This window comes from Mus musculus, chromosome 16 (assembly GCF_000001635.26).
Source record: "Mus musculus strain C57BL/6J chromosome 16, GRCm38.p6 C57BL/6J".
NCBI classification, from domain to species: Eukaryota; Metazoa; Chordata; class Mammalia; order Rodentia; family Muridae; genus Mus; species Mus musculus.
In genome coordinates, this window is record NC_000082.6 from 42,228,328 (window position 1) to 42,372,506 (window position 144,179).

The 144,179-nt window shown below is 40.2% G+C and overlaps 1 protein-coding gene and 1 non-coding gene across 2 annotated transcripts; both read right to left on the reverse strand.

Annotated features, from left to right (window-relative positions):
• Positions 1-20,224: 20,224 nt before the first annotated feature.
• Positions 20,225-112,324, reverse strand: Gap43 (growth associated protein 43). The gene is made up of 3 exons (NM_008083.2): positions 112,146-112,324; positions 63,472-64,039; positions 20,225-20,787 (listed from the first exon to the last, which is right to left on the reverse strand). The coding sequence occupies exons 1-3, from the start codon at positions 112,173-112,175 to the stop codon at positions 20,702-20,704; spliced, it is 684 nt and encodes a 227-aa protein (NP_032109.1). The 5' UTR covers positions 112,176-112,324; the 3' UTR covers positions 20,225-20,701.
• On the reverse strand, positions 75,035-75,142 carry Mir6540 (microRNA 6540). Its single transcript, NR_105858.1, has one exon. It is a non-coding gene; the product is annotated as a microRNA 6540 (primary transcript).
• Positions 112,325-144,179: the final 31,855 nt, after the last annotated feature.

A 144,179-nucleotide genomic window follows, 5' to 3' on the forward strand; every position in this document is an offset into this window, starting at 1 on the left:
TTGATCTTTGCCTGGTGCTAGCAAGCAAGAAAGAAGGGAGTGATTATGTCTGAAGATAAGGCTGAACACAGAATACCAGGAGAAGGAACTCAACTTCTAATTATGATATCTCAGGATTTCCCCCTCTTTCTGTTGCTCCTTACAGAAATGCAAGAAGAGATTTGGTGGGTTTTTTTTTAAAGTCATTTTTTATTTTCTAAATGAGCCCTTTTTTTTTTCTAAAAATAGATTCCTAAAAAGAGACCAGAACTGAAAACCCAATCCGTCTATGGGATACCAATCTATTTTTAAAATTATGATAAAGTGTGAACTAGCGATCACACAATTAGAAATTATCTGGAACTATTATGTTTTGCAGCTTGAGAGTGTTCTGAGCTAAGGTCTAGGGTGATATTAAGGAAGACTTAGCAAGAGGTCAAAGCCATAGTGGCCAACAGTATTATTTGACAAGTGGGATTGTATTTATTTCTGCTTTCTGCCAACTGCATTTGTACCACTGAGTGGATACAATGAACCTGGGCATTAGACCAAGGTTGTTTGAAAACCTTTTCAGTAGAAGACGGCCTTAAACTCAGACCCGCCACATTCCCCCAAGGGTTCCTATGCTGAAGGCTTGATTTCCAACTTGGGTTGCTGTTGGGATAACTTGGAACCTTTAAGAAGTGGGCTTAAGGAAGGAGATCCAGTTGGTGAGACTATGCCCTTGAATGGGAGCCTGGGCCCTTTTTTTCCTGTCTGTCTCTGCCTCCTGCCAATGGTAAAGCAAACAGTAAAGCAATGCTCTGCTGTGTCACCCACCATGATGTGCATCTGCCCCAAAGTGATGCAGCCAACTGAGCGTGGGCTGACAGTCGTGAAAGCAAGAGACAAGAGGAACCCTCCTCCTTTCAGGTTTTTTATCTCAGGTATTTGTCTCCTTGCTGGAATGCTGACACAAGGGTTATGACTCTTAAACAATGAGGACCAATCCCAATTCTGAGTCCACAAAGAAAATGACTAAAATGTATCTGAGAAAGATTTGTGGAGCAACTACACATCAGAACAGAGAAGATATGAAGAATGGAAAGATGAATCCCTGCCTATAGCAATCAGTTGTTATCTATTGATCATCTATCCATCGTATCATATATGTATGTATATGTGATATATATTAATATATAAATAATATATGTCATCTATTTGCCCATTGTGTAGAGATAATATAATAAATATAAATGTGTAGGATGTAATATATGCACATATCTCCTAAATTCCTACATGGTGGCTGTTCTAAAACGAGAATCACCTTTGAAAAATTTAAATGATTAAATATCCTGGACATGCTACTAGCTTTAGATTTTAAGTTTGTAATGAAATGAATTTTATTAATTTCTCTCTTTTGAATCATGATTTTGTGTTGTGTGTAAGGAATCTTTGTCTCTCCCAAGTTTTCAAAGATTTCCCCCTAATGTTTAGAGGTATAATAGCTTTGTTATTTCCATTTAATGCATGATTCAATTGGAATTACATTTTGTATATAGTGTGATGCAAGTGTTAAAAGTTTTTTCCCTCTATGGGCATCCAATTACTTTAGCAACATTTTTGAAACAATTATGCTTTTCCCATTGACTTAACTTAGCCCTTTGGCAAAAATCAATTGGGCATATAACTCTGAGTCTGCTTCTAAACACACCGTTTTGGCTCATTGATATACCACAATGCCACTCCATCTTAATTACTCTAGTCTTGTAATAAATTCTAAAATTAGCAAAACCTGCCATTTTCTCAAAACATTCTTCATGTTTTAGGTCTCTTGCATGCCCACTGGCCCTTTAAAATTAGCTGGTCTGTTTTTTCTTGAAATATATTCCTAGAATTTTTATAATTAATCACCAATGACAAGTAGATTAAAATAAAATCAATAACCTACCCTGCATCTACTAAAATATCTAAAGTTATGAAGACATACGTACATTAGGGGCTGAAGAGGGAGAGTCTGGATCAAGTGAAATTCTCCTCTATTGTTGGTATGAAAGCAAAAGAGTACATTGTCTTTGGGAAAGAGTTTAATACTACCTTTAATATTAAATATTTGCACAACTCTATGGCCAAGGAACTTCACTCTTACTCACAGGAAACACAAACACAACCACATGCCAACATGGAGATTTGTACGCAACCATTAGTAGGAATTTAATTCAGAATTGTCTCAACCTGGACATAGTCCCCAGTTCAACAACAGATAAGTAGATAAACAGACTGTGGTGAATCCCCATGTGATAAAATGCTAAAATGCCATCACCAGTAGAAAAATGAGAATTACTGGTATATTAAACAACATGAATCTCAAAAACAGTGCTTAAAAAAAGCCAAATGCATAACAGAACATACACTTCTCCGTTCATGAAAAGTCAAATCTGTAAAAGACAATTCAAATCTAGAGAGATATAAAAAATCTACCTAGTTGTCTGGGAATCATATAGAAGCAATTAGGGTAGGAACCAAAATCTAAATGAACTTATTTGGGGTAAAAGAAAGGTCCTATCAGAATCATGATAATGGCAGTGCAGGTAAAGGCTATTGAACACTTCAGCACAGTTAATTTACTCTTCGAGAAAGTAGATTATAACTCCTGGGAAATGATCACTCTTTCTCTGTTGAATATTCTTCTTTCAAAATAAAAAAAAAATAATAAAATAAAAATACATTTTCTTTTCTTCTGATTGCTTCTTCTGAATTTTGCTGCTCTCTGAACTGTAATAATTTTATGCTGATTACAAATTATCCAGTCTAAAGTATTTTGCTACAGCAATCCAAATGAACAAAGCCGAAATTTGGCATCAAAAATCAGCTGTTATTCTAAAAGACAGATAACCTGAAGTAGATTTGAAGTTCCAGAATGGATGGACTCTGGAAGAACTTCAAATTACATGCTAGCAAATCCATGGATGGCAGTGGGCAGTTCTGGTCAGAACTCAGAAATGAAAAGCTAGAGAAACCTCAGGCTTCTTAGATATTACCTCAGTAGTCACCATTAGAATATTGGTAGAAATATGAACACTGAAAACTACCCCAGAGGCTAGAGATATGACTCATCAGTTCAGAGCCATGCACTGCTCTTACAGACATCCCAAGTTTGATTCCCATCACTCAGTAGGCTCATGACCACCTATTTACTCCAGCTCTACAGCGTCTGGCGCCCTCTTCTGGCCTCGGTAGGCACACTTGTGCATGCACCCCAAACACAGATACACAGGCATACACATGGTTAAAACTAAAAATTTAAAATCCAGTCTGATGAAATCTCAGGTAGAAATAGGAACGTTTTGAGACTAGTTTGCTTGCTTGCTTCCTGTCTGTTCCCAGGTGAAGAGGCTGCTGCCTCATGTTCCCATAACCAGAGCCATCATGTATTTTCATGCCCTCCTCACCACTGTGGATAAAGAGTCCTCAGAAATCCTGAGCCTAAGTAAGTTCCTATAAGCCAGATTTGTCAAGTAATTTAGTCAGAGCAATCCAAACGGAGTAAATAGTATCCTTGGTTTCTGTTGCCTGCTTAGAAAATGCAAAGAGACAGAGTTTAAATGTAGTATTAATAATTAAAAGAGAAACACAGCCTAAAGATGAGAAAAATGCTTAGCCTATCTACTTTTCTGTGTGAGTGTGTGTGTGTGTCTATGTGTGTGTCTGTGTGTGTGTGTGTGTGTGTGTGTGTGTGTGTGTGCACAAGAGTGTGTGTGTGTATGTGACTGTGGGTGAGTGTATGTGTGTGTGTGTGTGTGAGTGTATTGTGTGTGTGTGTGTGTGTGTGTGAGTGTGTGTGTGTGTGCACAAGAGTGTGTGTGTGAGTGTATGTGTGTGTATGTGAGTGTATTGTGTGTGTGAGTGTGTGTGTGTGTGTGTCTGTAAGCCAGAAGTCCATGTTGAAAGTCTTCAATTGCTTTCCATCTGAGTATTTTGAGCGTATCTTGCGTATCACTTAGTATTATGAGTATGATTATATCTAAACCTAGATCTTACCAATTCAACTAGCCTGGCTGTCTAGAAAGCCTTAGGCAACGGCTTATCTCCATTTCCGCAGCCCTAGGATTACAGGTGTGCACTGGGGTGCTTGACCTTTTTCTGAACTTAAGTCCCCATCGTATGGTGAGCACTTAACCTAGGGAGCCATCTTCCCAAACCTGGATCCATTTCTTAAGGTCTCAGCACTTTGAAATTGCTACACGGAAGACTAAGCTGTCAACACACTGGGGGACAAAGCCTATCCAAAGATCATAGCAGAGAGTGCTCTGCTTTGCTAAGGGTCTGCTGATTTAAATATTAATCTCATCTAAAGCACTCTCATAGGAGCCCCCAGAAAAATAACTGGCAATTACTGTGCACTGCGACTGAGCCAAGCTGACACCGAATGCCAGCCATCACATTCTATTGAACTTCTTCCTTCCCTCTCCACCACTGCCTCCTGTGAGATCTTCACATAGATGGCTTCAGACTTCCGTTCTATTTCTCCTTCAACCATTTCTTTATGCAATGAGCTCCTTCATACAAGACGAGTAAAACCACGCTGCCTCCCTTCGTGGAGTTCGCAAGGGGCTTCCTCTTCTCTTAGGAAGACATTCTCCTTATGAAGACTACAATGATCAAGGGACTTGGCCCTTCCTTCCCTTTAATTGCACACTGCCCCACTCCACCCCACTCTCAACTCGTTTCCACTTTCAGTACCATTGTCCAAGGCATTTTTGTTTGGTTTTTGTTTTTTGTTGTTGTTTTGGCTTTGTTTGCTTGTTTGTTTGTTTGTTTTTCTGAATCACACTTGACTCCTTTAAGACCTGGAGCCTCCTGGTTCCATTCTCTCTTCCCCCTTCCCCGGTCTTCGGCATAGCTCTCATCTCAGTGCATCCATTGGTCCACAATACCTCTCATCCAAACACTGCGCCTAACTCAGGTGTCTGTCCTCAGATTCTGTTTGCTCACTGCTCCTCATTCAAGTGTCCATCCTCAGATTCACTGTGCCAGTGTTCTTTAAAAACCACACACACAGCCTGAACTACCTCTGACACAGAGTCCTCAACCTTTTAAAGTATGGATTCTTTTACATTTGAGAGAGCGTCTGCACTATTCTCAGAACATGCTTTTAAAATAGACGGCAATAGGCACATAGATACAGCACAAACAGGTGTGTGTGTGTGTGCGTGTGAAGTAGTTACCCTGATGAAATACTTACCAATATTCTTTTGCGTTAACCCATCAAATGACAAGATACAACAGTAGATCTTGTAACTATTGTAATTTTAAACAGCATACATATCATGTCGTGGTATCTGCAACTGTAATATGAAATGACAATACATGATTACTTTTGAGGACAGTCACTGAGATTGCTAGCACTACTGATTTCTTAGTTATACCTGAAAAGGAAATGACAAGTTTTCACATAAAAATCCAAGTTTATGAGCCCTTTGAAATCTATTCTAGATAAATCTTTTTAATATAGTATTTTATTCATTCTTTGAGAATTTCATATAGTGTATTTTGATCATCCACTATCTTTCCTCTAACTCCTCCTAGGTGAATCCACCTCCCAGTTCCCCATGCACCCCCAACTCCTTGTCTTTTTTTTTACATTTTAAATTAAATTAAAATACGATTACATCATTTCCCTCCTCCTTCACCTCTCTTCTACCCTTCACATGTCTACACCGCTCCACAAGCACTCCTTTTGAAATTCATGGCCTCTTTTTCTTTAACCATTGATGATCATTTATATTTATGTACACATATAAATAATATAATATGTATACAATATTATATAATTCCGTATATAGCTATATAATATTATATATATAATTATATTTCTGTGTATACACACATGCACACAAATAAACACATAAACAATAAACACAATCTGTTGAAGTCTCTCCATGTCACCTGCATATATATATATATATATATATATATATACATATATATGTATATGTGTGTATGTATATATATATATATATATATATATATATATATATATATATATATTTCTAGGTCTCACCACTGGTATGGGATAACCAATTATAATCTCATTCTCTGGAAGTTTTCTTTTTCAGTAGTTGTTAATTGTTCATAGATCTACATCTAGAAAAGGGGCTCCAAGATATGTCACCCTATGCTGAGAGGCTAACTTGTTTTAGAATTATTCAGGAGGTCCTTTTCAGTCCACATGATTTTGAGGTTTTATGTGTCACTTATCTTTCATAACTACAAGGCACAATCTCACAGCAGACTTACTGATGTTCTGGCTCTTACAATCTTCTAGGAGTTGTGTTTAGATGAATCGTTTGTGGTGGGCAGCCTTTGGTCAGTTGTTATCTGAATTTTGACTAGTTGTAGTTTTTTGTAATGGTCTTCTTCTGGAGAAAAAAAAAACCTTCTTTGGTAAGAGGTGAGAGCTACACTTATCTGTAGGTATAAGGTCAGCACTTGGAATGTACCTAGGAGTTATATTGATCTAGGAAAGGGGTGGTAATGAGTTCTCTTCTAAAATCTTTCTAGCCAGGCTTAGTTGGCTACATTTATAGTACCAAACATTATTTCCTCTTGCTAAACAAACTATGAGTCCAGTTAGATAACTGTAGGTTACTGCCAAGATACAAGTAACATTATTGCCCTTTTAGGGATATCTTGTTAGGCTGATCATTATTGTGATTGATAGGTATCTGTGGTGGTTTGAATAAAAATTGTCCCCCATAGGCATATATATTTTAATTCTAGTAACCATGAAGTGGAACTGTTTGAAAGGATTAAAAGGATTAAGAGGTGTGTCCTTGTTGGAGTAGGTGTGACCAAGGAGGAAGTGTCCACTGGGGGGTGAACTTAGAGGTTTCAAAACCTCATGATGGGTCTCCTTCCCCACTCTGCCTACGGATCAGGGTATAGAACTTTCAGCTACTTCTCCAGCTGCCGTGCTTCTTGCCATGAAAATGAACTAACCTTTTTAACTATAAGCCAACCCTCAACCAAATGCTTTCTTTTGTAAGAGTTGCCTTAGTCACGGTGTCTCTTCACAGTAAAAGACCAGTGACTAGGACAGCATCACAAATAGGTAAGACTATTGATTGCTTTCCTCCTTAGAAGCTTGCATATCACCTCTGATGCTGTGGAAAGCTACTTCTCAGCGGGAGGCTTTTGGGTCAGTTTTAGCTCAAACCCTTTGCATTCTATGTCTAAAGTGTGTGGTGTCTTCAGCATCAAGGACTTACCTTCAGCTTCAGACAGCCAACCAAAGGGCAACAGCAATAACCTATATCACTTCAGAATTCTCTTGACTTCTTGACTTGCTAGATTATCAACTTGAAAGGTACTTTCTCATGCATGATACTGGAGTTTTGGTCCCAAATTCTGTATTCCTCAAAAAAAAAAAAAAAAAAAAAAAAAAAAAAAAAAAAAGCATGGTCAGGCCTGTCACAGCAATACCCAAGTCTTTAGTACCATCTGTCTTACTTAGAGTTTTATTGCTGTGATGCAACACCATGACTACAGCAACTCCTTTAAAGGAAAACATTTAACTGGGCTTGGCTCACAGTTCAGAGGTTTAGTCCATTATCATTATGGTGATGTGCAGGCAGGCATGTTTATATCTGGATTGGATTGGTAGGCAGCAGGAAGTGATGAGACACTAGGCCTTTCTTGAGTTTCTGAAAGCTCAAAGCCCACCCCCAGTGACACACCTCCTCCAAAAGGCCATACCACCTACTAGCGCCTCCCCTTATGGACCTATGGGGGCAATGTTTATTCAAACCACCACAATTAGGAAGGTGAAGAACCACTGGGTTTGGATGGCATATCATCACTCCACGTTATTGAATTTCATTTAAATATGTATGTAAATGCATATACCTGTATGTATTACAGGTAATCTTTGATTAGTATAGACTAATGATTCCCTATGTTTTATTCAAGATCTTTAATGTCATTTATTTCTCCTTCTCTCTCCTTCTGTGTAGTCCTACTTCCCATTTCCCCAATTTAAAACTGTCTCCACATGCTTCCAATTTCCCCCTGCATATTACCTGTTCTAGTCTAGATAAATCTTTATAGCCAATCCCATGAATTTGATGGGCTATGCACTATTCCAAGGAGTCCTTTTGGATCTTGCAAATTTTTTGCACATACTTCCAATATATTTTCTAGACACCTTTGTAAAGAAAGTCACATAACCTTTGTGCTTGTCTCTAGACATTATCTTCTACTCCTTCACATTTCCAGTCAAAGCAGGCTCTTGTATATCTTTAGGCCTCTCAGGCTGGAGCATCATGTTCCTGCATCACCTGGCAACACTTGCCAGGGTGGGGGCTGGAAGGGAGGCTGTCCTTACTGCCTGCCTGTTATTTTTTACTCCCTTGAAGGAACCACCATAAGCTTTCACTGTCCTTACTTTACACCTTATTTATTTGGTTACCTCCTGTGTCTATAATTATACAACTGTGCAGCACACTTTTGTGTAATCAATCCATTTCTTGTTGAAACTTTAGTGCCTTCTAGTATTTGACCATACAGGGGATGGAGAGATGGCTTATTGGTGAAGGGTGCAAACTATTTTTCCCAGTTTGGTTCCCAGCACATGACTCAGGAGGATCATAACCATGTAGAGCTTCAGTTTGAGGAGTATCCAACACTTCTGACTTCTGGGAGTACCTGCACTCATGTCTACATACCCCTCCACACACATATATACACATAGCCAAAGCCAATATAAATATTGAAAGATAGTTTACCCCTTCTCCAAACACTACCACAATGGTGCTAGGCTTCAGCTTATGAAATATAAGGGGGTACAAACACCTATCTCATAGTAATGTATTCCTAGCTAAGAGGTGAGGTGACCCCTTCTGAGCTGGCCTGATTAGGGCTTGGGAGTAGTAGCTGGGAACTTAGGTTTTATAGCACACAGCATGGCATTCCATCTGAGAGCTTCCTAAGACTACTGGGTAAAATGTAAGCAGAGCAGAGAAACAGCAATGTGACTTTTTCCTATTTGGGAATACGATGAAGGAATTGATCCCCATTTTAAGAGCTATCCTGGTAAAATTATGGATTTTGGTTCCCTTTGACCTGTGATGGATACAAGTGACAATTGACTCTGTGTTACAGCTATTAATGTAGATCATAAATATTATCTTTTAATTTTGTTTTGTTTATTTTTATTCTTTTGTATTTTTCATCATATAAAATTCTTATGTACATATATACATATTCATATATGCAAGTCTATACATGTGCCACTATGTATATGAGCAGCATATCTATGTATCTATATGTATATAGAGTAATTCTTTCTTCTGTAGGCAATAAAACTATACTAATTTTAATTTGCTAAACACCCACTCTGTTGTATCACAACAGTGCATATCTACAGCAAATATTTAAAAATATTTGCTCAACATAAGTTTGCTAATAGGGATGGATTCATGTTCGTTAAGATGTATAATTACTTTCAAACCATATGCTGTTCTGATGTAAATTCATCTTGGCTTTTGAAGGAGACACCTATGATTTCGAAAATAGATCGCATTCAATATCTCACTTCTCTAAGCATAAAATGTACCTTGTGATTTGCACTATAAGTATGGAGATAGAGAACATGTTACTGGTAATTATTCACTTACAACCTTACCTGTTATTTTCAAGTATTCCTTTCTGGTGTATCTGATATAGTCAGTATATTGAATCTTTAAAATAACTATTGACCTGTATGGGGTAGGGGAGGACATGTTATAGATACTGGAGTTGGAGCAAACAAGATTATGCTTATATGGAATCTAGGATATTTTTAAGTAATATGTGACAGACATATAATCCAAGCAAGCTTATGGAGAGAGAGAGAGAAAGAGAGAAAGATAGATAGATAGACACTCTTTAACATTTTTATTTTATTTTCATAATATATTTATTGATTATTTGAGACTTTCACATCATGAACCCTGAGCACCGTCTCTTCCCAGTCTTCCCAGGTATGCCCATCCCATTCTTGTGACCCCCCTTCCCAAAAGAAAAGAAAGAAAAAGTAAAGAACACTACAATGAAAGAAAACCAAGTCCAATAGAGTTGCTCATATACTCACTAGAGCATGACTGAACTCTCAGTGGCCAATTCCTTAAAGAAAAGTAGATTACTGAATCCTTCACTACCCCCAACCCTGTGTACTCCCCACCACCACCACCAGAAGTCACCAATTGCGGAGAGCTCTTTAACAACAGTTTAACAATGTTATTGATCCTACCAGGAAGTCTCCACCCCATGACCTAATTACCTCTCCAAAGCCCCTCCTCCAAACAGTATCCTATCTGCTATTAAATTTCAGCATATGAAGTACAAGGACACACAAGCCTCCATTCCATAGTAATATCTTCCTTGGAAAGCAGGAAAACATCTTAAAGTTGTCCTTTTAAATCTTTAGAGAAATTAGGCATTTCATTCCCATGTCCAGATAGCCTCACCCACTCTCAAGCATTTGAAGTGTTTGGTATCACTAGGGCTTCACATAGCCTCAGCTGTCTATTAACTATAAGAAAGTAGTTGTCTCTTCTTTTAGTCATCTTTTATCCCCAACACAAAGTAGAAACAAGTTACTAGGATAGGAGATTTATTTAGTTCAGTTTTCAAGGCAGAAATCTTAAGTGGCACAAAGGGACTTTATACTGAGAGTCCCTTGGTTACATTGCATCATGATCCAGGAAGCAATGGTAGGAGCCTGTGTTGTAGAAAATAAGTGATTATATTTGAAACCACGAGGTGGATAAGCTGGGTTGGACAAGCTTGTTCTTTGCATAATAACACACTGGGCAGAACTCAAAGGACAAAATGTAAAATGTCAAGGGTATTTCCAAAGTAACTTACATGTCCACAATGAATCTGTAGATATTGACTAGGTTCCAACTTCTGGCGAGCCCATTGCTACCCAGCAGTACCAAATATGGAGGCTATCCCCTTTTATATATAATAAACCATAGACCCTTGGGGGGAAACTCAAGCCATATCCAACCCATATTATAAGGAAACTAAAATTTCTATCATTTTGGGAAGGTGGAAGGGATAGGACTGGAGAGATGATGGCTCAGTGGTTAAGAGCACATATTGTTGTTATAGAGGACCTGAGGTCAATTCCCAACAACCATGCCAGGTAGCTTACAACCAACTATAACTTTAGGGAGATCTGATACCTCTGGCCTCCATAGGCACCAGTACATACATTCATGTCCGCTCTACATCTCCCACCACATACATACACGCATAGTTAAAATTAAATCAAAAATGATGAAACAAGTCTGAAATTTACAGATAGATGTCAAATTTAGTGAACATAGATTATTTGAATGTCATATTCTCATAAAGATAATACAAAACTGTACAAAAAGTTAAAAGAAACCTTAAAAACAAAGATAGAGCATTGTGGTTGTAGCAGTGAATTATTTAATCACTTTGACTCCCAGCAGGTTGCATGTACACACCCGCCCAAGAGCTCTCAGGAATTGCGAATGAAAGATACACAATTTTGATATGCCTTGACTAGTTCAATGGTTGGGCACTTCAAAATTTCTTCTAGGGACACTTTCTGGCATTCTTTTTTTTTTAAAGAGATTTTTAAAAATTAGATATTTTCTTTATTTACATTTCAAATGTTATCCCTTTTCTTGGTTTCCCCTCTGAAAACCCCCTATCCCATCCCACGTTCCCCTGCTGGGGCAACCCACCCATTCCCTCTACTTTTCCTGGCATTCCCCTATGCTGGGGCATCAAGCCTTCACAGGACTAAGGGCCTCTCTTCCCATTGATGTCCAACAAGGCCATCCTCTGCTACATATGCAGCTGGAGCCATGGGTCCCTCCATGTGTACTCTTTGGTTGGTGGTTTAGTCCCTGGAAGCTCTTGGGTGTCTGGTTGGTTGATATTGTTGTTCTTCCTATGGGATTGCAAACCCTTTCAGCTACTTCAGTCCTTTCTCTAGCTCCTCCTTTGGGGACCCTGTGCTCAGTCCAATGGTTGAATGAGAGCATCCACCTCTGTATTTGTCAGGTACTGGCAGAACCTCTCAGGAGACAGCTATATCAGGCTCCTGTGAGCAAGCACTTGTTGGCATCCACAATAGTGTCTGGATTTGGTAACTGTATATGGAATAGATCCCCAGGTGGGGCAGTCTCTGGATGGCCTTTCCTTCAGTCTCTTCCACACTTTGTCTCTGTATCTCCTCCCAAATGTATTTTGTTTCCCCTTCAAAGAAGGACTGAAGTATCCATACTTTGGTCTTCCTTCTTCTTGAGCTTCATGTGGTCTGTGAATTGTATCTTGGGTATTCCGAGCTTCTGCACTAATATCCACTTATCAGTGAGTGCATACCATGTGTGTTCTTTTGTGATTGGGTTACTTTACTCAGGATAATATTTTCTAGTTCAATCTATTTAACTAAGAATTTCATGAAATCATTATTTTTAATAGCTGAGTGGTACTCCATTGTGTAAATGTACCACATTTTCTGTATTCATTCCTGTGTTGAAGGACATCTGTGTACTTTCAAGCTTCTAGCTATTATAAATAAGACTGATATGAATATATTAGAGCATGTGTCCTTGTTATATGTTGGAGCATATTTTGGGTATATGCTCAGGAGTGGTATAGCTGCGTCCTCAAGTAGTACTATGTCCAATTTTCTGAGGAACCACCAAACTGATTTCCAGAGTGGTTGTACCAGCTTGCAATCCCACTAGCAATGGATGAGTGTTCCTCTTTCTCCACATCCTTGCCAGCATCTGCTGTCACCTGAGTTTTTGATCATAGCCATTCTGACTGGTGTGAGGTAGAATCTCAGGGTTGTACTACAGAGCAATTGTGATAAAAACCGCATGGTATTGGTACAGTTACAGGCAGGTAGATCAATGGAATAGAATTGTAGACCCAGAAATGGACCCACACACCTATGGTCACTTGATCTTTGACAAAGAGCTAAAACCATCCAGTGGAAAGAAGAGCATTTTCAACAAATGGTGCTGGTTCAACTGGTGGTTAGCATATAAAAAATGCAAATCAATCCATTCTTATCTCCTTGTACAAAGTTCAAGTCCAAGTGTATCAAGGACCTCCACATTAAACCAGATAAAACTATTAGAAAAGAAAGTGGGGAAGAGCCTTGAACATATGAGCATAGGGGAAAATTTCCTGAACAGAACACCGATAGCTTATGCTCTAAGATCAAGAATAGGCAAATGGGACCTCAGAAAATCACAAAGCTATAAAGCAAAGGGCACTGTCAATAGGACAAAACAGTAACCAACAGATTAGGAAAAGATCTTTACCAACCCTATATCTGATAGAAGGCTAATATCCCAGATTCTTACATGCTGGCAGGCCTTTAAGTTTCATCTTTCTCCTCCTGTCATGGCAGTGATTCTCTGTCACTCCTCTCTCCCCCAGCCCTCACCAGAGCAATCTAAAAGTCCTTCCTCTATCTTTCTGTCCAGCTATTGGCTGTATGACAATTTATGACAATTCTGTATTATCAGTTGAATCTAGCTGGGGGCAGGGACCTTCAGGTCTGAAAGTGCAGCTTTGGGGGAGCTGAAATAAGACAAAGCATTAGAACCAATCCCCAACAGTTGGTTAATTTTTATGGTGTTATTATATAAAGGGGTTAGCCTCCCCTGCCCCACATTTATGCCCTTTCTCAGCCTGGCAAAGTAATTCATTCACATGTACACATGCAGGCAGACTTGTAGGGCTCACAAAGGTAGGACAATAGACTGAGTAACATAAGGTGTTATAGAGAGTTCACGTTCTGATTGTAGAGCCTTTATAACTCTCCCACTGAGTCCAAAATAAGGGACAATTCTCTGAAAATTATGTGCTGGGTTGGACATTTGTCATCTTGGCTTAGCCTTCAGTAGAGCCCCACAGGCATTAAGAAACCCCAATAGCCATGCTAGATTCCCATCTGCAAGCATAATAGAGTATCATTAATAGTGTCAGGGATTGATGCTTGTCTATGGGATTGGTCTCAAGTTGGGCCAGTTATTTGTTGGCTGTTTCCTCAATCCCTGCCTTTCTTGTAGACTGGATATATTTTGGGTTAGGAGTTTTGTGGGTGGTTTGGTGTCCCTGTTGCTCCACTGGGGTTCCTCCCTGGACACAGGAGGCTACTTCCTCAGGCTCCATATCCCCAATGCTTTGAGTCTAGCATGGCTGTCCTCTGAGAAGCTCCACCCAGCAGCTGACTTAGAAAGTTGCAGACATCCATAGCCAAACAGTGGATGGAGCTGGGGAACTCTTAAGGAAGAGTTGAGGGAAGGATTGCAGTCCCTAAGAGGATAGGAACACAAAAGGAAGACCAACAGAGTCAACTAACTCGGACCCTTAGGGCTATCAGAGACTGAACCACCAGCCAAAGAATATACATGGACCTGACCTAGGCCTCCCCACACATATGTAGAGTGTGTGCAGCTTGGTCTTCATTGGGTCCTGAACAACTGGAGCAGGGGCTATCCCAAAAGCTGAGACCTGTAATGGGATATGTTTTTCTAGCTGGGCTGGCTTGTCTGGCCTCAGTGGTAGAGGAAGTACCTAGTCTCATAGAGAGCCACTCAGAAGAGAAGGGAGCGGTCATGTGGTAAGTATTATGGGAAGGTTGACCTGGTGGGAGCAGTGAGTGGGATATAACGTGAATAAGTAAAAAAGAAAAAAGAATAATAGCTGATTTTTTTAAAAAAAAGAAACCACAATAGTACTCACCAATTTAAAATCCCCATCTTTAATATGGTAAGCTATATAAAAACATATGAATTCATGTCCTTTGACCCAATTTTTAGCATTTTATTAAGCCAATCTAGCCAATCCTCTCATTAAACATCAAAAAATATAGTGCAGTAGGTAAAATATATTGTTGTAAATGTACACTTGCATACATGAATGGAGTCCTATAATTTAATATAGAATACCTAAGTCAGCTTATGAAATCAATGTACAGTATAGGCTTTTGTTGCCATTGGTGTGTAAGTAGATGTCTCAATATACAGAGGAATAAATAAACGTATAAGTGAATGTTGTATGCATTATTGCTTAAATCTGAAATGTCTGTACAGTATCAGGGGTTTGAATTCTTGTTTCCCAGCTGGTGGTACTTTTGGGTGAGAGTTTGGAGCCTTTGGTAGTGCGTAGGTGGTTGATGTGGGTCACTAGGGATAAGCCTTGAGGACTATAGGTTAGCTGTGTTTCTGGACAAAGCTCTCTGATTCCTTATCTGCTAAGTTGTGATAAGATAGGTTGCACTGAAAACTAAATCTCCAGGAAGCATTAAGGTCTAGCTTCCATGCATTCCCTGTCATGATGGTGGCACCCTTTAAACTGTGAGCAAAACAGCAACAACAACAACAACAACAACAACACCCACCATCAACAAAAACTCCTGCCAGATATTCTGTCACAGCAAAAAGAAGAGTAGCATACATATGTACGGCTCGCTCTAAGATGTTAGGGATGCTCTATTTGCATGGGGAAGGACTTCAGCCCTACCTGACTGATTGTTATGGCCCTCTCAGTGTGGTACCAGGGTTACATGTTCCAGGACAAGAAGAGCTTGGTGGGAAGCTGGCCCCATGCCTGCTATCTCAATTCTGAGAGTCCCAGGAACACATGTACACATGTATATGTACATGTGAGTACATGCACACACAGAGAGGGGGGGGCACAAATGCATTTGCACCCACACTGGCAAAGGCAGACAAATATTAAGGCTAGATATCTAAATGTCAACATCACTTAAAGTGGTATGATAAACTGTGGAATAGATGTATATGTGTTTGTATATGTGTATGTGTAGGTACATGTATATATATATATATATATATATATATATATATATATATATATATATATATATATGGGAGCAGAGCAGGTGGACCGTGCCACCAGACAGAAGAACTGGAAAGCTTGAGCAGGCCAAATTCCTGGGACTCTCAGAATTGAGATAGCAGGCATGGGGCCAGCTTCCCACCAAGCTCTTCTTGTCCTGGAACATGTAACCCTGGTACCACACTGAGAGGGCCATAACAATCAGTCACGTAGGGCTGAAGTACTTTCCCATGCAAATAGAGCATCTCTAACATCTTAGAGCGAGCCAATGGGAAGCATTTACCCCTGGATCCCATCCTACTCCCAAAATGTTCACAAGGACATTATCCGCGTGGAATGAAGTGCATGAGTGATTTCGCCAGTGCTTCCCAGGGATACACAAAGACCCAGCGTATATGTAGTAACATTTGGGAAGTGGAGGCAGGAGGATCATAAATTTAAGATCATCCTTTGATAGGTAGCAAGTTCAAGGCCAACCTAGTGTACAAGGAGATTTGTCTCAAAAAGAAAAATATCTTAGAAGAATACTATGTGGTTCCACATCTTGTCATCTGTATTATGCAACATTTCTTCCCTTCTAGAGATATTGTAATTTCCTAAAATATATATAGGATAGTACCATTTGGGACATAATACTTGCTGTGATTGCCATCCACCACACATACCTGTAAGAAAACAAACCGGGCAACTAACCTGCTGAAAACATTCATTGAAAATGCCCTGGTTGCCTTAATACTTACCATTCTCATAGCTATAATTTTGCCCGCATTCCTGGTGACTGTGGTTTTTTTTTTTTTTTTTCAGTTAGACAAGATAAAGTTGCAGTCCTATGGGGATCAATATATGAAAGTCGTGGGCTTTGTATATAGCTTTAATCATGTAGGGAATAAAGTTAAGCAAGAGTTTCATTTGAAATCAAAGAAGCCCACATTTTATAATACCATCCTCATTAACTGACATTTCACTAGAAAGGTCACCAATTAAGTTATTTTTATAGCCAGGTGAATAGAAGCTATGTTTCCATGACAACAGATGGTACATAACAAGGTTTTTAAAAAAAGGTTAATGGAACTTGTGGTGAGCTTAATGATGATGTGTGGAAATCATTCCTGCAGTTGGTTTTTCTACTGTGCATCAGCTTTCTCTTGGAGCTGGCCATTGTTGAGAACAATGGTTTTTGGGTTTTTTTCTCTCTCTTTTTCTTCTTCTTCTTCTTTTTTTTTTTTGAGATTTCTAAATGCCAATAAGTGTGATATTTAGAGAGAGGACTAGTTAACCCAGCCTCATCTGGTTGAAGAGTTGGACAGAGGAAAAGGTAACAGTTGCTTCAACTGGCCAAAAGAGGTACAGGGTTGGTCAGGACAGCAAATGTTAGTGGTATCCTCATCTTTTTCTGTGGATCACCACATGAAGTAAATTAATTAAATGATATGTAAAGAGATGGAGGATCTTACTTCTTCTGATCTAAGTCACTGGGTAGAGCATGTTGAACATGACAGAGAGGCAGCAAAGTGGGAGTCTGAATAGAAAGCCCTTTGCCCTCAAAGAGGCTCAGATAGTGGTACATCACTGCTGGAAAATCTACATTCCATTGTAGAGCCGAGTCATGCAGCTTGATCTAAGGAACTTATGTCCCCAATAGAAAGCTATGGTTGAACTGGGAATGGGATCCCGGGCCTGGTGCCCGGTGATTGCCTCATTCTTCCAAAGGATCACCTGTCTTTGCTGAGGATATTTCGACTCATTCGCAATCCAGTTTTTATCTTTCAAAGTAATGTAAAGTAGATATTGTGGTGCAAACAACTTATGTTGCTTTAGAATGTATCCTCAGTGGTCCATGACTTTGTCACCCTGACTTCCAGTGTGTACATTTGAGTCAATATTTCTGTATCCCAGTGTGGGCTTTGTCTTTAAGACATATGTCATAAGTCATAAGACAACACGGTAAGCTCTATGTTTTTTTTTCACTTTTAAAATTCTATTAAGAAGCCAATATTTTATGAGTAAAATATAAGTAGATAACCATAAGAAAGATGAAAACTCCAATTCTAACAGAGAGATGAGAGCCACTAAACAGAGTATTTTAATATGGATTTTCAAAAATCCCTATGATTGCAGTGGATTTGATGGCACATATTTTCAATACAGAAACAAATTCTATGTCCAAAGCCATAGCAATGGTGATCTGAGGTACATACTTGGGCTGAGGGGTGGATTAAAGCACTGATCCTACTGGGAAATAAAGTGAAGTAGAAGGAAATTCCTAAAGTGGTAAGTAGGTAACTTCCATAGAAGATAGATCCAGTCTAAGGATGGCCTTCCCTCCTATTTTACTTTGTTTGATGATTGATGCTTCTGTGAGACAGGGCTTGCACTCCAAGTTCTCGCTTCAATGTTTTCCACACAAGGAATTTCAACTGCAGAGTGAAGTTGAACATTCAACTCATTTTAATATGTGACAGAATAGTTTACCGTCTTTTTCTTCATCATACTTTCACCCAATGGAAATTACACTTAGTCTCCGTAATCAAGTGAGGATCTCCTTTGGTGCACATGGGACCCAAGCTCCATGTGGCATCAGATTTCTTTGAAGCATTAAAGCCACTGCCTGGAGCTTAGAGGAACTGCCAAGGTATGAGTTGGATTTCTTAAAATGATTTTTTAAATCCATGATCATTACCACTTTGAGATTTTTATCATTGGCTTGATTTTTCTCCAACTGGCATAGACACTTTGTATAGATAAGTGTAAGGAGCAGAAAGGAGTTCTCTAGCTGTATCTGGTCTGGAAAGAATCTTATGGCTATTGAGGAACATGACCACTTGTGGTTTAGAAAATTAAAACTAAATTAAAACTGGAAGGAAATTTGAACATGATTAATCTATTAAGAGTTATTCTCTCACACACACTCTCTCCCTCTTTCTCTCCTTCCTTCCTTCCTTCTTCCCTTCCTTTCTTCCATTCCTTCCTACTTCCCTTCCTTCTTTCCTTCCTTCCTTCCTTCCTTCCTTTATTCCTTCCTTCTTCCCTTCCTTTTTTTCCATTCCTTCCTACTTCCCTTCCTTCCTTCCTTTTCCCCTTCCTTCCTTCCCTCCTTCCTTCCTTCCTTCCTTCCTTCCTTCTTCCCTTCCTTTTTTTCCATTCCTTCCTACTTCCCTTCCTTCCTTCCTTTTCCCCTTCCTTCCTTCCTTCCTTCCTTCCTTCCTTCCTTCCTTCCTTCCTACTTGCTTACCTTTTCCCTGGCCAGCTAGTGAGCCCCAGAGATGCACTTATCTTTGCCTCACCAGAAGTGAATTGCAAACAAGTCCCACCTTGCTTGGGTTTTTTAAAGGAGGATTAAAGTCCAGTCCTTGTGCCTAGTAAGCAAAGACTGTAACAACTGAACTGCCTTAAGGTATACCATTTATTACATATCACTATCATCTGGTACAACGTTTGTAACTATTCACCAACCTTGGGGGGTGGGTAGACACTCATAATCTGAGGGGGGAAAGGTAAAATTGACTCTTTTCAATATTCAGGTTAAAATAAATCATCTAAACAAGAGCCGTGGAGTTTCTAAGAGATACAGACATCTCTATGATATTTAATCTAGTGAAACCTGAAGCACTTTCCATCCGATAACCAAAGTTCGTCTGAAACATGAAAATACTTGCTTTTGGTAAGAGCAAACCCTAGACCTGAATTTTGTGTGCCTCTCCCACAAATTCCTGTGTTGAAACTCTAACCTCTACTACCTCAGAAAAGGATGTGGCTTGACAATAGAATCTTCACAATCAAGTCAGAATGAGGTTATTATGGTAGACTTAATCTAATATGGCCAGCATCCTTAAAAAAAGAGAAAAACTTGGGTGCAAAGAAATGTGGAGAGGGAAGATATGAAGACGTAGGAAAAGGTAGCCATCTAGAATAAGCCATAGCAGAAAGCCTCCAGTGCACCATATTTTTATTGGTCTCAGAAAGAATCAGCAAGGCTGATATCCTGATTTCAGACATCTCATTTTCACTACTGTGAGGTAATAAATGTCTGTTGCTTAAGCAACACCGTGGTTCTCTCTTACAGCATCCCCAGCAAGCTATTGTGGTACCCAACTATCCCATCAGGATTACAGCCCTTGGTGCTGGCCAGGGCCTATGCTCCCCTCCCCCAGAGCTATTGGCAAAACAGCTCAGGAGAAAAGATGAAGAGTCCGATGTGTGGGAACAAAGCGGCCGAAGAGATATGGGAAGGAAACACAGAGACACCAAACTTGATTACTCTCATGATTTATTAATATTCAGATTGAAAAAGGAGCCTCACAGCCTTAAGTTACGCTAATTGGCACATTTGCTTTATTTATTTATTTTTAAAACAAACCGGTTTTTTTTTTTAATTTTTTAACCTTTTTGTTCATTCCATCACATTGAAAATGAGGAAACAGAAATGGTTTTTGAATTCACTTAATATTTTGGACTCCTCAGAACGGAACATTGCACACACACACTTGGAACAGAGAGAAATAGAGAGGAAAGTGGACTCCCACAGGGCCACACGCACCAGATCAAAAAACCGGGGTACAGTGCAAGAATTTCCCAAGATGACTGCATCATCATTACCAAAAACTCGCCATAACAACACCAAGAAACAAATGTTTAAGCCACACTGTTGGACTTGGGATCTTTCCTGCTTTTTTTTTTTCTTTAAATGTTTGCCACACAGAGAGAGAGGGCTCATAGGTAGGAGAGGACAGGCTCACACACGTGAGCAGGACAGGAGAGGAAACTTCAGAGTGGAGCTGAGAAGGGCAGGAGAGACAGGGTTCAGGTGGGGGCAACGTGGAAAGCCATTTCTTAAAGTTCAGGCATGTTCTTGGTCAGCCTCGGGGTCTTCTTTACCCTCATCCTGTCGGGCACTTTCCTTAGGTTTGGCTTCGTCTACAGCGTCTGAGGAAGAAAACAAGATGGGGGAGGGAGAGGAAAGTTAGTATTTTGTCTCTGGAATCTGTTGAATGGTACAAGACATTGCTTCTTTCCAAAGCATTGCATAAGGGATGGCAATAATGTGATGATTATTATCCAGTAATACAATTTTCTAGATCAAAAGCCTTTAGTCTAGGATGCTGCTCAGCAACACACAAGGAAGAAGGATGAGTCTTCCCTCAGTAGATACTACATTCTTTAGTGTGTTCGTGCGCGAGTTTCTCTCTCTCTCTCTCTCTCTCTCTCTCTCTCTCTCTCTCTCTCACACACACACACACACACACACACACACACACACACACAGAGAGAGAGAGAGAGAGAGAGAGAGAGAGTTAGTTTTAGGTCAGATAACATTTTGGAGGGAGGAGTCAGTTCTCTATTCCCACCAATGTGGGTACCTGAAATTGAACACAGGCTGGCCATCTTGACCAAATCTCCAGCCCATCACTGTGATTATCAGTCTTCCATCCTCACAGTTGAGGTTCGGCAATAACCTTGTTTTCCTGTTACTCAGTGTCAAAATAATTGCAGCAAATAATTCATATGGTTCATCAAGCATCAGTCCCAATTTATCTTGCCATTTATTTTTAATAATGTGAAATTTGAAAAGGAAAATACGCGAATTTTGACCTCCGTTGGAGCATGGGGAGCTTACTGATAACTGCAGTTTAATTAGGAGGAAGGCAATCTCCCTTGAGAGGGTAGACTTGGGTCTTGTCTTTTGTGCTCTCCTTTCCCCAACATAGTGAGCACCAGATAACACCTGGAAACATGGCACCTATCTTATGACCATGAAGAGACAACCTGTATACTAAATATGGTGGAACAGAAAGAAAACTCATCATTGCATGGGGTGTCCCACACTTGAACACCTGTCCATCATTCTTTTCGGTGAGGGAGATAAATAACCAACCACTTAAAACACGGAGGTGATTTACAGTCTCTTACAGCAGAGTACAGTGCGTTCCAAGGGAAAACACAGATCTGTGGTACCGTTATTGCTTTGCTTAACAAGGTAGATTTATATCTTTATGACGGTTGATTCCCCCAATTCTAAAAATTTCTCTGGAGAATTCAGCCAACAGATTATATGCCACAAAATATTCTACTAATATACCACCAGCCTGTATAAACAAAATCCATTTTCCCTAAAATTACTTGGTATCAACTAATCAGACATCTTAATGTGCCAAACCAACATCATTCCTAAGTTCAGTGATTTTTCAGATAGAAGTTGTAGACTCAGCAAACATCTCTATCCATGGTTATAATTTATGATAGTGGAATGATTCAAAGCAAAATAAGCAGGGGTGGGGGATGGGAACTCTGTGGTGCCTTGTTTATAATAGCCAGAAACTGGAAAGAACCCAGATGCCCCTCAACAGAGGAATGGATACAGAAAATGTGGTACATCTACACAATGGAGTACTACTCAGCTATTAAAAAGAATGAATTTATGAAATTCCTAGCCAAATGGATGGACCTGGAGAGCATCATCCTGAGTGAGGTAACACAATCACAAAGGAACTCACACAATATGTACTCACTGATAAGTGGATACTAGCCCAAAACCTAGGATACCCACGATATAAGATACAATTTCCTAAACACATGAAACTCAAGAAAAATGAAGACTGAAGTGTGGACACTATGCCCCTCCTTAGAAGTGGGAACAAAACACCCATGGAAGGAGTTACAGAAACAAAGTATGGAGCTGAGATGAAAGGATGGACCATGTAGAGACTGCCATATCCAGGGATCCACCCCATAATCAGCTTCCAAATGCTGACACCATTGCATACACTAGCAAGATTTTACTGAAAGGACCCAGATGTAGCTGTCTCTTGTGAGACTATGCCGGGGCCTAGCAAACACAGAAGTGGATGCTCACAGTCAGCTAATGGATGGATCACAGGGCTCCCAATGGAGGAGCTAGAGAAAGTACCCAAGGAGCTAAAGGGATCTGCAACCCTATAGGTGGAACAACATTATGAACTAACCAGTACCCCTGAGCTCTTGACTCTAGCTGCATATGTATCAAAAGATGGCCTAGTCGGCCATCACTGGAAAGAGAGGCCCATTGGACACGCAGACTTTGTGTGCCCCGGTACAGGGGAACGCCAGGGCCAAAGGGGGGGAGTGGGTGGGTAGGGGAGTGGGGATGGGTGGGTAAGGGGGTCTTTTGGTATAGCATTGGAAATGTAAATGAGCTAAATACCTAATAAAAAATGGAAAAAAAAAAAAAAAAAAAAGAAATAAAACCTTTGGAACCATGAGATGTGTGATTCGAGGGAGATATGAAGCTCAAAAGAAAAGGGGTTGTGTGCTGGGTAACATAAGAAAGATTTAGTACTTGTATAATAGCAAAAGAGGAAATTCTAAGAAAATAAACAGAAGACCAAGATTCCAATGACTTTGAAAAGCAGCTCTACTTCTGGTCTTTCTTGGGGTGTAATCGGGCTAAATCCTCTTCAATTCGAACAGTTTCTCCTCTCATCCTTTGCTTAGGCCTAAGACAACTATGAGTACAGAGCTAGTCACTGCCGAAAGTTCTTTATTAAGAGAGATTTTTAACCTACAATTTTTTCCTTGATACTTCAAAATATATATACATATATTGACTTAATTGATGTAGTACACACCTGCATATGGCAAACACATCTTCTGTGATGTGTTGAAGAGACAGTGAAAACAATAATAAACATCCCATTATAACTGAAATCTTTCATTACACTTATTTAACCGAAAGAGATATTTATAGCTATCAGTGATGGAGACCTTTAACATAAAACTTAGGTATAAACTCCTTGTCTAAACAAAAATATCTATTTCTGTCCTTATATTTGCCCCTTTTGAATCCTGGTGTCCAGCACAGACATAATACAGGGAGAGCTCTCAATAAGCATTGGGTGAAACAAGCGTAAGTATCTTCACTTCATAAACGGTGAAATTGAAGTGCAGAAAGAATTGTTCCCCAACTCATTTGGTTTACTGACAGCCAAGCCATGACTAAAGTACAGCTCTTCTACTTGTTTTATATCAGCGGAACAAACTTGAGCAGCAGAAGTCAGGAAAATACTTAATTTACCACATGAGCACTAGAAAACCAGTAGCCAGAGTCTAGAAGATTTTTATTCCCTAAAAAAAACGAAGATCTCTTTTTTTTAAACACCCCAGAATGTAAATAACAGAAAATGACAATTGATGGGATTCACCTGAATCTCATTTAGCTGAAACTCGATCCAGAGGAACACATAAAGTTAATTCTGTGTATATCTTATCTTGCTTGAAATATGAGTGTTTTTCCTGGCAGAATATTGAGCAGAAAGATTGACTTTTTGTTGTTGTTGTTTGAAATCAAGAGCTGACTATGTCATGAGAATAAAATGTATCAAATCGGGGGGTTTGGTGAAGCTTTTATAGGCTCGAAAGAAATTATGCAAAGAAAAATAAAAGTCGGGAGGAAGGAACACTGGAAAGTCCTAGTCTCTCACCCTACCCCAATCAGGATGGATGGACTCAATGTGAGGTCAGCTCAGAAGAACCCATGATATTGCTAAAGAAAACCCTACATACCAATGAAAGAAACTGTAGTCAGACACGGTTATATCTACTTTAACAGGGCCTGCTTTTACAGACACTAAATGCAGCCTCTGAAGGATTTTAACATCAGAGAGAAAAGAATCAGTTAGAATCTCTGTAATTTGGAGTAGGTCCGTTTGAATACTCATGCAGGAAAGAACTTCTCTGTGTTATTAATGTGCTTCACCCTCACTGACGCCAGCCATAAACAAGTCATACAGACAACAAATCACGTTGGCCATTGAGTTGTGGATCTACAGTTTTGTGTTTTCTTCTGGAAGTGACTGTAAGTTTTGACAGTCCTGGCCCTTTGTTAAGGTATGTTGCTTCAACTAACACTTCTAAGCGGCTGTTGATACTCTTAACAGTTTTAAGCAGACTTGTACTGTGTCGTGTCTATCTTTACAGTTTCATTGACCACCTCATGTTACATTTGGGGCGTCTGAGGCAAAAGATTAAATAATTTATATAATTTGTACACATGGATGGTAAGTGACAGCTTACTCCAGGCTGCCATGGAGCCCACTCAAGCCTTCTTTCTTCTTGATATTGCGTCCTTTGTTCTCAGCTTACCTGAACCAAGATGGATGGATTCAATGGGAACTGTGACATGACATAGATATTCAGTCTCAGTGCCAATAAAATCTAGACATTGGACTTGCAAACATCTCAAAATGGTGGGGAGAACCCCGATTAGTGCTTCATAATATGAAAGCCAGCCTTGGCACATTCTGGTGCTAATTATGTAATTGGTAAATGCTAGAGATGAGTTAATATGTAATCTTTGGCATTTTGGAAAAAAAAAACCCACTTCGATCATGGTGGGAAGTGTGAAAGACATGAATGGCTGAGGCCAGCTGGTCACTCCAATTACCACAATCCAATTAGCATAAATAACTACATCCCTCATGTAGAGCATCATCCTCCCTCTGTGACAATTGTTACTTAAGAGCCTGAAGAAGTTAAAGGACTGAAGTCACATAGTAGGTACCAAGAGACACCAATGATTGGATAACAAAGGAGCAGAGGTAACAGGGCTCAGAGCTAACGAGTGAGTCTGACGTGGAATACTGAAGTAAAGCAGAAGCCATGACAGTTAAAGAGTAGAACACAGTTTTCCTCAGCCATTTGTCTCTGGATGCTACTTTTCATCATATTAAGCACAAAATATAATATTAATATTGATATTTTGTTAAATTTTTGTTTTTTTCCCCTATAATTAGGGAGAAAAATCACAGCGCCTATGGTCTGGGTGTTTGAATTGCCCCAAACTTGTATGTGGAAATCTTGATCGTAGCTGTTGGTATTAAAAGGATTAAGAGGTAGAGCCTTTAGCAGTGATTAGACCATGAGAATGGAGCATTCATGATTTGGCAGAGGGTTCTTTAAAACTGGACCACCAAGCACTCACTATTGATTTCTACCATGTGGAGACACAGAGAATGATAGATCTTTAAGGTCTCAGGCCTTCACTTGACAAAGTGAGCTGGTTGTCAGCCTGATTTTGGATCTACCATATGCCAAAAAAGTGAGAAGTAAATTTCTGTTACTTAAAGGCCATCCAATTTGCAGTATATTTTCTCATATCAGCCAAGTTGAACTACTTTGATAATATATACATGTATGTGTGTGTGTGTGTGTGTGTGTGTGTGTGTGTGTGTGTGTTTTAGAGGGATGTATCATATGACCGGATGATGTCTCTTCAAATTGATTATGATATCAAAATTAGCTCCGCAAATCTGATCCTCTCATGAGGACTGGTGATGCATTTCTGTGGCTTGCATTAAGAACAAGAAAAAATATTCATGTGTTTCTTAAGTATGAGATTGAGAGAATTTTTAAATAAAATATGTCATATTTTTAAGAGTAAACAATTATATCCACAGGAGAAGCTTAAGCTAGGAAGCAAGAAAAACATTGAATTCGGTTTCTCTTTATGCCATAGTCTAAGTAATGTGAGTGCCACCTAGTTATAAAAAGAATATTGAGATACCTTAGACGGATGATTTTAATATTTAACAAATAGTTGTAACTTGCCTATCCAGCAGTTTAGCCTTTGCAAAATCTTGCTCTTTTCAACTTAAAGAACTCTTAGAAATTATCATGCTTGCAGAAAACCTCTTAATTTTATCATTTATTTATGTGTTAACTTAAAAGAGAAAGTCAATATCGTAGACAATAAAGTCATCTATTATTCATGCTTCAAAGCTGAAAGACACTTGAAAAAGAAGGAAAATGTGGTCATCCATTCATTAATGCACCTAATGAAAGAGACTGAGCTGTGTTCTGGTCTATGAGCTAGAAGTAGATTAGCAGTGATTACAATGAAACTCAAACTGAAAATGTCTGTCTTCTGAGACTGTATATGCTAAGCAGTTTCTAGAATGATGTGTTGCTTATGGGGGGAGGACACACACACACACACACACACACACACACAGAGAGAGAGAGAGAGAGAGAGAGAGAGAGAGAGAGAGAGAGAGAGACTTAGAGTTCAACATCATTTTTCTTGAGTCAAATTCTCTTAAATTTGCAAAGTTGAATGTTCTTAAAGAATGTCATATGTTAAAAAACAGGAGACCTTCTTAGTTTCCCACACTTGTCACCCATGACTACCATGCTCTCCCCACACCATTCTTTTCTCAGTGCTCATTTGATATTGGACCCAGAGCTGTGTACATGTTAGTCAAGCCAGGCAAGTGCTCTGCCAATTAGCTACACCCCTAACTGTATGACGACCATCCTTTAAAATGCTCAAAGTCACATTAAAAGAACAATAAATGCGTTAAATATTCCTGGATCCGTTTATACCATGTAATGTTAGTCATAAATGACAAAACTAAGGAAGAGATTTGAGTGAACAATTTCACCATAGTCATTCAAGGTGTACGTCAACCTGACTCTCCTATCCTTGCGGAAGAAGATCCTGGCTTCTGATGGGCGTCATTCATTACCTTGAAAGGGTGAGTGGGAATAGCATGTCTGTGCCTTCCTTCTGTTGGTGAGCAAACACCAGGAACATATGCAGCAGCGGCTGCTTGCGTGCCCAGCCAGGCAGCTCGGTTGCGATGCTGTTAAGAGGGATGGCGGTGTTCCCAGCTGCCGACGCGCACATGCAGCTCTAATGGCCCCGTTTCTTGGCTCTCCTCCAGGTCCCTCCACAGCCCTACATTACTGAAATTAGGTTGAGTGGATTTCCGAGTAAAACATTACCTCTTGGGACCTGCCCAGCTCTCCCCAGTCTTGTCAACATTGATTAAATAGAAGCTGCTATCATCCTGGGGCCATGCCCACAATTACTCTACCAATCACCAATGGGCTGGGCGCACTTCCCTTTTCCTTTTTAGTTTCATCTTTCTTGGATATTAAGCATCCTTACCTCAAAAGCTCAAAGGAAAGCAAGTAGGAGTGCTTAGCAGCATACTCGCGTATGGCCCTTTTGTGATTCAGACCATCTTTTCCTGGAGCTTTACACCAGATGTCAAATTGGAGCCTGGGCTGGCTTTTGGTTTTCCCTGGGATCCATATTTTCCTTTGTCATTCACTTTGTTTCATATTTTAAATATATTAAAATGCCAAGCACATACACATAATTTTTGATGCCAGGATAATGAACTAAATTACACTTCCACCCTTGTCCCTTGTTTTCTGAGCCTTTGAAAGAGAAAATAATCCGTTATGCACTTACATTTTTCAAAGAGTAACAAATAAGAATTTAATTAAGAAGAAATGTCAAAGGCAGCTGCCACGGGGTCTTAGTGATACCCAAAACACACCATTACCATCCTCTCGCCTGCCCTGCGAGTTTCAGGACTAAGCAACTCTACCATTTACCCTGACTCTTCCACCAACTAGTCATTCGCGCTCAGACAAATTAGGTTTCCTTTCTGTGCTTCAGTTTCTGAATCTAGAGATGATAATATGGGCAATTGTGTCTGACCCATCTCATTGCAGGCTATGTGGACGTTATGATATGTACTGTAAACTATAAAGGGGACCACGTGTAGTCTGCTGAGTATTTAACCAACATGAAATTTAATTTCTTTGACTTTACTCTAACTTGTGGGTTTTGTAAATTAACATTCTCCTTCTAAGACAAAAAAAAAATTCAAAGGGAAGAAAAACATCTATTTTTCCCCTCTACCTTTCTAGATAAAATAAGACCCTCCACAATACTTCCACATCTCTGGATGAAAGGATATATGTACTGTGAACAGCATTATATAGAAAAGCAGACACCCAGAAAAGGAACATTATTGATCAAGGGAATTCATTGCTCTAAAAGCTAAAAGGGAATACAGGCTTTCAACCAATAAAAGGAAAGCTGGAGGTTTTGTTTTAAAGGAAAGGTGATCCAAAAAGTCAAGACAAAAGTCAACGTGAGTCAACTTGCACCAGAAACCATTTTTTTTAAAAAGATCTATTTATTTATTTTATGTATATGACTGCTCTATCTGCATGTACATCTGAATGCCAGAAGAGGGCATCAGATTATATTACAGATGGTTGTGAGCCACCATGTGGTTGCTGGGAACTGAACTCAGAACCTTTGGAAGACCAGTCAGTGCTCTTAACCACCTTGCCACCTTGCCAACCCTTTGGAAGCCTCTTAAACTTTATATATACATTTAGTCTACACAATCATCAAAAGATAATGTCCTGCCTCCTCCCAGTACTGACAAATAGAAAGAGCAACAATTACAACTTATATAAGTTGTCTAATAGATACCAATCATCTCTAGCATAGGAGGCAATAAATACACAAAAGTACATTATTAAACTGTATGTCTTCTTGTATATGTGTATATATGTGTGTGTTTATATGTATATGTATGTATGTATGTAAGTATGTATGTATGTATGTATGTATGCAAGGTTCTGTGAACTCAAACCCAGTGTCTAGCAAGCTCTCTACCTGAGCTAGATTCCTAATCAGTCTACCTTATTTCTTATCATGATTAAAATAAAAAAGTCAACTTCTAAGAGTAGAAATTCAAACCCCAAACTTAATAGTATTTTCACAGTAGCATAACTACAAGGGAGACTTATTTTTGCATCTATCCTCCAAGATAAGTTACACACTGAATGGCTAGTCATATATAATTCTATAAAGGTGTTAGCGCTCTATAGTTAGCAATATACCAGAGTGATCTGGAGGCTGGATCTAGTTCTAAGGCGTTAGTTCTGTGAAACATGAGAGGAGGAAGGATGGGGAGTCAGCATACAGATAAGCATTTATGACACTAGGAGCAAAGAAATTTTGTGAATTGTGATATCAGGGACAGAAAGGTAACTAGGATACTGTTTGTCATTCAGTGGCAATCAGATAAAGTTCAGCCTCAGGGCTTCCTGTGTTCCCCTAAGAACTTATCTATACTTCTAAAAGTTAAAGCTCCCATCTGACAAGACAGCTGAAAACATCCAGACTTCATCAGAGGCTGTAAAGACCTAAGTTTTGTGTCTGTTCTTTCAGCATTGCAGAATCTATTCAGTAAGTAGACTGCAAGCCATCACTGTGATGTTGGCCCAGTTTGCCTTATGACCTTAAAAATTCTTTTTATTTTACTGTTTTATTTCCACTTCCAGGGACTCTAGTTTCATGTGTGTACACACACACACACACACTTCAGTATTCTTTTGAGAATGAGTAACATATATCTAATTTTGATGTTGTAAATATTGTAAATAGCTTACCACAGCAAAAAGTAAAGAAAAACAGGGGACTGGGAGGGAGGAAGGAGAGAGGGAGGAATGGAGGGAAAGGAAGGAGGGAGGGAGGGAGGGAGGGAGGGAGGGAGGGAGGGAGGGAGGAAATCTTTCTCATTGTTACCTTTTTTTCTTATTTGGCATTTAGATATACTCTTCATCTGTGCATATTTACCTGTGCCTGTCAGAGGTCTTCCATACATTGTAACGGTTGCTACTTGTGACTTGTAATTTATTCAATGCATACAGAAAATACTCAAAGTTAAATCATTTGAATGTGTACTTGTCAACTCTCAAGACCAAGTTTAACTGATATTTCCCAGTTCTAAACTTGTCTAGGGAGAATTAATCACTCTTTTTTTTTTTTTTTTTTTTTTTTTTTTTGGTTTTTCGAGACAGGGTTTCTCTGTGTAGCCCTGGCTGTCCTGGAACTCACTTTGTAGACCAGGCTGGCTTTGAACTCGGAAATCCACCTGCCTCTACCTCCCAAGTGCTGGGATTAAAGGTGTGTACCACCACCGCCCGGCTTCACTCTTTCTTTTCATAAGGAAATTGTAGTTTTTGTATCATTTGCTGATTTGTGAAGTCTTTTCTAGTCTTCAGTTGATCATGAACTAATGTTGTTTCCTCCCCCCGCTCCCACAGGGATATATTTACATGAATTTATAATCCACAAAAGAGGAGTTTTTAAATGTGATAAGCTGATGACTCTCAATGCTTAAACATGCTTGAAAAAAAATGCATGTGTTTGTATTGTTTCCAAGCAGTAGAATTGTGCAAAATATCTATGCTAGCAAAATACTAAAAGTAATTTTAAAAATAGAGTAAAATCCATGAATCCTTTTTAAATATAAATACAATTTCAATAACCTTAGGCAGGAAAAATTTGTACCTATAGTGAAATTCCAACTTTTAAATGGGGGTTACAAAATGAATCTTAATAAACCAAAGTTCATAGCCATGGAAAACATTTCCTTGGTAATTTTAAAGTTATTAATTTCACTAACAGTTATCAAGATATACAAGAAAAATTTTTAAAGAATGATATTTTAAGCATAACTATTCTTAATTGGCCTAGAGTAGTGGCTATGAGCTAGTCCTAGAATTAGACAGCATTAACTCCCCTGTGACATTTGACTGTGTCTTTGCACTCTTTACTTAACCTTTTGTAACTTCATTTTCCTTATAGTTAGCAGAAATGTTGGCACCTCTCTCATGAGGTTGTTATAAGAACTAAATGTGTTGATTTAAAGTCCTTCACAACATACTTCTTGCTTAAATCATCTGCTGGTTTTGGAAAGGAATGTTGTTCAATGTTTGCTACACGCCAAGTATTGTATTTAGAAGCTTGACACAAAACAACTCTCTCTCTCTCTCTCTCCATATATATATATATATATATATATATATATATATATATATATACACACATATATATGTGTATATACACATATATATGTGTGTGTGTTCATTTTTCATATTTTAATAAAGTAAGAATAACAAATTAACTGAAATGAAGAAAACTGAACATGGAAAGAAAATGAAAGGGTGTTTTTCCTTGGGTCACATGGATGCATAATAAATGAGTTGACTTATTCCTCTTCCTCACTAGTAAGAACTCATCCAACTTTCAAGGAACTTTCAAGTATTCTAACAAAAAGAAGGGAAAGTCTGTGCCCTAGAAGGCTCTTGGTTCGAGAATGACTATCTAATTACCTGTCTGTCTGTCTATCTATCTATCTATCTATCTATCTATCTATCTATCTATCATCATTGATGCTATATTTCTTATATATCTTATGTATAATATATATGTATAAATCTTATGTATAATATATATGATATATAATATATGTATAAATCTTATTTATAATATATATGATATATAATATATATGAAGAGAGCAAATATATTATATCATATATCATATATTACATGATATATATCTTATATTATTATATATTATATATCTTATATTATTATATCATATATATAATATGTGTATAGAAAGAGAGAGAAAAAAAGAGAAAGAGTTCTTTGAAAAAAATCTTTAAGCTTTGAAGTTGGGGCCAAAGTCTAGAAATGATTTTAAAGCCAAAGATGAAGAACTGGCCAAATAATAGGTCAGCAAAACAGAATGTTAGAGGTCGGCAGGATAAGAGTGAATTGAAGGCTCATGACCGGGAATGTACAACATTTCTGCTACATCTTCATCTTACATACAAAGGAAATCTACTTCCAACCGAAACTTCATACTGGTTGATTTCAATGGCAATGGCAGGTCTGGGGTTTGCTTAGCTCTGTGTGTAGAAAACATGAATGTATATTAAATAAGCAGGATCTAAACTGCCACTTATATCAAGTTGGGTAGTGAATCTTGCACCCAATGGACAAGTTACACAGCGAATAGGGATTTTTTTCTAGATTTTTTTTTTTTTTTTTTTTAGAATTTTCAGGTTATCATAGACAATTTTAAGAAAAAGAAACTTCCTTCATTCGGTCATGTTTGTAGAATTCTATACTTTAATAATCTATTACTAAAGTTTTAAAAAGAATCGTACAAAGTGAAATTTCGCATCTCTGTTATGAAAAATATTTTTGATTTCCAGGAAGTCTTGTGGTTATGTGAGGAGGGGCTTGAGCTGAGGACAGAATCCCAGAGAGGACTTCTCCAAGGCAGCCATACTTTTCACTCATGCACAACACTCCTGCCCCAACCTGCAGGACTTAAATAACAGGATTCTTGAGGGAAGGGAGCTGCGATGACAAATTTGGGATCAGGAGACACAAAGGAAGAAGACAAGACGAAAATTCCTATTCAAGGCTCATTTACTCTTGGGAAATAGAGGGTTTATAAAGCTGAAAATCACAGAAGGAATTTGCTCAATGTGCAGAGGCCAAACTGGTGCTTGGTAACACACTGATGCCAAAGGAATGTCCCCATTGCAAAATGTCCAGAGAACCCCCTATCATAAAGTGTCCTGAGTCAACAGAAGCAAGGTAGGAGAAACCAAGAGTGTTAGTTAATAGATGATGGCCCAGGGACAGAATGGAGACTTGAGAAGCCAGTGGCTTCTGGGCCCCAACAACTCCATCATCTCTTTATCTTCCCACATAAGAAATCCCACCAGAGTCTGGACACAGTCAGACTCTGACTGTCTTCTCAAATGACGCCCCAGCCCCCCGAAAAGTCACACTTCTAGAAACTTTTGTCAAACTTGACAGAAATTGGCACTTCCCTTTCTTCTCCTCAACCCAGAAAAGATTTTCGGCAGTTTTCTCTGATGCATTTTGGAGGAAGTTACGATTAAAACAAACAAACAAACAAACAAATATCGTGCACTGCCCACCATGGCAGACCGTATCCTCAAACTTTGAGGCACAGTAAAGTCTACCTTCTTCCAACAACCAGAAAATGAAAACTCCAAAGCAAACCAGCCTGGCATTGTGTATTTGATATTATTTATTAGGGTTTACTACTTAATAAGCTTAAGAGAGGTTTAACAGGAGAAGCAAGCTTATTGGCCATTTTTATCCATATGCTCTCTTAGCTTCTTTTTTGCTAATCTTTTTCTCTTACTGAACTATGTATAAACTTTGTATGGTTCACTGAAGTGAGCCACCCCAGACCTTATCTAGAGATTTGTCTTTTTTGTAGTTTCCTTTATCTTTTGAGATAATAATTGTAAGGATGGATTTAAAAAGTCCTAAGGAATTATAGTAATAACAATCTGCCTTTAAAGAAATATATAGGTCTGCATATAAATCTACATGAATAGTTCAAATGAAATTTTCCCATCTGAGTTGACAATGCTCCCTCCAAGAGCCAAAGTCTGTCTAATAAAAACCTCAACAGCAAGCATAACTTCCACTTTTTTCAGCTTTCTTTCTCAGTCTCTCTCTATTTTATTTGTTTGTTTATTCATTCATTAATTCATTCATTCATTCACTTTAACATCCAAATCTCGGTTTCCCCCTCCCTCCTGTCTGCCTGGTCTCTCCCCACATTTCTCCTTCCTCTATCTATTCCTCCTCCAGAGAAACCCCCTTTTCAATAGTTAACACTCAGGAGACTCCTGAAACATCACAGGCTATTGGCCTTACTTGACTTCCAGAGATGGAAGATTAGTCCCTATTCCTGAAGACACCATGCATTTCAAAAGTAGGCAGGGCCCAGAAGTCCTTGAGCTGGAACTAACCTCAAAGCCTCCTCCTGTGACTTGTGTCACATCGGACCTTGAGAAAATTAATGAGCTATCTTCTACGTGATATTGATTTTTATTTAAAGGAGCCTACACTGATCCTCAATAGGGTTTTCACATACATTGAATTAGCATCACCCACTACAAAGTTGATAATTTCAAGATTCCTTTTTAAAAGAAAAAACCAAGCAAGCAAACAAAAACACCTCAGGGCTTCCAAGATCCTACAATCTGATATCAGATGATATGATTTGGTTATCTGATTCCAGGACTGAGATTCAGAAATTAAATCTAGGCATGTCCTGCTTGGACACACCCATTGGGTAGGTGAGATGTAACCGATGAGAGAGTTGCACCCATAGACCACACTCAGCTAGGCCCTTGCCATGACTCATGACTGTGATATGTTTGGGTAGAACTTGAGCCTAGGCAGACAATTATTTATCCTTGTTGTGTAATTTTCCCTTATGGCTGTGTCTACACAGCACCCAGCAAACTAGCAACTTGGCAGTTGTCTTGCTAATTTTATCAATGCAAATGGCTGAACTACATAATTCAGGACAGAAAATCCTAAGTCTGTATATATTACCACAGACTTGGCATGTGACGATTCATAAAATTACAGTAAATTGTTCGTGTAATTAGTGAAAGCTGCGGGAGCCTTTTGGATGATGAAATCTCTTTCAGCTCCTCCTTCCCTGGGAGAACAATGGAAGATGGAGGTTCTGTGCCTTGCCTAAAGTCACAGTAACAAAGCAGAAAGGAGGGATCCATCCAGGAGACCATAGCGCTCACCATCCCAGGAATGAGTGGACTCTAATGCTGATTTTATTTTATACCTCTCCCCTGTGTTCCTAAATGTACTGTATATCTCTATTGCTTCCATCTTTCTCTACCTCCATTCCTATTTTCCTTTGTGACCTACAAGACAATTCAATATAATCTTGCTTTAAGATCTATCAAAAGTAATCTTCCGCTCTCTGGAGGCTCACAGAGCCAGTATTGAGAATTACTGCTTTATAAAATTTCAGTGTTGTGCTCAGTTTGTAGGAGGCAAAGTGAAAATCCTACACAGAGAAGGGGAAAAAAATATCGGGACCTCTAAATGAGTTCATTAGGCTGAATAGTAACTATGGATTAGGCTACATTTTATAAATTAAATAATGAGTTGCTGAATGGTCAAAGTCCAGAAGTGGTTAAAATTATTGCAAATGCTGTCATAGCTACGAATCCATAAGAGATCATTTTTATGTCCTGTAAAAGAGGAAATAAAAATGAATACCGTTCCTTTGTCAACCACCCCCTCCAGATTCCAGTGGTAGCAGAACATTACAAAACCAACTGTGAGGGTTTAACCCAATTTTGAAGTTAATTTAAAAAACATTATTGTAACAAGCAAAACCCATAAAAGACATTTGTATTATAAGCTTACACGTGGGTAAATAGATGCAATCCCCACCTCTTACTGGGACAATTCATTCTGTACTCATTGTGTGCTTTGGTTTCCTGGGGCTTGTCAAATTATGGTGCTGCTTTTGAGTAAAAGAATTGCTTTAGGAATCAATGTTATTCACGGGAACACAATCAGAATTGTATTGGAAAAGTAATATTAGTATTTGTAGCGATTTTTTTCTTTTTAGTCACAATCTCCAGTCTCTTATATGTAGTGACAGAAGATTACAGCTTTGGCTATTTGGGGATATTAGGAGAATAATCAGTGAAAGAATAAAGATTCCTGGAGTCTGAATGTTATCTAGGACAGAATCACTAGGTCAATTATTTAAAGTGCAATTTGAAAATTTATCCCTCAAGCTGGGCATAGTGGCTCATACCTGTAATTCCAGAACTAGGGAGGCTAATGAGGAGGATGTCCAGGAGTTGCTGATCAGTTTGGGCTACAGAATGAGGTCCTGCCAAAACAAGAAAGAAAACCAAACCAAACCAAACCAAACCAAACCAAACCAAACCAAACCATGAAACAAATGAGGAAGAAAGTCACCCCTTTCTGTTTCTTTATTCAGTGTTTACACTCCAATAAAGCCATTCTTCAGGATGTATTCTACATAGAAACAATCTCCTATTATCCATTTTTAAATACATCTTTTGAGATTATCAGAAATTGGTCAGGATATATAGCCACTCTTTAGTGTTACAAGGGGAATTGAAGACCCTGGCACACCCCCAATCTGGTGCAGGTATCCACGGTGACACCTCCAGAGATAGACAGTCTCCACTTCTGCAACTCTGAGAGTACATCATCCCTGACATTCCACAGAAATCGACAAACATAATCTTTATGTAGCCTGTCTGCCCGAAGAACATACAACAAATAAATCAGTAATCTCTCTTCTATCCAATGCCTTTTGTAAAACTCCAGGGCAAACTCTTTTCTGGTCGTGTGTACTAACCTATTTTTTCCTTTCATGTCCAAGAAACAAACGTCATGTGAGGAAATAGACCATCTTTTCTTTGCCCTTCCTTTCCTATTTTCCTACCTGTGCCCTCCTTGAGTTCACCAAAACAAAACAGAACAATTGCTTTCTAAACTCTAAACCTTAACTACCCTCGCTGCCATGCTGTGTTCGTTTTGGACCTTTGACTGTTTGGATTTACTTTTGAATATTGACCTTTATCTGAGATCTGTGACTGAGAAGCCAGCAGTAGCTAAGAAACTTGCCCATTATTTGGCTTCCTGAGCACCCACTATCCTCTTGTACTCCAGGAAGTGGCTTGCCACAAAGTTCCTCTTCATATAGTTTGCTGCTCTCACAATCAGGACTCTTGTATGGCTCCAGAATGCCACCCTTGTATACCTGTAACAATGCCAAGCATTGACCTATTCTACTGACAAGCCTGGACAGGACACTCGAAACCTCTAAGTCAGCATTCCTTGTCTCTATCATCCTTAGCTGTGACTAGAACTGTAGGTCCCTTTGAAATGAGCTGGACACCTGGAAAAGAAATCCTGCTCAACTGCATGAAGTTCCTCTTTTTTTCAAAGCAACTCCAACTGTAAATCACTTCAACAATATCCAGTCCATTCCTGCCTATAACACATTTAAAGAAAACCAAGATACTATGATCCTAGTGGTGGAATTCCAATTGCTATAACCTACTAAAAACCATCTCTTAGGATACTGGCACATTTTGGTTCTTCTTACACTACTTTTCTTTTGTATGTTTATTTATGAATTGGTTAGGGTTTTTTCTGGCCTGTAGAGACAGACTTCCTTTCCTTGATTGATAACATGGTTATCATCTAAGATTCAACTCTGCAAATCATCTTTGCTGCTTGTTTCAAAGACTCACTCTTCTAATGACCTTAAAGTGAGCTATTAAAAGTATCCTATCACACCTATTTTTAATTATATTTATTTTTTATTATGGATATATACATATGTACATGCCAAGATATGTACGTGGAGATTGAAAGAGTAAGTGGAGGACTCGGGTCTCTTCTTTCCCCATGTGAATTCTGGAAGTCTAATTTCTGTCACCAGGTTTGGTGGCAAGTGCCTTTCCCTGCTGTGCCATCTCACTGGCATGTTCCCCATTTTCCAATCTTTAAACAATCTTATAAGCATATTGATTTCTTTAATCACAAAACTTTTATCTTTGTGTCACACTGGCCAAATTCCAGATTCTTTGGCCAAATATTTTTCTGTATCCTTAACTCCCATGCTACCTTCACTACCATATTTTAAAGTATACTGAACATTACCTGGCCATTCTTTGTATAAATATAACCAATCTGCCCTTCTTGTATCTTTGTGACCTTTCTATATATGGACCCATATCTCTTCATTCTTCCTTCCCTGGCATCCTCCCCAACTGAGGCCATAAAGGTGAGGTTAAACAGTACAGTTATACTGATAATGTTGATGCACAAGAATGTCCGATTTAAAAGGAATAGAGATCAGCCACACAGCCACTGTTTGGGCATGAAACCAGGTAATGGGTGGAAGATGAACAAAGTATCCGAAGTACATGGTTTTGGGGGTAGTCCAACAGCCAGTAAGTAAGCAGTGGAGAATGCTGGAACACAGTAATTAGGATAAGGCCAGTTCAGATAGATTAGCAAATAAACTATGGAAACCCATAAGTAAACAGTAGAGTCCCTCCCATCATATGCCTATGAAGAAATGTTATTTCCAGCTTTGTGGGAGTATAAGACTGGGCATGAGTCTCAGCTGGAATTTTAGAAAGCGCTAAATGATGTAGGGACTGGAGTAATATAAACTCACTGAAAGCCTAGTTAGTGGAATGTTTTCCAAACTAGTGGTTGACACAAGTTGGTTCAGTATTGAGATAATTGTGAGAAGGGCTATCTCAACTACCTTAATCTAGGAGGAAGAATATTCCAAAGTCAGAGACAGAACACAGCTGGAAAGACATATGCTAACTTCATTGATGAGACTTATATGGATATGTGACAGTACACCCAGCTGATTGCAGAGGTTGCTGGAGATCACAATAACATCTGAATTAAAATAATCCCATCTTAGAGTGCCTTTCTGCTTTCAAGTAGCTAAAACTCTCACTTAAAGCTAATAGATGATTAAAAAAAAGAAGAAGAAGAAAGAAAGAAAGAAAGAAAGAAAGAAAGAAAGAAAGAAAGAAAGAAAGAAAGAAAGAAAGAAAGAAAGAAGGAAGGAAGGAAGGAAGGAAGGAAGGAAGGAAGGAAGGAAGGAAAGAAAGAAAGAAAGAAAGAAAGAAAGAAAGAAAGAAAGAAAGAAAGAAAGAAAGAAAGAAAGAAAGAAAGGAAAAGAAAAAGAAATGACTGGTGCTCCAACTCATGCTTTAAACCTTTTCATCCAAACTTGGGACGTAATTTGTCTCTAGAGCAACATGAAAATGTACTGAATTTGGAAATGGTAAGTTTGCTTCAACAGGTTCAGATTCAGCTGTCTGTCTGGTCCCCATAGCCTAAGTATCACTACGAACTCCCTACTAAAGAGTAAAAGAACTTGTGGCTCTAGTTGTTTATGTAGCAGAGGATGGCCTAGTCGGTCATCAATGGGAGGAGAGGCCTAGGAAGGTTCTCTGCCCCAGTATAGGAGAATGCCAGGACCAGGAATGGGAGTGGGTGGGTTGGCGAGCAGGGGAAGGGGGGAGAGAATGGGAGATTTTTGGAGGGGAAACTAGGAAAGGGGATAGGTTATAAAGGAAAACTCAGTTTAATGAATTGTATTCTCTTTGAATATTTGTGTTTGTGTGTTTCTGAGATGGGGAGGAGGGGAGGGGGAAGCAAAGAGAGAGACAGAGACAGAGGCAGAGACAGAGACAGAGGCAGAGAGGTGAAGAAGCAGACACACACATTTCACAGTGTGCATATGAAGTCATAGGGCAGCCTCAAGTGTCAGCTCTTGCCTGCCACTTGGTTTGAGACTGGGTTCCTCATTACTTGCTACTCCATACACCAGACTACCTGTCACGCAAGTTGCTGGAGAGTCTGTTATTCTGCATCTCGTCTGTCACAGGAGCTCAGATATTACAGACACATACTAGTATGTCTGGTTTGATTTGGAAAATCTGACCTCAGGACTTCAATTTCTCTTTACCCTCAAAGCTATTTCTTCAGCCCTAATTTTGTTTTCTAAGTTAGGTGATTTTTTTAAAAATAAGATTTTAGAAGGTAATCTCAAAATTCAGTTGATACACACACACACACACACACACACACACACACACACACACACACACACAGTATGGAATAAAAATATATGAGAAAATACCTTTCATACATTTCATTCAAGGGAACAAAGAAATTTGATGGAGCATCAACATTCTCTATCCAGAGACTGCTGGGAGTTTCAGGGATTATTGACAGGTCACAACCATGAAAACATGCAGAGACATCTCAGAAGAATCAGAAATTATTTCTTTGAGTTTGTGTTTGGTGAAGTGGAGATGAATGCAAGGAAGCCCAACACTGTTCCACATTGGAGTCATGTCAAGGATGGGTAGTTTTATGACTGGACACCTCAATGAATATCATGTACAAAAACCTAATTGTTTATGCAACCGGGCTAAGGACATAGCTGTCCATTTTGTATTTGGACATTGTTTATACTTAGACTGTGTTCAGACTCACTCCTAGTTGTCCTATAAAAAGTACTTTTGCCTAATTTTTGTGCTTTGTAAAATGTTTATATACACAGGAGAATTCGACAAAGACTAAAAACCAGAATAGACCCTGGTTGTTAAGGACAGCTTTTCTTTTCCTCAAGAGAAATAAAGATTTCAACTTGACTTTTATAGATATGAGGTGTCACTTAAAGCTCTTTCTTGTATTTTCCTATAATATCAAAGACATGTAATTCCCCCCGAGCCTCATAGAAAGAGAAATTATATTGATTGCCTGCTGCCAGTGAAAACTTCTGCCTCACCCCTGTGTATCAGCTGTAGCCTTACCCTGAAAAGGCTTTTATTGGCTTTTAAAGATGCTTATATCTCCCATTGGACTAGTGGCACTGTTTTCTAATTTAAAATATTTTAATTAAATAAAATCCTTCGTGAGAAAAAAAAAAAAGAGCAAATGCAATCAGCCTGTCAGCTCAGTTGTCCTCTTACTGAACTGACATGACAAGACAGTACATTTGGGTTTCTCACCAGCTCTGCTCTCTCTTCCCCCTCCTTCCTTTAATGGTCTGTCAAAAGGAAACCTCAGCCAGTGTTGGCACTAATGCCTGTTGTAAATAAAGGGAAATGGGAGGAAAGGGGTGGGGGGGAGAGGAGAGGGTGTGTTAGAATCTAGATTTGCAGTTCAATTGCAAAGCTTCTCTCTGAGTGTCTAGACACCAGCTGCCTGGTTGCCATGGGAACCCACTAACTTTGGCTGATGGATTGAGTAGCAGTGATTCTCTGGAGATCTGGGTGGGAGCTTGGTGGTGGGGAGAGGCAGACAAGGGTTGGGATAGATGGAATAGATACAGGGTGTTACAATAACATGGGACACAATAAGGGAAAACAAAAGTATTTTGTGAAAGGGTAACATTAAGCCCGTTCCAGTTTCTCTCAAACACCTTACTCATGGTGACAAGCTATAAATCTGCTGTTCCCAACAGGTGTCAGGACACAGGTTGCTAAAGACAAATAGCTGAGCTGGAGTGATTATATTCCTGTCAACCTCCTGCCAGTGCCGAAGTACTTTAGTGAGCCAATGCTTACCACAGTCAACAGACTCAATGGAGAAGCATCAACCCAAGTCTTGGGGGTAGGAAATCCCCAAGAATGGCTGCCACATTTCAAGTACTCAGCAGTGACAGTTAATCACAGCTCTACACACACACACACACACACACACACACACACACACACACACACACTTGTATTCTTCCCACTTACCCAAATTATATGTCAGGGTTAGGCAGCAGTTTGACTAAGAGAAGGTGGTGACTATGCCAAGAATTGACTAAGGAATGATAGGTTTCCAGTTTAGGACAAAACTATTAACCACACAACGGTATTTTGTTCTCTTATTCACACGAAGTCTACTGTCATGGGAAAGTCTCGGTCCACAGACTCGGGAGCTTTCCAGTCCCTTGCTGGCGCCCTGGTCCCTGCTGTCACAGCTTCCTATTGGATTGGGATTTTCAGGTTGCACTGAAGCTCTCACCCCTTGCCTCTCCCATCACCCTCTCCGTCCCAATTCACACCCTGGCTACATCTCTTCACTCTCTAAATGCAGCCACCCATAAATGCGACCCACAGTCCTTGCTCATCAGAGTTTACCCCTAACTCATACAGACGAGGTTCATTGTTGGCCTCAGTGTTCTGTCTTTTCACAGGCACCTTTCCTAACTACAGTCCACATCTAAAGGAACACTCACTGAGTTCACTGCTGTTTTCTAGGTCACAGGTGGTTTTTTTTTTTGTTTTTTTTGTTTTTTTTTTTGGTTTTTCGAGACAGAGTTTATCTGTATAGCCCTGGCTGTCCTGGAACTCACTTTGTAGACCAGGCTGGCCTCGAACTCAGAAATCCGCCTGCCTCTGCCTCCCGAGTGCTGGGATTAAAGGCGTGCACCACCACACCCGGCTCACAGGTGTTTTTTAATCAGGCATCGCTAATAGATAACATTAAACTTAATCTATAGATGATGACCAACACTTATGTGTTGAATCTAAAATGTCTCTCATAGGAGTCCATCTGGAATAGTTGTTTCCCGGATGGTAATAGTATTTTAGGAAACTGCAGAATCTTCAGGAGGCGGGGCCTTGTTGGAAAATAGGAGGTCACTGTAGACAAGATTTTGACAATTATAGGAGGGCTGGCCTGTGGTACCTGGTCTGCTCCCTCTCTTTACTGGTCCACAGGATATGAATAGTCTAGGCCATGTGCGCCCGTTGTCAAGAACGGAACTGTCTTGCCATAACTTCTGAGCCATTATAAAACTACCTGAATTGTGAACTCAAATCATTCTTACAGTAACAGACATCACTCAAAGCTGAGTGTCCTGAATGCATATGTGTGCATGTGTGTGCACACATGTGTGCATGCATACAAACTGCTATATGTATGACAGTATGCTTTTTTAGTTTAATCTTTATCTATGTATAAGCATCATATGTATATATACATATGTTTATATATATTGTGTAGGCTTTCATACAATGGGCCCTTTCACTAAATATTTAAATTACATTGGGATGTAGTCAGCATGTAAGAACATTCAATATACTAAAACAGAACCACTGTTGGGTAAATGCTGAGCTAATCATAATTTATGGCATAGAAAATTTGAATCCACAGAAGCTTCATAGACACAAAAGCTTCCACAGCTTTGATTTGCTGATTCACCATGAGAGAAAGAGAGCTCACTCCGATGCAAATGTGAGTTTTACACATCTATTTTCAGTCAGTGAAGAATCCCCAATGGCTGAAATAAAACCATGCCTTACTTATTTTTCTTGCTGCTGTGGCCACACATCTGACAAGAAGCAAGTTAGGAGAGAAATAATTTGTTCTGGCTTACAGCCTGAAATGATAAGAGTCCACCACATTGATGAAGACGTGGGGGCAGAATTGTGAGGGGGCCGGGTCACCCTGTGTCCATAATCAAGAAGCAGAGAGTCAATGGGGAAATGGAGATGAGCATTAAAATCTCACGCTCCATTGCTCCATTGCCCCATGAACCACATCTGGAAAGTCTACCCCTCCTAAAGATCCCACAACCTTTCACCAGGTTGGGACCAACTATTTAAACACATGCACTGTATAGGACATTTTACATTCAAGCCCAAACCTTTGGATTGGTGAAACTTGCTGCCTGCCCTTTATGTATCCTTTGTCTTAGGAGGATGAGGCAATGTGCCTGACCTATGACTGCTCCTCCATGCACAGAGAGAGAGAGAGACTGTGAAACAAGATCCAGCGCTTTGGTGCCATACCTGCATGGGTAATGATCTGAATTATCAAAGAGTCTACAAAAGCAAAGGAAGATGGGGGGAAATCTATCCAGGCAAAGAGAAGAAGCACCTGCGTGGTAAAAAGGGACGAAACACACCAAGTAAAAGTGAGCATGTCTCCTTTGCCACCTAGGTGATATCTTTGAGAACAAGTCTGGCTACTTTGTTTTCCTTTAAATGATAACAACCAAAAGAAATGCCTGCCATATTGCCACGTAGATGACGCCTTTAGTCATGAAATGAAACAAATGCCTGCTATAATCTTGCTCCATGTTCTACTTTCTAGGGATACAGCAGTGTACAACACAGTACTAAAACAAAAGAATACCTTGTCTTCATGAACCTTATATTGCAAATAAATCATTAAATCTATAATATGATACAGCTTTAAGTGTAGTTCAATCTTATAATAGATGTCTACACCATCCCATGAGCTCAGAAAACATTATGGAGAAGTGGGTAGAAAGTGTGTAAAAGCTGGAATATAGGAGTGTCATGAAACGCTTCCATATACACAGTCATTGCAGTCATGAACAGATAGGAGCAGTGAATAACTGGTCAAGACCGTGTATTTCAGCCTCCATCATGGATAGAAGAGGTACCTGTGAGTCCATGTCCTTGGCAGCTAAATCTTGCTCTATCTTCTTAGGACTCTGCCTTCTGTGTACCATGAAGAAACTCCCCCATCACATGCTGTCATTCTCATAATGTTTTGCCTAGGCCCCTGGGGCCAAGGAGCTATGGATTGACACCCCTGAAACAATAGCCTTTCCTCTCTGTGGATGTTTTTATTACATGTTTTGATTACAGCCATGTAAGAGTAACCAACACAGTTGGTCATCAAAGGCAAACATTGGACGGAAAGTAAGAAATCAAAGAACCAAACTTTGAGGTGACACTAAGTTTAGAAGTAAGAAGAAAGAAAATGATTGAATCCAGGGTTAAGGGATAAGACTAGGTAACGTACTATGTGCCTGTGAGTTTTGTTAGCATTGGCACAAAGCAGAGACTTCTGAGAGGAGGGAACCTCAATTGAAGAAATAGCTCTAGCCATATCTGTACAGTATTTTCTTGAGTGTTGCTTGATGCAGGAGGACCCAGCATGGCCAGTTCCACCCCTGGGCAGACAGGAGATATAAGGAAGGTATGAGAAAGGTACCCAGATGTGAGCCTAGGAGAAAGCCATGCTCCTTTATGGTCTCGGCTTCAGTTCCTGCCTCCAAGTCTCTGATTCCCCCAATTTTGGACCCAATGATGAACTGCAGTTTGTAAGATGAACTAAACCTTCTCATTCTCTAAGTGACTTTTAGTCATTCTATCACAGCAGCAGAAAGGAAACTAAGACATAATCAAAGACCAGTGGTGAAAGTATTTCCAAGTACAGTAGGAACTGACAGGTTAACCATCAAATGCTAGGCAAAGCTGAAAACTCCAAACTGACTATTGCATTTCCCACTATGGAAGAAATCTGTGATTTTGGACAAGATTCTTTAAAAAAAAATTATTCATTTTATGTATATGAGTATGCCATCACTGCCTTCAGATATACCAGAAGAGGGCACCAGGTCCCATTACCATGGGGCTACTATGTGGTTGCCGGGAATTGAACTCAGGACCTCTGAAAGAGCAGTCAGTGCTCTTAACCACTGAGCCATCTCTCCAGCCCTTGGACAAAATTCTTTAAATTGAAGCTGGGAAGATGGATATGGTCATTAGGAATTAAAAGAAAGAGGGAGGGAGAGATGGAGGGACGGAGGGAGGGAGGGAGGGGGAGAGGGGGAGAGGGAGGGGGAGGGATGGGGGAGGGGGAGGGACAGAGGGAGGGGGAGGGACAGAGGGAGGGGGAGGGGGAGGGACAGAGGGAGGGGGAGGGGGAGGGACAGAGGGAGGGGGAGGGACAGGGGGAAGGACAGGGACAGGGACAGGGACAGGGACAGGGACAGGGACAGGGAGAAATAAGGAAATTGGTGTCTGAGTATAGGCAACCCTTTTGAGAAAGAAATACTCAAGAGCCAGAGAGCACAAGTCTGAATCTGGAACCTGTCACTTCCTAAATGTGGCGCCTTCATCACCTCATGTAACCTTTCTACACCTCAGCCTCCTCAGCTACAAACACCCCCTGGTAGGGTTGTTTGGTGTGTGAGGCACATAGATGGCTAAGCAGTAAATGCACCTATCACTTTATCCTGGAAAAGATGACTCGGTTATCAAATTCTATTCCAAGTCCTAGAGTCCAAATTCACAAATAGTATTATTTGAGCAATTTTGTGAGGATCCAGCCAAGGCTGGTCTGGTCTCGTAGCACATTGTGACAGCCGCAGATTGAGTCCCTGCAAAGGCGGGCCACGTTCCATTCTTCTGCTTAATGTAATACTCAGGTGTTTCAAAGCAGTCTCATGATTCTGAATAGTTAATGACTCCCTCAAACTTCTTTATTTTTGGAGGACCCCAAAAGATTTCTTTTGTGATTACGCTGAATTTCGGTGGTGGTGTGTGAAAAGGACTATTGAAAATGTTAAGGCAGACATTTCTGTGCTACAAAGCCAGATGATCTTACATTCTGTCAAACGGAAGTCTTTATCAACTAATACTTCAGCATTACACTAAAAACTGATATCTGTATAATGCTCCTGACACATTTTATGACTGCAATTACTCTATTTCTAATGTTGCATATGTTTTATTATATCTAAACCTCCCCCAATTGGAAATCCAATAATAACATAGATAGCAATTATTAATCAAACATTAGGGTAACCATTTCCTTAATCACATTAGACTATAGAGCTCAGTTGGTCCCTTTTATTCTAATCTGACTTTATTTTATAGGAAAATAAAAGTATTAATGTGAGGGTTATAGAGAGGAGAGAGACTGAGACTCTGATCCATCCACACACATGAAGTTTTGTTGCTCCCTTCTGTATCTATAAAAGTAAATAATAGCCTAAGCACAGAGTGACTGTGGCTTCAGGAAGTTACTACATATACAGAATTTAGCAATTACTCTAGAACAAAAGCATAAATAATCTATAGTTTTCATCAGTGTTATATTTGCTTGCTCCTTTTAAAAACTGGTTTTCTGGTGTTTTTGTTTGCTTTGTTTTTATTTGTTTGTTTGTTTTGTTTTGAAACTGGATTTCTGGGTAGTCCTGGCTGTCTTGGGACTCTCCCTGTAGACCAGGCTGGCTTTGAACTCAGAGTTCCACTCACCTCTATTTCTGGAGTGCTAAGATTAACGGTATTCTCTACTAAGTCCTTTGCTCTTCCAATGACTTTTCGTAAGGACCTAATAGATGATTGTCAGACCAAGGACTGACAAATTCGAAGTGATCAGATACGAATTAGGTTGTTTTCACATTTTAATTAAGACTTGGGATAGATAGCATTGGGAACAGAGTCACAATTGTTATTGTGAAGAATCCTCAATAAATTATGGGACTTCAATAGACAAATGGAGCAAGTACTATATTCTTGTAGATTTACTACAGGAGGATGACGGTTGGTATGTAGCTGAAAGGGCAGTCTACACCCTCCGCCCTCAGCTGCCTGCCACATCAGTACAGCCCCAGGAGGCTTCAGAAGATGTGCTCAGGTCTCTTGAGTGGCTGCATCTCCCCCCACCCCCCAGAAGCGACAGGGGACAAATGGCTGCTGGCTCGCTACACAGTTCCACTTCACTCTGCTCCCACCCTCTTGCCAGCCCACCAGGCACGTGCCAACAATGAGCTGCCTGCTTCACTGGGATCCTCGGCTCCATTAATAAGCCCTGGAAGGCTGATAATTGGAGATTTGCGGAGCCTGCCGTCTTTCAATGAGGCGGGTTGTTATGGAAACCGCAGGCAGAGCATCATGTACATATTATTGATCCTTTAAAATAATAATAAAAAAGGACCATTAGAATGTAATGTCCCTTTTTCTTACCTCACTTGGCTCCCATCGTTTTCTTTGAGAAGTTTGTCATCAATTTGCACACGTGACAATTCACAGCTCATCTCTCTCTTTATCTCTTAGCACCCGCCCCACCCCTTTCTTAATTACAGAGAATCTTTCACCTCTAGCAGGAGAAAAAAAGTCAGCTGAGCAGAAAACCAAAGGAACACCAAAGAGAACACTCTCAATCTAATTTAACACCAAGGCATTAACTCGATAATTTGAGACAAGAGAAATCAGTCATGAGTATCAATGCACATTTCCTCGCCATTAAAAATAATAATAATAAATCGAACAGAGCTTAGAAATGACTTCGGAGCCCCACCCTAGTTTATTCTGGTGGCAAGATGTTCACCACCCACGATGAAGCACACACGGTGCTCTGGAAAGGAGCCCCCAGCGCTCAAGCCAAGGAAAAAGCCGGACTATTTTTCTGAACTACTTTTAAAATTTAGCTTTACACTCTTGCAGAAAAAAATCCAATTACTCCTTTTACTTAAGGAATACAGACATAATGCCGAAGTGTACCTGACTGGGAGGCCTGTGATCAGCATTAAATGAATGTGCCTGAAGGCTGCTTTGGACTTCAGTGTCACCCAAATTCCTTGCGTTGAAAAGGCCTGGGCGCCATTGTTTCTTGGTGAACTTCCCATTTTTCCCCAGCAGAGGGCAACAGAGTAATACTGTTCCCGACCTTGAGGTCTGCGGACCAGCCACGAATCCAAAGCAAAGCACACAATTGGTTCAGGAACGATTTGCTGTGGCAAGGTCCTACTTTGAAGCCTTTCTGAAGTTAATTGTATTTTTAAGTCCTTTTAAAGGTAACCAAAATCTAAGTCTAGAAATATTGTTTACCAAAGTCATGAAGTCATGGGAGTGGATGAACTAAAATTAATGTTACATTGTGAAATGGATTTCGAGAGCAGGTAATGCTTTGCAGTGGCCTTATCTCTATAGGATAAGGTCTTATCTTATATCTAAGACCTTTGAATCCATAAAATACTATGACATCAGTTGTCATACTATTTTAATGTAGCAAAAGCATCTGCCATTGTTTAGTTTAAAGCCCCAATCACTTCAGGTCTGAACATTTTAAGGTCTAACACAGTCACCTTCCCCTCCCTGGTGCTATAGCAATGTTGCCTAATTAAGTTCACTTCCTTCATTCAGATACCTGCCACCCTGGTGACATCTGAACTTACTCTCTGCAATTAGACTGTGTTTCCAGTCAAACACATACTTTCACATAGCTCTGGGGCCAGGAGTTCGTTTTGTTTGCTTGTTGTTTGCTTGCTTGCTCCTTTTTAAAGGCCTTACATTGCTTCCAGATTGTACACTGAACAACAGCATTTTTCTTTTTACTTTTATATACCAGTATTCTTTACAACGCCTAGAGCTCTTGCGTAAGTCACACCTGCTAGCAAAGGAAAGTTATCTGTATGACAATGAAACGAGCTCCTTGGGTTACCTTGTCTCCTCCACGATGAGCCTAACTCATTATGTGACTGTTCAAGGTGATCCTACAAGACACGTCACTTTTCATTAGAATACACACACGCACAGCCCGTCCTGGGGATTGTTCGAGTACAGTGGGCTGAACAGTTTTGAAAACTGGTCCCAGCTGAATAGCTGATGAAAGACCAAACTCTCATCCATATTGACACACAGTAAAACATGTTACAGACCATTCCAGGAGATGAAAGGACTCTGTGAGACCCGCTATGCCTCGGTCAAAGTGACATCTAAGTTTCCTAAGAAGATTGAAATCTAAGTTGAAATCATTATACTTGTACTTACCTAGAAAGAGCATATTACCCATTTCTCTCAAGAGTTTCCAACTCTGTCTATCAAATCCCTAGATTGCAGTTTCTGAGGGACCAATTACAGGCAGCCTAAATTAATCCTACCCTCACTACCTGGTGGCCTTGGCTAACTTCCAGGCTCAATCATCACTGATAATGTAAGTACTTGGTAATGTTGCTGAGCTCCAAAGTAGGCCAAGTAGAATAGCCTCCGACTCTCAGGAGACTCGGTATATCATTATGTGTCTCTCTCTAGCTGACCACAATAAATTAAGTCATATTTGTACATTAATTTCCTCTTTAAAGTCAGGGGGTTGGTACCAAGGTACAAAATAATGTTTTCCAATAATTTCAGATTTTAAAAAAAAATTTTAAAAATTGGTCAGTTTCTATTAAACACTTGCTATATGTTCAAGGAAATACATTGTAGGAACTTTATATGCAAACCATTTAATGCCAATTGGGTTCGTCTCTGAGATCATTTCATAATGATGAAACCCATACTGAGCTATTGACAGAGCTCCTTAGGGACCATGTCTGTGCTTCAAATTCAATTCCAAGACCTGTACTCTCCCTCCTGTGTCACAGTCGAAGAGGACACTTACCTAACTCAACAGCTGCTGCAGTGCTCTGTCTACTGATGCAACAGCTAGTTATTCATAGCATACTTTCTTCTGTAAGATGAGTCCTTTGCATCATTTAAAATGCATCACTTTGTAAATATCTTGTGGTAGTCTGGGATTGGATGTATCATTAAAGGTACCCAGCAAGAAGTTTTAGAATAGCTTAGAGTTGAATCCAGGCCTGCCAAGTCCTACCTAAGGTAGGATATTTAATGAGGTATCCTAGGTAAATTTGTTTCTAAAACTTTACTTGGAATCTCCAATGTGTTAAGTTTGGAAATAGCTTAAGTTTAAAGTCAGGGGATATTAAAGCTCACCTCTTCTTTTCTCTTACTGCCTGGAATCAAGTAGTTGTTCACTTTTAGTTGAAGTAGGGTTGCCTGAAATCTGATGCTAAAGAATTAAGACAGTGGATGGGTGGGTGGGGGAGCACCATCATAGAAGTAGGGGGAACGGGGTGGGATAGTGGGGTTTTGGAGGGGAAACTAGGAAGGGGGACAACATTTGAAATGTAAATAAATAGAATAACCAATAAAAAAATTTTAAAAAGAATTTAAGAGAGAGAGAGAGAGAGGATATTCAGAAATAGGTCATGGAAAAGAAACAGATGATTTTAACACTTAAAGGAGGAATCGGCTATAAGTGTTATAGATACTTTAGCTAAAAAAATATTTTTTTTAAAAAAAAGTGGTTGAGGCTTTCACATGAAAGTGAAATGATCCATTTCTCTGCAAGCTCTTTATGAAAACGAACCTCTCCTTGGAGGAGAATAATGTTATTAGCTAATTGGTAGATGTCTATTGAGGGCCTCCTAGGTATAGATCAACAGCAAGATGATGAATATTGTGGGAAAGGATGTTGTGACTGTCTAGTGATAGAGAAAAATTTAAGATAGCAAAGAGAGGTAAATACACTCACATTAGGCAAAAAGGCCCTCTAGACTAGTAGTTTTCAACCTGTGGGTCGTGACCTCTTTAGGGAGTCACGTATCAGATGCCTGTCTGTTGCTACTCAGATCAAAGGTCAGGGGGTCAGGGAAGTTCTCTCACTGCAAGTGACATTCAAAAAAAAACGGAGACTTGAACGGTCAGAGGCAACCTAGCCCAGAGACAGCAGGTGCAAAAGCCACCAACAGACATAAGCTAGACTCATTAGAGATATTTAGAAAGTGTGTGACTACAGAAGAGGGAAGAGGGGTAGTGAGTATCAAAGGAAACAGATCAGAGAGACAAGCACAAGTCAGACCATGGAAGGTCATGTAGGCAAAAGGAATTGTTTCAAATTCATTCCAAGATAAGTGTTTGAAGAATTTCTGAAGGGTACAGATTTGGACAAGTGTAAATATGGATCTTTGGATGAGTGGCCTTCGGAACAATCTACTGAAAGTCCAAAGAAGCTTGGGTCAACAAGGGGGCTCAGTAGGTTAAAGGCATTTGCTGCCTGGTCTTAGAGCCTAAGTTCAATTCTCAAGACCCAAATGGTGCAAGGAGAGGAGGCTCTCCTGTTCTCCATGAGTGTATCCTCCTACCTACCTCCCGGCCCTCACAGACACACACAGACACACAGACACACGCAAATAAATACATAAAAAAGCATAACAAAAGTAAAAGTTTAAAAAGCAATTATCAGACGCTAAAGCACCTCAGAGCTAAAGCCTGTAATTATTGAAGCTAGTCCTTTACACAGCTGGGGTTTGTCATGTGTTGTGACTCACTAATATGATATTTAGGATGTCAGTCCCTGGAGTTGACTAGGACTTGGCGCCATAGTTCACAAATGTTTCCCTTTGGGGCATCTTTTAGGCAGACATGCAAACAGCTATCATTTGCTGGGGCCAAACAAGGGAAAGAAACGCAGGTTATGGGTTTTCTTGCTTTCTAATGTTTAAAACCTATTCAGAGATTTCAATGTCTGTAAATCTAAATTTTGTGAATGTTTCAAAATTATGTAGAGCCGGGTGTGGTGGTAGACACCTTTAATCCCAGCACTTGGGAGGCAGAGGCAGGTGGATTTCTGAGTTGGAGGCCAGCCTGGTCTACAAAGTGAGTCCCAGGACAGCCAGGGCTACACAGAGAAACCCTGTCTCAACCCCCCCCCAAAAAATTACGTAGATAAATTTATCAAGTAGGATAACATCTGAAAAAAATTCTTTGTTTGTACCATTCTGTTGCTTGCAAGTTGGAATAGAAAATATACTCCTGCCCATCAGTTTGCCTTTCCTAAAACCTTGGCAGCCATATTGTCATGCTACTGTGCTTTGACTAGTAATGTTTAATCACCTAAAGTTCAATGACTTATGATTTACAGTATAAGCAAATTCTTGAAATATAAACAATTTCTATAGTATCTCTAGCAAGAAAACCTATTTGGAAAACACACACTTTGAGCAGAAAGGGTGTGACAGTTTGTATATGTGTGGCCCAGGGACTGGTACTATTAGGAGGTATAACCTTGTTGAAGTGTGTCACTGTGGGCATTGGTTTAAGACCCTTATCCTAGATGCCTAGAAGCCAGTATTCTGCTAGCAGCCTTCAGGTGAAGATGTAGAACTTTCAGCTCTTCCTGCACCATGCCTGCTTGGATGCTGCCATGTCCCGCCTTGATGATAATGGATTGAATCTCTGAACCTGTAAGCCAGCCCAATTAAATGTTGTCCTTATAAGAGTTGCCTTGGTCATGGTGTCTGTTCACAGCAGTAAAACCCTAGCTAAGACAATGGGTGAGTCCATGAAATGAATGAGTTCTGAATTTTTTGGTTGAACTTAGTCATACCAAAAGCCAAGGTCTTTGGAAAATGGACTTACCTTCAGAATAGGAATTGTTAGTTATTATTCATTACAATTTCAATGTTTTACCAATATCAAGAAATAGTTGAGGACAGGGGGGTAGCACAGGAGCTTGTACACTGGTGAAGTCCCTGAACTCTGACCCATGACCCCTGACTCTGCCAAACATCACAGTTCCCAAAACTTACCCCTCTGAAGTGCTTCTCCATTGGACTCTAGGACTCCAGCAACGTAGTCATGCACTGATTTAGATTTTAACACAAGGTTTTAGAAAATAGAGTATTTCTATAATATTTACTAAATATATTTTGCATGGCCTTAACATTGTTGAAACTTCACCTTATCTAACCCAATACAATGTTTAGGGTGACCCAGACCAATGCCTAAAAAGTAGGGCTTTAAGATAGATGCATTTTCTGCTGACCCCGTAACTAATGTACACACTCTACAGTATTGGCATGACTATGGTTATCCATACTCATGGTGAGCATTGGGATCAAAGGATGTGGCCAATTTTTCTGGTCCCACAAACAGACAGTAGCAAAGAATCTCCTTACATTTATGTTTTCAATGAGTAGTTTAGAGCTTAAAAATTATCCTCTTGGAGAAGAGGGACGGAGACATAAGCAGAGAGCTTCTAACATTCTCCAACCAACTCCATCTCCCCTACAATCTTCAACACACTACTGCTATTTGCTTTTGTCCAGGCTCGCAATTTGTGAAATTGAATTTATTATTATTAAATTAAAGCTATTCACTTGTCTTGCCCCTCCTTCTTCTCTTACGTTGTTTTTCTCAATATTTTCTTCCTAGCACTACAATTAGTGCGAAGAAAAGGGAGAATGAGCGTGGCGATCACAGTTCAGCCTGGACCCTGAATTTGCCTCTAAATCAAAAAGCCTTACAATTCATTCAAAACATGTAATATCAGATCACACTTTAAAATGACTACATACGTTCATCTGGAGGAGGCAGGGGACAGCACGCACATGCCACCTTATGCATCTTGAGGCTCAGAGGACAGTGTGCAGCGGCTGGTTCTCTCCTTCTACCATGGGGGCCCTGGGACATTAGCGCAAGCCACTGGGCTTGGACCACATGCCACTACCTGCTGTGCTCTTGTGCAACACTCATTTCACACTTCAGAAGATAATCTATCAGACCATTTGTAAGCAATAGCTTTCCTAATTAATATTAGGTGCAATTCTAAGCATTACCTTTATCCTGAACCACTTTAACAAGTGCACAGTGCTCAACAGATGCCCGCAAATGTTACAGCAGGTTCCCATGATGTCACATATACATAAGCATATGGTTTTACACATGGATCTTTATGTGCTCCAACACGGAAGCACCGAGACTTGATAATTGCTATTGTAGTACTTCAGAGTTATCCAAAGTAAAATTAATTACCTTGTTAAAAATACACTGATATGAGCCTATGCGGGAGCTCTCTGACATCTTTTCCCAACTGCTTATGCAGTGATAAACGTTGGTTGCCTGAAATAGGCTACAACAGGCGTATTTAGACAACCGAACTAGGGAAATTCTAAAAGGTTGAGTTTTGTGCTTTGGGAAGCCAACTCATCAGCATGTAGCTACAGCTATGGCTAATAACATCATGACTCCTTTACCTTCCTTGGGTTTCTTTGTGCATGGCGTATGAGGAGGGTTTGTGTCTGTGCGCATGTGTGTGCACGTGCCTGTAAAGGCCAGATGTCAATGGCAGGTGTCTTCCTCTGCTGTTCTCCACCTGAGGTTTTGAGACTGGGTCTCACATTGGCAAGGCTGGCTGGCTAGTGAGCTCCAAGGCTGCTCCTGTATCCCCCTCACCAGTACTAGGATTATAGGCACAAGCCACGAAGCCTGTTTTCCTACTAGGTGCTAAGGATCTGAACAAGAATCCTCACGCTTACATAGCGAGTGCTTTCCTGGCTGTTCATCTCCTTCCTGTTCATTTTTCCTTGCTTTCTTTTATTCTGTCTCAACTCCTTTTCCTTTCATATATTATAGTATATACTTAAGTGCTCATAATGCATCCATGACTAAGTATGCCTAAAATGAATATAGAGAATACAGACAAATACTAGCCTGGTATACCTCAAAACTTCATAAACACTCATTCTGACTCATCCTTCACGTGAAGTATGTAAAAAAGACTCTTGTAGTGAGAGGCACATAACCCAAGTTCCAGCTTAACCTTGGGGATAAGAAACAGTCTTCTTCATTTATTAAATGGTATTCTCACACACACACAAAGACGCACACATAAAATGAAACCTTCTTTAACTTGCCATTTAAAAAGTGTACATCTCTCTTCACCTTTTCAAAAGTGACCTGTAACTTAAAGATTTCTACTGACCTCCTACCCAGACCACCATCAACATTCCGTAAAGAGAGTAGGACATCACCAAATGTCCAGCCACTGTTGGCCTGGGGTGAATAAGCCTGCCCCCTCGAGAGCTGTGGGGTTCTTCTCTAAGGCTTCCTTAAGCAATCCTATCAGTATTAAAGGATTAGGAAGGAAAGACATAAAACACCTTTAATCTCATCACTGCTTCTCCTTCTCGAAGGCTTTAGTCATACCAGTAGAAGTATGCAGACAATCTGCTTAGACTCTGGGCTGATCTGCTCTTTAAGTTAGAAGAGACTTTTATGCGGTGAGAATGTTGTTTGTTTTGCTGAAGACAGCAGAGTTATAACAAGTTGCACTTCACATATATGGAGGAACCTATTTGATCACCCACAATCTTATGTTTTACAGTCTCAAAGGGCTCCCAAACTGTACACAGATTTTGTCTGTAGGGCTGTGGGGAAGGAGAATAGGCAGCCAGGATGGAAAAGACTGTTTCCCTACCTCTGTCACAGCAGCACTCTTGGTTCAGGCATAAACCATTCATCCTACGGTGGAGCAGCAGAAGGCCCAGTAGACTCTAGCTCACACTGCAAAGACTACTTAGACATGTCAGAGAAGGAACTGAGCCAAGAAACCTGGCAGATTATTCCTTCTCGGGGTGTGCGTGTCACACACTGGTAAGAGTCACCCACAGGTCACTCCTGGAGTTGGGATGAAATTAATCACCTGCTGCAGAACAGAGCAGCCCTGGTTTTCCTCCAGTTTGCAATATGTTTCTAAAATGTCCCCCTTGGTCTAGGAAGCCCTAGATGCTTTGAATTCTGGCCACCACAGAGAGAACACATGGCCCCAAATAAAAGCAACACTTTCTACAGAGCTTCTTATCCCGTTTCCAAATTACCAGAAAGGTCCATGACACCATAGGTGTTCCGTCCAAAGGAGAGTCTACCTCACTTTGCTATTTAGAATGTGCATATAAATCAGGAACGTGTCATAAGATGACCATCACCAAGATCTTTCACTAGTGATTTTGTGATCCCTTGTCCGACATTTTTGCTTTATGAAAAGATAAGCTCACACTCAAGGAACCTAAGAATTGGCCTGGGCCAAGTCTGGAGATTACAAACCAGTTTCCTGTATCAGCTTGGGATTTTGCCTTGCACAGTACCATCCATCCATCCATTCATTCCTAACTCATTCACTAAATCTACATTGCCTGCCTTCTTCAGCCAAAGAAATAGCATAGATGATGTTCAACAACTGGCTTTCCCACTGTGGGTTAATTTTAACTACCCACTGCTGAATCATGACTTGAATTTAAATATTTGCATTTTTGTAATAATATGAATGAAAAGTAGGGCCTCTCAGGTATGATTAAAAATATCTATTAGATATCTATTGTCCTTTGAGACAGATGAAGCAACTTACATATCAAGGCCTCCTAGTAAGGTTCCTCTAATTAGCCTAAACAAAATTTTCCATCTTTATATGCTTTATATTTTGTTAGGCTGCAGAGCTATCTTCATGGCTGAAAGTGCACATTGCTCTTGCAGAGAACCTAAGTTCAGTTCCCAGCACACAAGTTTGTCAGCTGACAACAACTACTAACTCAAGCCCAGGGAGATCCCCATACATCCGCGGGCATTGCACTCTCATACACCCACACAGAGACAAGTAATGAGAAGAATAGTTTTAATTTAGAAATTTTATATACAGTCTTAGTGCTGAGTTGCCTTTCTATAGTAGATTCCAGGGGAAGAAAGAAAGATGAAGATGGGGAGGAGGAGGAGCAGGAAAAAAAGAAGAGAAGAGCAGGAGAAAGCGGAGAGAAGAAAATGGAGAAGGAGGAAGAGGAGGAGGAGAAGGAGAAGAAGAAAAAGAAGAAGGAGGAGGAGGAAGAGAAGAAGGAGGATGAGGAAGAGAAGGAGAAGAAGGAAGAGAAGAAGGAGGAGGAAGAAGAGAAGAAGGAGGAAGAGAAGGAGGAGAGGAAGGGGAAGAAGAAGAAGCAGAAGAAGAAGAAGAAGAAGAAGAAGAAGAAGAAGAAGAAGAAGAAGAAGAAGAAGAAGAAGAAGAAGAAGAAGAAGAAGAAGAAGAAGAAGAAGAAGAAGAAGTTGTTCTTTAACAATAGGTATTATGAAGACAGTGGATTCATTATAAACACACTTGCTGGAGAGAGGGGTACAGTCAAAACAGGTGTCTAACAAGGCTCTGATACAGAAAAGCCAAATTTATGAAGAGGCACATCCTAATTGTGAGGCAAGTGACCTGCAGCCAAGAGACCTTCAATCTTCTATTTGCAATTCTCATCTTTATAGCTGATGATACCTGCAATATCCCTATTCTGAACAGTTTTAACTGATCTTTGTAGCTTACCTTGTTCTAACAAAGAGACACTTGAAGCCCATTGGATAAGAACTTCAGGATCAAACTTAGTTTAACATTTCTCATCATTCTGAAGTGATGGCACTGAGAGGGAATTGAACAGGATTATGAGTGCTACCGGGTGCCTCCTTATAAGGGTGATCACTGATAATTCCCAACATCATGGAGCATACAACTACACAAGTCAGAAGTCTTATAATAGCCAAGATACGTGTGTCCTTGAGCATCTTCCTGAATACATTTTCTCCAGAATAGGACCTCCCTGAGTGTATGTAAGGGTTCAGCATGTAAGGCTTGAGCTTTCTGGTTTGATGGTTCCTAGTTATCAAAAAGTACTTAAGTATCTCATTTAATCTCTGAACCTCAAATTTCTCTCACATAAAGAGGAGAGGGACATGGTACTAACACATGATATAGGGGGGTTACAATGGTTCACTAGGATTCTCACCATTTAGCATTTATCATAGGGATTTGGGGGTTTTAATAAATTGCCTATTAAATGCTCTCTACCATTGTAAACAGACTTTCCATCTCCTCATTCAGGCATGCTCTCCCCTCCCTGCCTCATCGGTATGTAGAACAGAGCCTGCCCCAGAAATTTCCTCGTTGGGACTTCAAAAGAACAATACGAGATTAGCACAGCCACTGAGAAAAAGGAATGAGACAAGATCAAACATTTTAGCTTTAAAAACTACAAGGCTATCTAAAGATAACACTTTAGAAATTTATCAGTTTGACACCTCCCCTTTGTCAGTTACTGGGTATGGGCAGAATACCTTTTTACTTTGCCTTCAGTCTGTAAAAATAGAAAGGAAAATATTAACAAACGCGACTGGATTGTTGTCAAGTAAAACCAATAAAAATGATTACTCTATCTGTATAAAAGTGGTCCATAAAACCTTAATAATCAACCATATTTAAGCAGTGTTCCACTGAGTAAGCTGACAGGGTTCCCATGTTTTATAAACAACATTTATGGACTTTAACAACTCAAAATTTCAGTTTTTATGAGTTGTGTATAAATCTGAGAAGTGGTTGAAGCCACATTTCAAATCTAAACCTTTTCGGAGGCATCCTGCCAAGCAATCATACTAACACTCTAACACAGAGAAACTGGTTTGTCTTTTCGAAAGCTACAGAGTTGGAGGGGTCTATCTCTAACATAAATAATTTCTCTAAATCTGTATACACACACTGGATTTTTCAGTTTTGAAAAACATAATTATTTTAGAAACTATTAATGTTCATCTGCTCTTAACAGCTATCTATATATACATGATACAAAGGGTTTTTTAAATATAATAGGTTAAATTGCATCTGAGTCACGGAAGCAGTGTTTGTTTGTTTGTTTGTTTGTTTTTGTTTTAAAGTATTCCATACTTATTTGCATGATTCAGTTGAGATTATTATTGGGATTATTTTAAATGCCACTCTCTGGATTTTATCATGCTTTCCTTAACAAATCAGATTGTCTGTCTATCAAAGGAGCACATCTTTTGACTCTTTGTGGCATGGACTCCTATTACACTAGAAGCTATTCTAAATATTCTAGAAGGAAGTAAATATGAAATTATAAAGGGAGGAGAGGAAGGAAAGGTGAAAGAGGAGAGAAGTACAAAGATAATAAGTTAATATTTTTCTCTTTCAGCAGAGAATTGCAAAACAAATGTAAACCTCCCTGTTCCCCTGATCCGTATTGATAATCTTAGTTTGAAAGATGTAATGAGACTATAGCAATACAGTGTAGCCCTGGCAAGGTGGCTCAGTGTGTAAAGTCGCCTGATGCCAAGTCTGATGTCCTGAATTTGATCTCCAGTATCCACATGGAGGGATGAGAGAACTGGCTCTGTCCAGTGGTCCCATCGGTCCCTTGTCCTCTACACCCACATGGCAACCACACCATCCCTAACACACCTCATATATGTGAGCATATTTTTTTTTTAAATTAAAACAGACAAATGAAATTTAACCAAATCAACAGGCAGAATGCTTAGGTGACATTGCTAACACTATAGCAGCAGATGTTTTAGGGTCGTCTTTGAGGAAAATCCATGAGCAGTAGAGGTGGTGAGGGACAGAAGCAGAGAATTCCATCACTGAAAGCCAGTGGGCATGCTGCCTGCTCAGCATGGAATACCAAGGACAATATCCTTAAAGGGGGCTTAAAAGTTCTCCCTTCAACAACGACAGAGGGACAGTCCTATAGGCACTTCAAAAGGCTGCTTCCTAGAGAAGAACCATCCTCCTACAAAGGCATCAGAAACTCACTGAGCCTGTCAAAGGCACACTGACTGTCGTGTGTGTGCAAACAGAAACAGGGATACGTAGATGGGCAGCTGAGAAAAAAACGAGAAAAGAAATCAGTATCAACGCCAGAGGTACTCTCCAATAACAAAAACCATAAATAGCAAGGTAAGTAATCTATTCCTCGTTTACAAATAATTTCTCATATTACTAAAGCAATGAGCAGGACTGATTTGAAAATTTTAATCTTACTTTCTTCGATTATCTCCTAGACTTATCCTATCCTGTACATTGCTAGATTATCTCTCCATGCAGCCTCAGCATCTCCAACCAAGCATGGGAGTTGTCCATTTCCAAGCTCTGCAGTCTGTCTGAAAATACTGTTATTCTAACCAGGGTTAGAATGAAACTTGGTGAGAAGCGGGGAGGGGAACTTGGGGCAGAGGCTCTGGGAATTTGGAACTGATATGATATGATAGATCTTCTTGTCACCTTTAGTCTCTGTGACTCCATGAGATTCATGATGACTGAATAATTTGTGCTCGCCACACTGAACAAGCCAGGCTGGCAGATTTCAGTCCAGAAAAGCTACAAGCTGAAAATTCAGAATCTAACAGAGATGAAAGTTATCGATCCAAAGCTGAAAGAAAACCAATTTACCTAAAATTATACCATGTATTTGTGTCTATTCTCTAAACCTCAGAAATCCCAACTTAAAGCATATGACCTGATGATTCCAAATGCACCAATTACTGCCTCTTGGATTGCCTACTCATTGAGCCTCACCTGCACATCCAATAACCTTTCAATGCACCATATACAGTCTCATTAGTTCAGATATTTTTCATCTAGAATCTGAAAATCTTAAGCCAGACTATAATCTCTCTTTATTTTCAGTGATTAGACACATTTCAAATCAAATAAATGATTAGAATCTGCAAAGTTGCAAGAGAACCTTATAGGCAGGTAAAAAGATCGTTATCTATAAATTAAATCTGGCCAATTTCTATTCTTCCAACATGTGACATTTATTGAATACTTACCGCATAAAACATTATAATCAGTCATTTACAATGATAAAGTATAAAATTAATAAAATGGAGTTTTTGCTTATCCTTAAATATATTAAAATATAACATTTTACTAGATGTTGATATATAATGTATAATATTTATTAATATATTATATAGCATATAATATTATATACTAATATCTGTAAAGAGATATTTTATTGGCTCACCAAATTCTACCAAACTAAACAATAAATATACATACCTAAAATTACATCATGTCTTTGTGCCTATTCTCCACACTTTAAAAATTCCAGCTTAAAAAATGTAATCTAAGCAATGTCAAACATGTCAAACACTTCGAAGTGTGATTGACTCCCAAGAGTTACAGAATGACATTATAGATACCTTCAATGGGATTCCCAGACTTCTTGAACTTTAAGCCTAAAGAAAAGGAATCTAGAAAATTGTGTTGAATAAAGTTAAACCAATGTCCTATTCACATAGCTCGCTATTACTGAGATGATATCATTATCTTAACTATAAGTTCAGGCTTCTAGGACAGGTATGTAGCTACAATAAAGACCTAAACTGAGTCACTGGTAGAAAGAACCATGATTTATTTGAAGCTGGAATATGAGAGTGGGCTGATAACTATGATAATTATTATACTCTGGAGGCTTAAATGGAAAACTAGACTTGAAAACATAGAATATTCATCTGCCATGTTCTAGTAGCAAACGTTCAGCAATTGCTTTATCAGTCTGAAGGTCAGATGTCTTAACAGTTTCTGGATTAGTGTTCTGATCCAGTCTCATTGGACTTTCCTAAGACAGTGGTCTGGCCCAAATTTAGACCCTTAGTCTTTGGGATAAATCAATAAAATTCTAAAGGGGCAAGCCAAACCAGGTAAATTGGCACAGAAGTAACTTTTATCTCTAAAGACTTTTGAGGTTGAAAGGTTCAGTGGAATATCTTGATTGTCAATTAAAGGAGAGTCACCTGGACCAGTAAAGCACACCTCAGAGTGAGTGTGAGGGAGATTTCAGAGAGGGTTAAAATCAGAAGTCTTTGTCCTAATCAACAATTTATTCCATTGGTTAACTCAGAATAGACTTTAACTTGTGGTGGGGTTAAGGAAGGTAGGTGTGTGCCTTTGAAGAAGGTATCTTAAAATCTCCCTCTCTCCCTCCTCCCTCCCTTCCATCTATTTCCCTCTCTCCCTCTCCTCTGTCTCCATCCATCCATCCATCCATCCATCCATCTATATCCCCCATCTCTCTCCATCCCTCTCTCCCTCTTCCCCTCCATCTCTGTCTCTCTTCCCCTCCCTCTTCCTTTCCATCGTCATCCATCCATCCATCCATCCATCCATCCATCCATCCATCAATCCATCCAACTATATCCCCCTCCCATCTCTTTCTCCTTAGTTACCATTAGGTGCAAAACTTTGCTCTACATACACTCTTGTTGCCATGATATTCTGCATCATCATAGGCCCATGGCAACAGAGAAAGCTCATCATAAGCTACAACTTCTAAGCTGGGGACAAGATTATTCTTTCTTTCCTTAAACTGTTTTTTCTAGTGTAATTGTCACAGTGATCAAGGCAACATAAAAGGTATTCTTAATAACACCAGACTATGGAGAGCCCTTGGGGATACTGATTTTCTCCACCCTGGATATGCTGGGGTGAGAGACAGAGCCAGCTTCCAGGGATGAAAGGCTATTAGATCTGTATTGCTCATAAGATGTTCTTTTCTAATTCTGCACAGGCTCTTTGGGCCATCATAACAAAAAAAAAAAAAAAAAAAAAAAAAAAAAAAAAAAAAAAAACCCTTCAATTTCCAAGTTATAGCTCCAAACTGAGGAGAATCCAGTACCTTTTCATATTCACAGTCAACTCTCAATTATTTATGCATATGAGAGAGTGGTGTCTTTGATAATAAAATGATAATTTATGGAGTTTTTTGTTTTGGTTTGGTTTGTTTTGGTTTGGTTTTGGCAATATCAACAGACTTATTTTCCTAATTGTGTCTGACCCCAGTTTGTGTCACAGTTAACATTCTCCAGTAACAAACATATATAAACATTCTCCACATATAAGCAGATACCACTCGCCAATTGGTGGTGGGTAGAATGCCCAGAAACACACTGTGGGGTAGGGAAAAGAGGGTTGAGATTATATTTTTTGTTGCTGGCAATTCACACACTAGATAATCAATAAAGAGTTGGCTGTATTTATGGGAGGCCCTTCCTAGAGCCAAATAATCACATTAGCTAATTCCCATCCATGAAATAAATGTAGTCTCAGTAATTACTTATTAAACTAAGTCTATCAGCATACAGCACATTTTCTTTTAACTGGGATTATCAAGCTTGACTGTTTATATCAATCCAATTAAGATAATTGTCTGATTCTCCAGTACTAGCTACCATGTAATTCTTTGTGAGTTTTCTCTCGGGCTTGTAGATTTGGGGGGATTCACCATAACTTTTGTGATTTGTAGTCCACGCTATCTAGACAGTTCCCTCTGGACTGTGCAGGTGGTCTGGCTGTAGGCATAACATCCCTGCTGCATCCCGCCCATGGCCCCACCCACGCTGTGGTACTCACCTTTCTCCTCCTCAGCTTGGCTGCTTTCTGCAGTCTCCGTTGGAGGCTGCGCTGCCTTGGTGGCAGCATCCTCTGCAGCAGGGGTGGTGGCAGCAGCATCAGTGACAGCAGCAGGCACATCGGCTTGTTTAGGCTCCTCCTTGGCTGGGCCATCTTCAGCCTTGGAGGACGGGGAGTTATCAGTGGTAGCTTTAGCAGCACTTTCTGTCTCCGCTGAGCCGGCCTTTTCCTCGGAGGGGGCCGCATCCCCTTCACCCTTCTTCTCCTCAGAAGGTGCATCTCCTGCCTTGCTGGGCTCCTCAGCCTTGGGGCTGGTGGCTGGGGCTGCATCGGTAGTAGCAGAGCCATCTCCCTCCTTCTTCTCCACACCATCAGCAACGGGAGCATCATCCTTCTCCTTGGCCTCGGCCTCAGCAGCTGGTGCATCACCCTTCTTCTCGCCTTTGAGCTTTTTCCTTGTTATGTGTCCACGGAAGCTAGCCTGAATTTTGGTCGCAGCCTTATGAGCCTTATCTTCCGGCTTGACACCATCTTGTTCAATCTTTTGGTCCTCATCATTCTTTTCAACCTTTGTGGAGAAAAGAGGGACAAAAAGGAAAGCTCAATGGGTGGATAACTCTTGGGTGATTCATTATGCGCTAAGCCCTTTATGGGGTAGGGGGGAGAAAATTTCGAATCAATCTTAAGAGACACTTCACCAGTCATTCCTCTTAGAGATACAGGTTTGATGTGTCACCCTCCCTGGCCTGGAGGATTAGCTCCTTCCAACTCAGCCTCCCTGTGCAGGGATTACAGACTTAGGTCACTACTCAAATCCTCTGACCCCCACAAGAATCCCAGGCATTCAAGGGGTATGCCAGAGAAGCCCTGTAATTCCAGGGCTCAAGAAAAGGAAGTAAGGAGATTAGGGGCAAATTCAAGGCCAACCTGGACTACATAGTGAGTTTCAGGCTAGCCTAGGCTACAGAATAAAACACACTACCCTACTTTAAATAAAACAAACAAAAATCACTGGAATTAGCTTTGTATGTATTTCCTTTCTCAAGTCAGTGTTATTCTACAAACCAATGGAAACAGGCTTTGTTTTAGATGCATCTCAACAATTCAAATCACATTTGCCTTAGGTTTTTATGAAAGAGCTCTCAAAGATACTGGGCTCTTAGGATTTCAGAGGACTCTTAAGCGTAATGATTTAAGAAATATTATGCAACAACTTATGCATCTCTCTCCCCTAAGCGTCCAAGAATGATCAGAAACTGAATATACTCAAGGAAAGAAGCATGCTAAATAGTTCAATAGTAAATCTCATTAGGGTTTTATGCAAAATACAAATGAATTCCAGGGCACTGAGGAAGCCAGAATATGATGATTCATGATGCTAGTCACCAACTATTAACTATCTCAATGTGTGGTCTACCACCATCAATAAGCACACCAGGACTTCAGAATTGGAATATAGAAAGTAGTCATTATCACTGAGTTTTAAAAGGTGAGAAAAAAATTGCTTTGATTGTTCTTAAATTTTTCCTGTATTTACTAAGTCACAATCATAGCCCCAAAGTCATTTAAACCTAAAATTAGTTTTTATTATCATAAATAAAGCATCCTGGTACTGCAGACATAAAATTAGAATATAAACCATTTTGCCCTTTGGTAATAGCATTTACAGTCTTCCATGTGCTACACACGACCTGTTTCTATTTGGAAATTCAATCGAAAGGTAGGAACAAAAAGTATAGCCATGGAAAGAAATGAATAGGCAAGCAAACAAGACTATACCACATCGCTGCTCACCATGGTATCCTGCCTAGCTATTAATGGTCTCTCTATCTCTTCCTTTATCCTTTCCTCACCTACATTTTTATTCTTTGATGGCTGTGTTCATTCATGTATTGAATTTTACAGGCTTGCACACACCCTTCATTACCCTGTCATCTGCCGCACCCCCCCCCCCGCCGCCTTCTCTTGCCCAGACACTTCTTCCCAACAAGCCATCTTTGTGATTTCACTTCTTCTGTGTATGACCCATTGATTTGCATGAACGCATGTGGGACATTATTTCCTGGAGCATAGGCAGCCTAGGAGAGGCTACACCACTGAAGAAACTGACACCATCCTCCCTCAGGGACTGTTAACAGCCCATAGACACACAGAAAGGAGTGGAGTCTCAGAGGCCCTCCTCATTGGGATCATGAGCACAATGGCTGTGCACAATGACTAGATTTTGAGCATCTAACTTTTGCTCATATTTGTGAGCCCTGTTCTAGGTGCTGTGAATTATAGCAATAAGGAGTCTAGAGACTTGCTCTCAAAAAATTAATATGTGTCTATTGTGTACTATGTCCCAAGCTTGGTCCAAATCTGGCCTCGGCTTTCTCTTTGCCTTTTGCTCTAGACTAGGAAGTAAGCCATAGACTCAACACACAGTATGTTTTTCCACCTGTCATACCAGCCTAGCCTAGTGACCCAGATCCAGCTAATCATGACATGGCCTATTTGATATTCCTTGAATAGATATACAGACCTGTCAGTACTTAGGTCTGTCAGCATGCTAGTGGATACACAGAGATACATTTTAAAATAGCATACATGCGAGGCTAAAATCAAGATTGACAATATTCTCTGTAAGATTTGAGGCAACTTTTTCTTTTCTCTTAGTTTATCAGGCATAGGATTCTAAACCGAAGGAAAGATACATTATGATCTCCTTGAAAGGGCCCATCCTCCTCCTTCTGCCTCCTCCCAGGGCCAGGCTACAACTGCTTCTCTATCGGAAGCACCATCTCCTTCCTGCCATCCTGCTGCTCTTGGCGGTTCCTACTGGGACACACACAGCACAATCTGGGGCACCAGCGCATCTGTCCCTGCCAGGAGCCCTCTGCTCAGAGATGAAATCATAACCCTGTAAAATTAACAGTTGTGAATGGAGCACAGAGTAGAGCCAAGATGCTATTTACTGCACTCTACTGTGGGTTTTCTGAATGAGGCACTATCTTATACGACAGGACATCTGCACTTGGACACCAGTGCCAAGTGCTTCTTCAATCCAAATACTACTCCTTCTAAGAATAAACAAATCAGTTATTTCAGATTAGGCCAACATGCATGAGAGACCCTCCAGAGACTCAAGAAAGCTAGAGTCCCATTATGAACACAAATATTAAAAGATGAAAAACAGGATTAAGTACGTTAATTACAACAGAGGATGTGTGAAAAACCATTATGGAAGCCCACTGCTTTGTAACCTAATCATAAATATGACATTTTAAAAAATGATGTTCAGACGCCTATGTGGGTGAACAATGCTTTCCTAGAAGACACTGGTTATTAAATAAAAGCCTCGGTGCCAAACATGAGATACATGACTATGACCTGTTAATCAGGGAGGTCCCAGATAACTCACCCCCACCCCACCCAATCTCCCCCAAGTCACAGGGAATTTCCACTGCTTCTAGTTTTCAACCAGAATTAAGGTCACTTAATTCCAGAAGAACCAGGGATCAATCTGGACAAACAAAAAAAGTAGGAAACTCATCTTTTCTCATCCATTGTGTGATTAATTAAGTTCCTTTCACCAAGTGTGCCCATCCCCCAAGCCCAAGTCCATTTCATTGTAAACTTGGAACACTTGGCATTTGGTGTAGCTGATACTCTGTGAAACATCATGTTAACATTCTCACTACGTACGGAGTGTCTATGCTAAGCACACACACAAGTAAGGAGATGCATACAATATGTCTCATGGGTGCCTAAGGCTCAGAACTAAAAATAACATTCATTTTTCTGGGATACCTCAGTGAATTTAAGGTTTTTACAGTTATCATGGAAACACTTAAACCTCCAAGCAAAGCCAAGCTTGGCATGATATCTTCTTCTATATACTAAAATTTTTCAACTTTTCTTCTCTTTTTTTTTTCTAGGTAGCATTGTTTTAAATATTTTAAAAACTATTATTGTGTGCCACTTCTTTTTTCTAACTGTGATTCTTTCATTCTGCAACAAGTCTGTTTACTCTGTGCTATTAGACAGTATATGTCACAAGTATGGAACTATATAATTTATATTTTTGTTCTTTAAATAGGCACTCACAGTTAAGAGACTGTTCTTGGTCTCAGATGAGACTGGACTTTTCAAGGATATTGGGATTTTTAAAGACTATAGATATTTTACTCATCAACTGACTGCATTTTTGCACTGTAAGATGGGAATGGAAGGGCATGAATTAAAGGTGATGTGTTTGGGAATCAAATTGACAAGGGGTGGAGTTGTGAAGGGTTAGTGTTAGTTGTCAACTTGACAGTAGCTGGAGTCTAGGAGACAAGCCCCCAAGAATGCCCCTGAGTAATTATTTAGCCATTGAGCATTATTGTGAAGCATTCTGTTTATGAAGCTACCTGGCATAAGATACCTATCCTGTAGGTGGATGGAGCATTTTCTGAAGGTCCTGGTCTGACTGCAAATAAAAGATAAAATAAGCCGAACAAATGCCTTTGCCTTTCTCCCTCTTATCTGTGGCGGTGATACAAGCAGATGCTTCAGGCTTCCGGTGCTTGGCTTCCCTACCATAAGAGATTTACCTTTGTACTTTGGGTGGAAATAGCCCCACCCCTTTTTTTAAAAACTTAAGTTGTTTTTGTTAGAATATTTTATCTCAGCAGAAGAACAGAATTCAAAAATCTGAGTATTTAGTAAATTAAAATATGATCAATTTGATCGAGCAAGAGATATTTTTAAGAAACATAATCAAAGGGCAAGAGATGTGGTAAACAATGTTCCCTCTAATACAAGAGAGTGGTCATGTATATGAAGAAGTTGATGTGGCCCATAAAATAACGAGAGTAAAATATTAATATGTAAATGTGAAATTTATCAAACAGTTATGACCCATTCTATTTTTATTAGTAACTTAGTTTAGTAAAGTTTTATTCGCCCTGTGATCATAACTGGTAGTTTCCAACACTTTAGAAAAATTGTGCAAGTATCAAACACGTTTACACTAGGGCCTCTTCATGTGCTTTGAATGTGGTTAAAGATCCAGAAATAGACTGAAATGTGTCCAACTGAGAAAGGAGAATGAGCCTCCTTTAGTTCTTTACATGAAAGTCTTTGCATCTTTCTGGGAAGATGTAGAAGAGAATAGTCACATCTGAGATCCAGAAGGATCCTTCCACACTGTGCTTGCTTGATTTGAAGATTTTTCTCAAGGTGAAAGGAAACCAAATATCAGAAGAAGCAATGAAACTTTTAAGCCTTTCCCAGCAACTATCATAACTTGATTCAATTACAATTTAAGACCCAGTGAAAGTCCTTTATTTGTTATGGGGCAACTGTGACACGTTCATGACTGAGCAATTTCCCAACGGAATGTGTGAGCAAAGAGAGATCCTGGAATTCCTGGCAGTGTGTTAGTGAGAGAACTTATGCTCTTCCTTAACGAAGGGTGCAGCATATTGCCACTTCTGCAGAATCAATAAGATATATCCCTCTAAACTAGAGTTTAAAAGAACCTAGGCATAAGGCAAGGCATATATCTATTCTAGTCATTTCCTATGATACATGCTAAATAGAAACTAACAAAGCTCTTACAGAAACCATTTGGATGTGGCAGACATGGAGATGGGTTACCTGATTGAATCAAGGATCAAAGTTACTGGCAAGAACAATTAGTCTCTGCTCTCTCTCAGAGACTGCTATTCCTTTGGGGGTCACTGAGGTAGAAGAGATAACTCCCTACCAGGCCTCCCAAAAGACTAACATGACAGAACAATCACAGAGGGATCATAAAGTTTCTTTTGCTGTGGTGGTTTGAAAAAAAAAAAAATGTCTCCATAGGCTCACCCATCTGAATAAGTGTTCCCCAGTAGGTGGCACTGCTTGGGGAAGGAAACTTATGTGTGGAACCTTGTTGGAGGCAGTGCATCACTTTGAGAGTATAAACTCACGCTATTTCTAGTTCACTTTTTGTATGCTTTGCTCTATGCTTGCTGGTGAAGGTGTGATCTCTCAGCTTCAGTTCCAGCTGCTATGCCTGCTACCTGCTATCATGCTTCCCCACCATGATAGATCCTAATACTTCTGGAACCGTATGTTAAAAGAAGCCCTGTCTTCTGTAAGTTGACTTGGTCATGGTATATTGTCAGAGTGACAGGAAAGCAACTAATGTATCTGGTGAAAACTGGAATGTTAGGGAGAAATGTAGTCAGCCAATACATATGGGAAAAAAATGGGTGAGTAGCCCAGACATGCCCAGGACCACACCAGAGGTGAAACCTTCCCACAGCAGTTAAAATAGTGTAAGTATATCCTTGATCCTTGGGAAACAACTATTGATGGTTAGTAGTAAGTGACTCATACTACTTTGTGTTGCTGAACATAGAGTATGGAAACTTGAAAAACTCAGCCAGCTGGCTAGGTATCCTGGAGATGTTCACCAAGCCACTCTCCAGCAGACCTTTTCCTCATTTCCCCTTCCTGTGTAGTAAGAGGATAATATATTGTAATACTTCAATTAGGTCTTCATCATGACCATGCAATGAGTACATCATGTTGCCTGATTCATACTCTAAATATTTGGAAAGCGAAAGACAGCTGTATGGCCCAGATTCTAAATGATACAGTCAATTCTTAATCCTAAGTGGTCCAGTGCTTCTTAAAATACAACATAGGAAGTCAACATTACTAGGTTATTTTAGAGTAGGGGCCATGAGTAACAAATACAGGTCTGAAATCCTGTTCTCCCAAGTCTTACCAGCTCACCACCTTGGGCATGTCAGCCTCAGGTGACATGGAGGACTAACACAACTCCTTTTTTGTGTCGTGATGATTAAATGAGTTCATGCATGGAAGCCATTTAATACAGTCCCTGACACACTGTGCATGCTCAAAATGGCTAATTTCTACAATTCCTCTCATTATAAACACTCTTGCATTCCAGGCATGGTGGTATATGCCTATAATCTCAGCACTTTCGAGGTAGGGAAATCAGGAGTTCTAGGCCAACCTCAGCTTTATAGTGAGTTGAAGGTCAACCTAGGCTTCATGACACACCGCCTCAAAAACAAACAAACAAACAAACAAACAATCACTGACACCATCATTACTATCCCCATCTCAGAGCAATGGTTATTTACCTCATTAAGATACTAAGATACGATTTGTTAATAAGATAATTATGGGTTGGCCATTAGATGTTATTTATCACTAGACTTGCTGGTATTCCCATTCACAGATGGGGGTTGAGGGCACTCCTCAACTCTCTTATACTGTAGAGCTATGTATCTTTAAAAGTATAAGCAATAAACTGTGTAAAAATGCCAAAAGATGCAGTTCATTTCTTTTCTGTCCCTGGGAAGAGAGAGCTGTGTTTACCCTGTCAAGGTTAAGTTGCAGCTCCATTCATTTCTCACCTGACAAACACTAACTGCTTCCCTCTCCTTCCTCTCTAATTTTACTCAGCCCCTAAATCTCTGCATGCCCAGCAGAAGTGATGAAATCTAGTCATTTTCAAAATATATGACCTTCATCTGTTACCACACAAAAAATTCCCATTTTGCTATTTTTTAATACGTACAATGGGATAGACTTATATCCCTTGTACATTGGAATAACTGCCTGAGATGGTTCTAAGAGCGACTCTGTGCTTTTATGACTGGTAATAACTACAGCTGATAAAGTTATAAATGCAAATGCTACACATTTTGTGGGGGATTAGTTTGTGAATGTTTTTCCCTGAGAGAAAGAGTCATTTTAATTTCAGATTTTTTTTACTTCATTCGACACACCCCTGTGGGCAAATTAATAATACCTGAATGTCATATACCTAATCTAGAAAGAGTACATATTATCTATCATCAGAGTGCATGTTATTATGAAATTTATTTGTTGAGGGATGAAAAAGAAACTAAAAATCCCATTTTGAAAAGGAAAAGATGATTTGAATTGGTATGTGACTCATTGTGCAGTATTTTAAACTTTAAATATCAACTTTAATTAAACTTTAAATATCAGCTCCAAGTCTGGAGATCTACAGTACCTATGAAAGACCTGCAACAGGACAGTACAAAGTAAAATTTGTTATTTCACAGACACCAGAAAGTGGGTGAGCTATCTGATAAATATTTTATGCTTTTCATTCCTTCATGGATCAGTGAATAAGAAGCCTCAAGGCTATGTGCTCTTAAAAACAGTATGTGCCCCCATCAAAACTAGTACTGGGGGTAATGATCATATATATGTGTAATGCTAACAACAAATCAAAAGATACATAATTTTATGTCTTAACTATTCTTCTAAACACTTTATTTTGTTTGTTATTTATTGATATATAAGTGCCAAATGTATTTACTATATATATGTATGTTTATACAATAACTGATGTAACTCTAGCACCAGTGCTGTAATAGAAAATATGATTTTGTAACAGACAATGAAGGGACTATGACATAGGGCATAACTAACATACTCAGAATCACGTAGCAAGCAAGCAGTAGAGTTAGTATTTGAAACAAAATATTGGATGATACCTGGACATGGAATAGCTCCAGAAAGCAAAGAAGTTAAGTAGTCAAAGTGAAAACAAGGTGCCGCTCATCTCTGCAGATTTCCCCTCAAGCCTCCTAGGCAAAGTCAAAAATAGACACGGGGGGGGGGGGCAGTACAGTTCAGAATAGAGCTTTGTCGAAGCTGGTGTCTGGCAATGCTGGGCAGTTTCTAAAAGAGTCATCAGAGCTGTCACCCCAGTTTCATCCCCCCCTTTAAAAATCTTGCTCCAAGAGAAAGAAAACGGAAATGGTATTTTTCAAAGCGGGGGCTGTGGTGTCATGACCTCATCACCCCACTGATGATGTGACTCGTTTTCCTCATGAAGAATTTGATGGGGGAAGATTCATACTTGAAGTGTTGAAAGCAGCTCTGAGACTAGCTTTCTTATTAATTTTGAAAGCAGAGAAAAGAAATTATCAGAGGGCAGAGGAAGCAATTCTGAGAGAAAAGGGAAGGAGGGATTGGGACTAAGATCAGAAATTATGGCTATTTAATTAAATGAGGAAAGTAAACAGATGAAATAGAGTTTCATTGTGAATTCTTATAGGAGAAAAGGTAGAGAAGGATGGGTTCTATGATGTAGTCCTGAGTCTGAGTATTTAATTCCAGTCCAAGTTTCTGAATTAAATATAGCTTTTCCCTTGCACCAACTCTTTCTTATGTCCTCACAATTGTAGGGAGGCAGATAGTGAATATGAAACCAGCTCAGATTACATCCTCAAAGTTATCATATTATGTCATCTAGCTCCTTGAGGGAATGGATGCTTTATCTGTTTTAGTGGCTGTTCATTGTGGTGAAAAACCATTATTACCTCACCTACTTTGTGGTCCTACAACAAGAAAATGCTTCATTCTTCAAAGCCACCAGCCTAGGAAGAAGGGATCACCTCCTATCTCTTTTGAAATTCTTAAGGAAAATGTACAACATCTGAATTAATTCTGGTGGCTCTCTCAAAGATTTTTATAGCTCATTCTTTAAGTAAAACAATCCAGCTAAACCAGGTAAGACAGGGAGACATTGTCTGGTTCTGGGATATGTATGTTAAGAAAAGTTATATAGGTGGCCCCAAAACATAGAGAACACGTTTTGAATCATTGTGTAGAATCAGAAAACTAATGGGCCTAGTTGGAAGTGGAAGTGAATCTTCTGAATGAAGATTCTTAATTGTTGTTGGTTTTCTACTAAAAGTTATTAAAGGCCCTTGCCTTTAATCCCAGCACTGGGAAGGCAAAGGCAGGCAGATTTCTGTGAGTTCAAGGCCAGCCTGGTCTATAGATAGAGTTCTGGTGCAGTCAGGATTACACAGGGAAACCCCCTGTCTTGAAAGAAAGGAGTTCAAGAGAGCAAGGAAGTGAGCTCTTGGAAAGTCAGGAGTCTTTCTTAATATCTTTGTTCCATGAGATATGATGCTATTACTCCTCTTCAAATTCTGATCTTTTCATCATGAGATAGATTCTTCTGTCTGTGTGTCTGAGGATGAGAACAGATAGGAGTGATTAAAGATCCCCAGGGGTCTTCAGTAACTCTGCCTGCGATTAAGTAATTGTTCACAATTTCCCCAAATTGAACACAGACAGGGCACCTAGTGATCCAAAGTTGCTCTGAGCTTCTGACAGACAGTCTCAACAGAGTAGCGGTGACCTGAAACAGAGGTGACCCCAAAACATAGAGCACACGTTTTGAATCACTGTGTGGAATCAGAAAACTAATGGGCCTAGTTGGAAGTGGAAGTGAATCTTCTGAATGAAGATTCTTAATTGTTGTTGGTTTTCCACTGATCAAATAGCTGAACCTATGCCTGCGCACACTGTTTCCATATTTTAAGTGTTAAAACTGACCCCGGGTGCTGTCACTGTAATACTCAATGTAAAACTCAACCTAAGAATCTCTCTTACATAGTTTGTCTTCCACTCATCATATTAAGTTAAACTAGAATAAAACAGAGCAGTGTCTTTAGCATAGCATAGTATGCTTCTCCCCTGCTCTCACACAATTTTTTTGGGGGTATGTACATTGTTTATCAAGTTAAGAAGATATACATTGCTTTGGAATTTGGTTCAACCTAGTCTTCTAAGTGAGAGCTGAACTTCAGTCAGAGAAACCCTCACACACCTCATATGCCCAAGTCTAGGGAAGGTCTGTGTGCTCACTGACAATGCTGCTTGACACCTCTATCTTCCATGTCCACCAAAGATCTTCACATCCCTCGTGAGCCACCCCAACCCCCAGCTCTTTGGCAGAAGGTCTTTCTTGCTTTACTGCAGTGATAATGGCCAGTAATTAGCACATTTATTCTGCAAAAAAATTACAAATTTAAAAAATATATAAATTTTCAAAAATCTTCTGAACCATATGGTCTCTATCTGTGACGTGGTCCATGAACAATGCCTAAAAAATGAACATGTTTGTATTCTAATAAAGTTATTTATGAATTGGGAATGTGCGCATTCTAGATAATACCAAGGAGCCACAACACATTTTTATCCATTAAGGTGGCTTTCAACCCTTTAAAAATGTAAAAGCTGTTGTGGGGTTGCACACCAGTTTGCCAACTTCTGGAATAGGCTATTAATTTTATCTCAAATTCCCATAGCATCTCTAGCTGTATTTGTTTTGTGTTAAAGCTATTCACATACTTTCCTCCCCTATACTCTACTATCCTATAAATTCTTGAAGGGAAGAAAAACTGTCATAATAATGATGTGGATAACAAAAGTTTGCATTCATTGATCACTTTGTCAGGCCCTGAGTTAAGGTATTACATGGAAATTCTTACATGTAGGAAGTAGACGTCACTATAATTATAATATATGAGTTAAGTAATGCTATTTTACAAATGAGAAAATTAATGCTTAGGGGGGTTCTATATTTAATGAGTGGAAGAGCTGGGCCTTGGCTGCCTCAGATGCCTGACTCTGGGGTTCAGCCCTTCTGACTTTCACACTCAGATTATGATTTGGGACTTATATCCTGAGAGTATGTTATAATAAGAGGCACTGAAAGTGAGCCCCCGGGACAAGGTACAGGGCTATGGCAAAGGCCCTTTGGAGGTAAGCAAGCTTCAGAGAACTGAGAAATGGGCAACACTGAAGTCTGCCTGCCTTAGGAGAGCCTTTGCCCAGTTATTCCTTACATCGTGTACAACGGCCCCTGGACATGGAGTAAATAAAACAGCGCAAAGCGAGGAATTACAGAGAAAGAAGAGTGAATGGTGGGGAGACACACAGAAACACTGGCAGAGCCCCAGCTGAAGGGCCAGGCCTGCCAGCTAGCACTACAGCAGCTGCACTCCCTGGAGGGAAGAAATGAGCGACAGCTGGAGGACCCACGTGCCATAGAAAAAGACTTGCCTTTTGCCACCAGAGCTGAGCAAATTGTTTATGTGTGAAAGGTTTGTGGAACCAAGTTAAATGGTGCTAAGTCACTAGATAAAAGATCACACCCTTTAGCTCAAGACACCAGCCTCTAGAGATGACTTCTAACAATCTCCAGCCTGGCTGAGGACAGGCAGTGAATGGCATCCATACTAGCAAATCGAGCTGTGACCTGGCAACAGGACCATAAAAGGGTCCTTAAATCTCCCAGGGCTGCTGCATCTGTGCAAAGAAAAAGCAAAGAGGAAAGGCAGGCAGGCTACAGGGCCAGAAAGACCAGCCTCCTCTGCACTACTGGGAACAGCTGGCAATGGCCACTCTCAGTGCAGACTTGCCTGGCCCAGGTTTACTGCATCTATATCTTAACAAAACTAGGAACATTAATGTGAACAGTGCTGGCCATATCACCCACACCGCCTGTTCTGCGAAATCCACAGTTCCTTCTGAATAGCACTCTACATGGAAAGCTGTTTTCAAGGATTGACTGTTTATTGGATTTAGAGAAATGAGGAATATAGGAGGGGAGGAAGGGAAGAGGAGAAGAAGAAAGAGGAGGAGGGGGAGGAAGGGGAGGAGGAAGAAGAAGGTAGAAGAGGAGGGAGAGGAGAGTAAGGAGGAGGGGGAGGAGGAGGGAAAGGAGGAGGGGGAAGAAGAAGAGGAGGAAGAAGAGAAGAGTTGTCAGGTGTCCAGGGCTCCCTATTTGACCCTCCCAACCTGCCTGAGACCTGTGAAAGTCCTTATACTTCAGTGGATTCAGTCTACCTATCTGATGAATCAAACACCCCAAGCATCAAAGCTCTACCAGCAGATGATTATGTGCATTTTTTCTGATTTTCTGTTTCCCTAGAAAATGAAGCATCTGAGATTTGTAATCTAATTGCAGAATCTAGTATGGATGGGGTCTCCTCCCTGGACTTTGGCCTCTACTGTCACTGATTTTATCATAATTACATATGCTTAATTGTTTATATGCATTATCATAAATAGCCACTTCCAGTAGATCACCGAGCTGAAAAGGGAAATCCCGCTGGCAGCTATGGTCCTACGCTTGGTTCCTTACAGTGGAGGGTGCCTTTACTATATATAGTACCTATGAATTGACAAATGAATCATTTCATTGTCAAATAGATACTAACATCCTGTAAACGCCAGTCGATAACATGCTGATACCAGCTCTTCCTAAAGGCTGGCACTACACCATTCATTAGTCAGCAGAAAGTCACAGCTTCCCCAAAGCCTCTGTGATAAGGGAGGAAAGGATTCTAAAGGAATACCTAAGTTACCATTTAAAAAGTCACACTGTGAGTATATGTGAATAATATGATCACAAGCTGGTTGGAGGAAGAAAGTCAGATGGCTAAAAATAACGAAGATATGCAAATATATACACATATACACATTATATATGTGTGTGTATATGTATGTATGTATATATATATATATATATATATATATATATATATACATTGTGTGTGTGTGTGTATGTGCGCGCATGCACGTGTGCTGGCCTGCCCAGTGTCATCTTTCCACATAGTAGTTTCTGTGTGATCCTGGGTCCTTGCACAGCTGCCACCTCCTAGGCAGGGACCCATGGAAGCTAGCTGGAGGCTTCTCGCTATTCTTCCATTTGTGAGTGTGATGTCACGTACAGCCCCCGACACCACCCTATCCCACTGCCAGTCTCCGAGATTCATTCATGTTACTGGATGAATGAACAACCCTGGTGCCAGGTGTTTCCAAGCCAAGAGGAAATCTCACAGTATCTAAATTTCGCCACATGGATGGTAATTTCACTTCTTTCCACCTGCTTCATTTACTGTCCTCCCAAGTTTGGAGAGAGAGAGAGAGAGAGAGAGAGAGAGAGAGAGAGAGAGAGAGAGAGAGAGAGGACTGTGTGCAGTTACTCAAGAAACCTAAATAAATGTAAATGAATACTAATAATTCCGAAGGGTCATTGTTTTCAAATGGAGTCCCTGGTTTTGCCTTAGCTGGCTTTCTCTTTTGTAACATCTTCCATGATTCTTACTTAGTTTGCAAATGTCTGATTCTGCTGAGGTAAAGAAACCATCCAGCCCTTTGCTATGGTCTCCCCTTGTCCCGCTGAAGGAAACAGTGAACATAGCCTAAGGGATGCTAATGTGCCCTTAGCAGCCTCCAAGTCAGGGAAAAAAAAATGGAGACAGACTTCCAATTGACCCAGTTAGCTTTTCCCATTCTTTGTCACCTGCTGTGTAACCCACCCAGGTCTCTGCATAAGCAGCAGGAGCAAGCTGGTTGATTTAAGAAGACTAAGAAAGGAGCCCAGCCCATTGGCCCTCACTGTTCTTCTGAGAGGTCTGGGACAGAGGCTCGAGCTTTTGTTCTTCAAAACAAGCCTATGCAAGAAGCAATTACCTCCCAAACAAGAATTCCCTAGCGCTCTGAGAGAGCATTAAGACTAGATGCTTGCTGAATTGGAGGAGGGGCTCCACTAGTTGCAGACCTCTGGGCGAACACTAGGGCTGTGCGGGTGGGGCATCCGAATGATCAGTCTGTGCTCCGCCCTGGCATCCTTAGGATCTGGGGTCTCAAGCCACGCCCTCAGCCCCACCACCACTCCCCACCCCGGCAAGCTGAGAGGTGGGGGCTCTGAAAGACAGCAAGACAGAGACAGACAGAGAGAGAGAGAGAGAGAGAGAGAGAGAGAGAGAGAGAGAGAGAGAGAGAGAGAGAGGAGCATGCTGAGGCTGAGAAACAAAGCGATGAGATCACCCGGAAGGAGCCAGTTCCATCGCGGAAGACAGAGAATGAAGTGCAAAGTAGGGATGACCAAAGGAAACAGATGTCAAAATGTAGGGAGTAGGGCAGATCAACTAAAGCACAGAAAGGAAGCCAAAAATCAGTGTGTGCAAGAAAGAGCGGAAACTGCAGAGAGGCCAGTCAAAATCAGCGTTGCTTAGGGAAAAAGCAAGTTAGTTTCAGCCCCCTCCTCTGCTCCCCAAAGTCTGGGGTCTTGTCAGTTCCTTATTTTATACAGATTTTGTATATCAAGGGTAAGAGGGTGAGCTTCAGGGTGCCCCTGAATCCAAACCATCAGGCAGTGTGTTTAATTAATTTCTCATCTGAGTGTCCATAGAATGTCCACAGTTTTTCTAAGCTCAGTGCTGCCTGTTACTTCTGTACCTCTAGAAAAGTGTCTTTGTTATTAGGCCGAGTTATTGAAAAGAAAAAAAAAAGATCAAAACATACGAAACACATAAACTGTGATAGGAGTGAAGAATTTGGTAATAACTGACTGAGAGCAGTCACCTAACCCAGATAACATTCAAAGGCACAACTTCGAAGGTAATTACAGGAAGGAAAGCCTGAAGACTGATACATTGCATGATGGGAGAAAAAGGGAGGGGTTCGATGCCAGGATGGTCTGTGGGCCTTAGGGAACACTCTTTGGACACTTATGGATGTAGTGACTGAGCCCACTAAGTGATCTAGATTCTTCTCTCTTCCTCACAGGGAACTGCCCAGTACCCTGGCTGTTCTGGATCAGACAGCACTCAGTAGTAAGTGCTGGTAGCTGAAAAGCCCTTTACCTAACGTTTCTTTCTTAAGCCTGAAGATGACCATATGACAACTGTATCCTTATGCCTAAGCAACTCTCCTCGTCTGCACTTACAATTCAATGTGGCTCTTTCTCAGGTGCCTATTAATTTGACTCTTCTCTCTATCCAGTCTCCTCACCCAACAGTTCCTTCTACCATTTAACCAGGCAGCAAGAAGGTTCCCTTGAAACGCCATTTAGCTACCCTCTCTCCCATAACGTTGCTCTTGAGAATCGAATTCTGACACAAAGGTTTCAGGTAAACAGTAGGTTTGTAACCTTCCTTCTCACTACTGTTGAATTGGCTAACATAACACATAGCTCAGAGAGGAGGTGTGTGAGTGTGAGTGTGTGTGTGTGTGTCTGTGTGTGTGTGTGTGTGTGTGTGCGTGTGTGTGGTTTTATGCATACACCCCTTTTCCAATGAAATCAGATGTAAATAAAGGCTTCTGTCTTGTGGCAGGACCTGGCTTTTGCAATCTAGAATGCTCTGTAGCTATGATTCCTGGTATAAGATCAGACACATGAAGACCCTGTCACGATCAGAGGAAGGACTTATGGGAGCACATCTCTAACTGATGATTTATATGAATTAATGGTGGATGAGAGAGAGAGAGAGAGAGAGAGAGAGAGAGAGAGAGAGAGATTCTTTGGTGATATAGCCATTGGTACGGTACCCATGATCCTGTAAATAATCAGGTTTATTAAACCTGATTGGTATAAGTTTCCATAAGAGATAGACAGCTCTCCAGCTCCATTTTGGATGAACTTGAAGTTTTGCAGACAGATGAAGAAATTTTCACTTGTGTTATTATAGTGTGGGAGGTGTTTTAAGTTTTAAGGTTAACAATTGTCTTTTCTAAGAAGCTGTTCACCGCAAGGCCGTTTCTACTAACATACCTTTGTTTCCTGGGAAATGGAAGACTGCACTGTTACAAAGTTCAAGTTTAAATAGATTAAATGATTTTTCTTCCAACCCAGCTTCAAATGAGCAACAAAAATGCTCTTCCATCTACATCAGGGGTTTGTAACTTTCATTGTACATGTCTGCCAACTAATATAATTATAAGAAAAAGACTCATTCACTCTACCTCGAAGGCTGCTGAGGGCAGGAGTCTGCTCAGACGTACCCAGATGCGTTTTTTGATTGATTGCAGTCAGTGATCTATAGATTACACTGAGGACTGACTGCAACCTGAACCACACTTCTGTCTGAAAATATGTTCCTTGAATACATTGAAAATGGCTCTACTGATCAAGTAAGAATTTTCTATTTTATTCCATTGTTTCCAATGGACACCCAGAAGTAGCTATTTCCACAAAATGGCCAATAATCCTTACTCTAAATTCCAATTAAAAATATCATAATGCCATGTTATCTCACAGCTAGGGACACAAGCTTACAGAGGCAGTGATAGAGCTGGGGCTCTTTAGGCCTCTTTACCTCCGAGTGTTCTCCCAGCCCCCCCTGAGTTCCCAGGGCCACATTGAATGAGAAAGCTAAATTTGGGACAAAGTAGATAACTGAATTAGATCATTAGTGTCAAAGGCATGCTGTAGCCTAAGGCATTAGGCAAGTCTCAATTTATTATCCTTCCATTCTGGGCCTGAAAGATACAGATTAGCAGACAGGCTGGTTCCTCTGCTACATTTCAATCATGGAGACTTGGTTTGGTGCTTCTGTGTGGTGACGATGGGCTAAGGAAAGCTGAAGAGTGTGGCCTGAACAGAGCAGATTATGCTTCCTGCCCCAGGAGAAAAGCTCCTGTTGCATAATTTCCTTGACTATAATACCCAATATAAATGCAAATTAACTCTCACTGTTTCATCAAATCTACTAAGTTATAGGCTACCTATTAGTCTTCTACAAAGTTTCAGTACGTGGAGAAATACAGATAGCGCCCCCCCCCATCCAGGGTACGTTTCACCCTTCAGGCAAATGCAGGATCCTAGTGCAACATCCCCGACACACTGCTCGCCATAGTTTAAGACCAAAATGAAATGTATGCAGAGTGAAGGAGGTGAGGATGCTGGTGATGTAATCTGTGGTAACAGACATTTTTTAGTCAATTGTTTTACTACCGCGAGTTGAATGATGTTTCTTTGACATTCAGGATGATCTTGACTGCTATATATTCATTGTTGACATGCATCCTGGGGAGAGCAAATTGCTACAAAGACAATAAATTCACTAGTAGGAACACTGCCATCTGATTTATTTTCTCCAAGGTGTTAGAGGTATATGACATGAGCTACGAGACTCCAGGTTTTAGGATCCCTGCCAGACTTTTCAGTGGTATATTAAAAAAAATTATCTGCTGTGCACAGGCCAAAAGTTTGATTACTCTGATGCAATCAGACCTCGCTGAAGTCTTGTTGACATCTAAAGTGCACTTGCTCAAAGGTCCGTGGGGCTTGCGTGACTTCTCATCCTGCTCTCAGTGTAGAGCCTACTTCTTGCCTGAAAAACTCTAGAAACAAAAAAACCGGTTGCCGTCTCCTTTGAATATTGAGGTTTGTCTAACATCAGCAGAGAAAGTTAAAATCTGATGAATAAGAAATGCATCACATCACTAGAATCATTTCCTAGGTCTCCCCAGACTTTCCTGCTGGACGTCTCACTGAATTTTCATAGTCTCTGACTGTGGGCACATTCCAGAACCGAAGAGAATTCCAGGCTGTGTGTCACAGCTGCACTGCACTGTGTCCATTTCTGGAAAGAGGACTTGGCATCATTTCCCCCCTCCCCCTCAAGAAACCACCAATTTACACATCTGTTCTTTGCAGCAGCAAATATAATTACCACGATGCTGTTTGTAGTCACATGACCCTGCGAAGGGGGCACTGCTTAAACATCTGTAAACACAGATAAACATCATATTGTGTTTCTTTCTCAAGCCATTTGAGCAATTTCTGCTGGAGGGAAAAAATATCTTTTGTCAGTGTTCAGCAGCAACTCCCTTTCTGGGCAAGATTGGTTTTGCCCCCAGGAAAGCAGATTTTGTTGAAGCACTCTTGACTCAGAGACAAAGTGAGTGTTCAAGCAAAATAGAGCTTTTAAAAGCCAAGCTGTAAGAGAAGCATGGTGCAGTAGTGCTGGTCTTGTCCATCATTTCTTAGGATCTTCCAGGAAAAAGCCAGGCTCTTTACTAAAGATAGTTTATATTGATTCAGTGTCTTCCTCCAGAGAAAAACTTTTCAGTTAAACTCATGTACTTGACTGTCCCACTACCTGCAGCAAGTTAAATGGACTTTTTTAAAATTGTTGTTGTTCTTGTTTGCTTGGTGTGTGTGTGTGTGTGTGTGTGTGTGTGTATAGAGAGAGAGAGACTGGTTTAAGATCCTAATGAAAATGAACACACTAGTCAATACTTGAATTAATTAGTACTTTAAGCAGCAATGACTTCTGCTTTACACACATTTTGATAAGTTAAAATGAATACAATGAATGGGTGAGATATGTAAGATTATATACCAAGACAGAACACTTACGACCTATGGGAATCCATTAGAGTGAGTTTCTAGCCTCAACTGAAGAAGGATATATCAGTACAGCCATGTCTAAGGGCCTATACATAATAGATTTGATGTGAGGAGAATGAAAAGAGAGAGAAGAAAGTCACTATTTCTTCTATAATGGGGGTTCACATATTTTAGAAAACATTTTTCTGCCACTCATTTTTAAAAGTTCAAAGACTATATAAGAGCCAGTAGTGTTTTTCCCCCATGGGGAAAGCCATTAAACACAAACAAAACAAAAGTAATACTTTTGCCCAGATAGCAATATTTTCATGGGGATGAAATTACCCAGACTCTGGGGTAAATACAGAGCAGGAACTTCAAAGATTGTAAAATCTAACTTACAACCAAGATTAAGAACAAGGCAAGGGATCTCTGAATAAGAAGTTTGAGTTAGACAAAGTCCTTCCCAAACCTTTAGTGCTAAGAACCCGAAAAGACAGGTCAGGTAGAGACAAGCATTGGAGAGCCAGAGGTTACATTTAGTGAACCAATGACACAATGTGGGAACAGAAGCCAGTCCTCAACTTTTTCTAGCCTTCTTTGAGACTTAAAAGCTGTTTTGCATTTTGCTTAAAAAGCCAAATGAAAGAAAAACAGATCCTCCCTGGTGTTCAGTGCTCTCCCAGATGGGGTATAAAAATCCAGTCACAGATTTTTAGCTCAGCCTACTGCAAATATAACTAACCTGGCAAGACCCTTCAGTTTACCTTGTGACTTATTTAGCTGGTAACTGCCTCTTTGAAAGATGTTGAAGAGCCAAACACAGGACAAAACTAGAGAAAGTTACATAGGGACTTCTATCAACAGAAAGTTGGAGAATTGCCCCTATCAACTTACTAGCTGACATTTTATCTCAAGACGGTAGTCCACACCAATATTAAATCTTTGTATCCTCTAACTTCTCATGACAGGTCAATGTTTCCAAAACTTACCAAAAGGAGAGAGATAACGGTAAACTATTAGTAACTTAGTTGAAATACCTCTTTTAAAAAAATTGTTTCCTGAACAGTAGATTTGAGTTTGGAAAAGAGAGATGCAGAAATGGATTCAACATAGACATCATTTAAGAAAGACACAAATAAAATGAAAGTGACTGACACAAAGCAGCAGCCCTCAGAATTAAGTATGGGGCCCACTTCGTATAAATATGTGATTAGGAGCTTTCATAGAATCATCACTGAAGCTGGACAAAATAAAGGAAGGGGGTTCAAAGTAAAAGATGAGGTTTGGAGAAAGGTGGTGGATTCCGGGAAGCTACAGAGAGAATGGGACTTCAGATGCCTACCTGATGGACGTTGTTAACAGGCAGAGAGGTAATTCATTGAAAAAGCATGTGCAACATGGACTTCATGTATGTCCTCCATCAGTACTGAGGTTCTGGCTTCGGTTAAGGATGAACACTAATGATCTCTCAGATATGATGGACCTAACTTAGCACACATGCCAGTGCATACTCACAGGAGCTCTGGTCTTCTCCTTGCCAATAAGCCCAGTGAAGGAACCACTGTGACATATGTGAAGAGGAAGTAACCTCAGGCTGAGGGCCACATATCTTCCTGTTATGTTCCCACATTGGTCAAAGCTTTCAAATGGCCCCACCTCCCACCAAAATCTACTCCTGGATTTTTGCTACAAAAGAGTCTTGTGAAGAACATATGAAAGAAGTCTGTTCTACAAGGTCACTTCTACAGGCTTCTCCAGAGGATGTCACCTCAAGTCACCCATAAAATGCATGGGGACATGCTGCTTAACACACTCATACTCAATAAGCTCTTTTGAAGGTTTTGTTTCCCTATTTGATGCTGAACGTGCTCATGAAAGTTCATCACTGTAAAACTAGTGAGACTCAGACTTGTGATGAGATCGCAAAATACAGGCCAACTCAGAGATTCTCTCAGTCCTGTCTATTTTTTATTTCAAGATTATCTCATCTCTCCACAAGAAACTCTCCAGAAATCTAAGTATTCTAACTTATCACTTTAATGCTACACTGCCTTCCTTCCTCAGTCTTTCAGGGTTCCCTCTCCACACCCCTCTTCTCTAATACACATTAGTCCCTGACTTGAAAAAGAGCATCCTCGTATGGATTCTGCATGATTGCTCATGATGATTCTAGTTAATAAACGGGGAGGGGGGAGGGCAGGGGCAGACAGACAGACAGAGACAGAAAAAGAGACAGATACAGAGAAGGAGAATTTCCCAGAACATTGTAAATCAAACATTTGAAGTGCCTTGTGCAATATTAAGATCACCCTGAATCTATCAGTGACAGGAATATACCATCTCCTAGATGTTGTAAGATAACTCATTCTAGATACATTCTAGCTTGGATGAAGTCACTGTTGGGCCAAGTATATAAGTCTCCTATTTCCAACACAGATCATGAGCATCTACCTCTTCTTGCTGTCTCCCAAAACTATCTTACTATATGTAAGTCTCCAATAAATTATACTCTGAATCTATTTGCCTCTTTCTGAAGTCTCTTGGCAGGGGGGGGGGGGGACCTGGTTTTTATATACTCAGTAAGTTTGGAGCAAAACTCTTGCTATAATCTCACTCATCTGCCTCCATCCATCTGTGATTGGAATGTATCTCCCTAAAATTCATGTTGAAATTTAACCTCCTATAGAGTACTAATGGATGGGAGCCATTAGGAGATAATCACGACTTGAGGCTTCAGCCTTCCCGAATGGGATTAGCATTCTTGTATTAAAAAAAAATTGAATGAGTTTATTCTTCTTTGTCCTCCGCTATGTGAGAACGCAACAGCATGCTGACAGAAAAGCCTACAGTCCTCACTAGACTCATGATTCCCTGGTGTCTTGATTTTAGGATTCCCAGATGCCCAGACAGTGAGAAATGAGTATCTGCTATACCTCAGTCATTCGGTCTGCGGGGTCATACGTCATACGTCAGTCATTCGTCATACGTCAGTCATACGTCAGTCATTCGGTCTGCGCTACGTGGGGAGGACTGCAGCTGAATGAGCAGCACGATTTCCAACATGTGTCCTGTCCATGTGCATGCGTTTCTCCTGAACCTGCCCTTCCTCCTCACCACGTACTGCATTGTCCACTCAGGCGCTATCAAGGTTCCCTTACTCTGTAGCCAGAGGCCCGTGGCCTGTTCTCCACCCTCAGCCTTCTTGGTCACCTTGGTTCAAGTGATAATCATTATCATGTGCAGATTTCTCCTCCTCAGTGCCATCTCTGATTCCACTCCTCTTTTTGTTTCTTTCAATAAAGTGTTTCTTCCATTGATTGGGGCAGCAAGTAAGTCTTTCTCTCGGATTGTTGGTAGGACTCTGACAACTGGAATTAGGAAATCTCTCCGTCACTCTTGGAGTCATTTGCACCTTGTCATCCCTGCCTCCAGCTCAGATTCCCCAAGTAAATGTTTCTTTTCAAGTTTCCCCTTGTGTGGAGCATACTGGAAAATGTTCAATGGGTTTAAAGAGGTAAGGCTAGAGAGTGGCCGAGGCAAGAGAGCAGCCAGCCACATCTAGGTGATTCCCAGTCTCAGAGGCTGATACAGAATCCCCAGTGGAGCACATTGAAAGAGTTGGGAGAAGCAAGGAGGGTTAAGGTGCAGAAATAGTGGCTTAAAATCCAAGAAAAGAAAGTACAGGGAGGGATAACTAAAACCAAAACTTTGTAAAGGCCACCTCAAAGCCTATCATTGCAGAAGTGTTTCTCTGAGTAAGTCTCTCTCTCTCTCTCTCTCTCTCTCTCTCTCTCTCTCTCTCTCTCTCTCTCTCTCTCTCTCTCTCTCTCTCTCTCTCTCTCTCTCTCTCCCTCTCTCTCTCTCTCTCTCTCTCTCTCTCTCTCTCTCTCTCTCTCTCTCTCTCTCTCCCCCTCTCTCTCTCACGTGTGTGTGTGTGTGTGTGTGTGTGTGTGTGTGTGTGTGTGTACACATGCATTATAAAGAGTTTAAGTGGAATTACCCAATAATGAGATAGTAGACTAATTTTCTTAAAAGCTCAATACCAGGAATGGGTCACCTCTTTTGGAGTTGTTGGCCAGTGAGAACTCATAGCTGACTGCACCCCGTCACCACCACTTTATAAGCTATTGTCTTTGCTCTTATTTCCCTGATGGAACCTAAAACTTAGACCCAATTGCTGAACATACTAAATTCTTCAGTCAAAGAACATGGAGAAATCAGGCTGGAAACTTCATTCCTACTGGCTAGTTCTCATAAGTCCTATACATGGTACATGATGGTAAAAAGTTACCGTTAATCTTACCCAGCTGTGAACCCTATGAACTATAACAATGACCAGCTCATCAAGGGATGCTTAGTTGTACAACTGTGACAGCAATGTGTCGGCAGTAATAAATCACTTTCTGATTAGATTTAAGCCCCACTCTGTGAGATAAAACCCATACCTGGCCTCTGAGGCTAGACAGGCCAGAGGCCCAAGGGAAGATCTTTGATTACTCTGTTTAATGGGCGCAGTATTAAAGCGACTCCTAGCCACTTATGGTTAGATACATACATAAGTGCATCTCTCACCATACATCAGAGAAGATTCTCTTTCAGTAGATGGCAATTAATACAGATAACCACAGTTGGTCAAGATACAGAGAATAAGAGACTTTCAAATATTAAACCCCAATTGGGACATCAATAGCTCATACCCCTTCTCCCAAGGCTCAGGGATTGTTGTGGAAAAGTGGGTGGAAAGACTGTAAGAGCCAGAGGCAAAAGCTAACTTCAAGAAAATGGTGACTTCTTGACACAACAGGGAAATTGTATACATGAGTTCACAGTGGCTCTGACAGCATGCATAAAACCTGTGCAAATTCAAACCAGACAAAATCTCAGCCTGGATATGGGAAGCAGGCATGAAGTCCTATTCATACCTAAGGAGCTATGGAAAAATGATGGCTACTGGGAGAGATAATTTGAGTTTTCTTTAAGGCTGTGACCCCTGAGGAGTCTACCACACTCCAGCAGTTGGTTACACACCCAGCAGAACCCTGGTAGCACAAATTGAATTTGATAGGTTTCAGTAAAGAGGATAGAAAGGTAGGCAGAGAGGGAAGAGAGAACAGACGTGAGCAGAGTTGAGGGATGAGGGTAACATGTTAATATGATCAGCGTATGTTGTATCAAAAGCTCAAGAACTAATTTTAAAAAATAAAAGAAGCTGAAAGCCAGATCTTCAAAAGGCCGCATAGTATTTGCTTAAAGTAAGGAAAGCTATAGTTCCTGTCCACTGTATCACCTGGTCAGGCAGGTCAAAGGTCACAGACTACATATGTTAGCTCAGACTTTACTCTGCCTAAGCACTGAAAAATGTCTCATTTTCTCCCAAAGTTTCCCAATTAGACGTACATTTAGGTTTTAACTTTGAAAATTGTCATTGAAGGTGTGATTTCCTCATAAAAGTCTGTTTTTAAAATAAACTCTGAACATGGCTTCCTGCACTTCAGTGCAATCTGGCATGCACAAGCTACCTCAAGTACTTCTTATGACAGCCCTTTAGCTGAAAGCACAGATTTCTTCCTTTATAGCACGCAGTGCTTTTGGGTAGGTCACATCCTGCACACACAGAAATCTAATGTCTAACCCTCACTGCCTAACCCTCTTCACAGTGTGCACAATGGTCTCCTCAAAGCTCTGCGAGAGTACAACCCTCCTGCCATCGCATACACGTCTCTGCTTCCTGAGCATCCTCCCTGCTTTCTTCTCTTTAGAGCTCCTGGGCTTGCTTAGCTCCTCCGAGGGATGAATCCTCACTAGGTTCTCACCATGCTGCTCTTCTTAAAATGTAAACTTCTTGAATTTTGGGTTAGACGATTTTAAAGTAGGAATTTAAAAAGGAGGGATAGTAAGGGGTCTTTGAACATTCACCAGCTCCAAGTTAGTAATTCAAAATCAAGTGCATAAAGAATTTAAGGTGTCTAGGAGTCTCTTAATGTTACAATCTGTGACTTTACAGGAGCCTTGCTTTAAACACAGTCACTGTACATTTTATCACACTATGCACTGACTAAAGCACCTAACCAAAAGTTACTAGAGTTGTTGCATATTATGAATTACAATGTTTTTAATTAATATACTATATCCAATTAGCTTTATGTTTATATGTAATATAATATAAGTATTATATAATAATGTTAACATTATATTTATATATAACATAATACATAATTAATATAAGCATGTTATATATGTTTTATATATAATACATACACATATACATTTATATATACATATATGTATATAGATATATGATTCCCTGCTCTTACAGAATACATAGATATAATTACAGAAAACAAAGTTATGACATTTTTCCTACTGTCCTATACTCCTCATCATGAAAGTATTGAATTGGTGTATTTGGGGGTTGTATTATTTTAGAATACTTGGCTTCAAGCACTGCTGTTTGCCTTGCTGACTTGAGTTTCATAAAAAGTGATTTAATACCTATCCTAAATCAGATAGGGGACTAATATCCAACATATATAAAGAACTCAAGAAGGTGGACTTCAGAAAATCAAATAACCCCATTAAAAAATGGGGCTCAGAACTGAACAAAGAATTCTCACCTGAGGAATACCGAATGGCAGAGAAGCACCTGAAAAAATGTTCAACATCCTTAATCATCAGGGAAATGCAAATCAAAACAACCCTGAGATTCCACCTCACACCAGTCAGAATGTCTAAGATCAAAAATTCAGGTGACAGCAGATGCTGGCGAGGATGTGGAGAGAGAGGAACACTCCTCCATTGTTGGTGGGATTGCAGGCTTGTACAACCACTCTGGAAATCCGTCTGGCGGTTCCTCAGAAAATTGGACATAGTACTACCGGAGGATCCAGCAATACCTCTCCTGGGCATATATCCAGAAGATGCCCCAACTGGTAAGAAGGACACATGCTCCACTATGTTCATAGCAGCCTTATTTATAATAGCCAGAAGCTGGAAAGAACCCAGATGCCCCTCAACAGAGGAATGGATACAGAAAATGTGTTACATCTACACAATGGAGTACTGCTCAGCTATTAAAAAGAATGAATTTATGAAATTCCTAGCCAAATGGATGGACCTGGAGGGCATCATCCTGAGTGAGGTAACACATTCACAAAGGAACTCACACAATATGTACTCACTGATAAGTGGATATTAGCCCAAATCCTAGGATACCCAAGATATAAGATACAATTTCCTAAACACATGAAACTCAAGAAAAATGAAGACTGAAGTGTGGACACTATGCCCCTCCTTAGAAGTGGGAACAAAACACCCTTGGAAGGAGTTACAGAGACAAAGTTTGGAGCTGAGATGAAAGGATGGACCATGTAGAGACTGCCTTATCCAGGGATCCACCCCATAATCAGCATCCAAACGCTGACACCATTGCATACACTAGCAAGATCTTATTGAAAGGACCCAGATGTAGCTGTCTCTTGTGAGACTATGCCGGGGCTTAGCAAACACAGAAGTGGATGCCCACAGTCAGCTAATGGATGGATCACAGGGCTCCCAATGGAGGAGCTAGAGAAAGTACCCAAGGAGCTAAAGGGATCTGCAACCCTATAGGTGGATCAACATTATGAACTAACCAGTACCCCGGAGCTCTTGTCTCTAGCTGCATATGTATCAAAAGATGGCCTAGTCGGCCATCACTGGAAAGAGAGGCCCATTGGACAAAAAAACTTTATATGCCCCAGAACAGGGGAACGCCAGGGCCAAAAAGGGGGAGTGGGCCGGTAGGGGAGTGGGGGTGGGTGGGTATGGGGGACTTTTGGTATAGCATTGGAAATGTAAATGAGCTAAATACCTAATAAAAAATGGAAAGAAAAGAAAAAAAGTGATTTAATGAGTTTGGGCTTGGAATTGAGGCAGAATTTCAAACAATCCCTGAAATGAGCTGTGCCACCTTTCTCCTGTGTTATATAGCTGTGAAGTAGCATTTTCAACACTGGCAATTCTGAAATCGATCTCACTGAAAATCATCAAAATATTGACCATCTCTGAATAGCTCTGATCATACTTTGTGTCCTACAGTGTTGAGTAATTACCCTAGATTCAACTATTTATAAAAAATAAATGAGCATAAAGAGTCATCTTATTAATAGAAAAATTTGCTTTGTCCTTAATAAGTGATAAAGTAATATTCATAAGAATATTTAAATGTATTTGTAGTTTGTTATCAGTAAAGGCTTTATTTGTATACTCATTTTACATACCCATATACTGGGGTCATGTAAAAATTTCCTAGATGAAAAGGATCATGAGTGGAAAATAATGTTATAAAGTTCTGCTTTAATAAACAACCTTGTTTTGCTATTTTCTCAATTGTCCCTCTCAGTTTGTACACATTACTAAATATCATCCCTGCTCCTCTCTAAGTCTATGCTGATCTAACAAAAATAACAGAAACTAAATAGCTTATGAACAACAGAATTTTGTGTCTGAGTTCTGGAGACTGGGGTGTCCATGATCACAGAGCTGGCAGATGTAGTGTTTGCAGATTTCCTTTCTGGCTCATAAACAGTACTTGATCATCACAAAACAATATCAACATGTGAGGTTTAAGATGCATCATGGTCATTCATAGGGCAGCATTTTCCACCCATGGTAATGGAGATTTTTAACCCACTGCCCCATCAAAATACACTCCAAGGCACCTAATAGACTCTGATTCATGATAGTGGTTTAGAGAACACAAGCTGGTTGTTTATGTGTAAAACAGGGTAAGACGGTTTCTGATGTATCACCATATGGTGACAACTTGCAAATGAGTCTCAACTGAGAAGCTTCTCCTATTAGGGATTAATCCTAGCTATGTTATTTTCTGTACGACATGGCTGCCTGCTAACTTGAGCTCTGCAGAAATTTCTGAAGGTTATGTTTAGTATAGAATACTGGAAGGCTTCCTTTTTCTTTGGCCACCTGTAACGACCACCGTGGACCTTCCTACACAACGGATGCATTTTGAAGCTTAAGTGTTATAATCTTGAGGTCTTTAGATTCAAACCTCTGAGCAAATTGTACACCTTCATTAAGCCTTACTGAAGCCTAAGAAAAACATGAAGGAATATGAGAAGGAGAATGAGGGAAGAGGAGGGACAGAGAACTGTAGTAACTAGTTGGATAAGCACAACAAACCTAGGAAGTGACAGCTTGGGAAGTTTCCACTATGCACACACAGTTGACACAAGCAGAGCTGCCTGCAGGAAAAATCTTTATAGGTCACAAACAATGGACAGATTGGTGGCTGAGGCCAGACAATCTGTTTATCCAAGGCTGACTTAGCCTTGGCACCAAGTCTCTGCTTCCTGGCAGTGATAGAATAACAGGGGACTCTTAGGTCATGATTTAAGAATAAATCCTATGAGAAGGTATAAGCCAATGAGCTTTTTTGGTGGTGTATTTAAAAGTTTAAAAATTAATATTTCTTTTTTATCAATCATTATTAAACCAAACTTCTGATTAATGAAAATTAACTATTACAGTACACCTAAGAGTATGAATCTCTTAAGTCTCTAAATTCCAGAGTTTTCAATTTTGTGTGCATCATATTTTCTATTTTGTGAGATTTTATAACACCTTCAGTCTTTCTGAGGTCAATGCTGAGGAGCTTCAAGAAATATCTTCCTTGGGATATTTGTAAGCGTTGTCCACGTGGAGAATTTCATCTTAACACTTCAGCCTTACGTTAAAGCTTGGTTATTTCTATACAAATAAAGCTAAAGGAAGCTATTGAGGCTTTTTAAAAATACCAACCAGGGGTAAGCATTCTGAGATACATGGAGAGGCTTTGAGATGTTACTTGTGGCATATATATTACATATATTATTTCTATATTAATCATATATATTAATATTATTAATCATACCACATATATTATAAACATATGACTTTGTATTAATTCCATCTCTTCCATAGCTCAGAGAGCATCCAGGGATAATGAAATTTGAGAAATAAAGACAAGAGTTTGTAACCCCAGCATTGGAGAGGTAGAGACAACAGAATTTGTATGTTTGATGCTTACCTGGGTTATACAGCTAGCCTGCACTGCACAGCAAACCCTATCTCAAACAGCAAAACTACTGCCACTACAGCTACAACAGCAGCAGCAACAGCAGCAGCAGCAGTTGACTGTAGTAGTAGCATGTGCTGTCAGACACTGTTCCGATCTCTTTTTCTGTTTGGATAGAATGGCTTTAGTCAACAATCTTTATACTAGGTACTTAATAAATATTTCCTGATGAATAAATGAATGATTCACAGATAGCATAGCTTTTAAAATCTTTTCTTACTTAGAGATCGATGGAGCTATTAATACATTGGGATATATTGGGGCTAACCATACATATACTTTAAAGTTATTTCTGTCTCTGGGCAAACATAAAAGATTGAATAGATTCTGTACTCTTCCTGCCACATTAGGCGCTGTGAGCTGGACTAAGACATGCTGAACACACCCCACATTAGCAGAGCCACCACCTGACTTCCATTTCAAATGAAAGGTTTGGTAGAGGTGGGGCTCTGAGCAGGTCAGGGTAGCAAGTAATGTGAGCTTCTTGCAGCCACAGGAACTGTACCTGCCATTGTTCCAGTCCTACACTTTATCCTTCAGGTCTTCCACATCACTCCAAGTGCTTTAAAATGTCCTACATGGATCACTTTAAAAAATTATCCCCATTCATAAGTCACAGATGTTAAGAAGTTGTAAAGTTCTAGCAGCAACCATAAAGACTAGCTAGAATCATACATAATGCAGCCAGTAACCACAAGGATTTTTCTTTATGCTTTGAAACATAAATCCTTTCTAGAAGATCTGGCTTGGTTTATCCTGAGAGTGTGTTGCCATGTTAACTCTGAAGATTAAGCCAGAATGCAAACAAGACATGGGCAGATGCTTTATCTTAGTGCTAAGGATGTCTCATGGTGCCAGACTTACTGGTCCAGGTTTGTTAACCTTCCTCATCCAGAGTCTGACCTCCTCCTACCTTTATCATTTATCACCCTGATAGTCCTGCCCAGAGACTATCGGGAAAATGCAATAATCAGTCAAAGCCATATGATGCCAGTGGCAAAAGCAAGCAGCTCCCCAGCAGTGCCTGCAATAAATAAATAAATAATACAGTCACATTTGACAATTTAATGAGTATAAATTTATCACAGCAGGAAAATCCTCCCCAAATATTTAAACAATTAAGATGTAAAAGAAGAAATAAATAAGCATTTTATAGTGGTAGGCAGAACCGATTTTTTTTTTTCAATCCTCTTTGGAAATTCAGTCTACCATACATCTTCCACTGACAGTTAGACTGAAAGAAACATCTGAGATGCTGTTGGTCATGCTGAAGGGACAGAAGTTAGGAATGGCAGGGGGAGAGGTGAAGTAGATTCTCTAGCAGTTGCGTTTCTTAGCTGCTTCTTACATCTCAGCAGAATCTAAATGCATGCATTTCGGCAGTAGATGTACATTTCTTAAATATCTCAAATATGGCAGGCAGTATAGTAGGTTCGAGCCTATATATGTCACTCCCGGAGTCACAGAAGCTGCACGCAGTTCACACAGTTCTTAAATGGGGGAGAAGAATATAGATCACTGTCTAGAGTAGAAACCATTGCTGGAGTTGAAGATGAAAGTGTATGAAAGGGAACAGATGATGGTTGTGTGTTGTGTGCTATTTCATCTAACGTGGTGGGAAGCTTCTTTGATGAGATGTAACAGCTGAGATGTTCAAGGACTTAAGGGAACCAATTACAAGTATATTTTGTGAACAAACCTTTCAAATAGAGGGAATATTCAGAACCCAAACCCCAACCCTATCAAAATTAACTACTTAATTAATTAATTAGTTAATTAATAAAAATGACTGTTACTTCAGGTCTGATCTGGACCGTGTTGCATCCATGAGATTCTTGGGCAGACAACAGAACCTGGCTTGTGTTAGGATAGGACTTGAGTTCATGCCATTGATGGGAAGGCCAGAGGAATGGATTCAAAATATGCAGGGATGGAGGAAAAGTGGTTTGGGGGAACATAATCAAGGAAATCAGCTGGATAGGACGTGGGTCCATCAGGAGCACAGCCACAGGACTTGCATGACATAATCACCGAGGATAAATTGTAGTTGGCATTGCCTCTCTGTATAACTGACTGAAGGCTCCAAGTGGGTAATCTAGTCCTGCCCATGTCCTGCTCTCAAGGAGTAGACACCCTCTCTGAGCTAAGCAAGGCAGCCTCTGTCTTTCTTCATGTTGGCCACACCTGTATGATATGATAATTATGCCTCTGACTTCCAGACTCCAACAGTTAATACATTGACTCCTAAGGAGTGTTGAGAGCCAAGAATGTACAGAATTTAACTAGGCAGCATTGGTATCTCTTTCCTTTGGAAGCAATTATGTGTCCACTGAACTCCATGTAACATGTATATGTACATATACAGGTATACACAATCCTTAATACAGAAATTAGCTGTCTGAGAAACTCTACAAAAAGATATGCAGATATGTGACTCTTTGATCATAGATCAGTAGTAACATCAACAAGAATAAGCAATAGCTAAAATTAAGTGTGTTACATGACAGTTAGGTTTTACGGTATAGGGTTGTGTGTGTGTGTGTGTGTGTGTGTGTGTGTGTGTGTGTGTGTGTGTATGTATGTGTGTGTGTGTGTTAATTCATTTAATCATTAAAGACTTTTGGGATTGTACTCTTTAAATCTTTACACCTACTAATGTCATTTTGCTTACAAAATTCACTCCCCAAACCTCCAAAGCTGGTTGGACAAATTAGTAAATTCATGGTAAACAAATAAAATATATTTTATGACATTTGAGGAAAATATTAACTTCAGAAAATAAAGTCATATATATGTGTGTGTGTGTGTGTATGTATGTGTATATAATATATATAATATTATTCTATTATAATATATAATAGAAATAATAGCCAAAAGACAAAAAGCAACAAAATAGTTTGTGGCCACCATTTGTAAAGGAACCATGTTCATTATTGGGCCACGTAAAGTCTGATATAAGTTTTACAACTGCAAAGTTATGGGCATCCGAAGATCTGTCACATGATCTTATTCTATCTCCTTTAAAGGATTAAGACTGATACAGGAAACAAATCTAGTTTGGCCTAAGATGAAGGACCTTGAGCACTGAACATCTCAATATGGAAGCTCTATGGGAGATTGCTCATACATCAGTCTTCCAAACCCTCATTCTCCTGGCTTCATCAAAGGGCTTCAGGATGGAGTTGGTTAAATATATTACTGGACCACCAAACTTTGCTTTGTCCAAAGCAGCCTACTTATGTGTTTGGGGTTTGATCAATATTTCTTGTAAGTCAAAAGTATGCTTGGCTAAAATGTAATTTCAAATAACTACTAATCCACAAGCACGTTTGTGTTCTATTAATGAACAGCAGTAATTATCACTAGCTATACAAATAATGAGGATGATGATTTATCTTTAAAAGATGTAGTACAGCATTAGTAACTACCCTAGTATGTGCTTACATCGTTCAATGCCCTGTATAGTCTAAAGAATGAAAACATTTTGGAATAGGACTTGAGATATTTCCAAAGAAACAATAATTATGTCACATATAAAAATACAAGTGCTAGAAACTAGGAAATGGCTAAGTAAGTAAAGTTCTTGCTATACAAGCGTGAGAGCTGAGTTCAGATCCCTGGCATCTGTGTAAAATCTTAGCATAATAGAGTAGGTGCTTGTAAGCCCAATGTGTGAAGAGGGACAGGAGAATTCACAGGGCTTGCTGGTCAACCTCTAACTAATTGAGGAGTTCTAAGTTTAGTGATAAACTCTCTGGGTCTTGTGAGAAAGAAGGGTTTCCATGGGAGAGAGAGAGGAAGAGGAAGAAAGAGAGTAATGGAGTTGAAAATGACCAGAAGTCATTCTTTACATACAGGAATTTGTCAATGAATACAAAAATTAATGATAACTTAAAAAATGAGGTGGGATGCAGTTTGAAGACACCAGACATTGACTGCTCTCCTCCACATGCATGTGCACATGCATGCACAAACACATACAGAGACACATGTACACACAAATGTGTACACATACACATAAAGTACAGTAGTATATGTGTGTTTATGCTCTATGTGTTTTGTAATGTATGGTTTGTGTAGAAAAAGACAAAAGAACATAAGAAGAAATTGCTATAGAGGTCACTACAGAGAATGCATATGCAGTGAGAAGCAGGGAGTTTGGAATGGTAGGAAGTGATTTTGTAAAATGGGTGATATTTCAGTAGAATGTTTGGAAGCAGAATCTTGATACACAGAGTGGAGACAAAACTATTTCAGGTCAGGAGACTGTATTAGTTTTAACATTAGGAGGTAGTATCAGCTTATTTGAAGAAAGGTTGCTAGAAATAATTGTCGTTTCCTAGTCTGATTTCCTTAGACACAGACCTGTAGAAATGCCACTGGCGTCCTGGGAAACTCCTCTTGAGTTCCACAGAATGCATCCTAAGTGTGGTTTAATTAAAATAAATGCCTTATTGGTCATTCCTTGGACAACACATGACCATTGGTAACTAAGTGTGCATTTACTGTGGCCTGAGCCTGTGGTATGAACATAAGCATCAACTAGGAAATCCAAAGCCTTGATTTAGAAGTAATTATATATTTCTTTCCAGGGTTCTTTTGTGAAAATTACCTAAAGTCATAATCTGTGAAGACTGGAAGCAGATGCATGTGGGGGTCGATAACTCAGATGGAAAAACAAACAAACAACTTTTTTTTTAATTTTGTAAATGGCTCTTTGTGGTTCTGTCTCTTAGTATCTTGTCTTAGCTTTACCAGACATCATCAAATAAATTCCAACAACATTGAATGCCTTCCTAATCTACTTTCTCAGCAACCCAAACTACTCATACATCTTCTCCACCTCCCACACAATTACCAAAATAAAAAATGTACAACTGAGAAAGGTGACTCACAGCTTTTTCAGCTTAAATCAGCTTCATCTTGCTTTTCTTGTAATCATTTGCTCTCTGAACAGGAAGATGATATTATTGTGGTCCTTGCCAAATTTTACTTCCATGTGCAACATATTCCAAAAGTAGTTAGTTTGGAGCTTCTTATTTTTATAGTTATTGGTTTAAAATTTATACTATCATTTGCTGTGGGATAAGTCTTAAGAAATACTAGTTTCCCATGTAGGTCAAAGAAGAAGAAAAAAAAGAATGTTTGTTCTCTATGTCAGTTAGCTTTTTAGTTAAAAAATGACCTAGTTTCTTAATGTTCATGAGCCATTCATCTTCCTTTTTGATTCGCAGAACTGTGTTTCCAAAAGAAAAGGGTATATTCCCCCTCATCAGAGTTCTATAAAACTCAGTCCCACTTCCCAGAAATCTTTTCTCTACGTGTATGAGGTTTTGAATATTGGAAAGTCATCAACTCCCTGGCCATTGGTGTTTCCATCCATACTAATAAGATAGTAGTTGGTAGTGTCAGTATTGCTATATTTCTGATCATAATAAAAACACCCTTCTACAAAATGGTGACTGTTATTTGTTGAGGCAGCCAGCTGGTCCTACTTGGGTGAAATCCAGGACTGTGTGGTGTTAGCTCTGTGTGAGATATCTATTAGTTGCCCTATTATGGACTGTGCCAGAATTGGGCAGTTTCTATGATTGATCAGTGGGAGTTTGGCAACCTTTGTCTTAGTCCTAACCAAATTTTGCCATCCCGTGGTCCTCATTAAACACTGATATTTCTTCATTTGTTTGGGCTGTTTGCTTATCTCCTATTCAATGGTGCCCTACCAGTCACATGGTATACATGGTCAATAAATGGGGCAAGACTCCTGCTCTAATGAAATTTCTATTTAGAAAGAGATAGTGGTGGGTATGCATATAATACCCTGGGGTTGGATGTTAAAGTAGAATACAGGAAACATAGAGAGGATAACCACACTTAAGTAACTGGAATTGCATGTTGCAAATAAGGAGTGGAAGGTGGGCTCTAATCAGAAAAAAAAAGTGTTTAGAAAGGAAGAAAGGGTTGATAAAATGATGGACATCATTGTTTGAGACCACAGAATTGCAATACAGTCTATGATATAAATGAGATAGCTTGGAAGTATGAAAGGTAATTAAAAACATTGAAAACAAGAAAGTTAACAAATCTTTCTTCTGATTCAGACTTTGAGCAGTCTTAAAAACAGAAGAAATGTGGTGTTTCCAAAATAACTCAGACAGAGGGGAATAACCCTTTCAGTAAAGAGTGGAAAGAGAATTCTTGGCCTGGAGATCAACATATACAAACTGCTGCGAGAGAAGCCACTCTTGATGTGTCTTATAAATTAAAAGGAAGTCAAAAGATTGAGTGACCAAGAGGAGAATGAATTTAAGAAACCAGAGAAATAAAAGCCTGGGTAGGAAGCAGTTTAAAAGGCCTCAGTAATTATGCATTTGGTTTGATTGTAGGGACAGAGGAAACATGTCAGAAACACACATTTCAAAAGGCACTTTTTAAGATATAACTCTGGCTTCTGAAAGAAGAATGAGAATTCTATTGAGAATTGAAGAAGGGAAACTAAAAGGGAGACTATATTTTTTGGTTTCTACCATCAATGACTGCAGTTGAGATGACCACAGGAGGACAGGGTGAATGAAAACAGCTTGGGGATAGGAAAGGGAGCAAATGGGGGGCAGAATTTTATCTTTCTATCCTTTCCTTCCTTCCTTCTTTCTTTCTTTCTTTCTTTCTTTCTTTCTTTCTTTCTTTCTTTCTTTCTTTCTTTCTTTCTCTCTGTCTCTCTTTTTTTCTTTCTTTCTTTCCATCTGTCTGTCTATTCATTCATTAATTTATTTACTGCTGTTTTCATAAACTAGTAATACCCTCAAACATTTGATAATAGGAGAGACTAGACTGTCTAATTTATTAATTACCTGACTAGATGAGAAAATGGTTTAATTAAGATATCAAGGCCTATTTCCAAGGGACAGTTAATAAGCAAACCTCTAGAATGTAACCTCTGGAGAGCCTGAGAATTCTCCGGGCTGAAACTCACAGATCCACATGAGAGGTGTGGCCATGGATGAGATCACTCATGGGCCCTGCATTATGTCATAATAATGGCAAAAACTTTAATAACGATTGTTTTACAGATTGATAGAAAAAAGAGCAAGAAGAAACCACAGAGAAGTTGGATAGAGGATGTGCAAACAAAACAGAGGAAAAATTCCAGCAGAAATGTACATCATGGAGGCCAAGAAAATAGATTCCAGAGGGAGGCATTGTTCATAATTTTGAACATTCTAAAGTGGTCAGATAACATAGCCCCGTTTGTTCTCCTGAGGCTCTGCTGGAACATGTGTCTTGCACATCTAATACAGAGTTCACCACAGATTATATATCAATCAACATTGCAATCAATGTGTTCTGAGCCAGATGATGCACTTAGCTATCTTAACTTCAGAGTTTGTAAGTCAGTTATGGGATTCATGCACAGATAAAGACACAAGATAATCATGGAAAACTGCCTGGCGAGTGGCAAGGATGAGTCCATACACTGCAGGAGATCTAGGGATGGGGCTGATGCGGGAAGGCCTTGGAGTACCAGGGAAGTAAGTGAAATCATCACAAGTGGAGAAACTCTCCACTCATAGGAGGGTAGGAAGAGATTTAACCACAAAAGGAAGCTTCCCAAAGCAGTAAGAATGAAAATGAGAAGCAAAGAACAGCTAGTGCTTAAGTTCATACCAAGGGTAGAGACGGTGTCCAAGGAAAGTTTAAGTCTTTCTATAGAATATGTGCTGCATATTCTGAAGTAAAGACAAATCAAAGGAAAAACATCATTTTTAATATCTGTAAATTTCATAAGAAAAAAACTTGACTTTTTTACTAGTTTACCTTTTACTATTTTATATGGATTTATATGCATATACCTCTCTCTCTCTCTCTCTCTCTCTCTCTCTCTCTCTCTCTCTCTCACACACACACACACACACACACACACACACACACACACCTTATTACACATACAGTCAGTTTCCAATGTTCCTAAACTGCTCATTTAGGAAAAACTCTTAAGTTTCATGGCAGAAAACTCTAAGTTACTGAATGTTCTTATTAAGATAGCAAAATGATCATTTTTATTGTCATCCAAGGATCAATAGTTTCTTCCTTCTAAATGAGCATATCTGAGTTTAGCCCTAGAATGGAGAAGTATACTTGAACACACTTGTACCACATGTACTTGATTTGCTTTCTGAATATCATTTCTCTTCGGTGTTTGGTTTCCAAGATGAAGTTCTGAAGTAGAGGCTGAGCTATTTGTGCTCATCACTGATTTTATGGGATATTCTATTAGAAAGCTAAGTGATTCTGCTTTATAACTGTAACCCTTTCAATTGTACAAAAACTCCACTTCTCCTCCTTCCAGGTTTCACAGAAGACATGTAAGGATCCAATGTCAAATCTAGTATGGAATCTATAAGACATTAAGTCCTGTCCTCGAAGGCTCTATATTGTTTTGCAATTCACTGCCTGCTAATATGAAGCCAAATCTGGCTGAGCTACCTAAAGGCAGTCAATCACTTTATGCCCTTGAATTCAAAGCAATTAAAGCCCTCAAGACTACTGAGTTAAGAAACTTCAATAGGCAACTTATTTGAACAAATGCACAATTCCAACACAGAAGTCCCAGAGTTGACTTTCCAGACAACACCAAAAACAGCCTCAGTCTTTTCATTGGCTTTAAGAAAATCCTACAGATGATACTCCTCAGAAAATAAGGTTTAGATAAACCAACTCCCTACTCAATAAAGAGTTGGTTATTTTTGAGTGAAACCATAATGTTCTCCCCTTCACACATACTTATTAAAACTTGAAACTAAAAACAAATATCCCAGAAAACTGTGTTAGGAAGAAAATATCTATATAAAGATGAAGTGGAAGGATTTATAATAAATTGCCATTTCTTCTTTCCACTCAAATAAAATGTTACTTTTTCCTATTTAAGGGGAAGGGACCTTGAAATATAACATCCACCACAGATGTATTCAGCTTGCTCAACACCAACTCCTTTTCTTCTGTTATAACCAACCCACGAAAAGCATGGATAACCATAGTGAGCTGCCCTGAAGAATAAAGAATTTACAACAGCTAGACACAGGTGTCTAAGAAATGAACTTCAAGCTAAGTAAGTAAAAATTGGATATATTTTAATTTTCCCTTCCTTCCTTCAGATAGTAGAGGGATTAGAATAAAATTGTATATCACACCTTCCGGGAATAGCTATTATGAGGTCTAGCATCCTCAAATTTACATGCCTAACTGGGTGGATTGGGTTGTAAGCCATAGGGAAGAAAGAATGAGCTGAGGATGTGCGCTCTGACAACTTACAATCAAGCTAAGTTCCTAGGCTAGTTATGCTAAGATGCTCGAATGCCTCTTTCAAAATCAGCTGACTCCTGAGTTTGCTTAAGCTCTGAAGTTCATTCTGCTTATTTTTGTCTTTGCCTCTTCGAGCTCTCTTAAGCAATCATTAATGGGAAGATATTAGGGTATTTTCAATTTCCATTAAAAAACAACATTTTTAATAGCTATTGGAACCGGGATTACAAATAATGGATGTGAGGCTAATTACCAATGTTCTACATTTAGAGCAAACTAGTGCATATGGAGACAACAGCTCAATATTTTAGAAAGTGCCAATCTGCTAAAAATAGATAAATATGGTGATGATTGCTGGAATTAATTCAAGAACATTCAAAATGAGATGACTAATATCAAGGAGTAGTGCTCTTCTGGTATAAATTGAATAAATCTGTTTTACATCCAATATTACCCAATCCTTGGGTAGGAACTGATTCTATAGAGTGATTCTGGAAGCTAAGAGTTATTTCATGCCAAGTTATCAAGGACAAATGATAGCTTGGATTCCTCTTAGAACCCTGGTACCTGCCATGTGTAGGCTTCTAGAAGTCAGTAGACAACTAGTGTTGGTCAAGTCCAGGTATATAAATTAGTTCTACTCTTTATCAGGTGCACAAATCCAACAATCTGTGAGAAAACCATTCCTTTTAGAGACCTACTAATGATGTATTGTGATAATATTAATGAAAAGAGTCCCCCATAGACTCCTGTATAGATTCTTTGTCTCTAGTTGGTGTTATTGTTGGAGGAAGTTTTAGAATCTTTAAGAAGTGAGGCCTTGCTGGAGGAAGTGCATCACAGGGGGTCTCAGGGTTTATAGTGTCCCCTGTTTCTCTTTCTGTGCTTCTTGTATGTGTGGATGAAAGAGTGATCAGCCAGCCTCCAGCTCACCATGCCATTACCGTGCTTCTTCTGACATCATTGTGCCTTTCTGTCATTATGTCTATGCCTCTGGACCCATAAGCCAAAGGAAATACTTTTCTACATAAGCTGCTTTTGGTCAGGGTACCATATCACAGCAATAGAAGGGATCAAGGATGAGTAAGTGAGGCAGCAAAACTGAAAACATCCCAAAGGGAAACTCAGTGATCCACCCCATAGCTGCGCTATGGTAGGTGTGTGGAAATACACGCAGAGAGTATTTCTCAGCGTTGACTATTCCCCACCGGTGTGGGCTTCCAGAAACTATTGCCTTAGGCTTTCTAACAATCAGAGAGAATTGTCTAAATGGCAGTAGCTGACCCAAGCAAGACCAACACAATTTTCTCCCTCTCTGTCTGTCTCTGTCTCTCTGTCTCTGTCTCTTTGTCTCTGTCTCCCTCTCTCCTATTCCTCACTCATTCCTTTTCTCTCCATATCTTTATTAAAAAGGAAAGACGCTGGGTCCTGGAAACTGACTCTTTTAAATGAGAATCCTGGTGGGGGCGGTGTTCATGCTTTTCTGTTGTTAAGATTTACGCATTTGCCCTGGTTGCTTTAGCCTTGGATTTGTTTATTTATTTATTTATTTATTTATAATTCATAGAATTTTTAGTTTCCTTCAAACATTATTATCATGGACACCTAAAGTTAGATTCTGGTACCTAATCAAAGTATTCATAAATAACAGAAGAAATGAAAGAGAGAGAGAGAGGGAGAGAGAGAGAGAGTAAAAGTGATATTAACCATTAATAAACTATAAATATAATTGAATAAATTATTTTCTTCTGAACAACCATTTGTTCCTGAGTATCACTAACATACTTTCCATTATAAGCCTTTATGGAAATTTTTATGTAAAAGTAGTTTTTGTAAAATGTTTGATGCTGGTTTTCTTATTTTAGATGTTTGGCTTCTAGGATAGACAGAATCTTTGTACTAACATGTTCTGATCATTTTATTTTAAAATAATTCCAAATATTTTCTACAGATATAAACCTCAGTGTCTGGGGTAAGGGGCTTGCAGAATTCCTTTGCTTTGTGTGAAATCTGACAAATTTTCTTACATTAAACAGGTCACCTTTCCCAGTCTTAACCATGGACATGAGAGAACTGAACCATCCTTTATGGAGATCCTGGGGGTGGGGAAGAACACTGAGAGCATTAAGACTTGAGTTTTAAAAGATTCAGGGCTCTGTGCTCTCCTGATGAAGGTTTGTTCGTGGTACAGGAGGAGACCTGAGACCGATATGGAAGTGGTGCCAGGTGATAATCTGCTGGGCTTCCGACCAGGCAGCAGCTCCAGTTTTCAGGCTCCAGAGAAGCCCCACCTTCCCTCCACCCTCTTCTGCCTGGCTGGGCCCTCGTGTGATGGATGTGAGCACAGCATGTCTGCTAATACTCAGAAGCCAGTTTGGAGGTGACATGTGGGGTGAGGGTGTGGGGGCAAGCAGCACACACCAAATACAGAGGAGATTGACATGTGAAATGAGAGGGGGAGGAGAGAGAGAGAGAGAGAGAGAGAGAGAGAGAGAGAGAGGTGGGGGGAGAGAGGGAGAGGGAAAGGGAAAGGGGGGAGAGGGAGGAGAGGGAGAGACATAGGCAAACAGTGGACATTTCTCATGTTCCTGACATTTTGTTGCTAAGGACAACTTAAGTATGTGCTTATCTGGATTCTGTCACTCAGGTTTTCAAAGTAAATGATAAAAATCTTCTATGCTCTCATCTACCCGTGTGGCTAACATTTAGTAGCAACTAGGAGGGGCTTATGAAACATATATATTTTCTATGCAGATAACAATGGTACTTCTTGTTTGTGTAGCACCATGACCACCAAGGAGGATCAAAAAGAAATTGTTTACAAGATATTTTTATTTTGTATCGCTTTATTTGAGCCTCATACCAACCTAGTCAAGAAAGTGAGTCAGGATTTGGAGGCTTTTATTTTGCCCATTAATACAGATGAATAAACTGAGGCTCAGAGAGATTCAGTTACTTACCTAAGATCACAGGACAAGCAATTGGCAGAGCCAGGTCTAGAACCCAAGGGAGGGATTTATTCCCACTACAAAGACATGGAACAGGACATTAAACAAAGAACATCTAAGAAATCAAGATCTGTAACTAATTACGGGTTGGAAATGTGAAATTCCACAGTCCAACACTAAACCCAAAATGACTTTAAGTATGCCACTCTGAGCAAATAAGACAGAGGACTTTAACTTCAACCATAGCCACTCTGTTGCAAAGGCCAGTAGCATTGAGTGCGATACTCAGTCTGTTCTGAATGGGTACCCAGGAATGTCCTCAGTGTTAAATCATCTCTCCTCAGATCTCATCATGATGAGCCCTCCATCCCTGCATGGTATATGCCATCAAGTATATGCCAACTTGCATCAAGTATATGCCAACTGAGCATCCCCTCTGTACTAATCATCCATGAAATGCCAAATCAGCACCTGATTTACCTATAGCATGGATTGGAAAGTTGGGCAAGATAGACTTCTCCTTAACATTCTCCTCTCATAGCCTCAACCACCAAGCACTAACTGTAACTGGTGCACTAATCTGAAAAACTTCATTTGCATCGGAGGGGAGGAGAAAAGAAAAGAAACCTGTAAGCCAGAGTTGCTTGGAGCACTCATAAGATGCACGACAAGGACATCAGGGTTCAGAAACACCATCCAACTTTGGCTATAAAGCACAAACTTCACCTACAATTTTTATCTCATTTCTTCTCTTAAGATATCCCAGCTGAGCTATGAGAATGTACTGCTTAAAGTCATGTGATGGAAATATGTGGTTGCAATCCTCCCCATACTGGACACCATAGGCTTGCACCAGGATCCAACTCCTTCAAGTCTATTCAAATTTTAAAAGATTTAAAAGAGCCAATTCCTGTATATTTAGTTCCTGTCTATTACTGTAGGTTTATGAGATCACTTACTATTAACTGTCCCTTCAGCTCCACACATGATATGCATTGGTAGACATTAGTCTTCAGATACTTCAGTGAGAATGTATCTCACTGAAGTATCAAATGTAGGTAATATTAATTATTGATCATACACTCTTCAGCATAGGCTAATGCTACATACTGCATGAATAAATCAGCTGTGCGCAGCAGAAGGTAGACACAGGGTCATCTGTGATAGTTATAGGGCAGAGTAAGGTTCATGAGTCTACCAGGTTCCAAAGAAAGCCAGCATGGAGCTGCAAGAATTAGTAGCCATAGCTAGACTGCGATTCTTCTCCTCTGGTTTGGGACTGGCTTCTTGTTGGTTGCTAGGAGTGGTTGATATGGAAAGATCTCTGCTATGGCAGTTTGGAGAAATGAAGACTACGAGTGGATGAATTTTATGCCTGCTTGCATTAAAAAATGGAAGTCTGCCATGTCTATACATTTGTAGCAACAATTAAGGATGGTGAATTCTATTTTAAAAGTTCACGCCAATGCTATCTTTAAAGACTGCTAATGATTCTGTCCATTTAATATATCACAGCTTGAGGCCAGACTAAAACCTCTGGTCCATACTTTTCTATCAAGGAGATCACTCACAGTTCACAGGACCCACCTGTGTGCTAGACAGTATGATAATCATTATGGATAAAAAGGAATAACATTTTATCATTTTCTTCACAAGAACCTTACAAGTTAGGTACAGATACATATTAAAAATGAGCACTAGGTTGTACAACAAGCGGTAATAGAGTTTAGTTCAAAATGCAATATGCTCATAAAAATTGTAGAAGACGTTCATTTATGGAAGTGTGGATTTAAAGAGCTAACTCTTGTAAGGGAAACAAACATTTTCCAGGCTGTGAAAGAAGAATAAAGCGAGCGATGAGAAAGAGGAGGTATTTAAAGATGGCCCAAGACTAGGTCATGCCAGTCATGCTGAAGGGTTATTTAGTAGTTTATAGCCAACGGGGAGACATTATAGAATTTTAATGAGGAAAATAGTGTGACCAGATTTCCATGAGGTAAAGACAGTTTGTCTGTTGTTTGCATGGAGACTATAAAGAAAAAATATGGGACTGGGATCCATACAGGTAGCTGTTGTCTTTAGCTAGATGAAAGCTAATGAAAAGACTGAGCCAGGTTACTTACACAAACAACTAAGTGTGGGAAAGCAGAGAAAATGTTCAAAACTTTTTTACCTAGTCTGTACCTGAATGTGGGCTTTGGAGGAAAGGACCATGGTTGGGACACATCCTCCATTTCTAGAGTTCTGAAGCTGGCTAAGCATTGCTAGAGCAACTAAGCAGAAAGCCCAGGAGTGGTCCAAACCAGAGGATACCTGATCCAGTCCACACAGGAGAAAACTAGGATTTTTCTGAAAAGCTCCTATAGGTCAAGATGGACCTCTGGAAATCACAGGACAGGACTGAAGCTCTGAACATTGATGTGTTGAACTGGGATTAATGAGTGGAATGACGGGAAAACCAAGATTACACAGTGAAAGCCCCTGTCCAAGAAGGACAGGGGAGTGAAAGCAGACATCAAATGAGTTTTTAAAGGTCCTGTTTGAGGAGAAAAGGTGTTGGGAGAATTATCCAGGAAGGACAGTTAGATGGCAGAGCAATAGACAGCATGCCACGGCTTTCAAGTAAGATGAAAGCTAATGGCTCACCTGAAATGGTACCCTGTGTCATTGGAATCATGGGAAGTGACGCAGGTAGAACAGTAAATGATGAGTGAGACATGAGCTTGGGATGCTTTTAGAAACGTTGTTCTGAAAGGAAAGTGAGAGGGAACCTGTAGAGATGGGGATGCAGTCAGAAGACTCTAGAACAGAGGAGACAAAGCTCTTTCACGGACCACAGGGAAACCAGCTAAAGCTTTACAAACTGGAGGGATCTCAAGGGAATAGAGCAGGAGTCAGTGAGGAAACAGAGAAAAAAGCAAGAAAAGAATCCAGGCAGATGGAGCGCTCAATGTGATCAGGGGTAACCAAGTCTGTCCTGGCAGTTGTGTGTGTGTGTGTGTGTGTGTGTGTGTGTGGGCGGGGGGGGGGGGGATGGCTGTCCTGTCCAGATTGGAGGAAATCCTTATTACACCCTTTAAAGTAAGTAGGGTGGGGCAGTTTATTTAGCGTTTCAGTTGGACAGCTTCAGTCCTTCAGTTGTTCAGTCCTCCTGACAGGAAGCAACTAAAACCCTTCCATGATGTGAGCCATTCAATATGGCTAAGTCTGTAAGTGGCACACACTGTGGGGTCTCACAGCTCAGTGCTCCCTGGAGACTTTTTTATAAAGATTTCATTTCAACTGTCTGGAGACAACCTGTCTACACTTCAAAATCCAAGAGGCAGGATACTGGCCCAATTTACCTTCTTTGGTTTGCAAGTAACACTTCCTCTCCTAGAATTAACCAAGAAGTGAAAGGGTTAAATGCTGTGCCTGCTCTTGATGAACTTGGAGAAAGGTTTCTCTTGAAATTCATTCCATAGTGGAAGATTTTAGAAGTATGTTAAAGTCAGTATGACCCGTGCTGGGGAGTGGGGGTGTGGTGGGTGTACAAGGAGTTAATACTGAGCTCCATGCTTGCCTGGAAGCCCTCTGCCCCTTCCCTATGGGACCAAGTAAAACTCTGAAGTCTGTGGATTCATTCTGCCCCAGGCATGTCACTAGCAATTTCCCTATGACAGAAGAAGACCCTGGGCCACCCTCCCTCTTGGTGAGCAGGAACTTTGCCCTTTGCTTGCAACATCAAAGGAGGTTTCTGCAGTTTTCACCAGCTCAGCAAGAAGGAAAATTAACCCTGTGTTTCCTTCCTCCAGTTGCCTCAGCATAGCTTGCAGTAGAGTGAGCGGGAGCACTGTGACATTCAGAGGATGAAGGATCAGGGGGTCACTGTGCATGTGCCATGGTACAACTTAAATAATCAGAAACAAATGCATTGCTAAATTCACCACAAACTGTGGAAGGTTTTCTGAAAGTCCAGATGATTTGGGGAAAGGGGAAAAAACCCTTTTAAATAATTTCTTCCGTTCAATTTTGGAAACATATGGTAGATGCCATGATTGTTAAAAATGGACAGCTTCAATTATATTAAGTAGAAGGCCTCTATTGAATCCATTCACTACGTCCCTGGATGACACTGGGTGTGGCTCAGAGACACTGAGCAGGGATCCAATTTCTTACTAGAAAGAATGGTCCCTACCCAGCAGCAGAGCTGGACCCTTCCACACCTCCCCATGCTGTTAGAAAGAGGGAACAGCAAGGCTGGGGTTCTAAACCAATGTGTAGTTTCTCAAAGATAAAAATTATTTATTATATGGGGAGGGGGCAGATGCCAGCAGAGTGAGGTGGGGACAGGTCTGCTTGCTTGCAGGGTAATGTCTTTTTTAACACTTAAGCTACAAACTAAAGTCATTATTTTTAAACAAAAGAAACATCTCACATTTTTCCCCCCTCTGTAGACTATCACACCTTGCAAGTTTTTAATCGTCTGCAATATGCATGGTAATTGAGCTATTTAAAGTAAGCCTCAAGATATTTGAAAATCATGAGCCAATAAAATCTGCAGGATTCTTTTATTTTAACCCTCCTTTACCTACTTCCTTGTAGTCCCCCCCCCCCTTATCTGCTTTAATAATGTACAGTGGTAAGTAATGGCTACTAGAGATCATTTAAGTGTTCTTCACACCCACTGGCAATGTATTACAACTTGGAAATATCTGAGACTGCTTGCTTTTGCTGCTCAAGTGGAAGGGGAAGGAAGTGCAAGCCCTCCAGTCCCCCTCCCACATCCCTGCTGGATTTCATGGGTGTGGCAGAGTTAGACCTTTGCAGGTTCCTGCCCTCATTTTAGTCCCTGTTAAAAAAGCTGGAGTGATAAACACCTTCCAGGAGAAGGAACGAAACCCTTGGATTCTGACTGGAATGATAGAGGGTCATTTCACAAGAAGGAAGCCAGCACGAGACTTAAGTATCCATACTATATGAATACCAGTCAATGTAATATGAGCCCACGCCCTGAAGACACCATTTCCTTCTGTCTGGTTTAATAATACCTTAAATACTGACATATGCAAATGACAAGTAATGTTGCTACATGGAGGCACATAACCATTTCATACCTAAGAACCTATTCATAAAACATGTGCGTAGAAAGAACCGTTGCTAGACATTCCATTTCCTCCTTCACATCAGTGATGCTAAAGCACAGGGAGGCATGTGAAATCCATACAGAGCACATGCGTAATGGTTGCATTGGAAGTATGTGCATGCTGTACACATTTACATGCAAATTCCTACAAGTCCCTAAACACGTAATTTCATCTTCATCACTTTGCACATCAGAGTGTGTGCTCCGGGCTGTCAGTGAGAGGAAGCTAGTGGAAGCAGCTGTCCTCATTCTTTTGGGAGGGAATTCCGTTAGCCCCAATTCCCTGTCTATAAACCATGCTTGGTTCCCTTTACTGAAGGATATGTGTGGATACTCCCATGCACAAAAATAGGGTGGGAACAAGCTGTCAGCCAGCCACACTTTTCTTTCCAAAATCCAAGCCTTTAAAACGAATAGCATTGGTTTCCTTAAGGCTCCACCTTCCTAAATTGTATTTTACCAGCTGGCCAGTGCAGTCATCTTGCAACCTTTTTCTGAGGGTGTGCTTAACCCCCTGGCACCTGTATCTGTTACATTCATATATCAAAATGAAGGAAGACATGGGAATAAATGTTTACAAATGTTCCAATGGAAGTATCAGTTTCTGGAACCAAGAGCAGTTAGAGAAATACAGGCAGCAACACCCCCCCTGCCCCGCCTTGCCAGACTTTTCTCCATTCACCCCTTCACAGCCAAGGATCTGCATTTATTTATTTGCTTGTTTGTTTATTGTAGGCTTGCTTCTCCTCTAACTACTTTGGCATTTGGCTTTTACCTCTTTTTCTAGTCCTTCCTCTTCCCCACCCCCCACCCCTCCTTCCAGGGCGCTGGCTGCATGTGGCCAGGCTGAAGGGCTGTTTCCTCTGTACCCTCCCCCATCCCCTTTGGATTCAGAAAGTGTCTAACAAATTGTCCAATTTCCAATACCTGCACAAGAATAATGCCAAATACCCCTGTCTTGCACCCCGCCCTTACAGCAATCAGTTTGCAGAGGGGGTCTACAACCACGACTGCCATCCCACCCCACCCCGCCATGGGCACACTCACACACAGGCACACACACTCATTCCAACCCCACACCCATTTTTTTCTTTCTTAACCTTCTCTAAAAATCACTCAAACATGCTCCTAGGGGTGTTTGAAGGCTACATTTGGAGAGCGTTCCTGTGCTGTGGATGACTGCAGGATCCCAAGCACCCTCACCTCAATTAAGTTTCTAAAACGTCTTTCACGAAATAAGTGAGCAATTTGAAATAAAATGGAAAAAAATAATCTAGGCGGTGGGGGAGGGGAGGTGGGGGATTGGGATTCTAGCTCCTCTTGGACAGTCCCTCATCCTGAGGACCACGAGTCACCCTCCTCCAGGATATTAACACACCTCAGGTCACTGCTAATGCCAGCAAAGACTCACAGGAAGAGGGGAAAGAGAAAAGCCCCGGTTTCCAACAGGTAATACGGGCTCGGCTCCCCTTTCCCATCCCATCTCAGCTCAAAGCTCCTAGGGGCGTGGTCCATCCTCTTCCCGGACCAGCTGGCACACAATCCGTTCCTGATCTCAGGAAGGGGGTTTTCCCCCTCGGCATAGGCAGTTCTCCCCCAACCCTTGTTGTCTTTAGGCTCTCTTTAAAAAATAAAAAATCTCCTAAATCAGTTTCATTCATTCGTTAAATAAATAAATAAAACCTTCACATGTTTTCCCACATACACCTGCGCCCCTTTGAAGCTCACGCGAGCACGAAATCAGGTATCTTCCGCGGCACATGTGAGAAAATTTGAATCACGGAACAGGCAATGTTGAAATGTGACTATAATTCCCCCAGACCTAATTTTCCACAAATAATATCAAGATTAGCTTTTTTGATCTCGTAGATAGAGCCCACATCGTCCCCACACCCCTTTCTGCATCCACACCCTCAAAACCAGAGACCTAGCGGCTGAGCACTTACTAATAGGCGAGGGGAATCATATTTCTAGCCAAGCCGGCATATTTCTCTCCCCTTACCCTAATTAGTAGCAGCATTCCAAAAACCAGATCATGAAAGGCAGAAAAGAATAACGCCGGGATGCAAGCATCAGTTACCGTATGCTAAGGAAGCCAGAGCATCATGCCAGGGCAGAAGCAGTTTTTTTTTAAAAAAAAAAATTTTTTTTTCTGCCTTTCACGAGGAAACCCTGTACTCTGATAATTTCACAACAGCAAAGAAGTAAAAAAGAAATCTTTAGCTCTACCTGTTTGGTTCTTCTCATACAGCACAGCATGGTGGTATCTTCCCCTGCCTTCTTCCTGCCTTCTCTCCTTTCCTCCTCTCTTCCTTATTCCCCCCCTCTCCACCTCTTTTCTGCTCGCTTGCTCACTCGCTCTCTCGCGCTAGCGCGCTCTCCCTCCCTCCCTCCCTCTCCCTCCCTCTCCCTCTCTCTCTCTCTCTCCCTCACACACACCAGGGCAGTTAGCAGCAACTGTAAGGTCCACAGCTATTGCTCACCGCACACGCACATTCTCTCTCTCTCTCTCTCTCTCTCTCTCTCTCTCTCTCTCTCTCTCTCTCTCTCTCTCTCTCTCTCTCTCTCTCCCTCTCTCCCCCTCTCTCTCCCTCTCGTCCCTTCCTCCTCTTTCCTTCCTCTCTCCTTTTCCTTCCTTCCTTCTCCTCTTTCCTCCACTCCCCACCCAATCTTTTTCTTCCTTCTCCCTGGGTCCCTTTCTCAGAATTGTTTGCTAGCTTCCAGTGACTAATCACTTCCCGTAGCCCCTACCCCCATTTCTAGACAGTCACCCCCTCCCAGTCCCCTGCCAGCCTCATGAATATTTAAACACCTCCAATCTGGACCCAATTACCCACTGACTTTCCGCACTGCATTGGGAGGGCTATGGGGTGGGGGTAGAAAGGATATTCCAGAGAGTTGGAGAGATTGGATGGAACATGTTTTAGGGAAGTGGGGCCCGAGGAATGCTCCTGTTTCTTTTCTAACTCTCCTCTTTCCCAGTACCACAAGAAGGAAAATGCAAAGAGGACCTAGAGGTGCACATAAGTTACAGCTGCCATTAGATTTTACGCGCAGTTGATAATCATGGAGGTTCAGTTTTCTCAACACTAACTGATTTTATTTATATAACCTAACTGCACACATATGATACTCTTAGCTATGCACAAATATATCACCTACAAATGTGTCAGTACGCTACACACACACACACACACACACACAGCAGTCAAGCATTCTGAGCACTTGAATGTGGAATAAACTATGGTCTAGGAATTAGACTCCATATCTAAAACTACATAGTGGGTTATTTGCTTATGCACACAAGCTTCTTTGACAGTTGTGATTCTTTCTAATTAGCTTAGTGTCTGTGAATGACAGATTTCTGTAACACTAACATTTAATGTCTTACATTCTGAGAGCAATGGACACAGGTAAACTCTGTCTTGAGGAAAGATGCATACCATGAAGTCCACCTCAGTTCCTTCTAGTGCCTCTGCTATTCTGGGGGGAGGGGGGCGATATGACTTGTAAATCTGTATTGTGCAAAGTTTAGACATTTGGTATTGTGTGGCCTTGGAGAGCCCTTTACATCTATAAAGTGGCTATAATAATGTCAGTCATGCCAACACATTTTAGGACGGGAGGCAATGTGCACAGGACACTCTGGAGCCACTCTTGACATAGGTAGTTTTACAGACAACTTTTCTGAAATGTTGGTAACATTTCTAAGTGACTACGTCAAAGAACTTTCCAGATGATTTCTTATTGTTCATTACTGATGACAAGTATCTAATTAAATAGCTCATGTTGTTCTTTATCCCTCCTAGACATGAACTTTTTTTAACAGACAACGGGCAGACAACGTGCTATCATGTTTATTTTGGAACTGCTGAGAGCCTACTTAATAGATTAAGGGGCACGCCTTTTAAAAGATGGCCAGAGTCAGTGATGGTGATACTAGGGATGATGGTTAGAAATTAACACTAGGGCGTCTCTCTGAGAGTGACCCAATTTACAACGCGAAGCCATTTGTTGCCCCCCCCCCTCCTTGTGTTCCTTGGTTTTCATACTTTATGATTTTCTTTAAAAAAAATACCTACATTCTGGGTTTAATAGTCTCTTAACTTTGCAATAATCCCTGTCAGAGCTGAGTCTTCAAAACCAGCTTCCATGGACATAAGTGACAGAAGAGGGCAGAGAATGGATGAGAAGTGACTCCTAATGGAAACATTGAAGCTAGGGATTAGAATCAGTCTTCTAGTGCTAGAAAGGACCAAAGGGAGGAAGCCCGGCCTGCCTGCAGAGCTGTGAGTGTCGGAGAAGAAATAACTTCTTTTACCTTTTACCACTAAAATGGGGTTTATTGCTCAAGCCATAAGATCATTGTCTTTCCCTTCTCTGTCCTCCGCTACCTCAGAATCTCTCCTAGCTTTCCTTGCTGTTTTGTTTATGGGAAGGAACTTGAAAAACAATGTGGCAGACTACAGTCAGAAAAAGGAGGAATGGAATCAGCCCTGGGTAAGGATTGAACTGCACAATGGAATGTTACACCACAATTGTAGCGCTGGCTTCCTCCTCAGCTTCTGTGAGTTCTTTGTCTGGTGGTCAGTGCCATGGGTACAGCCTGGACCTCATTTTGATGGGATTCCAAGACTGGGGATTTTTGACTTGCTCATCCAGCTAATAGGAGATAAACCTAAGACTTCAAAGCCTTTCAAACAACCAAGCTATATTACCACTCAATAGGTGTATGTACCTCGTTGTTCCTGGTTCTTAGTGAACAACCTAGGGAGACTTGGTGTTAAAATGAGCATCCATCAAGCTCAAACTGTTAGATCCACCCATGAAGAACCATCTTCCAAAATCATAAAGCACCATGTTCTTCAGAAAACACACAGAGCAAGCTAATACATTCACCCCAGACAGCAACCTGTAAATTTCTAACCAAATGCCAGCTCCTTGACTACTCTATTGAATTGGTGTGCAGAATCCTTATTGTTTTAAATGCCTTTCTCTGGACAAGATTGCTAATGAGCCTCTAAAATTTACTTCCCAAGGAGGAAACTCAGGATTGGAAACTAAGTTTGAAAACTATGGAACCAAATCCAAGACCTTTCTCCCCAAACTAAACAATGAAAGTTGTGGGCTGACAAAAGAATGGGGAAGAAACACACACACACACACACACACACACACACACACACACAAAGACATACACAGATACACACACACACACACACACACACACACACACACACCCCTTGATTTGATTTTAAACAAACCAAAATAGTAACAACCAAAACCAAACCAAAACAAACCAAAACATACATGTGTGCACACATAAGAAGAAAATGACCTAGCTAGGGTTACCTTCATTCTTCTCTAACTAACTACTCTATTTTTTTATTCCCATATCACCAGTATGAGTCTATGTATGGCTTTGAACGTCGTGGCTGAAAATGGTAAGTTTTAGCCTAAGAAGTTAATTAATAAAATTATCACTCAGTTTCCTGAGTCTGGAAGTAGAGGGGGTTTGAGAAAGTAGATTCCAGTTCCACTCTCAGATTTCTTTGCTCTTTGCCTTAAAATTATTCTCTATTCATAATAAGCCAAGTAGTTCTTTGGCATTAGGGTAAACAGAGAGAGAGAGAGAGAGAGAGAGAGAAAGGAAAGAGGGAGGAAGGGAGGGAGGGAGAGAGAGGGGGGGGTGCAGAGAGACAGAGACAAAAACAGAGAAAGATACTATTAAATAAATAATGTTTTAAAGATTTGAGTGAAACAAAAGAATGAAAGACTGCCATTTTCAACAATGTAGATGAAACTAGAGATTATTAAAATAAGCCAGACACAGAGAAACATCTAGTACAATGTTGATTCATATGTGGGATCTGTTAGATACTGGTTTCACAGAAACTGAGAGAATAATGGGGATTACCAGAGGTTGGTGTGTGTGTGTGTATGTGTGTGTGTATGTGTGTGTGTGTGTGTGTGTGTGTGTGTGTGTGTGTGTGTGTGTGGTGTTAGAGCAATATACCTACACTACAGTGACTCAAGATAACAATCCTTTACCGTACATATCAAGAAGCTGGAGGAAAGAATTATAACCATTTTCACAATGATGGAATGAGAAAGTCTTCACAGGGAAGACCTTAACATCACACAATGTATATATCTATTAAAATAATCTCATAATACCCCATACAAATTTTTGTATATCAATTAAGAGTTAGATTTTCTTTTTAAAATACCAAAGAGGATACACTAGCTTCCTGAGCCTACCATAATAAATGTCCACAAATTTATTCTTTCAAATTTCTGTAGCCCAGAAAAGCTAAATCAAAGTACCAGGGGCATGAGCCTTTCTGGAGGAATTGAAGAATAATCCATTCTAGACCTTCTTTCAATCTTCTGGTGACTGGGTCAACCTTTGCCATCACTTGGTCTGAAGCTGCATCCCTCTTTATCTGCCCCCATCCTCACATGTCCTTCCTTTCTGCAAGACTCAGTTTTCTCGTACATTATGCCTAGGTCTGAATTTAGAGTCCATTCTGTGATGGTTTGTATATGCTTGGCCCAGAGAGTGGTATCTTCAGAAGGTCTGGCCTTGTTGAACTAGGTATAGCCGGTTGGCATGGGCTTGAATACCCTTGTCCTAGCTACCTGGGAGCCAATATTGTGCTAGCAGCCCTCAGATAAAGATGTACAACCCTCATCTCTGCCTGCATCATGCCTGCCTGGATGCTGCCATGCTCCCAACTTGATGATAATGGACTGAACCTCTGAACCTGTAAGCCAGCCCCAATTGAAAGTTCCCTTAAAAGAGTTGCCTTGGTCATATGCCCAGGAGTGGTACAGCTGGGTCCTCAGGTAATACTATGTCCAATTTTCTGAGAAACTAACAGACTAACTTCCAGAGTGGTTTACCAGCTTGCAATCCCACCAACAATGGAGGAGTATTACTTTCTCTACATCCTCGCCAGCATCTGCTGTCACCTGAGTATTGGATCTTAGCCATTCTAACTAGTGTGAGGTGGAATCTCAGGGTTGTTTTGATTTGCATTTCCCTGATGACTAAGTGTGTTGAACATTTCTTTAGGTGCTTCTTAGCCATTCAGTATTCCCCAGCTGAGAATTTTTTGTTTAGCTCTGTACCCCATTTTTAATAGGGTAATTTGGTTCTCTGGAGTCTAACTTATTGAGTTCTTTGTATATATTAGATATTAACTCTCTTTCAGATGTAGGGTTGGAAAAAATCTTTTCCTAATCTGTTGGTTGCTCAACAGATAACAAGGACATATACTCCACTATGTTTATTATCAGTCTTATATATAGTAGCCAGAAGCAGGAAAGAACCCAGATGTCCTTTAACAGGGGAATGGATACAGAAAATGTGGTACATTTATACAATGGAATAGTACTCACATGTTAAAAATAATGACTTCATGAAATTCTTAAGCAAATGAATGGAACTAGAAAATATCATCCTAAGTGAGGTAACCCAATAACAAAAGAACACACGTGATATCCACACACTGATATGTGGATATTAGCCCAAAAGCTCGGAATACTCAAGGTACAATTCACAGACCACAGAAAGCTCAAGAAGAAGGAAGTTCAGTCCTTCTTAGCAGGGGGACCAAAAAAGAAAAAAATACTCACAGGACGAAATACAGAGACAAATCGTGGAGCAGAAACTGAAGGAAAGGCCATCCAAAGACTACCCCAACTAGGATTCCATCCCATATACAGTTACCAAATCCAGACACTATTGTGGATGCCAACAAGTGCTTGCTGACAGGAGCCTAATATAGACTCTGCCAGAGCCTGACAAATACCGAGGGTGATGCTTCCAGCCAACCATTGGACTGAGCACAGGGTCCCCAATGGAGGAGTTAGAGAAAGAACTGAAGGAGCTGAAAGGGTTTGCAATCCCATAGGAGGAACAACAATATCAACCAACCAGACCCCCCCAGAGCTCCCAGGGATTAAACCACCTACCAAAGAGTAAACATCGAGGGATAGAAGGCTCTAGCTGCATATGTAGCAGAGCATGGCCTTGTTGGACATCAGTGGGAACGAGAGGCTCTTGGTCCTGTGAAGGCTTGATGCCCCAGTGTCAGGGAACATCAGGACAGGGAAGCAGGAGTGGATGGGTGGGTGGGGGAACACCATCACAGAAGCAGGGGGAGGAGAATGTGATAGGGGTTTTCTGGAGGGGAAACCAGGAAAGGGGTAACATGTAATTAAATGAAATAAAATTAAAGAAAATATCTAATAAAAAATTTTTCAAAAAAAAAAAAAAGAGTTGCCTTGGTCATGGTGTCTGTTTACAGCCCTAAGACACATCCTAAATCTAGAATGATCTTCCCTTGAGATCCTCAAATTATATCAACAGAGGTATCCTTCCAAAAAATAAGGCCACAATCACTGGTAATGGAAATTAGAAGTTGGACATGGATTTTGGAGAGACAGTCAACTTTTACTATAAAGAATTAGAGCTAAGTAAATGGTAGAATTTGGGTGAATGCCTGTGGTGATATTGTGTAATTTGGAATGGAGAGAAAGATACAGAATGAGAAGAATGTGAAGTTCTTCCTTTGCATGGATCTGGGAGGAATGATGGCAGGAAAAAGAAAACCTGCCTCTTGTTAAATGCTTAGTGTGTTCCAGATGTTACACACTTTATACTTTATACACACTGCCATGTTGATGTCATGGGAGAGTATCTAAGGAGAAGAAGAAAGCAAAAGAAACAAAAATTGTCTGGAAATTGAGCCTAGGGAATCTAGAGAATAAGACTCAAATAATCAGATTGCACAGGCACAGGGAGGTAACTTGGTAAGCAAGGCAGTGGAGAGAGTTGGATTCATCTTATGGAGGTATGGAAATGGTCACATGCCACACGGAATCAGATTGTAACAAACCTGACTCAGAATTGTCTTCTATGTATGATTATTGGATCAAATTCTGAGCTACAGTGTACAGTAGAAACGAGAGGGTCAAAGAATAAACCTTGAAAGCTGTTCAGTGTTCAAGAACTGAAAGACAGAATCCAGAAAAGAGGTGATAGGATGGAGAGGGGAGTGGCAAACTAGAGGCCAACCATATACTGAAAAATGCTTGAGAAAATTTTCTTGAGTTTATTTTCTTAAAATTTTATTAAGAAGTCCCACAGCCTTATTATTTAAATACTTGGCCAGCTAAATAGACTTAGATAAGATTTTTATAAGTGAATATGTATAGCTAAACTAGGGAACTGTAGAGCCTCCTTTTTAAACAGAAAATTTTATATAATATTAAAAACCCACACAATCAAAAAAAAAAAAAGGATCCATCAATGTATATTATAGGGATCTATCCAAGAATGTCCAAGAACTCTTGAGGCTGATGTATTTAATTACTTGTCAGCTTCTCATGTAAGAATCATGGAAATGACTCCAACTCCAACTCTTAAAATCAAACTTGTTCTGCCAGATCCAAGACCCCAAATTTGTTCAAATTGTAGAAATATGTTTTTGCCACTCGTTCACCAAATATCTTCCATTTAAATCAACAACAGCTTTAATTACTGATTCACCTCTCTTAAGCCCTAAAATATGTATACCATTTCATCATTCAGGGCTCCAGGAATCTCAAACACCACACATTTCTCCACCTTGTCATAGCTTTCACATTCTCCTTGGTTTGATCTCTCAAACTTTTATAATCTGTACTGTACCTGCTATTGCTCAGCAGGGCCACACAAGTAGAACACTACCTATGTACATATTTCAGTTAATGATTTGAATATTGTTTTAGTTAGGGTTTCTTTGCTGTGAAGAGACACCATGGCCAAGGAAACTCTTACAAGGGAGAACATTTAAATGGGGCTGGATTACAGGTTCAGAGGTTCAGTCCATTATTTTCAAGGTGGGAACATGGCAGCATCTAGGCTGGCATGGCACTGGACAAGCTCAGAGTTCTACATTCTTTTTCTGAAGGCAAAAAGGCTAAGACTGACTCTTCAGGTAGCTAGAAGGAGAGTCTCAAAGCTCACTACCATTGTGATTCGCTTCCTTCAAGAAGGCCACACCTCCTAATAGTGCCACTCCCTGGGCCAAGAATATTCAAACCACCACAAGTATGATTTCTCCATTGCATCCTGAGACTCCTCTTCTCTATCCCATGCCCCACAAAAATCTTGCTGATCTTTTTCACTAGCAGTGCAGCATCCAGTGACTGCTGGTGCTTTCCCTGCCCTGCCCTTCCTGACAGCTGTACTTTCCATGTTCTTATGCACTACTATGTCACTCATGTTGTCAAGGGGAACGTTGCTACTTCACATTGGAGATCTTGTTCTGTCCAGCCAGCTTCTCATACTCCCTGGAGGAATAACAACTTTGAAAGACTACAATCAGTGTCTTGAGTTCTCTTCCTAAGGAAACTCTTGAGGTAACTCTGCACTTCTCTGTCAGAGTAGCTGGGACAATGGCAGTTCCTCCCAGATTTCATTTCTTCTCTTCTCAACTTCAGTCTTCAACAGAATCTGGATCTGGTTGCTTTGACCATCCATCGTCTAGCTTGAAGCCTCTTTCCCCTTTCTCCTATTTTCTTGTCTTCCAAGATCCCACTGCCTCTATTGCTCTGCTCCTTGGGCCTCAACTGCCTTCTCATAATTATTAGAAACAGGATCATATTTGTCAGCTGCAAGAATCAGAACCCCCACCTTCACCCTGCAGAACCCCCCACCCCCCAGGAACAAGATTCTTCATTCTGGCTGCTATGTGAGATGGTGTGTCCACACACTGCTGGTCTTGTTCCTTATCTCTGAAAGGTTTTGGTTTTGTTGTTGTTTTGTTTTGTTTTTTACACAAATATCTCTTCTTTCCCTTATTCAATTCTTCTGGCTTAGTCAGCGATTATTTCTTGAGAAGACAACTACAGTAATATTCTAACTAGCTTTGCTACTTTTATATTTGCCCACCACTTATCTCCACCATTCATATTGTACCTCCATGTTTCTATCTAAAATGATAGTCATGGAGGCTAAAGAAATGGCTCAGCTGTTACAAGTACTTTATATTTTTCCAGAGGACCCAAAATTGGTTCTCAGAACCTATATCCTGGCTCTAACTCAGGCTCCTGGGTCTACCATTTTCTTCTAGATGCACATGTGTGGCATACATTCAAACATACACACAAATAATAATATTAGTTATTATTATCCATATAATTAGTAAATATAATTAATAGATATTTGTATTTATTATTCGCAATTAATACCTTTTATTGGTTGTTATTTTTCAAAACTAAATACTAAAAAGAAATGAATTTTTAAAGTAATAACCATATGATATTCTTGTCAAAATTCCTTTGGGAATGTCATGTCAGTTACTGTCAGAACTTCAGTGCATATAAGATTCTCTTCAGGAATTTGCTAAAATATGAATATTTGGATATCTTTAACAAATAGTTGACCTTCATACACATATGTTAAACTTTCAAATCTACAGTGTTTCAGTACACTGAAAGAATTTCGCCACAGATATCTTCAGGTCACTCTTGAGAAATAGTCTGAAGAACAAAAGGCAAATCTGAATTCCCAAGCTCCTTTTCCTGTTCCAGCCAAGTCTTCTATTTCACTCATTCTAGACTTTAAAATACAAAGAAAATACACATTTATTGAACATGTGATATTGTTTAAATTTCTTAGGCCATTCTGGGAAAAAAAATGCTTAAAATGAGCCTTAAAAATTGAAAGATTATTAATCAGATATATAGTAAATCTCTCCAATCAGCTTTCATTGAACTCTCTGTAGATACTCCTGCCTGCTTCAGGCCCCATGGCAGTCAAGCAGAGCAGAGCATTTTATTCTTTTACCATTTCAAGGTTTACTTTTTGCTCTCCACATTCAAGTATAAATATCTTTTGTTTGCAAGGACTTTCCCTTATTCATCTCTCTATTTCTAGGACCTGACCCAGTGGCTGGCACATAACAGCTAGACCTGGATCACTGTCCCAAGATACTGCTGCCAGACAGAACCTGCCAAAGGCTTTCAGGAAGACATGGCTACATCTGTTCCAGGGTGAGGCTTGCCTCTGTTATATGATGTCACCATATTAATTAGGCTGATAGCATCACAGTACAGCCTCGCTGCCAGGATTCATTGTGCTGCTTGTAGTCAGACAAGATTTCTGAACCCAGAAATTGTTTGATTTTTTTTTAAGACCTTCGAATGCTTGTCCACCTTTCCAGATGTACCTTACATTCTACCAGAACACACCCTCCACTCCCTATCCTGTTCCAGGGTACCCTGGAGGGCATCTAAATTAATGAGCAGCCAATATCTCACAAAAGTAAACATCAGACGGGGAGCCATGTATCAGGGGAAGAAAAGAGGAAAGACACATTGACTGTAAGGTAGGGTTGAACTTGACACTGCTGATTGCCTGGGTGAATAGATGTAACTCAGTGGCCTATGAGTGCATCAAGCAGCCCAAGTGAAAAGGTTCCTGGAGATGACCTCAGCCTGCATCATCAGCACCCCCCTAGAAACTGAAATCAGCCTCCCTTTGTCTCATCACTGAGCTAATCACTGAAATTTGTCCTGGCCTCTTTTCTATTATCTATTCAGTAATGTAAGGGGTTGTTTACCTCTAGAATGCACATTACCAAATAGCAAACACAACATCTTGGCTTTCAGATTTGTTCTTGGTACTTTAAGTAGGAACATACATGGAATTCATAGGACTTAAAGCTTCTATTCTTTGTCCAGCCTTTTAAAATAGATAATATTCTGAAATAGTGTCTCTCTTTGTCACTGAGATGCATTTCCTGCATGCAGCAAAATTCTGGGTCCTGTTTCTGTATCCAGTCTGTTAGTCTGTGTCTTTTTATTGGGGAATTAAGTCCATTGATGTTAAGAGATATTAAGGAAAAGTGATTGTTGTTTCCTGTTTGTCTTAGGGTTTTACTGCTGTGAACAGATACCATGACCAAAGCAAGTCTTATTTAAAAAAAAAAAAAACATTTAATTGAGGTTGGCTTACAGGTTCAGTGGTTCAGTCCATTATCATCAAAGTGGGAGCACAGCAGCATCCAGGTAGGCATGTCACATGCAGAGCTGAGAGTTCTACATCTTCATCCAAAGGCTGCTAGTGGAAGATTGACTTCCAGGCACCTAGGGTGAGAGTGTTAAGCCCACACCCACAGTGATACACCTACTCCAACCAGGTCACACCTCCAAATGGTGCCACTCCCTGATCCAAGAATATACAAACCATTACACTGTTATTTTTGTTGTTAGAGGTGGAATTATGTTTGTGTGGCTATCTTCTTTTTGCTTTGTTAAAAGAAGATTAATTTCTTGCTTTTTCTAGGGTATAGTTTCCCTCCTGGTGTTGGAGTTTTCTATATATTATCCTTTGTAGGGCTTGATTTGTAGAAAGATATTGTGTAAATTTTGCTTTGTCATGTAATATCTTGGTTTTCCCATCTATAGTAATTAAGATTTTTGCTGGGTATAGTAGGCTGAGCTGGCATTTGTGTTCTCTTAGGGTCTGTATGACCTCTGCCCAGAATATTCTGGCTTTTACAGTCTCTGGTGAGAAGTCTGGTATAATTCTGATAGGTCTAACTTTATATGTTACTTGACCTTTTTCCCTTACTGCTTTTAATATTCTTTCTTAGTCTTATGCATTTGGTGTTTTGATTATGTGATGGGAAGAATTTCTTTTCTGGTTAAGTCTATTTGGAGTTTTGTAGGCTTCTTGTATGTTCATGGGCATCTCTTTCTTTAGGTTAGGGAAGTTTTCTTCTATAATTTTGTTGAAGATATTTACTGACCATTTAAGTTGGGAATCTTTGCTCTTTTCTATACCTATTATCCTTAAGTTTGGTCTTCTCATTGTGTCCTGAATCCCTGACCTCAAGCTGTATTACAAAGAAATAGTGATTAAAAGCTGCATGGTATTGGTACAGAGGCAGAAAGGTTGATCAATGGAATAGAATTGAAGACCCAGAAATGAACCCACACACCTATGACCACTTGATCTTTGACAAAGGACCTAAAACCATCCAGTGGAAAAATTATCCAGCAGCATTTTGAACAAATGGTGCTGGTTCAACTGGAGGTCAGCATGTAAAGGAATGCAAATCAAGCCATTCTTATCTCCTTGTACAAAGTTCAAGTAGATCAAGGACTTCAATATAAAACCAGATACACTGAAACTAATACAAAAGAAATGGGGGAAGAGCCTTGAGCACATGGGCCCAGGGGAAAATTTCCTGAGCAGAACACCAATAGCTTATACTCTAAGATCAAGAATAGATATATGAGACTTCATAAAATTGCAAAGCTTCTGTAAGGCAAAGGACACTGTCAATAGGACAAAATGGCAACCAACAGGCTGTGAAAAGATCTTTACCAACCTCACATCTGATAGAGGGCCAATATCCGATATCTATAAAGAAATCAAGAAGGTAGACTCCAGGAATCAAATAATCCTATTAAAAAGTGGGGTATAGAGCTAAACAAAGAATTCTCAACTGTGTGTGCGTGTGTGTGTGTGTGTGTGTGTGTGTGTGTGTGTGTGTGTGTGTGTGTGCATTGTGTGTTTACATGTGTGTGCTCATGCTATTGTGCTCATGGTTAAAGGATAACTTTTGGGAGTCTGGGACTCTCCTTCTACCCTGTCAATCCAGGAAATCAAACCCAGTTTGGCAGACTTGGCAGCGAGTGCCTTTACCTACTGAGCCATCTCACTGGCCCATAAAGCTATATTTTGTGGTTTAGTGTAGGGCACTAGCAGTTATACAAAACACATGGATCAGAAGAAATGCTATTTTAAATGATTGCTATTAGATGAGAAAAAAATATGTATAACAGATTGTGTTTGTATATACGACATTATCTGAGTAATTCTTGACAGAAGGAACTTTCATTTTTATCTAACTTAGTGAGAATGGACTCTTCCATTTAACATTTTACACAGCTGGAAGTAGAATTAATTTCCAAAAGAACAGCCTCAGGAGTCCGACATTCTAACTTTGCTTATCATTACACCCAAGATGTGTATGCCAGGTAATGTAAAACTTATGCATGGTTTCACTCAACATTTGGTCCTCTGCTTCTGGCTCTGATGTCCAGTGAGTTGGTGCTCTGTGTTCCTTCAAGCCACTCCTACTCCAGTAACACTGTTAATGACTTAATGGTAAGCAGGAGTCCCCAGAAGCAACACTAGTCAATCCCACTAAGCCCAATCTACATGCAACACTGTGACAACACTTCATTATCTGGTTCCCAAAATTGTCTGCAATCATTCAGTGCAAAACTAACATAAGGAAAAACATTGCAAAGGGTAAAATTGAGTCCTGGCAGAAAGAAATTGTAGTGAATTGCTATTAAAATATTTCATGATTACAAGTTCTATACAAACACACAACAATGCGACTCTTGTTCCATGCAAGTGAGGAACCCTAAAGCCCGGACTGTGTGAGTTTACCAGTTGATCTGTTTCTGTCTTCTGGATAAAGTGCCATTAAATCACTAATAAAGTGTGTGGGTTAAGCATGAAAGTATGTCTGTATGTTAGCACATGTATAAGTACACATGTGTGGACATGTGTGTGAAGGCCCAATATTGACCTTTGAGGTGTCTTCATCTATCACTCTTTATTAATGTTGGATTTCTTGCTGAACCTTGAGCTAGCCGGTTTGGATGAAGTGCTTGTCTCTGGGATTACAGGAGGCTACCAGCTCCATCCTGTGTACCTACTGAACCCTCTGGACTTATGGATGGGTTCTGAAGACCCAAACTTCAGACCTCAGGTTTGCATAGCAAAGCTTATACTCTATCTTGCAGGTCCTTAAGGGAAAAGAGAAAGAAGAGGAGGAGAAGGAAGAGGAAGAGGAGGAGGGGGGGAGGAGGAGGAGGAGGAGGAGGAGGAGGAGGGGAGGAGGAGGGGAGGAGGAGGAGGAGGAGGAGGAGGAGGAGGAGGAGGAGGGAAGAATTGAGAGAAGGAGTAAAACAGAAAGGAGGTACAGAACAGTTGGTCTAAATATCAAATGCCAATTTTTCAGGACACACAGATGTTTTCATAGTGGTATTTTTCCTACACAATTCTGGTCATCTCTCACCATTCCCAAACTTGTCCCATTCTATACTTCTTTCTCAAATGCACATGTGTTGGAGAAATAATCACCAACAGTCTTCTTTTCAGGCTCCGAAAATACAACTCCTGGTTTGGGTTCCATTAAGTGTTAGCTGCCATTCCAGAGGGAAGGGGCATCCTTGCTTAGAGATCACATCTCTAAACCCATCGACTTTGTCTGCTTTCTAGACACATGATACCCACCCTGATGTTACCTCATTTAGTTTTGACACTTCCCTGTAAACTATTCTATTATTGGAGTGGTTTGAGTGGTAGTATATAGTATACAATTAAAGGTTGTATGATACAAGAACTTTCACTTACATAACCTGTATTGTTTTCTTCTCTTAACTTAGAGCATATGGATGAGATTTCAACTCCATCCAGAATGAATTGTATTCTGTAATCCAGTCCTTTTCGCTTATTTTTCTGCTTCTGTCCTTGCCCCAACTTACCATTGCCTTATCCGACCTTAGCCACCTCTATCCTTTCATGCTTGAAAGCCAGGCCTCCCCTTCTCTCTTACAATAAAATCCTTTCCCTAGAAAGCATATGAAGCGCACCTTTGATCACAGGATTTCATAAAACAAACAAACAGACAAAAAAAAAAAAAAACCTTCTCCATCCCTTTCTTTTAAGGCACTGGGGTAAATGTTCCTATTTCCACGCACTTGACTTTCCTTTAAACTGACTCTAGTGCCTACCTGCTTGTTCCTGCACAGTTCTTCTGCTGGTTTTCAATTCCATGCATCCAAGATCTTTAGAGACAAGTCTTTAGTCCTCCCTTCATCTCATAGTCCTGACTGTCCTCAAAGTTCCATCAAAGTATGGCATAAAGTTATTTGTTGACAAAGATACCCCTCTGTATCTCCAAGACAAAATTACCAAGCATTAATTCTTGAAAGCTGTCTTCAGCTCCTCTACATATCCATCCACCACATCGTTATTCAAGGGCACATAAAAATGATGAGTTATAGAAAGTGGTGTATTGGCTTTGGCTTATGCATTTTAATCCAAATCCAATTTCTTTAGTTTGCTTGAAGCACTGGGAGACAAGCATTTTCTAACTAGAGTTCACAAATGTCACCTTGTTTATCTCCCTGTGGCCAGCTAATCTCTTGAATGTTTTATTGTCATTTTTTTTTAATTTAGGAAGCTTTCATTAGGTTTTATCTATCTCATTCCTGACACTGGTTGTATGAGGAACCTGCCTAATGTTAGTAAATTGTCATCATCTAGGTTTCCATCAAAGTGGATGTGTTTAATGATCTGAATGACAGTAAGGACGTGGGCTCCCTCTTAATCAGCCGTGAAATAATTAGCTTCACAGAAATTGGTCTCCGGTGCATGCTTTTAGGCTTAACTTGCATGTTGCTGAACCTCAATGATTTCAGGTTAGACAGCACCCATAAGATCTGGGCACATCTCCCTACTTGATGCTATTAAAGGTTAAAATGTCTTGTACAAAAGAAAACATGTTACTTCCAGATGATTTCATCTTTAACTTTGGGTTATTGTTGGGAGATTTGTCTATCCATGTGATGATGCTTTGACTCTTGTTTGCATGACCTATGACCAAGAATAAATCTATTCCCTCTATGACTTCAGCAAGTGTTTTGATACAGTTAAGGTATCTTTCTTGAGTCTTCTTTATGCCACCCTCACTTAGAGCTCACTGGATATGACTCTGCTCCTTTTCTATTGCTTTCCAAGATACCATTCAACTTATTGACTACTCTTCTTTATTGTTAATTGCATATATGTGTGTGGCTGAGTATGGGGTACGCACTGCACGTGAGTGCAGGTGCCCTCAGAAGACAGAAGACAGAGGCACCAGATAACCCTGAAGCTGGAGCCCCAGGTTGTTTTGGACTGCCTGACATGGGTGCAGGGAAACAAAATTGGGACCTCTGAAAGAACAGTAAGTGCTCTTAACCACAGAGACACCCCTCTAACCCCTATTTATGACTTTTAAAATGTGATATCTATAACTAATATTTGAAGTGACAAAGATTTGATTGGACAGGTGCACAAACCATTGTCATGATTTTCATATTTCATTTCAATGCATATATCTGAGAACTGTAAGAGCTTGGTGTGTAGGCAGGTCTGTGTTAATAGTGAAATTATTCAGTAACATACTGATAAATATTTAACAACTGACTCTCCGGGATGGGAGCATATGTAATTTGTAGCATTTCTCCATTTCAAAAGTCCAATAAGAGCCTTCTAACTGAAAGGGCAGAGATAAATAATTAGAAGTGAATGTATTTAGTACTCATTTTAATATATTGTTAATTTTCAGTTTCCATAATTTTAATATCGACTGCATTTAACACCTGCTTTCCGATTACCAAAAACAGATGATTCACAGTTCATACAGCCATGCCTAGAACAGCATCGGCGTGCTCCTTTCTGTATTAAACACAACACACTGCAAACCTAAGTGTCCTTCTACAATGCTGAATTTTTCAAGTCCTATTGTTAAGATCTGTTTGATTTTTTTCTTTCACTTGAGTGAAAGACTATATATGCATGTTTTTATTTTCATCTTGTAAATTCAACTGAATATTTCTCCTTGTCAAAAACTCCTTAGATCCCACTTCTGTCACCACACATCTCTGTCCTTTCTAGCTTACTGTTATCCCATCTGATGAAGGAGACATGATTTTGTTTATTTGTTAGTTTTCTACTCTAATAAAAAAAATCTGTTAGGGCAGAGTCAAGGACAGTATCTATGGCTGTGAAAACAGAATATTCTCTCCATAAAATGGCCAAACCATTCATTACCAACAAAATATTTGTCTGCTCAATTAACTTAATATCCAGTCCAAATTTCTCTACCTTGTCATTGATACTCTAGAGATTTCATTAATTAAGTGTGAGACTAAATCTAGAAATGGTCACTATCTCCTCATGCCAGAGAAGAGGATTATACTGCACCTCTACAAAGGCAGCCCCTTTCCCTAGGATCGCCAACTGTCCCTCTTGTCTCTCATATTAACCTCTTTGTCTACTTAGCCCAGCTTTCCCTTAGAAACAGAGCATCAAAGCTGTGCCCGAGAGCCTCTGCTTTTCTAGTCCGTTTTCTTCTTCTCTACAAAATAGTTCACATTTCAATTTTTCTCTGGTCCTTGACCTTACTAGAGGGAAAACTACCTCGTTTATTTCTCCACAGAGGACTAACACCATGACCTTGTTCCCACTGGGGAAATGAATGGATTAAGTCAGAGACTCCAGCCTTTGGCTCATTTGCCACCTTCCTGTTTAGCAACAGCAGGACCTGGCCAACTGGAGGCAGAAGTTTCTCCCCCATAATTAGAAAAGCATCCTTTCGTTCCACAGAGCCCTTGCTCTTCTATTCCCTCTCACATCAACACCTTCTTCCTTTCAAGCAATTCTTTTTGCCTCATCGTCTCTGAACCATGCCGTTGCCTCTTCCATCTCTGTCTTATTGAAATGTTTTCCTTCAACCCCAGTTCTTTACCTCATTGTGCCATTTTCAGTCATTACATTAGTAAATGTAATTAAGTCACTGGAAAGCTCACAGTCTCTCTCTCTCTCTCTCTCTCTCTCTCTCTCTCTCTCTCTCTCTCTCACACACACACACACACACACACACCCCACATGCACGCATGCGGATCTTTTCATTTCTTACCTTTCAAGGGTTCTCTGCTGCTTTTAAACTCACTTGCTTTGCTTTATTTCATTTTTCTTTAGTTTCCTTTTACCTATGTCTCCGTGACATCTAGCTTTTAATTTTGATTTCCATCTCTGCCTGCCTTCTCTTTCTTGTCAGGTTTCGCTTTATGCCACCACTTGCTTGGGCACTTGGCATTGCCCACAGATCCTGCCACCACCACAGTTTAGTGTGGGACTCCCAAACCTCTATTTTCAGCCCAGACATTATTGGAATCCTACTTCAAATGCAGTTCTCCATATTCATGATTCATTCTCCCAAAATGAGCATCTTCTCTTCCCCCTGAATTCTCTCCTCACAATATGCACCTCTTCCGGTAATTCCTATTCTGCTATATAGGGCCACCACTTGCCCACGTGCCCAGGCCTGAAACATCCCAAAAGTCTCTTTGTTTTTCTCTACCTCCATTCAATGAGTCATGGAATCCTATAGACGGCAATACTTATAGTTCTTATTGTAAAACATGTTTTTAAAGAGAATATTTTTCTAATTACTTTGCCTGGTACAGACTCTCATGTCAATCTTCTACTTAGAGACAGAATCATCCTTTTGAGTAGACCTGTTCTCTACTTCAAGTCCCATCGCAAGCCATTTTAATGCAGAAACCCATCCAAGTACCTCATCCTGAATGCAGCTTATCCACCTCTCTAATACCAACCCTATACATTCACTTTCCTGCATTCTTCTCAGATCTCTACACTTTCACTATCTCTGTGCCTTTGTGAGTGTACGCTGACTTGAACTCACCAAATGCTTCCTCCATTGTTTAGTGATTGAATTCTCCTTCTTCCAAATAACAGCTGAAATAGACTCTGCTACTTAAGGAGAGCACTTTCCTCAGGGCACCCGGTCTTCTGTGTTGCTATTCTTTCTCACATAGGCTCTTACCACATGATATTGACAGTGTTTATTTGCCCATATGTTTTAGATAGAGAAACAGAGGGACCACCAAGATTTTTAAGGGAAGGAATTCAGTTTTGCTTATCATCATGTCTCCAGTTTCCTAGAAACAGGCTTGGGACATATTCATGTAACTCTGAGACATACTAATGAAACTTAATAAATCCTCACCAAATGGATGACTCTCTGCTTCTTATATTTCATATCTAAATATTGTTTTTTTTATTTTTCTCTCTGGCTCTCTGGCTCTTTCTGACTCTGTTTCTTTCTGTGTGTGAGTGTGTGTGTGTGTGTATAAGAAGTGAAGATTTCACAAGCCGCTCCCAGTTTCCTTATAGAACTAGATCAGTTCAGCTAATCACCATTTCTAAATAGTGTTGACAATTAACTTATATTACTCCATTGAAAATTATACCAAAGTTGTCCCTGGATATTTTGGACATGGTTTCTACAGTCTTTCCAGGCCTAAGAAACACCTGTTTTGAATCATTTTTCTTCTGTGATACACTCATTGATATTTTTGTAATCAAAGTTCTAATTGTTTTCTATTTACCTTTCTAATTTTGTAACTCTGTGTGGTTCATTTCATTTTAAATAACTAAAATTTAATATGGCTGTAAGTATAAAATTGAATATAGATGTATATCACTAGCATGCTGCCTACTCCCCTTCCCAGATCATGGATGTATAGTATCAAATTAACAGGGAGGATGTCAACTTTTAAGTCACAGTAGTGTAGAGATTTTTAAGCAACTGTATGCATAATTACTTTACAATGTCTTCACATCTCTAAGCCAAAGCTTCAGGCTTTTTGTAGAGTGTAAGAGGGATTATACCTAAAGAGAGTTTGGGGCATCATGCTCTAACGCCCTTCATCTTACAGTTCAGGTAACAGATATGGAAAGCCAAAATGACTACTTAGGATTACAGGGCTAAGCCTTTAGGGTCACAGCATTATTGAATTCACCATTGAGACAATGCTAAGAATTCTAGCTTTCTTGACCCTTCTGATATTTCTTCTGCTAGATCAAGGCCAAAGTGATGGGAAACAATATTATCGGGAATATTGGACTAGTGGGACAAGAACCATTGAGATAGATAGTTCAGGGAAGGGCAAGGACACAGAGAAAGCGCAAGCATGGTGAAAGCAATCTTGAGCATTAGGTCCAATGAGGAAGGACAGGGCACAGCAGTGGGTAAACCCTTGGGAGCCTGGCAGGTGGCAGCCATGATTCTAGGGGATGTGCCCATATGCTGCAGAATTCCCGACAGAAGGCCGAGTTTGGGCAAGGTTCTAGTTCCTGGGGTGGAGTGACAGGTGCCAGGTGGGGCCCAGGGGCTAGCCAAATGTACTACAGTAGAAGCTGGCACTCTGGGCATAGAGAGAGGCGTGTCTCTGGATGATTGGCTGCAATCTTGACAGAAGAAGTTGGACAAATACAAACATAGGCAGGGCCAACCAACATCAGGGCAGAACTGTGACATGGGCTCCACAGGAATCCAGGGATCGCCCTGGAATTTCAGCGTTTGGTTTTGAGGGATGGCAAGGAATAGCCACAAAACATGAAGAAATTTCCTCAGTTACAGCTGAATTTGGAGGCCTCAGGTCCAGGACCCCAGATTTATTTCCCAGTTTCATTGAACATTCTTCTGGGAAGGATACGGGGCTAAGGCTGGTGGTTTGTAGCATATGAATGCAGTATGGAGATAGATACAATACTTTATGGTTGCTAGAATCCAATTTACATTTAAAATTTGACCCAATAGTATACTTGAGGGGGTGGATTATGGAAGAAAGTCTGTCAGAACCATAAACTTTAATTTGATAATCCCATGGGAAAAGTTTATCCTATAGCCTTTTTAAAAAAGCATCTCAGTGGTAGGTGGTGTTCATGAATTTATTATTTATAATATGTTTACAGATTTGTGTGTATTAATATAGTTATGTTGTCGGTCTGTGTTAATTTTAGATCTTCTTTAGCTGCAACTTATTTCTCTGAGACTGTCTTGAAAAGAGGCATAGCATAAAAATAGTCACTAGAATAACATGTACTGAAGAAGAAGAAGAGAGAGTGCATAGTCCCTCCATAATCGATATTAATATTATTTAGGTGACCAGGATCATCAGACCATGGGATACTGGGTCCAAACGTTTCATCCATCTTAATGACCAAATCCAGCCAACTGAACAATGATACAATCAACAGCTTGGTATCCATCCATTAGGATGGCAGGAAACAAACCAAAACAAATTGGCAGTGTTTTGGTCTGCCCAGGGAAGCAACAACACGCACAAGCACACACTAGTTCTACTTTTTATACATTTCATGATTCCTGCCCCCTCCTCCACGTCTGCCCCTTCAGATTGTCTAGAGGCAGATTTCCTCTTGTTATCTCGAGGTGTATTCATCTCTGCTAGCTTCTAACTACCCTGCTTTCCTTAATTTACATTATTAGCAACAGATCAACAAAGTCATTAGCCTTCATGTTGGACTCATTCTTCATTTTAGAGACCTACACAAGTATGTCGCAAAGGTAGGAAACATGGTTTCTTCCATGTTTTAGCTTCCTCCATCACCTCTATGCGAGCCTTGCTGGTCGTCTTACTTTTCCTCAAAAGCAAATGCTAGTGCAAGTTATTTTACATATATGCAAAGGTATAATAAATGCAGATGGTGTGTCTCACATTTATGTAAGTATATGCTTAACATAGACATGCATCTGCCTCTCTTTTTTGGATTGACTAGAATCCATATGCAAATATTAAGACCACTTATTCTGGACATGTCAAGCTCATACCTTACAGATGGATCCGTCTATTTTTTTCTCACTTAAAATCTGCTTGACTTTGTCTTTTTAGAGTAGCTCCATTCCAGGGTCTGGCCAGTGCTTCATAGTGCTTTCTGGGCTAGCTCTGCACAACTCCTTGTAGCTAGAATTTAGTGATTTCATAAACAGATAGTCCGCTTTGTGTCTGTATTTGGGGAAAATAATTTTCTTGCCTGGTTTCTTTAACAAAATGATTAGAGCAGACTAAGGGTTTTGATACATGCAGGTACTGGGAAATAAGTTTTACATTGTCTGTTGCAAAAAAAAAAAAAAAAAAAAACCCAAAAAACCACTTTAGATTGAAAAGAATGTTTTGTACTAAAAACATATCTTTCTTAAAAATGAAAAAGGGTCAAAATTATGGGGTTTATCCATAATTAAACTTTTTCAATTTTGAGTGCTGCCTCGTCACTGTGTGTGTACAACAGTGCACCTGAGTGAATTCTTTGTGTGTGTGTGGGGGGGGGCTGGGGTGGGGTGGAAGCATTTTGTAGAGGACAACTAGAACCCTCCCTGTAATAACTGGGCTACAGATAGAGTATGTATACATTTGCCTTATGCTGGTATACATGACTTGATGGTAGATATGGTAATATGAGGTCATGGGTGACCAAATGGAGCAGGGGACTGATTCCAAGGGTCAGTGCATGTTAGAGTTTAAGCCAAACAGCTTCTATGTAGGTGCTCAAAGTAAGAGTTAAAGTTCCAGGCAAAGCACCCCAAGTGGTGGGTAGCTCAGTGCATACAAGTATTTCAGGAAGAACCAAGCCCTGATCAGGACAGCCCTATGGGAGTAGTTTTAACAATGCCATTCTCTAAAAGCCTTCCATTGTCAAAGGCCTGACCAAATTCTGGGTTGTCTTTTCTAGAAAGTGGAATGCCTACCTTAGTTGACTCAGACTTTTGCTTCATGGGTAAATTTCCTCTGCTTTTTAACTGGAAGCCTCATCTCCATAATCTATCAATACTCATAATCAAAGGCTTGTCATAATCAAATGTCCTTGTCAGACAGAAGAGGCAGAAGCCTGCACATTCTACCATGATGTGAAATACTCAGAGGTTCCAAAATTAACAAAGTTGATAAGAATTCCATGAAGGGATTATCTAATTTTAATGAATCTATTTCTGAAGAAATCCACTTTTCCAAGGGGGAAGGGTCCAGACAGGTTAAAATCACTTTGTATTTTCCGTCTATGCAATCTTTGCATCTGCCTCAGAAAATCCTGAATTTTATCGAGAATGTGATGGAAATGATATGTAGCATAGAAGACATGACTTCCAACACCTACATTCAATGCTTATGCCCATGCTTTCAAAATACTTACCACTGCTTCCTTTTCCAGGATTTTAAGTTCATAATTTTATGAAGTTAATACCCTTGTTATCCACTGCTGGGAAACTATGGACTTTGTGTGTCTATTGTTATGTTTATGGTCTCTAGAGGGAGAAAAGAAAATTGGAAAATGAGGCATCATAAGAACACTATTTGCCCAAGTCCCCCTGTCTTCTGGCCTTACCATCTTTCCAAGACACCCCTATTTTCTGCCCGTTGGCCATTTTTAGGTCTGTGCATTAACCACCACCCATGCCAAAAGATGCTTGTCTGATAAGCGCCGAGAATGCCATCGATCTGTGGGAAGAGAGACGCATAGTTAGAAAGCAGTATGATAAATGTCTTCAAACAACATATTGGTAGTAGGTTCACACCTTGGCTTCTGAGTTCCATAGACATATTTATACACCAGGCATAGGTTTACTTCTGTGAAGAAGATAGGTCAAGAGGAAGTGTACACAAAGACTTTGTATGTCTGTATATGTCAAGAATAAATAGCTATTATTCTTTTAAAAAAACATATTTTGGCTTTATTCCTTGTCCTTGGCACAAACCCCTAAAACCTTTGGAATTCTTTGTGTCCTAGGAATGACTTCTCTGATGTGGAAAGGCCTTCTTTGAGCATGGCAAATTAAGTGAAATAGCACAGGCTGGAGATCCTAGGCTGTCTAGTGAGGGTTCTTCATCAGTGAACACTGGACTGGAAACTCCACCCAACCTCCTGAACTCTGAAAGGGAGAGTGCAGAGTTAATGCAATAGCTCATGATCAAAGAGACTTGAAGAGCATGTAGGTTGTGAAACGCTTCCACTTCCTTTAGCCTGGTCAAAGAGGGCAGGGCTGCTCCAACTTTCCATTTTCCCATATCTTTGTCTGTCTATTCCTTATCTTTACAATAATGTAGCAAACACAAGCAAAGTATTTTTTGAGTTATCTGATCTATTCTAGCAAATTATCAAGCTGTATGAGGGAGCTGTGGGAACTTCCAACTGATACTGAGTCAGTTTAACAGGTGGGCCTGGAGACTTGCAACTGAAATCTGAAATAGCAAAGAGTTTCATGGAGCTGAGCCTTTAGCATGTAAGTTTGAGGCTAGTAGCAGATAGTGGATATTAGCATTGACTTGAGCTGTCCATAAAGAATTAGAGGTTGGCTGGCTTCAGAGAAAACATCCTAGAACAGTGATTCCCAACCTGTGGGTTGCAACTCACTTTAGGGTTGCATATCAGGTGGCCTGCATATCAGAAATTTACATTATGATTCATAGCAGTAGCCAAATTAGAGTTATGAAGTAGCAATGAAAATAATTTTGTGGTTGGAGGTCAACACAGCGTGAGGAACTGTATTAAAGGGTCAAAGCATTAGGAAGATCGAGGAACAATGGCCTATAGGAAAGATTAGTTTGTAAGTACTTGTAGCATTCGGTCGATTTATAGCTTTTCATAAATGCAAAATAGATGCAGGATTCTTGATTGCATTGTACCATACTCCAGTATTAAAAATGTTCAAGCTATCCTAGTAGTAGAGTACAAGGAATGTGTAATTTAGGGGTGATTTAGGATGCATTAGCTTAAGCAATCTGGTATAATTTTCCAGTAATTAAGTTTAATTTATATATCTTGCTCCCTGAAAGTCAAAATATCAGAAGAATTCATTTGTTCCTTATTGCTTATGAGTGCAGGGATGATGCTTAGCTTTAACTGTCAACTTGACATAGTCTAGAATTATCTAGCAAGAAAGTTTTCAGGGAAGAGTTGTCTAAATCAGGTGTTGGCCTGTGGGCATGTCTGTAGGGGTTTGCCTTGATTTCATTAACTGGGGTGAAAGGTCTTCCCACTGTAGGTGTCACCATTGTCTCAGCAAGGGATCTTGGATACGTGTTGTAGAAAGTGTGTTGAGCCTGAGTAGGTATGGAAGCATTAATTCTCTCCCCGAATTTAAGTGCAGATATGATGTGACTAGCTGTTTTAAGTTCCTGCCTCCTTGACTTCTGAGATTACATAGAAAAAAAAAAAAAGACTAGGGATGCAATAATAATTATGATTCATTTAGGTGCAATATGCCCACAAAATTATGGTATAAATAGAGAAAGGATTTGTTTTACTCATAAGGATATTTACAGCTTGATCTCCCAAGGTTGACATGACCATCCCAAAGCTCTCAAATGGACCGAGATTCACCTTGACTTTCTGCCCATCCCCAGCACATTTTGTCCATCTTTGCTGTTACATGACAACTGTAGTAATTATGCAAATTGCATTCATGTTCCAAACAGAACAAGGGAAATGACAAAAGAAAGTAAAGAACTACCTGCCTGTCCTCTTTTTAAATGACTTCCTGGAAAACTCCCACCAGTGATTTCTGCTTGCATCTCTGGCCAGAAATGTCCTGTAACTGTAACTACCCAGAGATAACTTAGGATCATTAGCATTTTTGTGAAGCACACTACACACTTAAAAACAACAACAGTGGCAGAGTCCTGAGGGTTGGATATAGGAAAGGTAAATGTTCTATAAAGTGACACGGAAGCTTTCATCGAGTTTAGCATATTAACAGTGATCGTATACAAGATAAAATCTGGTTATAACTACTAACCAGAAATTTCACAGTTCAAACACTATGGCCACATACACACTCTATAGAAGACCAAGTAGTTATTTTTCTCCTTTTCTTTTTGTTCTTCCTCTCAAATATCTTCCTGATACCCTCATCCCCCTCCCTAGCCATTTTCCTGCATTTCTATCCCTACTTTGCTCTTCCCATATTTCTCTCTTGATGTATCACTTGCTCAGTCCTAGAGAAATGTTAAACTTCTCTCTAAATATCAGTCTCACTTATCTTTTGCATAACGAACTATAGCTAGAGATACCTGCTTTTAACATGGGGCCTCCAACTGTTTTCTGTGAATACTGTGCAAGAAACATATGACTGTCATTCATATGGCCTCTGTACCATACAGCAAAAGCAGCCATAGATGTAATATAAACAAATGTGTATGGCAGTGTTTCAATAAAACTTTACTCAAAAACAAGTGGCAGGCCAAATAAGCCTGTAGTTTGCAAACCTCCAACTTAAGACAACATTGATGTAGCATTTCTGAGAACCCAGGAGGATGATTCAGAAGCAACTTCATTTTCCCTGTATAGTATCAGTAGGATTGTGTATGTCTTCAAAATGTTTTGCCAGCTGGAGACACTGGAAATGAGAAACTGTCATATTGTATAAACCAGAATGTCTTAAGTGGGAGAGATGTCCTCCAAATTGAGCTTGAAAACTGAATATCAATCTCTTCAGCTTCTCACTATAGCTCTTTAAAATCTTGTCAGAGGACACTGGCTGTGATAGGTGGTCTTGGTCAACCTGACACAAACCTAGACATATCTTGGAAGTGGGAATTTTAATTGAGAAAACACTACTTACAAGATTGCCTTGTAATCTTGTGGTCAAGTCTATGGAGGTATTGTCTTGCTTAATGATCCATGTTAGAAGGCCCAGCCTACTGTGGGTGATACCACCCCTGAGCAGCTGGTTCTGAGCTGCATAAGAAAGCAAGTTTAACCAACTAAGAAGCAAGCCAGTAAGCCACCTTCCTCCATGGCTTCTGCTTCACTTTTCCCATTCAAGTTTCTGCCTTGAGTTCCTGCCCAGAGATCTTTCTAATGGACTCTGTTGTAGAAGCATAAGTCAAATAATTCCGTTCCTCCACAAGTAGTCTGAGCAATGGTGCTTTATCACAGCCATAGAAACCCTGACACGGGTTGACAGTGAGTAGTCTGCCTGAGAGTCTCTTTAGAGATGTTTTCAACCTCATGGTTATAACATCTACTTTCTATATTACCAACAGTCACAATCATTTCATTTTTCTATAGTCTTTTCCAGCTTTCAATAGATGTCTCTAATTGGTCTAGAAGTTCCAGAGTCTTCACATTCTTCAGGCTTCTCCCTCTGAGTTCCAAATCCCCCAATAGTCACACATTTCATATTCTGTTTGTTAATGATGCTGCAGCATTTTGGTGTTTTTCTAACCTAAGAGAATCTGGCCAAATCCTTAAGACAACGAGAAATTCCATGAGGAGCACATTTCACATATAAAAAGCCCCTGTCTCAGTGTACTATTAAAAAGTAATATAGGCCGACAGGCTTGAATAACAAAAATCTTTCCTGTTTCTGGAGGCTGAGAAGTTGGTGGTCACTTGGGCTAGTAGCTGCTGAGGGACATTTTTCTGATTTGTGTATGGAGCAAGATATGTTCTTTTTCTATATGTGTGTCGGTCCCATCTTGATGGCCAAACATCACAACCTTATTTAAATCTAAATTGACAAATTTATTTTCTCAATGTCCAAACTCTGTCACTTTGGAGATTAGGTCTGCCTAAGATTTAGGATGTGGTAGGGGACACAGCATCCCTCATATTCACCCATCTATGACCAATATCCTCCAACCACTTCCTTTTCCCAACAGTTCTTACCTGTGTGCTACCCCTCTCATCATATTGGGGCTGATATCAAATTCTTTGAAGCAGTTTCTCTTCCTGGAACCTGCTGATACCAGCCAGTCCTCAATGAGATTGATCTAGTTAGGCCTTGAGAACTTGTTCTATCTCATGAAAACTCCGGAAAGGCTTTCATTTGGTCTAATAAACCTGTGTGGTTTCCCAAGTGGCCTGGAACAGTATGACATTTCCGCCTGCACCCAAGAGCTTGGAGATGTACCTCAGTGGTACAGCTCCTACCGAGTGTGCACAAAGCCCTAGATTCCGTTGCCAGCACCACATACACAAAGACTCTTGAGTAGAAAACTATCTATAGACATCTGGTATGTCCTAAGCTAATGGCATGTAGTATAGATTTTTGTTCTAGCAACATTCAGTTTATAGGTACCCATTGCTATGTTAAACACTAGCTTACTGCTAAATGAAATATACACCAAAACATAGTGGATTAAAACATCAACAATTAGTTATTTTGTAGTAGTTGTGTGTTCGTTCTTTTGGAGGGGAATTACTGGCGTTTCTGAGCATACACTTCTGAGGCCACAAACTGGCTGTAGTCTACTAGGAACTCCTCTAGAGTTGGGTATACAAGCTGGGCCCCAGAGGTTATTCTCTACCTGTCCTTCTCATTTTTCCAGCTTCTAATGTGTGGTACTTTATAATATGATCAATGACTTCCAAATCAAAATTTCTAAAAGAGAAGCCCACAGAGCAGATAGCAAGCCTCTGCTACAGTCATGCTTATTAACACTTCATTAGTTCATTCATACGTGTATGGCAAGGAACTGCTCAAGGACTGAATTTATAAAAGTGGACCCTACATTCTGTTCCTAGTACCACATACACACCAATCTTGAACAGTCATCACACACACAAATTATTTTAAGTTTTTTTTTTTCACTTTGAGTGCTAGCCTGTGAAATATGGCAAAAAGGTATACATGTAATGTAGAATAGAGAAAAATAAAAGATCTAAAGAGTTATATAAGCAGAAAAAGCATGCTTTGCTTAATGTTTTTCCTTTTCAAATGGTCATTTGACAACATGGCTACACACCCATCTGCAGAAACATATCTGGGTTCAGGATTACATGGCAGTGTGCTGCCCGTGAGCTTCTGTCTGTGTGATATGCCAATCAGTGTTACACAGGCCTTCCATAGCTAACTCGTGGGGTCTACGAGATTTCCTCTCTGTTTTTTCCTTGTTCATCATCCTTATTGTTCCTGTTCCTTTTTCCTAGTGAGAATCTTCAGATGCCATTGACAGTCTGAGAAGAGGAAGTCCTCAGTTCTTATCCACATGGAACACGGGCTGCTGATGAGAGCTGCTTTCCCTGTTCTGATAATTTAGTGAAATTGGTTATTTGTGAATAGTTCCTTGATTACAAGAACAGGTGGCATAAGCCTCGCACAGTGGCAAAGACTTCAGCAGTAAGGTCATTTGTATGAATGAGAAACACTGGCATGAGGAGGAGGAACACGTGGACTTCCACCGGCCCACTCGACATTTAGATATTTCAGGATACCTAAGAGCATTTTCTACCCTTGCTGAGAGAATCTGGGTTCAGTTCCCAACACCTGTGTTAGGCGGCTCACAGCCAGCTGTAACTCCTCCTCCAGGGGATCCAAAGACCTATTCTGGCTTCCGTAGGCTTTGTGCTTTATATGTATAAGGTCATACTCAGACATACATAGACACATAATTTAAAACAAAATAGCAACATCTTTAAGAAAAAAAATTAAAAACGAACAGATGAGACGAGAATGGCTTGTGAGATCCAGGTAACATTAAGTACAATTGCTAAATGCAGCATCAGTAGCAGCAACCAGAGGGCGTGAACACAGAGCTACAAAGGCAGAGGCAGGGGGAGCTCTTCGAGTTCAAGGTCAGCCTGTTTTACATCATGAGTTCTAGGGCAGTCAGAGCTACACACTGAGGCCTTGTTTCGAAAACAAAACAAAACAAAACAAAAGATGGGCAGGCAAGATCAGTCTGTTACAGCCCACCCCCACCTAACCCTACCCACCCCCAGTCACCTCCACCCTGGCCTTCTTTCTATTTGTCACCATAAGAAGGTGCTGCCCAATCTGGGGGCTAGGGTGTCAGATTTCATGGAACTGGAGTTGCAGACGGTATGAGCTGCTTTGTGGGTGCTGGGAATCGAAACCTGGGTTCTCTGGGAGAGCAACAGTGTTTTTAGTCACTGAGCTATCTCTCCGGCTGCAGTTAGAGTCCAGTGTATAGTCAAGGGGTGGGGATTCAGTTGCTCTCTTTTAACATCTGGCCACATGATCATGAGTATCTATACATAATACTAAAACTGCCAGCTTTCACGCAAACCTATGTATTCATTCCTTATTTTTCAAATTAGACTTTTCCATTTACTAAGTGCCCACTGTGTATGTACTAGGCATGAGTAGACCCTGAAAATATAGGAAGAGAAAAGCATGATTAAAAGATGAAGCCCTAAAGCTTGCTATATTCTGTTTAGGGACTTAAAGCATGGCATCTGATTAGTGTAAAGGAACTCAAAAACCTTCTGCCTAACAGAATAGTAAATAAACACTCAGACTCACAGCAGAGGCTTGTGAATTGGAGGAGGGCAGAGAGATCACTTGAGTGTGACACACGAGGGAGTTGCAAATGCATGGCCCTTTCTTCACAGGGCTATAGCTCCAGAAAGGATTGCTTTAGAGATGGGCTTGGTCCGGAGGAAAAAAATGATGCTGGGAAGAGATGTTACCATGGTGACGTTCTCTAGTTCACCTCCTCCTCTCTGCAGATCTTCTGTTGCAGTCTGCATTTCTATACTCGAAATGGGAGGTCAGAAAGGATGATTCCTCATCGCTGAGAGGCTCAGAGAGCAGGTTCTGCTTATTTGAGCGCAACAGAAATCCTAGGCTTGTGAATCTTTGAGAGCCACCATAGACTGGCTGATATGTGCCAGACAAAGGTTGTACCTGAGCAGGACATGAAGTTGCCAAGAAGATCATGTGCTCTGATTGGTTGCCTTTCCTGAGACAAAGCAGACCTGACCTGGGCCTAGAGATGCAGGAAGTTCCTTATTTCTCAGGACTTAGGAGGATTCATCCCTGTGAGACAAGTAGGGCTATTTGAGCCAATCAGAACCAGAATCACATGTGCGTTTCTTTGAGCTTAGTTTGAATGTTTGTGAATCCTTCTGTTCACTAGTCTATGCCAGGATGTAGGCCTTATGATCCCTGAAATATGATTTTCTGCCCGCCTCCAAACCTAGTGATCTGCTCCCACTTGAAGGATTGGTCCATTTTTATCACTGTCCCATTTTGCTTTCTCTTAAAATACAAATCTTCAGGAGATGGTTAAATGACCAAGTTCCTAATATATCCTGGAACTGATTTCTTAGGCATATGATAAGAGAGTCAGAAAGCTAAGCAAGACACTAGGAGATGAACACAGAATGGACAGAGATGGTGGCTGGGGCAAAGAACCTGAAAGAAAGCAACACTGACCAACCATCCTTCACATGTAAAGCACACAGGAAATACAGGAAACCTTTCGTCCTGAGACTACCAAAAACAAAGCCCTCCTTTGCTAGCCTTGGGGCATACCCAATCTATAGAATTCGATTGTGAGTGCTGGGAATAGGAGCCTAGCCCAGAACCTGGACCAGTGGAGTCCTAACTTTACATTATTATCTATATGGCACACTGCAACTCCTGGAATTTCTCTGTAAATGAGGACAGTAAGGTTTACTTCATTTGTCAGAGTGTTCTGAGGAATAAGTAAGATGTTGGATGTTGAGTGACTGGCTTGGTTTATGCACTGGGTTCCAGTGTGTGTTTGGGAGGATTCCAGCACGTTGGAGAGAAGCCAGAGTTCCCCCAGGCCTCTTTCCCTCATCTCTAAATGTTATTCCATCCAGCAGGAATGGAGAATGGGGAGGTGTGGTTGGAGTGGTGATAACTCTGTACTGTCCAACTTGGGTGGACCAAAATCTATAGGTTCGCATCTGTAGATCATTCCTTTCCTTACTGCATGAAGAGATTCTCCAGCTTCTATTTCTTCAGTCAGCACACAATTTAGAGGAACAGAGGTCACAGGTGAAAAAGAGGAAGAATTGTGTGGGACTTGCTTGCTGTCACCCACTGTCCTTTGGATCTGGGACAGGTCTACGGCAACAGCAAATATAAAGCCTCTCTCCCGAAGGCTCACTTTCATTTTGTTCTCTCCTCGCTTCTGCTTGGTCATGCTCTGTGGAGATGGGGGGCAGGGAAGGTTCTACTTATAAACATTGTTGTGTCTCTTGCGTCAAGTCTGAGGCTTTGAACCAGGAAACTCTGGAATGATAGTAGCAAATGCACACACACACACACACACACACACACACACATATACATATGCCAACGTTAGCTGCCATCTCTCCACTTCATTTAGTCCAGCCTCAAACTTTGTCCTAAAATGGCCTGGTTTCTTGATTTGGATGCTTTAGGAAACCCATGACAATAAGAACAAACCAAGGCTGGGCTCACCGGACTTCTGGGCAGGAAGAGAGCAGTTGAACCAACAATTCCTCAGCTTGTTACCACAGTCTAACAGATTAATCAGTGCCACCATAGCAAGCTGTGAATATTAGTTTCAAATTAGTTTGGTTAAATACCCTGGGCTGAAGTGGACGTGTCTGTGCATTCATGAGGCAAAGGGATCTTTGAGTCTCCTTGGAAATGTTGTTTTTTTTTTTTCTCCTCCCACACTCTGCCTTTCCTCTTTCACCAGCAAAGCAGTTGGTTTAAACCATGCGCATACACCGTGCATGCCTGTGGGCATCATTGGGAAGCTGTAGACACCAGCCATTCACCTATTTGGCATCTCATATGATAGCAGAGCTGGTGAGAGTGAGCAGGTCTGGGCTCAAGA

Coding starts and splice junctions, on each gene's coding strand:
- Gap43 (NM_008083.2), bottom strand. CDS start 112,175: ATGCTGTGCTGTATGAGAAGAACCAAACAG. Junction 64,040..112,145: donor GTATGAGAAGAACCAAACAG/GTAGAGCTAAAG, acceptor TTCTCCACAAAG/GTTGAAAAGAATGATGAGGA. Junction 20,788..63,471: donor CCAAGCTGAGGAGGAGAAAG/GTGAGTACCACA, acceptor TTTCTTCCTCAG/ACGCTGTAGACGAAGCCAAA.